Consider the following 117,467-nt stretch of genomic DNA (forward strand, 5'->3'; position numbering starts at 1 on the left):
CACATTCAGACGAGGCTACCTAAAAATCCCTATCATTTTCACAAGCATGCTAACTCTAGGATTTAACAAGCATTCATGCACAAGTTCTATTAACACAATACACACACCGCCACTCAAAACAAGGAAAGCATCTTTAATAATCATGTGTGGCTCAAACACTCACCAAGAAATGACTAAAAAGGGGTGTCGGTGTGTCAAGTGGAACAATATCAAGTGTTCAAATTTCGACAATTTTTCGTTTGGTTTCACAATTTTTTTTTTAAAATTCTCAAAAATCCCCCCCCCCATCCCCACACTTGGGATACATTGACCCCAATGTATAGTTTTGAAAGGAATTGATCGCTAAAACCCATTCAAACTTTTTTTTAAACAAAATATAAACAAACTAACTACCAAAATTTCAAAGCTAAAGAACATAACAAGACTAAGGAAAAAGTACAATGACCTGGTGAAGTTTGACACAACAGATGTTGTAGACAATCCGACTTCCTATCACCACCTTCACACAAATATCCGCACATATTCCCCACACTTGAATGTCGCCATGGCCCTGAAACATAGAAAAATAAACACAGCAAGATCAATATAAAACCTCGGGTTGCCTCCCGAGCAGCACTAAGTTTCGAGTCTTCAGCCAGACCATGCCACCCCTATTTATGGTGGCTCAAAGAATCGGTTCCTATCACCTCCCCCACTGTAGCTTGTCATTGGTTGAAATGCATCCATCAAATGTCCATTCGGTGGATAGTCAACTACATACCTGCTCGAACCTTCATACTTCTTTTCACAACCCGGTGGTTTGTTCATTTTTATTCTCTGATGCACACTTTTCATATGGTTACTAGACTCTCTACCCTTCTCTTCAATAGGTTCATAACTAATCTCCCTAGTATGAACATCAAAGTACAACTTACGGTTCTTTTCGGTCATAGTAATGGTCCCGTCTCTACAGTTGATTTGAGCACTTGCCGTATAAAGAAACGGTCGACCTAAAATTACCCTTTGTTGTGATGCCGTTTTGGTAGAAACATTATCTAAAACCAGAAAATCCACCGGATAGTCGAATTCTCCCAACCGAATCATAACATTCTTAACCATTCCCCGTGGACTGATGCGTGCTAGTGTGTATATATTTTAGATGTATATTTTAAGCCCTTTTTACACTTTTAGCCAAGTTTTAAATTTATAAAACACGATATTTACTAACACTAAACACACATATAGGCAAGTGCACCCATCGTGGACGTAGTATAGTGTTGGTAACATACCGAGGTCGTCCAAGGACACAAGAGCTTTTAGTACCGGTTTATCCTCAACGTCTAATTAAATAAAAAATGTTAGAAAATATTTTTAAACTAAGAAAATAAAAACTAATTAAATGCTGAAAAATAAAAATAAAAATAAAAACAAAAACAAATAGACAAGATGAATCACTTGGATCCGACTCGTGTATTAGTATAACCTTTGATTATTTTCGCACTTTTGCACTTGTTTAAGAGATTATCTTAGTTATTGTAGTAGGCCCCTCTTTTGAAAGCGACGTTACCCTCAACCCAGTAGTTTGAGTCAGCAAGGATACAATCCTAAAGGGTCGGATTATTGAAAGATAATGAATTAAGTTATTAATGCAAATTGTGGTAGGCCCCTCTTTTGGAGGTGACATTACCCTCGACTAAGTAGTCTGAGTCAGCAGGGATACAGTCCTAAATAGCCGGGTTATAGTATTAATAGTAGTTAACTTATGAGGGGGTCAAAGAGTTTGGATCCCCGCCATCCAATACCTATGGGCATTGAAGGAGATCCTACTAAATTTGACCCAGGTCCCTTGCAGGACCTCTAAATGCTGAACAAGGGCAAGACCCTTACCAAACCGTTCCCTTAACGCCCGACCAGGTAGCCAACATACCTCCATATAGACCGTGGAGATATGAATGGTGAAAATCTTTTATTTTATATAGACAGTAAAATAATGCCAAGACACCACGGACAAACGATAAGGAAAGATCACCTTCAACATAAGCAACTAGTTATTAAAGTCATTAATACAAAACCAAATAAAAAGTGCAAAAGATTAAAAATAAAAAGTATTATACTAAACACTTGTCTTCACCAAGTGATGTAAGAGACTTAGGCAAACATGGCCTTGATTGTCAAGAACTCTTACGATCAATCTTGGATCCCGAGACGACTCACACACTCTATGATGGACAATGGATGATGGTGGTGGATGATGGTGTTATGGTGGTGGTGGGTGGTGGATGAAGTGTGAGAGAGGTGGTGTGCCAAGGGATGAGTTGCAATGAAACCAAGCACTCCTATTTATAGGCTGAACAGAAGGCTGGGCACGGCCCCGTGTCCGCTGGGCACGGCCCCGTGCCTGTCTGACACTCTCTCTCTTCATTAATTGTAATTCGCAATTACAATTAATGCGCCTGCAGTACTTTCGCCACGCCCCCGTGTTCACTGGGCACGGCCCCGTGGTGGGCAATAGAAGCTTCTACTGGTGTGTCTTTTCTGCTGCTTCTTGGGCACGACCCCGTGCTGGCTGAGCACGGGGCGTGTTCAATCTTCTGCCTTCTCTATTTTGCTTGGGAGGATGCTGTCGAGGGGTCGGGCAATCCACTTATGTTCCTTTTCTTGTATTTATGTTAGATTTAGCTGTCTTTTTGCTTCTTTTGTTAATTTGAGCTCATTTAATCCTGAAAATACAAAAGGAAGACAAAAACACTCTTTTTCCAACATTAGTACTTAAAAAGGGTTAGTTTTATGCCTCATTTGATGTAATTTATATGTTGCATTTTACACACATCAAATACCCCCACACTTGAATCTTTGCTTGTCCTCAAGCAAAACTCTTTAATATGTGGTTTACACTCCCAAATGGAATGGGTAGAAGAGAAGGTTTTGGCTTGTCATAGAGTGTCGGGAATCCAAGATCTTTATTGGGTTTTATTTTTATTTATTTACAATCATATTCGTTATGATTTATTTAGAACGTTTCATAAGAGAAATTACTTATTTGGGCATAGCATGCCTTTTTAAAATTCCATTTATATACAAGTTCACATACCTCACGGGAGAAATCACTCACACTCGGCCGAAGGTGTATTTTTTAGTGAATCACTCGAGAGCGGCATGGAACTTATTCCTACCATAGGCTTGCCAAGCAATCAATCCTCCTCCTTTTTAACTTTTTACCTTTGTAAATATCAAGAGGACTTTTTGGGTAAAGGCTTGGGCTAAAGGTGGGTAGTTGGGTTAGTGGTTAGTAGAAAAGGGCGAAAATCGTAAAAAGCGTCGGTTTTCGTAAAACATTTTGTTTTAGTGACTTTTTATTCTCAATGAAGTATTTCTTCAAACAAGCTTTTTAGGAGCTTTGTTTGTTTATTTCTAACTTCATTTATTTTTATTTTTTTTCAGTCACACGAAAACCGAGCTTGTTACTAAAATAAAAGGGTAAAAATAAAATAAAAAGGGATTTTTGGTGGGTAAAAAGGTTTTTAGGGTAAAGAAATGAAAGGTTTAGGCTCAAAGGGGTTAACTAGGGGGAGTTTTTGGGTAGGTGAAAAGAAAAATAAAAATAATGGTTTTGAAAGAAAAAGGGTTAGTCCTAATGCCTCCATCATTTACTTACTTGGGTTTAAGTTGGTAAGGACCGGGAATGAATCGTCGTGGCAAGTTCTAGAGTCGTAAGAACCAAGCGGCTATTCACACAAGAAATGAAAAATGAGCATTTAGCGTAAAGATGTATATTTATATGCTCAATAAAGGCTCAAAACTCACTTTTTGTGGGAATGGGTTTTTTCTATGTGATCAAGTATATATAATCGAATTTTAACTAAGCTTGTCATGTCGTTTCATAATTTTCTTATGTTAGTTCTTTTTATCACGACGCTATCGGTTGTAAATTTGTAAAAATATAACCTTATTAGTCTTAGAATTCCCAACTTAAACTTTAGACAAGTAAAAAAAATGAAAATTTTTGAAAAAACTTGGGGTGATTAGCGGTTCCAATAGAGTTTTGTGTAAGGCTTGTTATTAGGACTTGCAAAATTTCAAGGTTTTAGCATCCCCCCCACACTTAAATTACACATTGTCCTCAATGTGTCCCAAAAATAAATTTTTAGGTTGATTAGATGTGTAACATGGTGTTAAAAGCAAAAAATTATGTTACTGGCAGTCTGGACACGGCCCCGTGGGGACCGGGCACGGCCCCGTGTTCAGGTGCCAGTAACGATAATTAAAGAAAAGAAATAGAAGCCTGGACACGGGGGCGTGTCTGGTGAACACGACCCGTGTCCAGTTACCTGAACTGGGCATTTTTCTGCAGGGTCGTGTTGGCTGGGCACGGCCCGTGCTGAACCTTCTGTAATGGAGAAATTGTTGACGTGTGGCCTTGTTCTTGTGCATGGGGCCATGTTTCTCATTTCCCTTATCATCCTTTACCACCATGAGTGTGTTTTATTTATTATGAACCATTCAAACCTTAAAACCATCATTCCATTAAACCATAGAGAGATACATAATATTCCTAAAATAAAATAAAAAAAAAACTTAACTAATTAGGTCAGGAGGTACACGAGGTTATCATAAGGAGTTCTACTTTTCAAGAAAATTTCGAGAATAGTTTCCCGATGTAGTAGGACTTTCGGCCGACGGTTTTCTCCCCTAGATGTTGCTAAAGCCATTCTTCTATCTCCCTCGGAAGGAAGAAAGCAGCTTCATTTTCCTCAGCAACTTGTGGAGGAGGGGGAACACTCACCGGGACTCCTTGCACTACCCTTTGCGGAGGCTCAGGGTGCATGGCGTACCATTCGGCCGGTATGATGACTTCGGGCACCATGTTCCACGCCCTTTGGGTTATTATAGGTACCAAAGGCGGGGAGGCGAGAAAGTTTAACCTCTGGTGAAGAGGTTTACCTCTCGAAGACATCCCTCCAGTCCCACCGTTAGATGGTTGATACGGTCGACCAATGCTTCTTCCACTCCCGTCATTTCATCAATAGCCTCCCTTAGGGCGTAAACATAGTTTACAAGAGAGTCTTCTGCCGTTGATGATCTCCTCCCTTGTCGATTACTCCTTGAAGATGTTCCACTTGTTCTGCTTGCCATTTCTGGGAAATAAATCGAAGAAAACTAAATTTTTACGAAACAGAACCTTGGACACGGCCCCGTGCTTGCTGAGCACGGCCCCGTGTCCACTTGTCTGCATGATTTTAGGCTAAGGAGTTTTGGAGTTTTAAATTATTTTTATGATTTTCAGCTGGGTTTTAAGCACAGATAATTTAAAACAAAGTTATACAACTAACTTTAAATAAGAATCCTTAGCAAATAATCTTACAAACTTCACATAAAAGGTTGGAATCATGGAGTTTCCAAGCTTTCATGGAGGAAATGTTTGAAAAATTTGAAAGAAGAGGTAATGAACAAAAGTGGAAGGGACAAGAGGGTTCTTGGGAACCTTCTTTTAGAACTTACCTAGGATGGTATAAGTGAAGATCCCAGGGATCTCTGTCTTTGGAAGTGGTCAAAAAATGAGCAGGAATCAGGCTGCATTTAAAGAAAACGACAGCGCACTGGACACGGCCCCGTGTTGGTTGGACACGGCCCCGTGTGCAGATGAAATCCTGACACATTTTGTCCGTATTCTGACAAAATCAGCAGAGAATCTTTTAGGTGAGAACGGGGGCGTGTTGACCTGGACACGGCCCCGTATCTGGAAGCTGTCTTATGGAGTTTCTTTACTTCTAAGGATCTTATTGATATCGGGTGGTTCCTTACTGGTGGGAACAACCCCAAAGTGCCTAAGATACCTTAATTGTCCTAGACTAAGGCGAGAACGCAAGAGGTTGTCGGTGAGGGTAATTCCTATTTTCATTCTAGGTGGACAAGTCCAACCCTTTCCCGGGCTCTCGTTAAAGAAGGTGTATGCCGAATCGCTCAGGTCTATGTATGCACCGAACGAAGTCGATGGAGAGTCCTTCACGGCATAATCGGCACAGGGACGACTATCGTCCAAGTCTTCGCTAGGTATGAAGGTATTTTTGGGAGCAACGAGGTTGTTGGAATGCGATCCCAACATTTCTTCATGGTCATCGTCTTGGGGTGGATCAATAAAATCCTTCCTAAGCTCTTTTGACCAATTTAAATTAGATCTTCTAGTTGAAATAACTCGTCAAGGAGCATTTCTCCTAGAATATCTGGCTGGGCGCATTCAAGGGAGAGATAGTGATTATTTTTACTTTCGCCCCTCTTAAGGTTGTAAGGAGTCGGTGGGTCTATGTAGTGGGGCCTATAATTTAGAAAGTAACATTCTAATTCTTTATGTTCGCCCCCACATAATTGACACCACGTACCATAAGAGTGCCGAAAGTAAAAAGAATTACCATCACTCATGTTTGTGTCAGAAATTACCAACCGCCGGGATCTAACGGTTCTGTTTTCAGTAAGTGAATCTTGGGCATGGGGGCGTGTTGAGTGGGCACGGCCCCGTGTTCAGCTTACTGTCTGACTTAAAACAGGATTGCCAGTTCCAATGACTGGGCACGGGGGCGTGTTCAGCAGGCACGGCCCGTGCTGAGCTCTGCAGAAGCTGAAAAACTAAGAAAATCCTAAAAAATTAAAAATAAAAATAAAAATATGATTAGGCCGTTGATTCCTAACTTTCTTAAAATCCTTGTGTCCCCGGCAACGGCGCCAAAAACTTGATGCGTGCTAGTGTGTATATATTTTAGATGTATATTTTAAGCCCTTTTTACACTTTTAGCCAAGTTTTAAATTTATAAAACACGATATTTACTAACACTAAACACACATATGGGCAAGTGCACCCATCGTGGACGTAGTATAGTGTTGGTAAGATACCGAGGTCGTCCAAGGACACAAGAGCTTTTAGTACCGGTTTATCCTCAACGTCTAATCAAATAAAAAATGTTAGAAAAGATTTTTAAACTAAGAAAATAAAAACTAACTAAATGCTGAAAAATAAAAATAAAAATAAAAACAGATAGACAAGATGAATCACTTGGATCCGACTCGTGTATTAGTATAACCTTTGATTATTTTCGCACTTTTGCACTTGTTTAAGAGATTATCTTAGTTATTGTAGTAGGCCCCTCTTTTGAAAGCGACGTTACCCTCAACCCAGTAGTTTGAGTCAGCAAGGATACAATCCTAAAGGGTCGGATTATTGAAAGATAATGAATTAAGTTATTAATGCAAATTGTGGTAGGCCCCTCTTTTGGAGGTGACGTTACCCTCGACTAAGTAGTCTGAGTCAGCAGGGATACAGTCCTAAATAGCCGGGTTATAGTATTAATAGTAGTTAACTTATGAGGGGGTCAAAGAGTTTGGATCCCCGCCATCCAATACCTATGGGCATTGAAGGAGATCCTACTAAATTTGACCCAGGTCCCTTGCAGGACCTCTAAACGCTGAACAAGGGCAAGACCCTTACCAAACTGTTCCCTTAACCCCCGACCAGGTAGCCAACATACCTCCATATAGACCTTGGAGATATGAATGGTGAAACTCTTTTATTTTATATAGACAGTAAAATAATGCCAAGACACCACGGACAAACGATAAGGAAAGATCACCTTCAACATAAGCAACTAGTTATTAAAGTCATTAATACAAAACCAAATAAAAAGTGCAAAAGATTAAAAATAAAAAGTATTATACTAAACACTTGTCTTCACCAAGTGATGTAAGAGACTTAGGCAAACATGGCCTTGATTGTCAAGAACTCTTACGATCAATCTTGGATCCCGAGACGACTCACACACTCTATGATGGACAATGGATGATGGTGGTGGATGATGGTGTTATGGTGGTGGTGGGTGGTGGATGAAGTGTGGGAGAGGTGGTGTGCCAAGGGATGAGTTGCAATGAAACCAAGCACTCCTATTTATAGGCTGAACAGAAGGCTGGGCACGGCCCCGTGCCTGTCTGACAATCTCTCTCTTCATTAATTGTAATTCGCAATTACAATTAATGCGCCTGCAGTACTTTCGCCACGCCCCCGTGTTCACTGGGCACGGCCCCGTGGTGGGCAATAGAAGCTTCTACTGGTTTGTCTTTTCTGCTGCTTCTTGGGCACGGCCCCGTGCTGGCTGAGCACGGGGCGTGTTCAATCTTCTGCCTTCTCTATTTTGCGTGGGAGGATGCTGTCGAGGGGTCGGGCAATCCACTTATGTTCCTTTTCTTGTATTTATGTTAGATTTAGCTGTCTTTTTGCTTCTTTTGTTAATTTGAGCTCATTTAATCCTGAAAATACAAAAGGAAGACAAAAACACTCTTTTTCCAACATTAGTACTTAAAAAGGGTTAGTTTTATGCCTCATTTCATGTAATTTATATGTTGCATTTTACACACATCATGGACGCCTCCAACTTTCATCCGCCAAACTCACCATGGTGTCTATATCTTGAAGCGGACCAAAGTCGTACATATCGTATAGATCGCCTGGTAGCACACTCATACTCGCCCCGTAGTCCAACAATGCTTAAGGAATTTTTAATTTTCCCACTTGAATAGGCACGAGTAGTGCTCCATGCTCTTTGTCCGTTTCAACCTCGTCATCCCTTCCTATACCTGCACTCACTTGACAAGAAGATGTTAAAAATGTTTCATTGAATTCACTATTAGGAACGGTACTTACCACATTGATATTAACACTTTTAATGTTTTTGGGATTTGTCATCGTGTCACTTTGTAGTTGGCCTTTTGCTTTCTTCAATATTGCCACATCACTCGCAAGTTGACTCATTTGGGTAGTCAGCGACTGAATTGCTTTATCACGGATTTCGTCTTTTTGAATGCGAGCATCATCAAGCTGATTCCTTCGTTGCATCTCAATTTGCATTGCCTTCAACATCTCCATTACTTCGTTTCCACCCGAAAAGCTTTGACCTGTTTGATATTGCCTTTGAAATCCTTGGTTTCCTTGGAAGTTCGGGTTCGCTTGATTTGACGAATTCCCGTATCTAAAGTTCGGGTGATTTCGTAAACCGGGGTGGTAAGTATTGGAATTCATGTCTTAATTTCTACCACCCCCGCCTTGCCCTTGCAATGCATTCACCTCCTCATATTGCCCTTCCACTCCTTGGTAATTTTCAGCCGCATGCCCTATCTCATTACAAAGCACATAAACATTATAAATTTGATTAGAAGTTTGAACATTACCATCGTCTACCGCGTGCACTTGAGTTCGGGTAATGGCCGGTCGTGCTCTCCTTGATGCTTGAGCTTTTCTTTTTGATGTGACCGCCATTTGTTCCAAGAATTCCCAATCATCATGCTCATAATTCGTGCTAAAAGTGCCACTCGTGATAGACAGTAAGTCACGAGCATCTTCGGCACATAACCCCTCATGAAAAGCATTCATCAACTCCCATAGCTCTATCCCATGATGAGGGCAATTCTTTATCTTCATGTTAAACCATTCAAATGCCTCATGGAACATCTCACCTTGTAGTTGTTGGAAACTTCTCAACCATTTTCTAGCATCATTTGTCTTTTGGGCGGTATAAAATTCATCCAAAAAGATTTGTTGCATTTCCGCCCATGTATAGTTAGATGCCGAAGGTAGGGTGTAAAACCATTTTTTCGCCTTATCTTCCAAAGAGAATTGAAATAATACCAATTTGACATCATCAGCCGAAAATCCTTGACTCCCAAGAGTGTTGCAAATCGAATCATAAGCCTCCAAATGAAAATAAGGCTCTTCCGTTGCTAGACCTTTATACTTTGGCAAACTTTGTAACGAATTGGTTCGAACTTTGAACGTCCTCCCTTGGTCATTGTGAGGAATAACTACCGGTGAAGGATTATGAGTAATCACCGGTCTAAAATGTGCTTCAATACCTCTAGCATGTTCTCGAAGATGTCTTCTTGGCACACCCAAACGAACTCTTGGACGTATAGGACCCATTGGTCTTTTAACTTGCATGCGTGGAGGCCCAAATTGTTGTGGAGGTGGTTGAAATTGATGTTGGATTGGTGGTTGTTGAATTGGCCTTTGTAATTGATGTTGTGCATTTTATGGACGAACTTGTTGCAAGGGCATAGGATGTTGCAATTGTGACCCTTGTGACCGAACATGTTGTACCCCAACCGGTAACCTACCTATGTCTTGAATTCGTTGCAATGGTTGACTTTGTTGACCCACTCCTCCTTGAGATCCCAAATTACCTCCATCACCCTCGTAGTAAAATCCATCTTCATCATATCCCCTATACTCTTCTTCATACCCCTCATCGTATCCATCTCCTCCTATACCCGAAGATTGCCCAAATGGAAAAGATGAATATTGATAACCCGGTTGGTTCGGTGGTCGATATGTAGAGGTAGCATGAACAATGGTTGAATTTGGTGGTATTGAATAGGTTGAAGACGATTGACCTGAAGCTGGAAAGAAATGGGAAAATGGTGGAATTGTAGTAGACAGGCTAAAGGTAAGTGTAGGTTCAACTTGGGTAGTAAAAGGTAGTGTAGTGTTGGTTGGTGTAACATCATGCGGTGGAGTAGGGTCGGTAGTGGTGTTAGGCATGGTGGCATTTGGTGAAGGTTGTGTTGAGGATGATATGAAGGGTGGTGTAAGGTCACTCGTAGTGGGTGGTGGTGGTGGCGGTGGATCCATGTATCTAAGTGGTGTAATTGGTGTAGTAGGTGTTGTTGGTGAACCGCTGATTCTGTTTTCCCTTAACAAAATTATGTTTCCTCTCAAAGTTCGTTCAATCTCTGGATCAAATGCCAATGGTGATAGCTTGTGAGAGCTTCTGGTACGCATGCACCTGTAAATACCTGAACACTAACACACCCAGCGTAAACCAGAAAAAATAACAAACCTAAGAAGATAAAAAATAACACACGTTGCGCACTACTCCCCGGCAACGGCGCCAAAATTTGACGTGATGTCGTGGTCACAATCAAATTTAATCCAAATACTACTAAATAGCTAGCGGTAAGTGGGTATCGAACACAGGGAGTTTGTGGAATATGTGTTATTTAAAAGTGTATCTAAATTAACTAAGTTAAACTAAATTGCAAGAATAGTAAATTCACTGATTTGGATTGTTTGTTTTTTAAAAACTAAGATTACTAATCTAATTGCAAAATGAGAATTTGGTTTTGTAAACAATTTAGAGACAAATGACCATCCTAAGTTTCCGGTTTGCTTTGACATTCATGCTAATATTCAACTAGAAAGAACCACATAGACATGGTTCATGTGTTACTACTTGTCGTGATGAAAGGGAACTAAGTACTCGGATTCCTAGAACGCGAGGTTGTTACCCGATAACCAATTAATCAATACCCAATCCTAATCCCGCCCATGATATCTCGATTGCCAATGACACCAAGAACTTATGGTTTAGACTAAGAATAACATACAAATTAACAATTTACGAACAAGCAAACAACACACCATAATAAACAAACCATCATAGCAATTCTATTATTCTAGAAATATGAATCAAAACACAAATGTCTTAGACAAACCTTCAACCTAGGATGATCACCATAAGTTTAGCCACTCATGACTTGGAAAATCATCATCACATACATATCAATGTTCATAGGAATTAAAAACACTAACAAGATGTTTAGAAATTGTTTCAAGCTATCAAGAACACCCAAAAATCGCCCCTAGACTGCTTGTAACCGAATGGGAATGATTGGACTTGAAAGGGCATCATAAATCCGCATTAAAAGGTGGAAGTTACACATTTACGTAGGTCAGCGCCGTAAGCTACGGTGGCCACCGTAGCTTACGGTGGCTTGGAATGGCTTACGGTGGCTTTATACTGTCATACGGTGACAAAAAGTGCCAGTCGGCGCCGTAAGCTACGGCCCTTGCCGTAGCCTACGGTAGGCTTCAACATGAAAACTTGTTTTCAGCATAGCTTTTTCGTTTCAACTCGGTTTTCTTCACCGTTTTCGCCTACGTTCTCGTAATTTCATCCTCTATCATGTTATCCTCTTAATTCTTCAATTCCAAAATTTTATTTTTTCATTGATGCTCCAAATTACTTCCCTTTTAAGCTCCATTTGCACCTGCACGTCCAAACAACTAGTAGTTACCAAGTTCAAACAATTAAACGTGTAAAGCATGGGATTTTAATCTTTTTAAGGCACTTAAGGGTTGTCCGTCAGTCAACTAAAAGATTTTCAGAATCTACAATAGTACAACAAGTACTTTGGCCACGGGCTGTGCCGTTGACACACGGGGCCGTGTTAGTACAACATCTAACAAGCAGTTAATGAGGAAGAGAGAGAGAGATGGGCACGGGGACGTGCCAACCGGGCACGGGCCGTGCTGAAGCTTCTGAAGACAGCTATAAATAGAAGTGCTTGGTTCCACTTCAACTCATCCCTTAGCAAACCAATTCTCTCTTACTTGCCACCACCCCACCACCACTACAACACCATCATCCATTTTTCTACCTTTAGAGTGTGTGTGTAGTCTCGGGATCTAAGATTGATCGTAAGAATCTTTGTCAAACAAAGGCCATGTTTGGCTAAATTTTTACGTCACTTGGTGAAGACCTATCTTTTATGTATTTCTTTTATGATTTCCAAACTTTGGCTCCTTTTTAATTGGGTATGTATTAATGACTTTAATAATTAGTTTTTTATATTGAAGCCGAATTTATTCAACCATTCTTCATATGTCGTTTATTCACATATTCATCTCTTTACGATCTGCATGTTAATTAACCCGAAAGGGAGATTAGAAGGGTGGTTTGGGTAATTCTATGTCTCGTTCAGTGTATAGATCCTGCGAGAACCTGGTGCAAGTTTTGTACTACTTCATGGATTGGCCGGGAATGACTGGCCATATTGAGAGTGAGAAACCGCTTGCACCCCTTATTCATAAACTACTATTAAAACTTTAAACCAACCCCGCGAGGACTGTATCCTTGCTGACTCAGACCAACGGGTTGAGGGTGATCGCCGCCTCGTAAGGGGAGTCCACCACATTTTGCATTAATAACTTCCTTATTTTTTTTCAATATTCCGACCTAGTGGGATTGTATCCTTGCTGACTCAAACCACTAGGTTGAGGGTAACGTCGCCTCTAAAAGAGGGCCCAATACTATAACTAAGATAATCTCTTAAAATGCCCAAAGTGCGGAAATCATCAAAAGGGTACATGAAAGATAAGTTGGATCCAAGTGATTCTTTCTTGTCTATCATTTTTATTTTATTTTATTTTTATTTTCTATTTTTATCTTTTTATTAGCTTAAAAAATATTTTCTCAAAAGTTGGTTCGATTAGACGTTGACGATAAGCCGGTACTAAAAGCTCTTGTGTCCTTGGCTGACCTCGGTATCTTGCCATCACTATACTACGTCCACGATAGGTGCACTTGCCTTAACGTGTGTAGAATGATAGTAAATATCGTGTTTTATAAATTTAAAACTTGAAAATCGGCGAGTTAAAATAGAGCTAAAAATATAATTAATAATACAACTCACCCACGCACGTCATATAGCCACCCTTATCAGTTTCCAAGAGAATCTCTGATATGATGTGGGAATTTGTCCTTTTATATATGCCGCGTATAGGCCTATACGCAGCGTATATAAATGGTGGTTTATTTTTAAGAAACATTGTTATACATTATTTATTGTTTTAGCAAACTTTTATAATAAGTAATTTTTAAAATAGATAAATAAAAAACATTGTTAAGTTTTCTATCGTATAGTTTAATATAGGCCTCATGTAGGCCTATGGATGTAGTATCGTATAGTATAGTGTAGTACAAATTTCGTATAGGCCTATACGTGTAATATAATATTGTATCCTATCGTATCGTATAGTTGTAACACTCTCATTTAAAATACACAATATTTTTACCGACAAAAAAGAAAGTTCATAATCATTTGAAAACAAACATTAATATTAATCCTAGTTTAGCACATAAGTGTTTAAACCACCAAAACACTAAAAGGATACATAAGTATTCCTTCTATTACAAAATTATCACTAATGATCATCTAAGACAAAAATTTTCGGAACTACTTCTTGAATGTGTTCGGTTCATAAGCCTAGAGTTGATCGCCATCCGCTTGGTTGACTTACTTGAAAGCTGGAAAATTTAACAAATAATAATGTTAGAATCCTTCAAATTTCACATAATTAAGAGTACGCTTAAAACGGATTCAAACTATGAAAATATACAAAGTTTAACAATTTTGGCTGGGCTCCACCGTAACTTACGGTGGTCACCGTAAGTTACGGTGGTCGCTGGGCACCTGTGGTTCTGCCGTAAATCAGTACAGAATCACCGTAACAATTCACCTTCTACCGTAAGTTACGGTGGCTACCGTAACTTACGGTAGCTTCTGCATATTTTCCTGTTTTGCTGTTTTGACCCGTTTATTCCAATTTCGCACTTTTAAGTCATCAAAGCGCAGTACGGGGCATTTCTTTGCAACAAGTATGACCCGTTCTGGATCCCTTGCTTCAACACCCACGCTCCCATTACCGGTTTGCGTGTTAATATTATTCTTCTCATTACCCGACCCTCGGGTTTATGGTCTACGGATATGGTACTCCCGTTTCCCGGTTTGTACCCACCATTGTTAACCCGTTTGGTTTGCCATTATGAAGTCTCTCATTTAAGCAACCAAACCATCACAACTCTATATTGTTCATAACTAGTAAACAATCAAAAATGAAAACCAAATCATCAATTTTGTAGTAACGTTAACCACGTACCTCAAAGCTTTCCCTTTAAACGTGCGTCCACATAGGCTTGACTTCCCGACGCCTCGCTCGTGTTGCCTAAAACATACAAGCCAATTACCATTAGAACCATTCGGCTCATGACTAAAGCTTGTTACTTTACCAACACCACAATTTGTGTCGATCAATGTCTTTTAGGCATTTTATCGAGCATCTTATGTGCATGATTTCTCACAATTCACAATTAAGTTTAATATTTATCATTTAGCCATGATAAACATTAATTTAGGCAATTTCACATAATTTTCACATCAATAAATTCTGAACCTATTTCATTGAACTTGAATTACACTAGGATAACATCATAATCCTGGTTTCCCATACTATTCTACAAAATCCTCATATCACCTCTAATGGTGATTATGAACTTTACAAGAATTAGGCCAAATTTCCACAAGTAATCGACTAGGGTTCATCCCTATACACTATTTCAATCAAAACAACTATCATGCATGCTCAGATTTTAATCTCATGAATTTATCTAAAATTTAAGGTAGAACCAAATCATGAAATTTTGCATACCTTACGATCCCTTAGTCAAGGTGATCACAAATCTATATTCAGATTTCAATTCGGACTTGATTCGAACCTTCAATTGATGAATTTTGTGAATGTTAGGGTTTGAGGGGAAATCCCCTTGTTGCCTGCGTTCTGGTCGATCAAACATACACTTAGATGTGTGTTTGGTGTGTTATTTTACTAGTTAATTAAGTTGAGTTTCAAAATTGACAAGTTTGGTCCCTTAACTATACACCAACTATAAAAAGGGAAATTAAATCATACTTGTCATATTTTGTTAAGATACCAACTTACTAGATTATCTTTTCCTAGTCTTTTATCTTAACTTATTACTGATATTTAATTTAAAATATAACCTTAAAAATTTTGGGGTGTTACAATAGTATAGTAAAAACATTATTAAGTATTCTATCGTATAGAATAATATAGGTCTCGTATAGGCCTATGGATGTAGTATCGTATCATATAGTGTAGTATAAATCTCGAATAGGCCTATACGTGTAATATAAAGTTGTATCCTATCGTATTGTATTGTATTGTATCGTATAGTGTAGTATAAGTCATGTATAGACATATATGTGTAGTGTCGTCTCGTATAGGTCTATAGGTATAGTATCGTATCATCTGGTGTAGTATAAGTCTTGTATAGGTCCCGTATATGCTTATAGGTCTCGTATAGGCCTATGGATGTAGTATAAGTTCCACGTGGGCCTATAGGTGTAGTATAAGTCACGTATATGACTATATGTATAGTTTAGGTCCCATATAGGCCTATACTATACTATTCTATGCTATCCTATCCTATCCTATCCTATCCTATCCTATCCTATCCTATCCTATCCTATCCTATCCTATCCTATCCTATCCTATCCTATCCTATCCTATCCTACACTACACTACACTACACTACACTACACTACACTACACTACACTACACTATACGATACTATACGATACTACAATATACGATACTATACTATTCGATACTACATTATACGATACTATACTATACGATACTACACTATACGATACGATGCAACACGATACGATACGATACTATAGGATACCATACAACACCCGTATAGGCATATACAAGACCTATTGGGGACCTATACGATACTTATACTACATTATTTGATACGATAAGATATGATATGATACTATACTACACCTATAGGCCTATACGAGACTTATACAAGACTATACGATACGATGCGATGCGATACTACATCCATAGGCCTATACGAGACTTATACTATACGATACGATACTTAAAAATGTTTTTTAAGTACTTATTATAGAACTTTTCTAAAACGATAAATAATGGCTATGATATTACATGTATAAAAAAAGTTTGTAAGAAATACTCATTTTTTATTTATTTAAAATAGAAAACTTAATTTTTTTAAATAAAACTTTGCTAAAACGATTAATATTGTATAAATGTTTCTAAAAAAACTACCATTAATATACGTTGCGTATAGACCTATACGCGGCGTATATAAAAGGTTAAAAAGACAATTTTACCCCTGGTTTGGGTTGCGTATAGCCCCCAATCTAGGGGTAAAATAATCTTTATTTACCAAACTTGGCCCATATATACGCCACATACAGGGCTATACACGACGTACAGTAAAAAAGATCATTTACCCCTGGATTAGTGGCTATACACAACCCAAACAAGGGGTAAAATTATTTTTTTGACCATTTGTATACACTGCGTATAGGCCTATACGCAACATATATAAATGGTAGTTTTTTTAACCCCAAACCTGTGTTAAAATTCTCTTTTTGACCCTTTAAATATGTCGCGTATAGGCCTATACGAAGCATATATAAAGTGTGTATTTTTTAGGAAGCAATTTTTTTCATTATCTATCGTTTTAGCAAATTTCTATAGTTACTTTAAAAAACATTTTTAAGTATCGTATCGTATAGTATAAGTCTCGTATAAAACTCATATAGGCCTATGGATGTAGTATCGTATCGTATCGTATCATATAGTGTATAGTATAAGTCTCGTATAGGTCTTTTATATGCCTATAGGCTTATACGGGACCTATACTACACCTAGAGGCCTATATCGTATCCTATAGTATCGTATCCTACAGTATAGTATAAGTCTCGTATAGGTCTCTTATAGGTTTGTATATGCCTACGATACTACATCTATAGTCCTATATGAGACTTATACAGGATCTACACTATACATTACTACACCTATACGGGAACCATACTACACTATACGATATGATATCACACTTATAGGCTTATACGAGGTCAATACGTCACCTATACGATATTTATCGTATAAAAATGATTAATGATGTATAAAAAAGTTTGTAAGAAATACTCACTTTTTTATTTATTTAAAATAGAAAACTTATTTTTTTTAATAAAACTTTGCTAAAACGATTAATATTATATAAATGTTTCTAAAAAAACTACTATTTATATACGTTGCGTATAGCTAGGCCTATACACGCGACGTATATAAAGGGTCAAAAAGACAATTTTACCCCTGATTTGGGCTGTGTATAGCCCCCAATACAGGGGTAACATGGTCTTTTACCAAACTTGCCCCAGATATACGCCACATATAGGGCTATATGCGGCGTATAGTAAAAAAGACCATTTTACCCCTGGATTGGGGGGCTATAAGCAACCCAAACAAGGGGTAAAAATGTCTTTTTTAACCCTTTATATACGTTGCGTATAGGCCTATACGCAGCATATATAAATGGTAGTTTTTTTATAAAACTATTAATAATGTATAGATGTTTCTAAAAAACACTTATATACGCCGCATATAGGCATATACGCGACGTATAGGAGCAGCCAGACCAGAACTGAAATCAGTTAAACACTGATTTTTATGCAAACCTATATACAACGTATATAAACCCTAAAGTATGCAAATAGATACCTTAAACATATATAAAGATATTGAGGCAACTTGTTCCTGAGCGGACCAAAAAGGTGAGAAAATGGGTAGTCTTATCATTTTAGTCTGTTTCGTTTGGTTGGTTGTATGGTGTCGGGAAAATAAGATATATTTTCTCCCATTTATTTTCATGTGAAAAGAAAAGAAATATATATTTGTTAATTAGGTTTTCGCTGGAAAGAGAAAGGACGTGTAAGTAATTGACCAGGAAAAAATGAAGTAAAAAATAATTAATAAAAAAGTAAGTAAAATGAGCACATAACTCGGTGTCGGTATTTGGAGCAGAAGAGCTTACCGAGATGGATCCAATGGAGTAAAATAGTGCTACGTGTGCAAGTTCAACCTCTACACTAGACATTGTTGGGCATGTATTATTACAAGGAAACATGAAGGGATTATTTTATATATATATACAAGACTAACACTTTTATGCATGGGATGGGATATATAATGGGATTATCAATATCAAACCCTTTTATTTTAAAAACATAAAGAAATCAAAGTTGATATATGCACAAAAGTATAGGGCCGGTGAGGTGTGTTGTCAAATTGCAATCAGTTTGTGGATATATATTTGTTCCAATCAGCTGCTAAACCTTTAACTAAGGTTTAGCAGCAGCCGGTATAGCCACCCTGTATTTTTTTGGTGATTCTTGTGCTGCTCATCTATATTATCTTCTTTCTTTTAGTTCCAAGATCCCTCTCTCATTGGCTTCTAGGGTCTTCTTCCACTCATCTCAAGACAACCCCCTAGCTAGAGAACCACTTTGCCCACCTCTCTTTCTGTTATCAACATGAAGGTAAGATGAAGTGTTAATTCCTTTTTTGTTGTTGCATTCTTTTATATATATATATATATACTTTGTAATAGATGGGATGGTGTTTTACAAGCTATATTTTTGGCTGTAGTTCTTCGGTTGGATGCAAAGCAAGTTCAATGAGCACAAGAACTCGGGAACTGCCACGTCAGCTAGTCGTATGTAACCTTTAGTATCATATATACCTAGCTAGTTTTTTTATTTGATGCAAAAGGTGTTTGTTGTTATTGAGATCCATAACCTTTATGTAAAATACTTCTTCATGAAGGTTAGATGATCCAATTCCCTATCATCAAAGCTAGCTAGCTTGTAGCGTCTTTGATTTGCATGAGTATTTTCTCTAATGTATCTTATTAAAAATAGAATATGGAGGCCTTTAATTTGCCCCATCAGTGACCGATCTAGGAATTTTTTTCTAAGGGGGTTCCTGTTGGTAGATTCTCACTATTTTTTTCCAAATCATGCAAGGTTTCCACTAATTTTTTCTAAACCGATGAGGTTCCTGGGATACATGATAAGATGGTTGAGATGACATAATATAGTGGAATTGAATTGCATTTGATCATTCTTCTTCACTTGGAGGGTACAAAAGTCAAAGAAATGATGTACTCATTTGGATTTTGGAGATCATAACGTGGGCGCTTGTCGATCAAAGACAAGTTTCTTAAACTACGAATTAAATGTTGGAATATTTGTTTACTGCGTGCATGCAAAGTGTTCTTGGTCTTCCTTAAATCCCTATATTTTTATTGATTTTCACAAGTGTCTGTACTTAAGCATCCAAAAACTTTTAGATTAAAGGACCTTGTTTGTTGTTTGCTAAATCATATTATTTAAACAAACAATAACCTAGCTAGCTATCCATCATGCAGATCACATGAAGCAAGAAGAATCTAACGATTTTCCTCGCGGGTTCCTGGCAATAGGAACTTTTGGAAACAATGATTTACCAACAGAAAATGAAGATGATCATACTACAGCAGCATCATCATCTCCAGATCTATCTGAATTCACACCTGAAGAAATTGGAAAACTACAAAAAGAGTTGACAAAACTACTATCCAAGAAACCTAACAAACTAGCTGGAGAAACAACTACTGATCTCCCGTTGGATAGATTTCTTAACTGCCCATCAAGCTTAGAAGTTGATCGTAGACTTTCAACCACAGTCATCACCAATCCAGATGATAAAGAAGAAATTGATCGCACAATTAGAGTGATTCTTGGCAGATGCAAAGATATTTGCATGGAAAACAGTAAGAAAGCAATCCGGAAAAAGTCCATTTCTTTTCTCTTGAAGAAGATGTTTGTGTGCAGCAGCGGCCTCCCACCAATGCCTGCCTTGCATGATCGTCTTCCAGAATCAAGAATGGAGAGGGTAAGTAAGCTTAACTTCATTATTTATTTCCTTCAAGAATATATATATTATTCCAACTTCAACCTTTCTTTTTTTCGAACCAACAACAAAAGCCCGATCACACCGGTAAACCCAATGACCCACGCTTGTGAACGCAGACGGGGCTAGTGACTTGACCCGCCACCGATCTAAAGGAAACCCACAGCCCGAATGTCCATTGCGATATACGAGACTCGAACCCCTGACCTCCAGGGATGGATCATCTGCCAGCTTCTATCCTATTTTAGATTTTTGACAAAAATACTTTAGTATTAGATTAAAAAACCAACTATTTTAGGGCATATGTAAACTACTATTTTTGGTAATACTACCAAAGTTAAATAGAAAAACTGATAGTTGGTACCTACATTAATAAAACAAATATAACGTTGCTAATTACCTTAAATACAAAATTTGAAAGGTTAGTCTATTTTATCAAGGAAGAAAAGTAGGTTACCAAAAACAGAAATTGTATAAAATGTAACAAATTAACAATCATGAACCTAATAACAAGAATAAATAATAAATTCAGGAGTAAATATAACGATTGAGATAATAAATAAGTCAATGTGTCTTATTTGAATGGGTATAGTTGATTTTAGGCATCCTTCTCAATATATCTTTTAAATAAGGTAGATAATTTTCAAAATTTAAACACTTTTAACCAGTTTCTATTTTAGCCAACAAATTATTAAACAGAAAAGCTAAGGTCTGACTTTAATATTCGAGATGTAATTGTGTAATTTTTGGGGTTCCAGTGTCTAGCTGGCCCGGGTTTCTATTATTCTAATAGAAGTTTCGTTGTTCAAAAAAAAAAAAAAATAGAAAAGCTAAGGTGAGAAATTTTCATTTCCTTTTTCCTATTTCGCAAAACTGTAAAAGCTTAAACAATCATTTTGGGGACATACACCAGTTAAAGGCCAAAACAGAAAAAGATGAAAGTTCAAATCAGAATATTTTGAAAGTTTATTCCCTTTTTCCTGTGTAAAAAATGTTGTTAGCCAATATTTAGTTATGTTTATATAGTTAATTCTGACTAATGTATTAAGTGCAGTTATTAAGGGCAATGCTAAAGAATAAGACGAACCCTCAGAATTCTTCTCGAGCATCATCTGCAAAGAAACTAATCGGTAACCGCCAATCAGCCAAGAAGGGGAAAGGTAAAGCAACAGAAAAAGATGATGAAGATGCATATGATGGATCTAAATGGGTCAAAACAGATTCTGAATGTAAGCTCATTACTAACTGATAAATTACTAGCCTGTTACTCACCAAAAGCCAAAAGGATATACAATTCATAACTGCAGTTTCTTATTCAAAGTTCATTTTTCAGATATTGTCTTAGAGATATGAGCATGAATGTCTGGAGATTGATCGAAACGAATCACATATTCACATATATGATATTATTAAACTATTTGAATACTGGCCTGCAACAACACTGAGCCGGACTTGCTTAAGATCGAGGAGGAGAGAGTGACGATTGGACCATTGCCTTGGTGCAAATGAATCAATAATTATGTTTAAATTCAGGACATATAGCTTCAAGCCTTGTTTTCTTTTATTGTCCACTTTTTGTGGTTGGATGCATGTTTATGGATTCAAAATACTTTATTGTACGTATTATATTCTGCATGTCTTTCTGGATTATAAAGAATATTAGACATTGAAAATAATATATCTTATACAAGTGGTATATATATGTGTGTAAAATCTATAGACTGTTCCATTTGTGGAAACAAATTAGCTTAGTTCATGATAAATTAAGGTAACATTAACCGTGTTATATGCAACTTACAACTGTTACCCTTGATTGTTTGATACAAAGTTTAGAGTCAATTATGTAATTGTTAAAAGTCTATGTATGTGCCATTTATGCATTAGTCAAGTGTCAAAGGGTTGGACAGTAATATTTGTAAATTAGAAACCGCCACTACTTTGTCGTTTATATATGTTGATTAGGATTGTCAACGAATGCGGCGTTTCATGAAATATTGCGTCGATCATGTGGTGTGTTTAAATACGGCCGATTAAACTCAATAGAAGGGTGATCTAATATTAATAGTTTTAGGGTTCATATATTTCTCCTTGTTCTTATTTTTTTTTGTTCATAATTGATGGTTGAATTCATGATCGCCTGGGTATCAAAGTCAAGGCTCAAACAAGATCAAGATCATTGTTTAGAATCATCATTTAAGATAGTTCCAGTCGTAAAAGAAGAAAAGCGTTGGGTTGTTCATTGTTGGGAAACATAAACAAAATCGAAGTTCATGTTGTCTGATTATCAAATTCAAAATAAGGTACCAAAAAACCGAAGTCATATGTGTTCTTACTTTATCACGATCGGAAAACAAAAGTCCTTGGAGTGATTTTGTTTGTCTGGTTGTCACTGATTCAAGAGAGATTGTGGACTATTGCTGTTATTTGCCGACTAGGAATAAAAGACAAACCCGACATGTGTTTCATAGTTGAAGACAAAGGGTGTGGTTCAATAACTCAAGAAAAGGATCATGGTTGGGTTATCTTAATTGCACTTGGATTAAAGAAATGGAGGTTATAAATGTTGTTACAATTTTTCATCACTAACAATTGAAGGAAATTCAAATTAGTTTCAAGCCTTGTTATCGAAGATGTAATCGTAGGTTTCCCCCAAGATGCTGATATAATCGAAGATCACATATCGAAGGGCTAGGAGGGAATTGCGGTTAATCTCATGATGTATTGCAAAATACATCTTTTATTCGTGTAAAGTTTGTATAGTTTTCGTTATATTTAGTTTTGATTTTCGTTAGAATATGTATACTATTGATCAAATCGTATTTCGCAGGTCTTGATGCTCAAATATGCGAGAAACCGAGTAAAACAAGTTAAAATATTGAAGTGTCAAGTCTTGAAGCATGTTGGGAAGGTCGAGGAGTTGAAATAGAGTTTAAAAGCTGAAAAATCACTTTCTGGCACCCCATCACCCACTGAGCAAGTTTCTGGCACCTGGCGAGAGTCTGAAGTTAGTACATGAGCTGAAAAACAAGGTGGCACCCCACCACCCAGTCCCTGATTTTCTGGCGCCCAGCCAGAACGTTCTGGTTGGTAATTATTACGAAAATTATAAGGGTTTGTTATAAAAAGATATATATAAACATCCTAAACTTGGAAAAGAACCCTAATTCGACTTTGGGGAGTTCTTGGGCAATCGTTGAGCATTCTTGGAGATTTTTCGGAGATCTTGAAGCCTAGGAATCATTGGTACGAGTTCGGGGAAGAAGACTTGAAGATCTAATTGGGTTTTCTAGTTCTTTGTTCTTGATTTTTCTTCCGAAACTTGTTACAATGAATTCTTTGTTGAACTTCTTTGAATTGTTTTCGTTTATGAACATGCTCGGCTAGATTTATTAACCGCCTAGACTTGATGAATGGATTGATATGACGTTTTTACCGGTTTATTAATTGCATGATTGTTATGGATTAATTGTGTTTTGTAAGAAGTTTGATTTAATGATTTGATGTATATGCATGCTTTGATTCGGTTTATTGTTATTGTTTGCTTCGTATGATTCTTAGTGACGGTCTATATCACACCATAGAGTCATATTAGGGTTTAGGATTTCGGTGAGTGTCTATATCACGTAAGAAAACCTTAACTCTTTAGGGAGAATTGGCCAATAACCCCTAGAAGTAACTGGTAATAATTTGCTAAGTCTTAGTGTTCTACTAGTCCTAATACCTGGAAAGTGAGGGGCTATTGGTAGGTCTTACCCGGCGAATTGCTTTAGATAGTCCTTGGAAAAGGTCATGTCTTGGTTTACCTGTCGGTCTTATTAGTCTATCAAATCAAATTAATTACTTCAAACTACCCTAGATCTAGGATTGGAAAAGAATAGGTCAACATTAGGGTACTTACACAATAATTTGACAACTGGAAAGGCGTCTAATAACCGGTAGGATTAACGGCCTAGGTAGCTCCACAGGTTTCTCCTTGAGAAGGGTCGAGGGGCCTCGATGGTTCTTAATAGGTTTAGTACTTTAAGATCCCGGTTCCATAACTCGTGCACTTAACTTAATCGGTAATCTCTTAAAAACAATCCAGGATTCTTGTCTAGGTGGTCTCATTCTCATATAAGAAAAGTCCTCAGTCTTTATTCGTCTTTAGTCTAGTTCTAGTTTAATTTAGTAGTTTAATATAGATTTCCTAGATTTTCCGTAACCCCCCCCCCCAAAACACATAGACAAGTTATACGTGTCTGTCAGAGTCTATTAGAGTCTAATTTGCGTGATACATAGAGTCCTGTGGTTCGATATCCGGACTTCCTAGAGTATACTACATTGATCGGTACATTTGCTGATTGTGTGGTTTTAGGTCGAGTCTAGAATTAAAGCTTTTTAGTGTCTAGCTTAGAGAGTCTAATTTAGTTAATTTTTATAGTCTGTTTAGCACACATCATCTCACAAGGTTAAAATTGATTCATGGCTCAACGAAGAAAGCTTTCATTTTCGACACAGATAACACTAGCCCCGCCTCAATCTTAGAGAGTCAACCCACAATTATAATTGAGAGTTCCGAACTAGAAATCAACTGATAAAGGGATCGTGGAAGTCGGATCACAATCATACTCAAATCGTCCTAAAAACGCAATCGGGGATTTATACAAGGGTAAAGGTTTCAAAAATCACACTCATGCAGGCCAAAAAGGAATAAAAACTGATCACTAGCCTGAAGATGATTAATGGATCAAAAAAAAAAAGATGCAATCTAAATCGGAATCACAAAAAAAAATAATCAAACTTGGATTAACAATTATGATTTATGAGGCTAATTCAGTCAATCACCTTAAATTTAAGAAATATATATTTAAAATTCATGTATATAAAAAAGTAACATAATTACCTCAAACATCTGAATTTTTTTGTTGTTTATATAAAATGTTGTCCTCCAGGTACTTCCATGCGTTCCCCCACACATAGTCTGGCATGGAAAGTGTATCAGAAAATAGCATTGTTGTAAATAAAGAACGAAGATAACTTTGCAGGTCCATCACAACTTGCTCCTTTAATAATTGCCTCAATGTATTCCATGTCATCATCTAAAAAGTTATATCGCATAGCATAAGTCTCTAAAAGTGGGAAATAATTGTCCATTTGTTGTTCGAATTTCTTCAAATGATCTCCGTCCTTTTATTTTGTTTAGTAGAATTCTCAATACTAATAATAACAATAAGCTTAACCTAAAGCAGGAAAAACCGAATGAATTCTCCCAATCACAAACCTATTCCTAATCCGAGGTTGCCAACTTGAATGGGAGCTCAACATATGTAAGTTTGCGTGCCTGATAGCTTGATTGTTTCATCTTCATCCATGCTAAAAAGATTGAAGAAACAACATATGGTTTGCTTAAGACATTATTTATATCATTTTCGACACCATATACAACATTTTGTTGAACAGGTAGATGGAATGGTAGCCTCATAACCGCAAGAAATTTCAAGTGAACTCATTACCAAATATTCTCTAGCATGCTTCACAAAAGCATAAATGTATCTACAATCGTAATATTCCTTAATTTTGTCTTTTTGATTATGTTGGTTAGTTTTATTATTATCTTGTGACATAAGGACTGAAGCTCTATCTAGACCTTTGTTGATATTGAACAGATAGTTGGTTGAACTAGCTTGATTACACCACTCTACATTAATGTGTGCTTGATATCTTTTCGGTACCATTTATCATACGAAAGAACACTTCGGTTATCTAATGTAACACATTGTGTTGACCAAGTAGATGGAATGGTAGCCTCATAAATGGAGGAAATTTGAAGTGAACTTCATTAGCAAATATTCTCTAGCATGCTTCACAAGCATAAATGTTTTTAAATACAATCATAATATTCCTTGATTTCGCCTTTTTGATTAATTATGTTGGTTGGTTTCATTGTTATCCTATGACACAATGACTAAAGTTGTATCTGGTCCTTTGTTAATATATTTGAACAAATACTTGGTTGCACAACTTGATTACACCACTCTACGTTAATGTGTGCTTGATATCTTTTCAGTACCCTTTTATTATATGGAACAACACTTCAGTTATCTAATGTAACACCAGACTTTATAACAGTGTCACCAAAATCTCTTCTTCTATACACCGGAAAGCCATCAAAATCAACTGTAATGTGAGGTGTGAGTTTTTTGGGAAAGTTTTTGGAGCACCTATTATCAACCATGTAAGGACACTTCAAGTTGGCATTACCACAAGAGCCATGAATCATAAATTCGGTCACATGCGAATAAAGTTCTGGATCTTCATTTTTGTTGGGAATTTCGGCTGAAATAAAGGGATCAATATGTTCAACAGTTGGAAGTTGGTGATCTACTTTCATGAATAAACATATGTGTGTGTGAGGCAGTCCACGTTTTTGGAATTCGACGGTATAAACATCCACAATAAAAAAGAATTTTACAAAGCATATAAAAAAATAAAAAAGATGTAAGGATAAAGATAAGATACGTATAATATTAAATGAAAAAAAATAAACACACCTGCATTAATGTTGTCAAAAAATGATTTGTCCTTAAATCTTTTATTATTGCATCAAGTTTAAGTTTAAACAATCGACACAATATATCAAGCTTGTCTTCAAACCTAATGGTTTTATCGTTAAGATATTTTCTTATTTCCAGCCATTTGGGATTACATGTTATAGTTATTAAGAAGTCCGAATACCCATACTACTTACATAAACACATGGCATCTAGGTAGTTTTAGATGAGAAACATTTTTTTATTTGAACAGGATGAACAAGATAAATAATTTTAAGTTTTTTAAAAATATAAGAAAATGGATAAAATGCAAAGTTTATTCATCTCTCTTGAAATTAAAAAAAAAAAAAAACTGAATAAAGCTTATTTATAGAATCAATGTGTAAGTTATATTAGATACACATGTATAAGCAAAACCTTCAAAAGTTAAAATATAGAGTAAATATCGGTTTTCATCCCTGTGGTATGTTCATTTTAACTAGTCCTGTCCGAAAATCTAATTTTTAACAAATCCTTCCCTATGGTTTTAATTCTTTAACCCTTTCCAATCCAAATCACTAACCATGTTTGATTTTACATTAACTCATTCTCACACTACAGGGCAATTCTGTCCATTTGCATTTCTTCCCCATTGTTTACTTAATTAAATAAAACACTGGTTGTATTAATAGAACCTTAACCGTCACTTTCATCCCCAAAGCAAACGTTAACCTACGACCGATCAATTTCATCCCCAAACTCTACATACGATCGACATCCCCAAACATACGATTGTCATGGTTCTTGTTGAGTGGAAGCTCGTGAGGAAGGTGAAGAGATCAACCCATTTGAAGCTTATGGTATGTTTAAACCTTAAATTTTGGTATATAATTACGTTATATGTTAACCCACTGACCTTTGATACGTTTGTAAATCGCAACTAATGAACCTACTCTGTTTACCCAACAAATATTCCACGCATGAGAGTTTGTGAAATTCCCAGGGAGGAAGTATGTGAATGGTAAAGTCACCTTCTTTGACTATGTAGATTCTGATGAGTTCTCTATGCATGAGTTAAACATAATCTTCCAAAAACCATTAGGTTACCCATCAGATGAGGTAATGCACTATCATTTTAAAATTCCTGATCAAGACTTAGATGTTGGTCTTAGATGTCTTGGTAATGATAAAAATGTTCTAGACATGATACAATATGTGAGCAAGTTTAAAGTGATACAAATATACACTGAACACTGATACAAATATACACTAAACACTTTGTCTAAAAAGGTTCTATAATTTTGTAAACAAGAAGAGCAAAATGTGATATACTCTTGAACAATCTGTGTGAAGTCTTTAATAGGCAACTTGTAGAAGGTAGGGACAAGCCTATCATTACCTACTTAGAGTACATAAGAGTGTACATGATGAAAAGGATTATGGTGGTGAACAAAATGATTTCCAAAGCTAAAGGTCCCCTGACACCAGCTGCAACTGATGCATTCAATGAAATAAAACATGATGCTGCATGTTACACTGTCACCTTGGTTGGCATGAAGAAATATCAAGTAGGGGACTCAGGGCATAACCAGGTTGAAGCTGATATGAACAAGAAAACATGTTCTTGTAGGAAATGGGAGCTCACGGGCATGCCTTGTAAGCACGTAATAGTAGTAGTAGTAGCAGTAGCAGTAGCAGTAGCAGCAGCAGCAGCAGTAGCAGCAGTAGTAGTAGTATGGAACATGGCTCAAAATGGTGAAAACGTAGGCAATCCTGAAAAATGGGTATCTGAGGTATATTGGCTGATACCTGGAGAAAAGTTTATAACCAATTACAAAATAATGAATTCGAAAGTCAAAACAACCACTTTTCATTCAGTAAAGTGATGCTACATTAGTACAACCAAATTGACCTTTACACTACAAATCTAAAAGTAGGTCAGTTTGCTAAACAAAATACTGCCATTAACCAAATTAATTCATTTGGTTATAAAGTACATAAAAAAGAACAACCAACTCAAAAACAAAACTAATTGAATCCTTTTAATTTTTCTTGCCATTGTCCAGTTCTTTGCTTCATTTTCATTGATATTCCTTAACAATCCTGGTATGATTTAAGAGGCTCTTGCACAAATTGAAGGATCGGCCCAGGTAACAAACTCACAATTTCCTCCCTGTTCAACAAGAATTTTATTGAAATGATAAAAAATAAAGCCATAAAAACTAACTTAAATATGCAAATATACAATTACAACACAAGAATGGAACGAACAACCTGGATTGGATCTAGTCCACGATGTGAGAAGTACCGTTCCAGATCCACATTTGCATATGACATTTGCGTTGGCCATTGGAAGTGCATCGATGAGATAGAGAGAGAGATAAAGTCTAGCGTTTTATAAAAAAGCTTAGTTTCATTTTGGATATAAATTGGGGAAGAAATGCAAATTGACAAAATTCCCCTTTAGTGTGAGAGTGAGTTAATGAAAACTCAAATATGGTTAGTGATTTGGATGGACAGGGTTAAAGAATTAAAACCATAGGAAAGGATTTGTTAAAAATTAGATTTTATGACGGGACTAGTTAAAATGAACAAACCTCAGAGACGAAAAGCGATATTTACTCTAAAAATATATCCACCAATTAGTTTAATAATTTTTTATATGTACATAACATACACATTAGTATAACGTTAGAAAAGATAAGTCATTAATAAAAAAACTATTCAACTTTTTTAAGGAATAATTTAGTATTTTGAAATAGGGTTATTGGATTTTATCACCCTTAACTATTGGTCATTGACCGCTGTCACCCCCAACTATCACTTTGACGCCCGCCACCCCCAACTTAACACTTCGTTTGTTCTGTCACCAAATCACTAACTTTTGATCCTGTTACTATATTTTTGGGGGTGTCCTAAGATCCCTAAAACCTTCCTAAGATCCCTATGATATCCCAAAAAGTGTAGTAACATGATCAAAAGTTAGTGATCAGTTAACGACGTGGTGACAGAACACGCTAAGTGTTAAGTTGGAGGTGGTGGACATCAAAGTGATAGTTGAGAGTGACAGCTGCCAATAACCAATAGTTGTGGGTGATAAAATCTAATAACCCTTATAAACCCATAAAATTAGAATGATCCAATATTTTACGATAAAATTTGGTCATTACAGGATTTGAAAGTCTAATCAATTATTGTTTTGTTTTTTTTAAATGATAAATCACACTCTTTAACTTCTAACTATGCCAAATTATACCTTTTTTCTACCTTTTTTCTCTTTATAAATATTGAACATGAACCTTTACTATCTAAAAAAAAAAGAAAAAAAAACTTTATCCAACACCTGAATACTGCTAAAATTAGAGGTGGAGGCAATGTACAATGAGGGGTACTGCACCTCAACTTTGTTTTCGTGGTATAAAAATACCCTTCAACTCAATCGTAAAAAACAAACTCTGTCTGGTACCAATTTTGGTTAGATGTCACATGCTAATTTGATATGACCTGTAGGTGGAGCCTCCCGCACTATAACTTCCGGTTGCGACCCGCACTATAACTTCCGGACTCGGAAGTTTTAGTCCGTTTGGCGGTTGCGACCTCATTTGGAACCGGCTTCCATTTTGGTTCTTTCTTTAAAACGTTCCATGCTAGGAGGTGCGGGAAAGGCGCCGGATTTTTTGAATCCCATTTAGTTAAGAATATCCTCGTCGTTACTCCCACTAGGAGGACAAGCGTAAATTGCATTATAATACCCGCAAAATTCATTGACGGTCTTGTTCATTTTCCGTCACTTGCCCGATACGGAATCGATATCACGCATCGGGCCTTGCCCCATAAGCTCGTTAAATCTATCCGTTGTCGCCTTCCAAAAACTAGAACCTGTTTGATTGTTCCCTAAAATTAAAAAAAAAATGCATTAGTAAAACTAAAAAATAAATCTTTTTAAATTTAAATTAAAAAAAAATAAACTTTGGTTCATACCGACAATCGGGCAAGTTGAGGACTTAACATACGCAATTGCTAGCGCCTCCTCCTCTACTTTTGTCCATTGTCTCGGCTTTGCTCTCGAACCGCTTTTTTTTGCGGTGTCAGGTTCGGTTTCAACCACCTTCCCCTTCCCCGTGTTTTTTTTGCGCTTGAGTTCTTTAGCTGGCGATTCGGGGACGACTTCTTCATCATCATCGTCAAGTTGAACCGGGGGTTGCGGTTGGGAAGTTGGCGGTTGCGATTGGAATTGATCAAGTTGAACCGAGTTGCGTTGCATGAATTGTTGGAGCGCTTGGTATTGTTGCATTTGTTGAACTTGGGACATTTGGGAGAAGGCGTTAGGTGATTGTTGGAAACCCGAAAACGTAAATTGTGGAGACACCCACGAAGGATCCATAGTCGGAGTGTAAGCGGGACTCAAAAAAAAGTTAGGTTGGTTCGGGTTGGGATTGTTCGAGTTGGGTTGTTTGGGTTGAATGGATTCATGATTGTATAAAAAAAGGGGAGTGTTTTTTTATAAAAATGGATGAGAATGGGAGAAGAATGGGAGAAGTATTGAGGAAATGGTATAAAAATGGATGAAAAGAGAGGTATATATTTAAAGTGAAAAAGTTTTTTTTTTTTTTTAATAATTATAGCCGTTACCAACGGCTATAAGTTTGAAAATGAGGCTCGTGAAGAACGTCGGGTGGCAGCCGGTTTCGACGGGACGGGGCTAGGGGCGGTGTGGGGGACCGGCGCCGGGTCACGCCGGGCCTAAGCCGGCCCCCATACTGCTTGGTCTAATGCTTCTTTTTTAACAAGAGGGGTTGAACTTAAAGTACTCGATATCTCAAAGGACCGATGGGAATAAAATTGCGGAACCAAAAGACTATAGTTGATTCATTAGTCAAACATTACACCTATCTTCCAAACGCCCCCAGATTTGGGGATAGTTAATCTAGGGTTTATAGATAGATCTGAAATAACAATTAGCATTCTCTCTTGATGTTTTACGATTCGAGAGTGTGTATTGTTTAAAGATTCGGTGATTATTACAGGTTTTAGTTTGTATAATATCGCCGCTGATTCGTCTAGGGTTTTAATTTTGCTGTTCATCATTGGAAATTGGGGAATTATAGTAGTAGAAGATAAAAGGTTGTCAATTTAAGATCGGGAGGCTGCTGCCGATGCAAGTTTGTTTAGTTTAACGAAGAATTATTGGTTGATTTCTCATATACCGAAAATGTCGTGGGCAGGGCCTGAAGATATTTATCTCTCTACTTCTCTTGCAAGCTATCTTGACAGTAAGCTTTTTTTTTTTTCTTTTGTCAGATGTTTTCATTATCCTTTTGTGCATGTTTTATTTTTGTGGATCTTGTAGATGTCATGTTTGTAATAGGTTTTACTTTAAATCACTATGCAAGGATGTAATTTTTATTTGCTTTTGTCATTGTTGTGCTTGTGAACCAATAACTTGTATTTATGTAGGGTTAAAGTAATGTTGAACCTTGTCTTTATCCAATAATGTTCACATTTTTTGTTTGGAGCCGAGGACCTCTCTGGAAGCAGCCTCTCTATCCCTAGGGTAGACGTAAGATGTGCCTACATCCCACCCTCCCCAGACCCTACAAATAGCTTTGCTATATGTGGGATTTTACTGGGTATGATTGATTGATTGATTGTTCACATTTTTTGTTATGGAAAGATGGTGTCATTATGACATGAAATTTCTTCAACCAAGTGGTTGAGGGTGTAGTGTGTGTGTGTGTGGGGGGGGGGTGTATTTGCCTTATCAAAGTAAAAAAGCGAATAAGTTTGTATCTAGCATCCAATTGTTAGCATGATCTGTTTGCTGCATGTGTGTGTGTGTGGGGGGGGGGGGGGGGGGGAGGATTTTTAGTAGCATTTGATTTACTTTTGATTATATTACTGTTGACTTATTAAGTGTCCATGAACATGTTTTCATTGGTCATTAATCCAAAACACGTGAACTCTCAGTGACTCCCATATATGAAATAGTGACTTTGAAATCTTTCTTTGACTGGTAGACCTTGTACATCTTTGGTTTCATAGTGTTTCTGTTTAAAACGTCTAGCAAGAATGCAATATGTTGCCATTGGTCTTGGTTCAAACCACGAGTTTTTCATGACTTCCATACATACAAATTAGAATTTTACAAATCAGAGCTTTTTGATAGAGGTCTAGTAGCGTTTCCTGAAACCCTTTACTCTAAATACAATGCTTTGTGTTTTTATTTTATGTTTCAAATCATCATCATACTCAGTAAATCCCACCAATAGCAAAGCTAAGGTAGGGTTTGAGAAGGGTAAGATGTAGACAGCCTTACCTCTACCCCGTATGAATAGAGAGGCTGCTTCCAGTGAGACCCTCGGCTCGATAGTAGTTTTGCATCAAACCTTGGACACAAGGCACATAACACTCAGCAATTTAGACAAAGGCCGATTAGTGCATGTACCCCCTTGTCTTTCGGCTATCAATGCCACCACATGATGCTTGATTAGTAAAATAGCGTCATTTTCATGAAATTAGTAAAATAACGTTAAAATTAGTGCACTTTCACTATTGCCCCCGAGCGCCCACACATATATACATTATATGCGCATACTGCTAGCAGGGCGTCTTTATTTTATGTTTCAAATAAGTGTTCTAGATAGTGAATAGACCTGCTGTTGTGACAATTAAATTACCACCAATAGCAAAGCTAAGGTAGGGTTTGAGGAGGGTAAGATGTAGACAGCCTTACCTCTACCCCGTAGGAATAGAGAGGCTGCTTCTAGTGAGACCCCCGGCTCGATAGTAGTTTTGCATCAAACCTTGGATACAAGGTCGATTAGTGCATATACCCCCTTGTCTTTCGGCTATCAACGCCACCACATGGTGCATGATTAACCATCCCTTCTTTTAATGTCATTTTCACGAAATTAGTAAAATAACGTTAAAATTAGTGCACTTTCACTTTTGCCCCCGAGCACCCACACATATATTATATGCGCATACCGCAAGCAGGGCGTCTTTATTTTATGTTTCAAATAAGTGTTCTAAATAGTGAATAGACCTGCTGTTGTGACACTTAAATTACCATGAGTGCTGTTGCATTTTTCTTTTTCTTTTTTTCCTTAGTGATCTGCTAGTTTTCATGCAAATATAAACTTGCGACAATTGATAAGGAGTTTGGTCATTAGTCAATTACAACTGATAACTTTTTTACATTTTTATATTGTTTACTAACTTATTTAAAAATTTATAACTACTTTGCTTTTAACTATCTCGAGAACTAAATATTGTTGGTGCTTAATGCTCACTCTTAGTGACCCATCTTTTTTCATGCTTAACTAATTTAGCATTAGACCTTTGCTCAACTGCCTAGCTCTGCCAGGTGCTTTTTTATACGTTGTTTCAAAATCAATTGACTTAAAAGAGTTTTAGATGTATAAATTGCCATGTTTGTGGAATAATGTTCAACCTATAAAATATCATTACTTTAAGCTAAGAAGATGAAGAGTCTTGTAAATAAAGTAAATAAGTAGTTTTTATTTTCTATTCTAAAATACTTGTATGCAAATATTTAATGGAATAGACTTGTGAGGCGTGTCTCGTAAGTCTTATGTTGTCATATGCTAAAAAGATGTAACATATTCTTGTGTTGTTCAAGTATACTTTTGGATATCACTACACTCAATGCTCTATTATGCAAACAAGTAAAATAACAATGAACCGATAAAACTTTTGATATTATGGATTCTCAATTAAACTAATGAGAACATTTACTTTTCCGTACAGAGAAGCTTCTTGTACTGCTACGTGATGGAAGGAAGCTATTGGGGATACTTCGGTCTTTTGATCAGTTTGGTACTGAAATTTTCACTAGTTATCAAGCTTAGTCTTCAGTAATAATCATTTCGGTAATATTAATAAATTGTTTGGTGGTCACATTCAGCCAATGCTGTTCTTGAAGGTTCTTGTGAGCGAGTAATTGTTGGCGATCTTTATTGTGACATACCACTAGGTCTATACGTAATTCGTGGTGAAAATGTTGTTCTAATTGGCGAGCTGGTTTGACATCCTTCATTGCTCTTGTCTTTTGAAAAAGAAAACATTGTTTTGATAAAAGATTTATTGTTGTTGTTTCTGATTTGTTTACATAACGCTTAGGAAATGGAGAAGGAAGAACTTCCACCTCATATGACTCGAGTTTCTGAAGCTGAGATAAAAAGGGTAAGCGATACACTTATACCTTTCTATTTTATATATAAGTGTAGGCGATATGATCAGTTAAGAAAGCATAACTTCTTTCAAGTGTTTTCATTTAATGAGAACATTTCAATTGCTTAGGACGCCTCTACATCTGTTATCCTTTTATTATCAAATGTTTTTTTTTTTTCATTCTGATGATCTCTTTTGAATAATTTTTTTACGGACTCGATCTGAATTTTGTAAGTGATAGGGTAAAACATGAAACTGTTAACATAAAATATTATTTTGATGGATGTTAGTGAACATGCTATATTTGTAGTAGTAGTGTATTTTGTGCTTTCTGGTAGTAGTGTATTTTGTGCAACTTACTTTTACATATTTTCCATTCTATGTAAGATAAAAAGGTTCATTTCGTGAGAATGTAGCATGGTTTGACTTTTTATACCATTGTAACTAGGGATGAGCATTTGGTACCGGGTATATTCGGTACCGGTACCCATTTTCCTCGTTTTTCGGTACCGGTACCCATTTTCCTCGTTTTTCGGTACAGGTACCGGTATTTACGGGTAAAACACCGGTAAATACCGGTACCGGTACCGAACCGATATATTCGGTACCGGTACCAATTTTCCCCGTTTTTCGGTACCTGTTCGGTACCGAACGGGTACCGTGCTCATCTCTAATTGTAAGTATCCTTCTATAGTAGATAAAATGATGATGTGACACCTGGTATTTAATTAAGTGGTGGTGTAACTCAATTCGACCTCACCCAGACCTATATTTTAAGCTTGATCAGTTCACAGATAATTTCAAATTCGACTACCTATCTCCTGTTCTATTTATTTGTGTGTTGTGTGTTTTAGCCGAGTGTCTCCAGAAGCAGCCTCTCTATCCTCAAACCCTACCAATAGCTTTGCTATTTGTGGGATTTATTGGGTATGGTTGTTACTTGTTGTTGACTAATAACACTTTTGTGCTGAACTTGACACAACTTGATTGGAAAGTATGGTAATTATGTATATATGCCCATATACAAAGGGTGAGAGCGTAAAATAGCGCAAGCGTATTAAGCTTGCGAGTATATAAATACATGTGCTTCACTTGAAAGTCTACTTGAGTAGCACGAGCTCAAGTCGATTTCAATATTTTTGGAATGGATAACACCCTTAGCTGCGTGAAGCAGTATTATCCTGCACTGATTGTTATTATGTTAAGACTAGTGTGTGTTAATGTGAGGGACTATTCATAGGTTTTAATGATGATATATATGCATTGTGATTGAGGGGCTAATAATAATATTATATGTTGGGCAGGCTCAGAAGGTGGAGAGGGAGGCTACAGATTTGAAGGGCACAATGAGAAGAAGGATGGAATTCTTGGATATGGACTGATTGATTTAATGGAAATTTGTCGGTTTGTTTATTAATGTTATACCAATATCTTCCTTCCGCAAATATTATCGCGGCCTGGGTTTGGTGGATTATGATGTTTAAGTTTGCATAGTTTTAGTTTTTGTTATGTATGTTCAAATAATGTTTTATTTGGCATATCAAATAAAAGTATACAGATCTTGTTGTCAGCATGAGCAATCTGCATAGCAACTCCATTGAACTTGTGACTTGTGAGCTTAAAACTGTTTCTTTTGACCAAAGTAGAAAATAGGTTTAGGTTTAGCCTTTTTTTCATGGTCACAAAAGTGCAGCTCAAACAATCAATGCCGGCTTGACCAGTGCTTTTTTGACTACAATAGGTATGCAAAGAAGATAAAATATGGTCAAACATGTCCAAATTCCTAAATGGACCAATTAATGACACGTTAACATGTCCTTTTTTTTTTTGAAAGGAGAACTTCATTATAAAACACCGAACCTGAAAACCGGGACGGACAACAAACAAAAACAACTACATATTAACAAATTTATACCAATCAGCCCAAACTAACAAACCATTTTTAGCTCTATGTTTATACCAAAGAAAACTAACGGCCCGAACTTCACTGAAAATGTCTTCCACGTTAACATGTCCTTGAAAAGGCAATATCACGAAAATTCCAACACATGTGACACTTGCATGTTACATGTATTCATTGTAATGGAGCGTATTAAGCTGCTCGTGGGTATGAAAACAGTGATTTTCTTTATACAAACAAGTGAAACAAAGAAGATAAAAAAACAACATTGCTTGCTTACCCTCTTTCCTCCATCATCAGAGACCAAAACCAAAAATTAAAATCAAAGAATGGTGTCCTATAATATAATAATAAACCCATAATCACTGTGATCTTCTTCTTGAATGCTGTGAAACAGCATTCCCTTCAAAGAAATCCAAGAGTGCAGTCTCTAGATCTTCAACAGAGTACTTGATATAGTTTTCAGGGTGCCTCCCACTCTCTATATGAGTCCTGAATCTGCCTAGAAACGAACGATAAGCTGGGATCAATAGTTCCGATATTGAAATCCTTAGTTCTTCACGAAGTTGCGCATCCGGTATCAGCCATAACGCTTGTGTTTTATGAACCTCGTCAAATATGGCATTAAACGACTTGAATCGTTCTCTCAAAGCACTCTTTGAAACCCCGGAAGAAAAGCTTCCACTCACGTGTAATCCTTCATCTCTTAAACAATACAACACCCCTACCCATGTTGCGCGTTGGTAGCTCGTTGCAGCTTGCCTGAACTTTGCCGTGAGCTTCCTCAAATAAGTATCTCCTATCATCTCTCTTAGTTCTGGTGACCCCTTAATCTTCTGAACAATGTAATGAACATTGTTCATGACAAACACATGAGCTAGGGATGTGTCTTTATAGTGCTTGGACTTACCTTCTAAATTGAATTGCAAAATCACAATTATCCATATCAGATGGAGAGCCAATGGTGATTGCTCTTCATGCTCAGTAAAATCCATATCAGGAGTACTCGCATCATCCGAGTATCTAGAACCGGTTACAGGTCTAGACACAATCAACTCACCTAAAGTCTGCTTGTAATCCGAAATCAAGCTTATGTAGTTCATGACATACCTAGTCAAAGGATGAATGGTTCCTCCAGGGACTGGAACTCTAGAAGGTTCTCGAAGAACAGCGTTTTCAAACTCATTCAGCATTCCTCTAGCAGCCTCTGCAAGCCGCGAAATAATCTCCGCTGCTTGAACCCGAATCGATTCAGCTGACGCCCCTTCAAACACAACATCAATATCAGGCAACAACTCCACCAATGTGTCATGTAAATCCAAGATCTTAAACAGCTTCTCCGGAGCTCGTCTGCTGATGCTAATCGCTTCCGCGAAGTTAAACAGCTGAACCGCAGGGCCTTTAACCGTTTCCATGAAACAAGCTTCATCAGCGGCTGAACCTAAACCTTGAAATATCTGCTCGCAGAGTCTCTTCTCGCTTGCAAACAAAACCCTAACGCACATTTTAGCTGCACGTATCCACTTCCCGATCTTCGCATTCAAAGCATCCCACTCCAGCCGTTGGATATCTCCGATGCTTAACTTCTCGACACCGAGCTTCCGGAAGCTTCCATCCACCGCTGCTTTCCGTACGCTTCCGTACACCTGAACGCACTCGCGGAAGTAACCGGCGGAGATCATACGCTCGGCGATTGAACGCAGATCGTATATGCTATCCGATGGCATCAGATCTAGTTCACGAATACTGCTCATAGATCTGTAGCTAGAAATCGCTCTACTACTGTTCTCAGCTTGTTCGGATAACGAAGAAGAACCGTCTCTGGAGAGTGCATCTTCTTCACCTCTGTTGCTGTAATCGCTGTGCACGGAAAACTCGGTGAAGGAGTTAGCGGATCGGGGAGTTGACTCAGATAAGGAGTCGGTCTCGATTGGAGTAGCGTGAGGGATGAGGATGTTGCGAAACTCGTCTTCAAGTCTTGCCATGGCAATCTGAATAGCGGTGTTGACTTTCTTTGACTGTCCTTCATCGTCTGATAGGGTGGTTGACTCCATGGAAAGCTGGATTCGATCGACGGCCTGCAAGTATAGATCGATCTCTTGACGGTCGCCGTCGAAGATCATACGGAGTCTAGCGTCATCGGAAGCGGTAGCGTCCCACCGGAGAATGATGTTTTCAGCGGTTTCGTACGGTACAGAATCGGTCTCCGGCAGCTCCATCAACAATTATTGAAGTGGTCCAATTGGAAATCTGGAAAACGAAAAGGGAAGGGAAGGGGTTTGAATCAACAGAGTTTGATTTATACGGTGGAGGGAGGAGGGTTAAACTAAAGACGACTTCGTATGTATGTCACAATAAATGATAGTCCAATAAGCTTTTTTCAAACATTTTATTTAATGTTCGTTTATATCATTTCTGATGATGAGTTGGAGAATAAATAAACACTCCAAACGATAATGAAAACTAATAATAGTATTAAACTTGTAACGTGACCTCTTGAAATAAACACTCAAACGATAATGAAAACTAATAATAGTATTAAACTTGTAACGTGAACTCTTGATTTAACAACCCAACCTTTAACACTATCATCTTATTCTTTAGAGTAAAGTCCTTTTTGAGTCTATGTGGTTTGTGTGTTTTAACTATTTGAATTCAAAAACCAAACTTGTCTTGATTTGAGTTCATGTGGTTTGTAATTTTAACCATTTGAATCCAAAACACAAATCATATCCAAATTAGAAGTTAACCCCTCACCATGTGCCAGGCACGTGAGGGGCAATTTTGTCCATCTACCCTTTATTTTAATCTCAGCCCATATAATGCTTTCTTTACCAACCTCGTATGTCATCTTCCCCCAAAAATAAGAACCCTAGACTTCTAAAGGTCAGTAATGAGAGATCTCACACATTGGTGTGTTCGTAGTTCAGATGATCCCTTTGATCCCGATGCAGTATATGGTATAATTAATTCTCATAATTTAGGTTATTTTATGGATTTATGCTAATATTCTTGTGATGCAAAATGTGACCTAAATTTAACCTTTTTTTTTCGTTTTTTAGGAGATGCACCTACATTGTTTTCTATCAAGTCTTCCATGGAGGTTTGGACACCATCTGAATGCCCAACTACCATCACCCCTCCAAAACATCACACACCAATTGGACACCATCTGAATGCCCAACCACTTGTGATAAGTGCAAGGAACCAGGGCATAATTCAAGGAGTTGCACAGGTCAATCTGCAAAGGGTAAGGTTCAAGGTGCAAAGGGTAAGGGACAGGGTGCAAAGGACAAGGCTGCAAAGGGACAAGTTCAGGGTCGGGGTGCAAAGGGTCAGGGGCAGGCTGCCAAGGGTTAGGGTGCGAAGGATCAGGCTGCAAAAAATGGTGGTCCACAAGCTGGTTAAGATCATTACCAGTTTAGTTGTCTTTTGAATTTGGTTATGTAATATTGAAGATGGTCTTTTGTTATGCTACTTTAAACATGGTGTATTGTTAAGATATATAATGTTGAACATGGTGTTTTGTTAAGATATGTCTGCACATGGTCTGCATTTATACATGCTCGATATAAAAAAAATGGGCTGGGATTAAAATAAAGGGTAAATGGACAAAATTGCCCCTCACGTGCTTGGGACATGGTGAGGGATTAACTTCTAATTTGGATGTGGTTTGAGTTTTGGATTCAAATGATTAAAATTACAAACCACAGGGACTCAAATCAAGACAAGTTTGGTTTTTGAATTCAAATAGTTAAAACACACAAACCACAGGAACTCAAAAAGGAGTTTACTCTATCCTTTATAAGTACACACTTTTAGCTTTTAGATTTGTAATTGATTTTTTTATGGTGTTACTAGATATATTATTCTTTAAATTTCTAGTTTTGTTATTAACTACTCTACATATGCTTACTTTTTTAATCTTTTATGGTGTTATTAGATATATTATTTCTTTAAATATCTAGTTTTGTTATTAACAACTTTACGTATGCTTAGGGGCTGTTTGGTAGCCTCTGAATAGTTATTAAGAGGCTACCTCTTAATGGAACCATTAAGAATTTTATCAATGAGAAGGTAGAAGAATGTGACATGTGATGATTTACCATTCAGAGGTTACCTCTTAACCATTCAAACTTGAGGTTACCTCTTATTCATTCAGATGTTTTAAACCATTAAGAGGTAGCATCTGAATGGTCATTAAGAGGCTATCAAACAGCCCCTTAGTTTTATAATAAAAAGTTAGTTTTGTATTCGTTTAATAAATACATCATTCCAATTTATATATTTCACTTAATATTTTATCTCTAGGTTCTTTTATACTTCTTTATAGAATAATTTGAAATATTGTGCAGATTCTACCACTCCCGGTGATTAAAAGATATCCTGATAGAATAATTGGCTCCGAAGAAGGTTAAAATATTTGGTTGGAGGGTGTTTCTAATGGATTCCAACCCGAGAAGCTCTTCAGCATAGACATATGCTATCTCTTTAGCCATGTGCCCGTTTTGTGAAGAGGTAAGCGGAACACTGGATCATCCATTCACCTCTTGCATCTTATCCTTTGAGATGTGGCGGGTTATTGTGTCTTGGTGTCATCTTCCCTCATTCTTTGTGTTTTCTTCTAAATACATTAATTATTATCATAAGAACATCAAAGGGAGTAAACTATACAATAAGGTGGTGCAATCTATTCTGCTGATGGTTTGCTGGTCATTCTGGAAGGCCAGGAACAATCTTGTCTTCAACCGAAAAAAGCACATCGCGAAAGGGATTGTGCATGAAGTTAAGACCATGGGCTTACTATGATCAAGTCCCCGTCAAATAAGGTGTCGATAAGCAAAGAGCAATGTAGAAAGTTTGACTCTAATTAAGTGTAGCTGTTTGTGGTTTGTTTTCTTTGTTTCTTTCGTGTTTATAGCTCTAGCATCTTGCTAGTGTTTCTGTCACACCCTGATTTTCTAGTGGGCCCGACTTGGGGTTTATGTGTGACGATTGATAACAGATATTCACATATAGCACAACGGAAGTTTTTGGAATTATAAAATAATATTACAAAGTACAAGTGTCTGAAATGTTCAAAATAAATATACAGGCGGAAAGTATACTAAAGATCCACAGGCGGATCGAAAATAACAAAAATGAATATTAAGACTATTAGGCCTTGCGTGGAGTTGCAAATTCCAATATGCATATACCGAGCAGCTCCAGCCTATTTCGTACTTGCAAACATGCGCTTAGTCTTTTGAAAATACGTCAGCTTTCGCCGGTAAATACAATTAACCGACACATTTTGAAAACCTTTTCAAAATCATTTTTATACCATTTAGTATATCATTTCAATAATAACTTGGGACAAAGTGATATCTCTTGTTACCAGTATTACATGCTTGTCAATACATATGGGGCCCGAAACTAGACTCCGATACATGATTAACCGACACACCACTTTTCAATAAAAAAATATAATAGCATTAGCGTCTATAGGTGTATGCCTACACCCCGCGCTTAGGGCATGGCCACTTGTAATTAAGTGAGCCGTGGATATTCATTCACGACACGGTCGCATTAACCCCTAATGTTTAAGTTATCAAGCATAATGGATTAAAACGGGTTATTTGGATTTTGGACATCATTCGTCATTGATCCCAATACTATGACTCGTATAGTATGGGTCAAACAACCAAACACTCTAATTAGAACTGATTTGGACTGGTTTTGACCCGATTCGGCTAACTTATATAAACTATGTTATATAATTCAACCGTACACGTATATGCGGCACCGGGTGGTCAAATGGATCTATGACAAGTCCAATATGCAAAACATCTTTCATTATGTTACCATGTTAGTTTCAAACTCAGATTATAAGTTCATTATATTTTAAACCATTCTTTGCATCAAAAGGGTATTTTGGGCATTATTAGGCATAATATAAGGACTTGCATAAAACCTGACAAACGATATGATCAGAAGGTATAATCCTTAGGGGTTATTCCCTACAATAATATGATCATATTACAACTTCAAATCTGTATTTAAACTATCCTAAACGGGTCCGAATCGAAAGTCAAAGCAAAAGTCAAATTGTTTAACTTCCGGTTGCGAACCGAGCTCTAAGCAGGAAATAACGGGTTGGACATGATCTAACATGTCCTAATATGTTATATAAACTGATAAAATGTCAAAAGTTAAGGTTTCGATACTTAGAAGTTCATTTAACGTAATTTACAAAAATCTGCGTTTTTTACTTTTATTTAACAAAACTTTGATCCATCATTTGACCAACTTAACGTCATCTTCAGAAGGTGCCCTGATATGGGATTAACAGAACATTATTACGATCACATATCCATGTTCAATTCGAACTTTGGTTTGACCGAAATGCTCATAACCGAAAGTCAAAGCAAAAGTCAATTTGTTTGACTTTCGGCTAATAACTAGCCTATAAATGAAACAAGACCGTGTTAGAACACTTTCAAGTGTTCAAAGGAGTGTTATAACTATAGGAGGGAAGCCTCTATAGAGAAGAAACTATCCAAAAAGATTAGAGAATGAGAATTTGAGAGGTGCAAGTCTTGAATGGCTCATGAACACCTCTATTTATACTTGTACAAGAGCTACAAGATCATGCCACATGTCCCTGATGCTTTGAGACACTGAGGAGTGTCCTAGCAGATGTCTAATAGTGGATCAAAGTGGCAAAATTGTGAGACAGGTGGCAGAAATGGCAGGTTGTTGCTGCCAGCAATGATTCTGCCAGCGATGCTCTTGCGAACCGCAAGAGGTACGACCTTGCGGTCCATAAGGGCTTCTGGCACCCATTGTTTTAAATGCCTTACAGACTGTAAGACATTATGCCTTGCGGTCCGTAAGGGACCATCAGAAACCATTATTTTGGTTTTTTTTTCTCATAATTGACCCCTCAACATCCAAACTTCCACATTTTTACATATTTGGTCCCTCTCGTCCTATTTACCGGGACTATTTCAGAGTTAATTGGACATGTGTTGTCATATTATTCGTTAAGAATTTTCGAGGTGTTATAGTTTTTTTAATTAATTTTGAGTTTTTATATTTTTAAATCTGGTGTAGAAATTACATGAGAAATTGTACCTAACACATGATAGACCTAGATTATAAATCTTAACTAGACCAAGCAAATGTTATCAGTCATGAAATGATTAGGTTTTAGAGTTCGAGCAATTATAAAAGTAAGTACTAACATATCATACCGGTTATCTCAGCTATATTGATAATTGAATATATATTGTGAAAGTGTAAAATACAATATTTTTTAACGTATGATGTGAAAATTTGCACATCATAAACTCAAAACCCTAATCACGTATGTTGAAAAACCGTGATTATGATTTTTCAACACGGGTGATTAGAGTTTTGAGTTTCGAGAGCGGTACCAAATCAATACAAACTCTGAATACTAGATATGACCTCAAAATAATAGCATGCGTAATTTCATATTGTACGTTAAGGAATATTGTACGTTAACCTTCCCCTTCAAAATTTATTTTTACACCTATCATTGTTATTCGAATACAATATTAAAAATTAACTTTACACATGTGTAAGTTTGCTATTTACACATGTGTAAATTTGTTGTATATTCACATGTGTAAACACAAATAATTGTTAAGAGTGATTTTAAAGGAGAGATTAATTATCTAAAAAAATAGGGTAAACTACACTTTTCGTCCTTTATGTTTGTATTGGATTGCAATGGATATCCTTTAACTTTAAAAATTACAATCACAATCCTTTATTTGGAAAACACATTACAATCTAGGTCCTTTAGCACTAAACCGGTTAAAATTTACAGATAAGTTTAGTCATGTGACTTGCACATAAGAGTAGATGGGTAATTTTACTTATTTGTTTATAAATTAAAAAAGGGTAAATTACACTTTTCGTCCTTTATGTTTGTACCAGATTGTAACGGATAGCCTATAACTTCAATAATTACAGTCACAATCCTTTATTGCAAAACTCGTTACAATCTACATCCTTTAGTACTAACCAGATTAAAATTTTCAGTTAAGTTTACTCACTTAAGGGTATTTTGGTCAATTCGTGTTTTTATTTAAATGTTTAACAAATAAAACCAAAAAAATTGCATATACACTTCATCTTCCCCAATTTCCTAACCCTAAAATCCTAACCACCACATCTTGCCACCACCACCTCATCATGCCGCCACCACTCCGTTTGATTTGGAGAGTAAAAGGTTACATATTATGAGCTACCGGAATATTATTTGTTTCTTTACATTCTTTCATTGTATGTATTTCTTTGTGCACAAATATAAACATATGCAGATCAAAATCGAAGTGGTTATCTTGGCCGAGCAGAGTTCTACAATTACTCCAAATATCGTGAAGGCAACACTATATTATCTGAAACTCGTAACTGTTGCACAAAGTAAGCGAGACCTTACTCCAGATATTGTGAAGGCAACACTATATTGTGAAGGGGCGGTGGGTGTGGCTGTAGTGGTGGCGGCAGGATGTGATGGTGGTGGCGGCAGGATGAGGTGGTGGTGGTAAGATGTTGTAGTTAGGATTTTAGGGTTAGGAAATTGGGGAAGATGAAGTGTATATGCAATTTTTTTTTGTTTTATTTATTAAACATTTAAATAAAAACATGAATTGACCAAAATACCCTTAGGTGAATAAACTTAACTGAAAAATTTAATTTGGTTAGTACTAAAGGACGTAAAGTGTAACGGGTTTTGCAAATAAAGGATTCTGACTGAAATTATTGAAGTTAAAGGCTATCCGTTGCAATCCTGTACAAACATAAAGGACGAAAAGTGTAATTTACCCTTAAAAAATTATATATATATACACACACAACAAAACCAATATCTCTTTCTCTCAGCTATCCCTACCCACCCAACAACCTCCACCACCGCTAAATCTCGTCGTCGCCACCGTATCCAGCAATCACCACCACCAAATCGAGCCCTACCACCACTGGATCCAGCCTCCATAAACACACATCTCTAAGTAACCCTAACCCCTAGATCCATGGAATTGAACATGATTCGATCAATGCTTGTAAGAATCACCATAGGGCTTTTGATCATGGAGTGTAAACGAGTAAAAGCACAATAGAAATTACCCTGTAAGGCGTTAAAACGGAGCAGGAAGAACTTAGCCGGAGTTCTAAGACTCCGGCGAACTTTGATTGGAATGTTTGATAACGGGCTTTCTCTCATGTTATGCCAAAACACAGGTCTACCCTTTTTGCAACTACCAATTCTTAGAATAACATATTTATTTCCTTCAACAGTTGGATTTGCAACACCATAAACAGGAAAACCAGGAATTTCTCTAAAATTAGGTGCACCTTCTACTCTCTCGGGTAAATTTAGTTGTTGACAGCCTGGACAATGATCACTTTTAAGAACGGTTTGACCTCCCAAAACCTCCTCGGTTCATTTGCAGTGGGTGGTTATGGTGGTTTGAATTTTTGATAATGAAGAAGAAGATAATGAGTATTTGAACGTGGTGAGTGTGTGTTTATAATGGGGAAGAAGACAGTGTAAAAAGACTTTAATGCCCTCACATGTTGTGCACATGATCAAGCTTAACGTTTAAAACAAACCGGGTTAGTACTAAAGGACTTATGGTGTAATGTGTTTTCCAAATAAAGGATTGCGAGTGTAATTGTTAAAGTTAAAGCCTATATATATATTGGCTAAATTGCACTTTTCGTCCTTTATGTTTCAGGGTTTCTGCAGGCGCTGTCCTTTAAGTTTAAAAATTACACTTTATGTCCTTTATGTTTGCAACCTATAACGGGCGGTGTCCTTTCTCATAAACCAAGTTATCTTTTAATGTTAAAACCCCTTGTCTCTCTCAACTTCAAACATGAGGGACCTTTTATGTAAAAAAGTGAAACTTTCAAAAACTTTATCCGGCCGGTAATTTCGCCGGATTCCGGCAACTCTGGAAATCAATATATACGCTTTTTCGGTCCGTTTCTCTCGCGATAAACATCATCTCCCTCTTATAACAACTTAACAACGAAGTTTCAGCATGTATCTCGTTACTTCGATGGTAATCCGGTAAGCACTACCAATTCCGGCGAACCCGGAACTTCGTCTTTGAGTCGTTTCAACCTGTTTTTCTTGTGACAAAACATTATCTCCATAATTAACACAACTATGTACAACCATAACAATTCTGAACACGCCGGATTTTCTGTGCCTCTCAACTCGTCGGTGTGTTGTTTGAAAATTTCGGAATGTTTCGGTGAAATTGAATGATTTTCGGATGATTTTAAATGTGATTTTTATCTGTTAGGATCATGTTTTTAATATTCTGATTGATTTCGATCTGTTTCGGATGAATTTCGGATTGTTTTAACGACTGAAATTGAATCAAAACACGATATTTTGATCACAAAGTCATAGAAATCTTATTGAAAACGTAAAACTGTAACAGAAATGAAGAAAGTTTTATATCAGATCTGAATCGAATTTGCTGAAATTGTTCTGATTGTTATTGCGACAATTGATTGTTGAATCCAGATCTGAATTCGAATTCATCAACAAACACGTATCATTGTTACAGATCTGAATTTGATATATTGCTGTTTGTAGAAGAAGAAATTTCAGTTGTAGTTGCAGGTGTAAACTTTTCTTCAACGAATTGGTTTAAAGCTGAGTCAAAGTTTGTCAAAAATCAATTAAAATTTGAAAGTTTGTTGGATGATGTTGTAATTTTGATCGGATGTATTATAATTTAGCTGATTGGATGATGTTGTAACTTTTAAGGGTTCCGATCTGTTGAAATGGAGAAGAAGAGTGAACTGATTTTGTTTAGGCTGGTGTAGTTAAAAGTTTTTTTAAGAGAGAAGAAGAGTGTATATTTCAGCAGTTTCATAGGGATTTTAGGGTTAAAAGAAAGGTTGGTTTTCATGAGCGGAAAGATCATCCGTCTACCTCAATTGTTATAAGATGGAGATGATGTTTATCGCGAAAGAAACGTACTGAAAAAGCGTAGAAATGGGGTTCCGGAGCTGCCGGAATCCTGCGAAATTGTCGGCCGGATAAACGTAGAAGATTGTGGCTGATGCTTTTGTTTTGTTTTTGAATGTTTCACTTTTTTACATAAAAGGTCCCTCATGTTTGAAGTTGAGAGAGACAAGGGGTTTTAACATTGAAAGATAACTAGGTTTAGGAGAAAGGACACCGCCCGTTATAGGTTGCAAACATAAATGACATAGAGTGTAATTTTTAAACTTAAAGGACAGCGCCTGCAGAAACCCTGAAACATAAAGGACGAAAAGTGCAATTTAGCCTATATATATTTGAAAGTGATGAAAGTGTATGTGGTGGCTATGAATTCCAAATTAGCTGTCAATTATAATGATAGAAATTAACTAACTAATTAGCATCATCGGGCTACTGAATTATTCAACTAATTAATTAGCATTAGGGACACTGAATGATTCAACTGAGGAGTAAGTATAGTATTGGGGATACTGAATTATTCAATTTTTGGTGCATTTGAAAGACTGAGTTAATTGTGACAAGAAATTAGCATGTAAGAGTCAAAGTTCATGTGCCTACATGTGTGCACTTTGCCTAACACATGTGGGCCACCCGATGCTTGCCTATTTGCCATTTCGTTTTTCTTAATCTATATCGAGTTTTCAATATTATGTATATCTTTCGTTTGAATTTTTTTTTTTTTTTTTATATCTTCAATATACCTACCTATATATATATAATGAACATATTTTACAACTTGAAAAAAACACGGAATTAATCAGTTATTTCAAATCACTGATTTATTATCACATAATTTTCTCTCTCTAGTTGTCACCCCTTTTTGTTGAATGTGTTGAAAAGAAAATTGAACTTAAGTTGAATCAAGTCAAACCGATAATGAGTTGTACGTTTCCTTTTTTGCATGCTTATAGGATTGTTGTTTTTGTTTTTTATGTTCACTTTTTTTTGTTGAAAAATTACCTTCATTAACTTTTGTAGATCGTTTTTAGTTTTATCACTTAGGCTAAAGGGTGTGGGGTGCATTGGTGGGTCATAAATTGTCATGTAGAATCATTAATAAATTGTTACACCATCCCCTTGCCTCATCCACCATGGTTGGTATGGATTAAACCATGGCAACCATGAGTCTCATTTCCTTTTTTAATATTGGCTTTTCCTTTTTTACAAAAATAAATTAAAATAAAAGAATAGTGGTTTGGGTCATGACCACACCCCTAGGGTAGTGGTTTTGAATGATTGATTAAAAGTGAGTGACATGACGCTTATGTGGAGAGTCATGGAGACCATTAAAGTCATGACCACACCCTATAGCCTTAGTAGAGACTTATCCTTCGAGGAAAGATTTCATGTTCAAACATAGATATATAAATTATAAAAACACAAATGCCAGAGAAGTAGAAACAAAAAGTGAAAATCATCTATTACTTTTAGTTCTTTTGCTTTTAATAAGTATGAGTTGTTCCTAATTTAGGGTGAACGGGGTGGGTGTGGGGAAGGCATTGGTGAACGGGTTTACCGCGCAGGAACACCGCTGCCGACCCTTACCACCCCGGTGATTGAGTAAAGAAGCGGTGAGCGTTTACCGTATAGGGGAAGAAGAGGGGAAGGAGAAAGAGAGTTGAATAATGATGGGGCCCACTCTTTTCTACCAATCACAATTTTTTTTATTTACAAAAAATAGTTTACCCTTTCTCAAAAGAGGTGACCAGCCCTTACGTTTTAGTGCAAAAGTAAACTTAGAGAGGGGAATTGACATGGCAAAGTGTGATTTAGTGGATGTAGAGTTTACATCTCCTCAAGAGGTGACCACCTAATAGGTTCCTCTCCATGAGAAGATGATCGATTATTCTCCCCCTTTTCTATCATCAAATATAGGAGGCAAAGTGGAGGGAGTATTACCTTGCGTTGACGTGGACTTTTATAGGTTAAGTCAACTACGCTAACAAAAGCAATTAGACGATCAAGGATTTTGTATGTAATGACTCAAGACATAATTGTTCTATAAAATAGCTATAAAAGGTACTAAAATTTCTTAAACAGTGTTAATAAAAGCATATACGGCAGACATAATGTTAAGTGAGGTACTAAGGTGGGGAAGAACGATATTTCGAACGATATATTACAACCTTGTGCATTTTTATTTACTTATTTGTTTTTTCTATCAATAGTCTTCAAAAAAAAGTTTCAATTTACGACTAATGTAATTAGTGTAGGCTTGTTTTAACACGATGAAAATTCATGAACGCAAGAGTTAATTTTGATACTATGTGGTTTTGTTTATAGTGCTTGACTATTTAACCATGATGGAATCGTCACATGAAAACACAGACAAAGTATATTAAAGAACGTATTTTATGTCCCAATAATGTCAACATAATGCTCATCACCGACAACTCTTCGCACTATGCTTTTCTTTGATGTGATACAACAAGCAACATATACAAAAAAATTTCTATCAACTTGGAACAGGAAACTCATGTCTATACAAACAAAAGTACATTCATTAATCTAGGTGCTAGAATGTCCCATTATCTGTTTGTTAGGTTCCATTTATATTCCTTCATCAATGTTCATTTTTGTTAGATTTATCAAGTAAGAATATATGTATATAACTTTACAAACTTTATTCTTGAATTATATATTTGGATATTCTTTGTAGAAACTTGTTGTGTTGTGATATTTGGATAATAACATTGACATTATGGATGTATTTTATGGTTGAACCTACAAATTAATATTATATGTTTATTTGTTCATTTATATGTTTTCCCGTTTGTTTTGAAGTCGTTAGTATAATATTATGGTTGAACCTACAAACTAATATTATATGTTTATTTGTTTTTTTAATCATTTATATGTTTTCCCGTTTGTTTTAAAGTTGTTAGTATAACAAACAAAAATGAAAACGAGTAAACTTATTGGCTTTTTTTCATTTGTATTTTTCCCGTTTGTTTTAAAGTTGTTAGTAATACAAACAAAAATGAAAACGAGTAAGCTTATTGTTTTAATGGCCTTACAAGAACACAAAATGATATGTTACGTACTTAATGCTCATTTGATAATGTTTATTTGTTCGATTATAAAGATATAGAGGCTTGTGTAATAGTGGTGATCTCAATAGAATGGATACCATACTAGGCTTCCTATATGTGTATATACGAAGCAAACATTTAAGATACAAGTCCATCGGTGAGACATGAACCCTTAACCACATGGGAAGGAACGCATTACCAATACACTTTGATACGGCTAAGATACAAGTCCATTGGTGACTGCTAAATAAGTGACACCAATGTTGTCACACCAAAGTGTTGGTGGACATGAAGAGAAATATATAGCTGATCATGTGACACAGAGTTAACAGGTGGATCTTTGCGGCAACAATGCAAGCTAGTGCATGATACACAACCTCTATACTAGAACAAACAAAAGATCTTGTTTCTTAGAACTCTAACAGATAATGTGAGGTCCAAGATAAGGGTAGCCAACCCAATTAGCATTAAAATAAGCATGTAAGTCAAAGCTAGCAGACCATCAAATAACCAAACCATGCATGAGAGATGGTACCTTTAAGGTATCATAAAGTTATGTTTGAGTGCGACCTAATGACGGTTAGTAGGTTTCTACAGAACTGAGAAACCTTACAATTCGCAAAAGTTATCTCATATTGAGTTAAGACAAGATAATATAAAGTTTCCAAATTACTCATATACAAAAGATGATCATCTAGAGGAATACTAGAGCAATGAGAAAGTTGTTTTCTAGACAATACATGAATAGATAGGGACCGTTACTCAGTAAGACCACTGCGATGTAACAAATCTCGTAAGTATCTATGCTCTAAGATATGCAAAACATCATTAGAAAAGGTAGCCTCAAGTCAACTCCCGGAAGATAAGATAAAATGCCCAAGTTGTTGAGCGCAATCCGTGTTGGGTTTGAAAAAGGATAGTTGAATGTTATCAACAACATAACCAAACGTGCAAATGTTGAAGATTCCGATTATGTAAGTTGAGACTCAGAGCTTGTAAGTCTTGAAGACCTTTTGATGAAAGGAGCTGGAAGCCCCAAAAATATAATATCAAGAGACATTAATTGTCGGCCACTTTGATTTTTTGGGTGAATTAGCATGTGAAGTTCAAGTGGTATGCAATGGTATACGGGGAATTTTTGGAACTTTTGAGATCATTGTATATCACACCTTGATAGATGACGGGACGAAAGTGTCAAGATTGGAAGAAACCAACAAACAAGAAAATTATTTGTTAAATATATTTTGTCTAAAACAAAATATATTTCTTTAACGCCCAACGTGTAACACCCCGAAAACGGGTTTAGTAATTAAACCTCGTTAATACAAAAGAGTGGGTAAAATACCGTTAGTGGTAAAATTTAACCGGTAAATATTAGGATTTAAATAATTAATCCTAATATTAAACAAAAAGTCAATAAAAGCTTTTAGGAAATAAAAGCTTAGAAGGCCCGAGTTAACGGGACCTAAATTAAACTAAGTCATAAATATTCCCGAACCCGCTAAGCTAACTAGGAATGCTTGACCCGGTTAATAAAAGGGAATATGGATTGTAAATAAGTAGGTTATAATCAACTTAATAACTAACGAAACATGAAGGACCAAAGTTGGATAATTGGAAATAAGGTTTATTTACTAAAAACAAAAATAAAAACACACCACACCTAGTGTGTGCGTGTGTGAGGTCAACCAGGAGAAAGCTCAGGGAGCTCAAACCCTAACTTCCACAACTTGATCAAATTGAAGCCCAAATCAAGAGCCAAATCACTGCATGAACACAAATTCGTGATCACCTAATCATGGGGATTACAAGGTATGTTGAAATATATGATTTGGTGATACCTTGAGATTATGATGAACAATCATAATCGAAATTCTGGAATGAATCTTGAATCTATGAGTGTTATTGTGATTATATCTTGGTGTAGAAACAAACCCTAGTAGAAAAATTGATGAATTGTTGTCAAAACTAGGGAATTGGTAATTACCCTATATTGTGATAAGTGGGTTTTATGTTAACATGATGAACACTAGGAAATAGATTGTTGATCTAGTGTAAATTGACGATTTTGAAGTGAATTCAGAAATTATAGAAGTTAACCACTTTGTAAGATGGTTGATTTATGTGAAATTTGGGGTAAGAGATAGGCTAGAGACATGATAAATAAACATGTAAAATTCTGCCCTTAAGGTGTTCGTTGAAATGCCTCAAAGAAGGCTCGAAACTAGAATTTTGTAGTTAAAACACCTAGTTGTGATGTTTCGACTATTATGCAAAAAGTGATTAAAGAGAGTTCTAAATGTGTTAAACGCGATTAGAACTTTGGCTAAAACGGAGGTCTAAAGATAACGCCTACCGAGTAGTTAATGAGTGCTAAAACTAGTTGACAACTCGAAAATGCAAATTAGTATATTAATGGGCATTTGACTATTAAAAAGGTCAAACTGACCTATAATACGATAAATAGCAATTTTGATATGAAATGCATAAGGTGGAATAATCGTATTAGAGTATGATTAAACTAACCACCTTGAAAACGATGATGATAGTTTGACGCGTCACAAGCTAGGTGGAAGCTTGGAGTGAAAGCGGGTCAAACAAGGCAAGCATGGAAGAAAGGCGTAGCTCGGATGCAATGTAAGTGAAACTTACATAATTGTGTAGATTACTTGTTCATTCTATACGTTATAGATGCAATAATGCTAATGTTGAAAATATGGATTTCCGACGTGATTGATACGAGTCGGAACATATAAAGATGATTAAAAACCATGTTTATGGCAAAAAGGGGATTTGGTAATGAAATCCGGGACGGGATGGATGTATGAATTAGAAGTCAAAAACCATGTTTTGATTTAATAGGCAACGTTGGGTATATAGGCCGAACGGGTCAAATGGTGGTGATAACACTATTTGACAATATCGACTAATGCGATTGTCAAGTCTTGTGTTAACAGGAGCGATTAGCGATTCAGTTAATTTCGCCCACGTTAAGTGTGATGATAAAAGCAAGGTATAAATTGGGTCTATATGTTGACCCTAGCCAGGTACGTATGCATACGATTATAGTTAACATACAAACTTGGTCAAATAAGTAATGAAAGCCCCTCGTAGTAAATGAGGGGCTAATGTCGACTAAAATGCCCTTGAAGGGTAAATTGAGCAAACAACTTATAAAGGTTGTTTAGGAACTTATCTTACGATCTTGTAACCTTTAGACGCGCATGAAAGTTGTAGACATAAACTTTCAAGAGTTAAATGCTTAAATTGTGTGTTGCCGCAAAAATAACACATCCGTAGAATTAAACTCGAAATAAATAGTCCATTTTGTTAAATCCACCACATTCATAGTTGTGGTGGAAGACTAGCTAATAACAAATTGGTGGAACTATGAGGTACATGAGAAATGAGCACCGTCCGTGCTAAAATGGTCGTAAATACCCTTAACGGGTCAAAATAAGATTTTAAACGAAAACGGGTAATTAATTGTGTAGAAACCCGTGTTCAGTACTTAATACGATTGACAATATTAGAATTTAAGTGTTCATGATGAATGGTGGTCAAACAAACATGTTTGTTTGATAATCACATAGTCGGGTCGAAAATTGTTGAAAAGATAATAAGCCGAAGGCTTAAAAGTCTCAATTTTATTTAATCCGGATGTCAGATCTTAACTCCATATAATGGAGAATTAAATTACAAACATGTGGGAAGAAACGGTAGGTCAAACGGATAAGCGGTTTGAAAGATACGAAAAATTTCGTGTCAAATTACGGCAAAATGGAAAGGTGGGATGCAGGTGCCACCGTAAATTACGGTGCTACCGTAATTTACGGTGGACCTGAAATGGTTTACGGTGAAACACTCCTGAATTACGATGGAAACAAATCAAAACAAGGACTACCGTAAATTACGGTGTCCACCGTAATTTACGGTAGACCCTGTACAAAATGTATTTTGATCAGTTTTGTTTCCCGGACTTGTTTAGATACGTTTTAAATCCCGTATGACTAAAGCATTTCATGTTTTTATGAAATGTAGGTACTTGTGGAAGCCGGAAGACGATCAAGCTCAACGAAGAACCGAACACGATACAGTTACATGCTTCCGCACTTCGCCACGTTGTGAATTTTAAACAACGAACTTCGATCACGTTATGTAGAATAATTTATAATTTGTAAAAGTTTTAAATAAACCCGCATTTATATAATATGTGTGGTCTTAACTACACATATAATTGTGGTATTTAGATATAAAATAACTAGGGTGTTACAAGTTGGTATCAGAGCCTTGGTTTAAGAGATTCGAGTATGGTGGGGAGGAACCATGCTTGGACTTAAACCTTATGCTCTTGACAAAGAATAGTGTTCGGTTCGAGGCTTGATCGCAAATCCGGTAAGTACAAGTACGTGAATAATTAGTATGCTAAAGTGTTGTAAACAACACATAGGGCTATCGTGTGATACGCGTTACCCCAATTAAAATGATTGAAATAGTTGACGAAAATACGCGCGTTGACGCGTGTAGTAGAAAAAGCCTTGTATTATAATACGGGCGATTATTGCGGTTGACGTTACTAACTTTTGTGAATGTTTTAAATTGAAGGACACTCGCGTTTGAAGACGACGAGAGTCAAACGAATTGTGGATATGATGATGGAACGGTCCGAAGTATGACAAGATGAGCATACTCACCGAGGACTAAATCGCGTAATGACCGCGAACAAGGTTAATGGCAAAGAACGCCCGTCGGGGAAAACATTACCAGGTGCACATTTTAAATAATAGCAAAAATAGTAATATGCAACAATAAGTAGGAACTTAAAAGTTGCATATGTAAAATTAAAAACTTGGAAAGACCTGAATAGAAAACCTATCCGGGATATTGTTTCCAAGAAAAACAGATAGAGGTATTACTTACATAGGGCGTGATGTGAAAACTGTAAAAAGGTCATGCGCGTCATGTGTTAATCGCTTACTCTGGCCAAGTAAGTAGCGGCATATGTTACCATGAACTTCTTATGGCGGACACGTTTACATCCGATGTAGTAAGGGCAGGGTGAATGGGACTAATTAAAAAGTGCCCAAATGAATCAGATAAGCAAAATACTTGGTAACAATGTAAACGCACAACCAAGTGACGGGAGCGTATTACATTAGGATAATGAGCCCGAGTGAAGGGACAAACAAGCATGTAAAATGATTCAGACAAGTATTGGGAAAGAGTGTACTTACACTCGAACCCGGAAAACATCAAGTATTGGGAGGGAGTGTACTTACACTCGAACCCAGAAAACATCAAGTATTGGGAGGGAGTGTACTTACACTCGAACCCAGAAAACATCAAGTATTGGGAGGGAGTGTACTTACACTCGAACCCAGAAAACATCAAGTATTGGGAGGGAGTGTACTTACACTCGAACCCAGAAAACATCAAGTATTGGGAGGTAGTGTATTTACACTCGAACCCAGAAAACATCAAGCTTGTAAAACGATTTAGACAAATATTGGGAGGGAGTGATACTTACACTCGAACCCGGAGAATGTAAACATGTAGGATGAGTTAGATATGCATTGGGAGGGGGTGTACTTACACTCGAACCCGGAAAATGCAAACATGTAAGATGATGTAGACATGTATTGGGAGGGGGTGTACTTACACTCGAACCCGGAAAATGCAAACATGTAAAGTGATGTAGATATGCATTGGGAGGTAGTGTACTTACACTCGAACCCGAAGAATACAAATAAGACTCTTAACAGGCCGATTTTGTAAAACACCAAATTTGAGAACGAAATAGGAATATAAAAGTGAAACGAAGTCATAATACATACCGTAAGGGTTGCAATAATAACGACTTCGGTAAAACACCCAGTTGGTGGGTAAGGATTTAAACACATGCGTAGACTGAGAAACAGGAACGCGAAATAGAAAGTCAAAAGACTCGGAATATGAGTCATGACTAAAAGATGATAAGAATCTTCGCAAATATAAATTTAGGTAATTGCGTTCAACCATTTCAAAGTTGGATGGGTCAAATAAAGAACGAAGTTTGACATTCATAGGTGATGAAAATTCACCTAAAATGACTCAAACGAGTCAATTAAGGAAAAATGGAGGGGCCAAAATGACCGATGGGTCATGAACTAAAGCAAAGGGATCATAAGGGCCTCGTCTTAAAGAGACGAAAGCTTAAGAAAATAGCCTACGAGGTTAGGTGAAAGAACCTACGGGTCAATAGCGTAAGGTGAGGGAACTTGTTACGATCCCTCGCGTAAAACGAGAACGAAAAACAATAAATTAGGGGTTGTCAATTTCCTTGACATGAGTAATTGACATAGTTAAGAGAAAAACGTTATACTAAAATTCAGATTTAGTAAGAAATAATATTTTTATAAATATAAATTCTGACAGGAATTTGAATAGAAATCATAAAGGGTTCAAGTCTTGACGCTGATAGGCGCAAGACGATATATTCGAAAACTGATCTTTTTGAAAATGAAAGGTTGATATAAATTAAACATGCGTGACACGATCACGGTCAAGAAATGCAATGTGAAGTGGAATCACATTATAACCAAGCGAGCGGTAAAGGTCATTTAAGTGATCTGGTTGCTTGTAAGCGGTAGATTCGGTATAACTAAACCGAATAAATGAATTCTGAAAACAGAAGAAATTGTTGCTAAAAGTGAAAGACTTCACTAAAGACCTTTAAACGGGTCAAGGTAACGGATTCACCAAGAGTTCGATAATATCTAAAAGCGATGGAAATCGCTAAGTTAACTAAACAAGTAAAAATAACGGAATTACGTTATTTCAAGTCACATTCTGTCGTATCAGGTACGTAGAGGTTCTGTAACCAGAAAGACATTACCATAATTTTTCTGGTAATACTAACAATTGGTTAGAGTATGAGTAATGCTTAAGAAATTACTCAAGTCAAAACGCATTGAGTTTAGAACTCAATGAACTATGTAAGAAAAGGTTTCGAGGACGAAACCTCTTTAAGGGGGGTAGACTTGTAACACCCCGAAAACGGGTTTAGTAATTAAACCTCGTTAATACAAAAGAGTGGGTAAAATACCGTTAGTGGTAAAATTTAACCGGTAAATATTAGGATTTAAATAATTAATCCTAATATTAAACAAAAAGTCAATAAAAGCTTTTAGGAAATAAAAGCTTAGAAGGCCCGAGTTAACGGGACTTAAATTAAACTTAGTCATAAATATTCCCGAACCCGCTAAGCTAACTAGGAATGCTTGACCCGGTTAATAAAAGGGAATATGGATTGTAAATAAGTAGGTTATAATCAACTTAATAACTAACGAAACATGAAGGACCAAAGTTGGATAATTGGAAATAAGGTTTATTTACTAAAAACAAAAATAAAAACACACCACACCTAGTGTGTGCGTGTGTGAGGTCGACCAGGAGAAAGCTCAGGGAGCTCAAACCCTAACTTCCACAACTTGATCAAATTGAAGCCCAAATCAAGAGCCAAATCACTGCATGAACACAAATTCGTGATCACCTAATCATGGGGATTACAAGGTATGTTGAAATATATGATTTGGTGATACCTTGAGATTATGATGAACAATCATAATCGAAATTCTGGAATGAATCTTGAATCTATGAGTGTTATTGTGATTATATCTTGGTGTAGAAACAAACCCTAGTAGAAAAATTGATGAATTGTTGTCAAAACTAGGGAATTGGTAATTACCCTATATTGTGATAAGTGGGTTTTATGTTAACATGATGAACACTAGGAAATAGATTGTTGATCTAGTGTAAATTGACGATTTTGAAGTGAATTCAGAAATTATAGAAGTTAACCACTTTGTAAGATGGTTGATTTATGTGAAATTTGGGGTAAGAGATAGGCTAGAGACATGATAAATAAACATGTAAAATTCTGCCCTTAAGGTGTTCGTTGAAATGCCTCAAAGAAGGCTCGAAACTAGAATTTTGTAGTTAAAACACCTAGTTGTGATGTTTCGACTATTATGCAAAAAGTGATTAAAGAGAGTTCTAAATGTGTTAAACGCGATTAGAACTTTGGCTAAAACGGAGGTCTAAAGATAACGCCTACCGAGTAGTTAATGAGTGCTAAAACTAGTTGACAACTCGAAAATGCAAATTAGTATATTAATGGGCATTTGACTATTAAAAAGGTCAAACTGACCTATAATACGATAAATAGCAATTTTGATATGAAATGCATAAGGTGGAATAATCGTATTAGAGTATGATTAAACTAACCACCTTGAAAACGATGATGATAGTTTGACGCGTCACAAGCTAGGTGGAAGCTTGGAGTGAAAGCGGGTCAAACAAGGCAAGCATGGAAGAAAGGCGTAGCTCGGATGCAATGTAAGTGAAACTTACATAATTGTGTAGATTACTTGTTCATTCTATACGTTATAGATGCAATAATGCTAATGTTGAAAATATGGATTTCCGACGTGATTGATACGAGTCGGAACATATAAAGATGATTAAAAACCATGTTTATGGCAAAAAGGGGATTTGGTAATGAAATCCGGGACGGGATGGATGTATGAATTAGAAGTCAAAAACCATGTTTTGATTTAATAGGCAACGTTGGGTATATAGGCCGAACGGGTCAAATGGTGGTGATAACACTATTTGACAATATCGACTAATGCGATTGTCAAGTCTTGTGTTAACAGGAGCGATTAGCGATTCAGTTAATTTCGCCCACGTTAAGTGTGATGATAAAAGCAAGGTATAAATTGGGTCTATATGTTGACCCTAGCCAGGTACGTATGCATACGATTATAGTTAACATACAAACTTGGTCAAATAAGTAATGAAAGCCCCTCGTAGTAAATGAGGGGCTAATGTCGACTAAAATGCCCTTGAAGGGTAAATTGAGCAAACAACTTATAAAGGCTGTTTAGGAACTTATCTTACGATCTTGTAACCTTTAGACGCGCATGAAAGTTGTAGACATAAACTTTCAAGAGTTAAATGCTTAAATTGTGTGTTGCCGCAAAAATAACACATCCGTAGAATTAAACTCGAAATAAATAGTCCATTTTGTTAAATCCACCACATTCATAGTTGTGGTGGAAGACTAGCTAATAACAAATTGGTGGAACTATGAGGTACATGAGAAATGAGCACCGTCCGTGCTAAAATGGTCGTAAATACCCTTAACGGGTCAAAATAAGATTTTAAACGAAAACGGGTAATTAATTGTGTAGAAACCCGTGTTCAGTACTTAACACGATTGACAATATTAGAATTTAAGGGTTCATGATGAATGGTGGTCAAACAAACATGTTTGTTTGATAATCACATAGTCGGGTCGAAAATTGTTGAAAAGATAATAAGCCGAAGGCTTAAAAGTCTCAATTTTATTTAATCCGGATGTCAGATCTTAACTCCATATAATGGAGAATTAAATTACAAACATGTGGGAAGAAACGGTAGGTCAAACGGATAAGCGGTTTGAAAGATACGAAAAATTTCGTGTCAAATTACGGCAAAATGGAAAGGTGGGATGCAGGTGCCACCGTAAATTACGGTGCCACCGTAATTTACGGTGGACCTGAAATGGTTTACGGTGAAACACTCCTGAATTACGATGGAAACAAATCAAAACAAGGACTACCGTAAATTACGGTGTCCACCGTAATTTACGGTGGACCCTGTACAAAATGTATTTTGATCAGTTTTGTTTCCCGGACTTGTTTAGATACGTTTTAAATCCCCTATGACTAAAGCATTTCATGTTTTTATGAAATGTAGGTACTTGTGGAAGCCGGAAGACGATCAAGCTCAACGAAGAACCGAACACGATACAGTTACATGCTTCCGCACTTCGCCACGTTGTGAATTTTAAACAACGAACTTCGATCACGTTATGTAGAATAATTTATAATTTGTAAAAGTTTTGAATAAACCCGCATTTATATAATATGTGTGGTCTTAACTACACATATAATTGTGGTATTTACATATAAAATAACTAGGGTGTTACACAACGTCACATTCTTTCAAAACTCGAATACACATCTTAATCCCTCGATCGAATAAACCATGTTGATATCGTGTCAAACCTTTGCCCGATCTTCTCTAACTTATCGACTTCGTAATGCTCGTCTTTGACTCGGAAACATTTGAACAATCATGGCGTCGGCAACATTGTGTTAGTGTCTCTTGGAGACGCTCGATTAGTGTTCCCGGCGACACTCATGTCTTCTTTTAAGTGTCCCAGATCTAATCTTCGATCGTAGATCCACCTGCAACACTAAGATGTCATCAGGATAACCCGAACACTATACAGTGATCAAATACCTGGCGACATTGAGAGTGTCGCTAGTGACTATTGCCTGATCAACTAAGTCTTGGTTTACAGTCTTCTAATCTTGACACTTTCAGCCCCTCATATATCAAGTTGTGGTAAACAATGGCCTCAAAAGTTCCAACAATCCGTGAGTGTAAGCGTTCAATCAAATCCGTAACAATGCCTGATGAGCTCCAAGTAATAACGATTTTGTCCTCATATATCAAGACATAGTAGAAAATCGAGTCTCGGCTATAAACAAATAGAGAGGCATAATAAACACATTGAAAAAAGTCCAAAACTAATAATTGTAGAAGACAAAATGAAAAACCAACTTCCAGGTGCATGCTTGATGCTATAAAAAGCCTTTTGCCATTAGGAAGGGCCAAAAAACCCAAACCCATTGGGCATAGCTGAAACCATAAACATTCAGGACAAGTATACCCGAAGCTCGACGGGTTTGGGACCGTTTAAGGGATTAATTTTATAAATATTCACAAGAGGACGGGTATGGGATTAGGTGATAGTGTGATACCCAGCCCAATTACCCGAAGCCGCATACCTGTTTGCCCAAACATATAGACGATTTTTTTATTCTGTTAACCCTTGTCTCTATTACTGCTTTACTAGTAGGTTTGTTATGTAAAAGTATTTTTTTAGAATATGTTTTTTATAATATTATTTATATTTTTTATGTTACGAGAATATACATAAAGTTATATAAAAATTATAATGATATTATGTATTTGATGATAATCTTATACGTATGTATTTATTATTATATTATATTATATTATTATTATATTATTATATTATATTATATTATATTATATTATATTATATTATATTATATTATATTATATTATATTATATTATATTATATTATATTATATTATATTATATTATATTATATTATATTATATTATATTATATTATATTATATTATATTATATTATATTATATTAGGTTTAGGATCCTGTACAAAGTGCTTAATTTGTAAGAAGTGTAAGAAATATTCCTGGAATGACAAGTGTCCATCCTCTTAATTAATTCAAAAGGGTAGTTTTGTAATTGTACATTTTTGTCATTTAATTCAAATTCAACATAACTGATCCAAAAATAACCGTCCATGAGATTGTTTAGGGATTTGAACGAATTTTGTAATTTCCTGCAAGATACAATACGATTGTGTTATACGTATCTTTCAATCATCATTAATTATAAATACATAAAGGATTATCAAATCGATATCCCCATTCCAGTTGTTTAACGTCTGCGCCTTTTTTCGATTCTGGTGTTTTATATCAATTTCAATGGAGCCCAGCGATGCAGGTTAATGTGTATCATAGTGTTTTATTCTGGTGTTCTATTAAGTTGTATGGTGTTATATTCATAGAAGGTTGCTGGGGATTCCAGATAAAACACCATGACTTGAATCATGGCGTGGTGTTTTATCTGGTGACATTGTTCATGGCATAGTGTTTTAAACATCTGGAGACAAAACACCACGCCATGAACAATGTCTCCAGATAAAACACCACGGCATGAATAGTGTCTCCAGATAAAACACCACACCATGAACAATGTCTCCAGATAAAACACCACGCTATGAACAATGTCTCCAGATAAAACACCACGCCATGAATAATGTCTCCTGATAAAACACCATGACTTGAATCATAGATGTTTAAAAGACCACACTATGAACAAGGTCTCCAGATAAAACACCATGACTTGAATCCTAGTCTTGGTGTTTTAAAATCTGGGAATGTTTTGTATTTATAAAACACTACGCCATGAACAATGTCTCCAGATAAAACACCACGCCATCAACAATGTCTCCAGATAAAACACCATGACTTGAATCTGCGATTACGTTTTAAAAATCTGGGAATGTTTTAAAGTATGAAGAAATTCGCTGATTTTTTTTTGGAGATTGATGGCGGTTACATATAATTCGCTGATCTTTAGGAGTTTGATGGGTGGTTTTGAAACGGTTACCATATTTGAAATGTTGGAAAAGTCACTATTGCCCTTCAATTTTTACATAAGGTCCTTCTAATTAAAACACAATTTACATTTTATACCCTATTGATCTCAACCATTAGATCAAATATCCAATGGTTTAAAACACTTCTTACCCTTCTTACATTTTAGACAACTACCCTATTATATTATATTATATTATATTATACTATACTATACTATACTATACTATACTATACTATACTATACTATACTATACTATACTATACTATACTATACTATACTATACTATACTATACTATACTATACTATACTATACTATACTATACTATACTATACTATATTATATTATATTATATTATATTATATTATATTATATTATATTATATTATATTATATTATATTATATTATATTATATTATATTATATTATATTATATTATATTATATTATATTGTATTGTATTGTATTGTATTGTATTGTATTGTATTGTATTGTATTGTATTGTATTATATTATATTATATTATCATTATCATTATCATTATCATTATACATTATACATTATACAATATAACAATTGACGTTGGGTCTTAGAAACAGTACCGGTTTCCAAGTTTCACAAACCTCCATTTGCCAGTCATTCTCTTTATCTTTGTTTCCCCAGTACGTGACACTTCTTCCAGCAGAGAGAGACGGTGGAAAGCAAGGGGCCGGTCACGGTGGTTTCGTACCGTCATTCTCACGCATGAGCCGGTTCCATTTCATAGTCTAATGGCATGGAAGCCAGAGGTGGTGGTGGTTTGTGCATCCGAGGGGCGGTAATTGGGTCCAACGGCGTTACAGCTCACACGCTGGCGTCACTGGTACTCAACATTGACGGCAACATCTTTGATGAATTTGGTAGCGGTCGTTCAAGATGTGGATTAGGTTTTACGGTGGCCATTGGTGGCGGCGAGCAGGTTTCGTGACGGTACATGAGCGGAGAACCACGAGGGATGTTAGATCGGAGGTTTGCATAGCTTCGCCAGTGATGGCGATCAAGCGCCTATGGTTCCGATCAAGTTCTGGCAACTTTCCGGTAAGCCCTTTTTCTCTTGCATGTTTTCTATTTGGTTAGATCGGTTGTTCATGAACCTTAACCCAACGAGTCAGATGTTCTTGGTAGGCCAATATAAGTTTAAAACTCAATTAAGGACTGTGGATTGGTGCTGCTCTTGGTAGGCCGTGATGATGCAAAAAAAATGCCAAATTGGTTTCTTGGGCGTGGCATTCGTTAGGGCAATGTGAATGTGATTCCTGATTTCACATACCAAATGGTATTAAATAGTATTGTCTGCAACCACAAGGATTTAGCAATTCTGAGCCTCCAAGACGACGATTTGGTTTTTAATTTTCATATTAATCAAAATCAATCGTTCCATGAAATTGTGAAAATTATCATTATTGCTCGATGTGTCAATCTAATTGTACGGTTATGGCGAAATTGATAGGTGTAGTTTCACACTTGGATGTTGGCAAAGGGCTGTGACAAACTGCGGCAAATAGTAAGGATGCAAATACACGAGGATCTTGATGTGAGGTATAAAGATGATGATTTTTTGTTTGTCAATTTTATTACGATATACTAAATTTTTACAATTATTGAAATACATATTAGGTGAGATTGCTCTTATTAATGTTGCAAGGCAAGGGCATATCTCCAATGCTAATACCTCATGATGATGGCATTACTTCTTTGTTCTTAGTTGTAGTTGCAGGCTCACTCCAATGCTTGGAGCTATTAACATAGGTACACCAATATCTCTACTATTAGAAAGGGTTCTTTACTAACAAGAATATAAGCAATCTGACTTTGAATTTTTTTTTTTTTTTTTTTTTTTTTTGCTATGAGTATTTCTGTTTTGTTTAGGTTTTTTTTATTACTTATTAATCTATGAAGAAAGTGAATGCAACTCGATTTGTGAAATTGCCAAGGCAATTATGTTATCTGCAGCCTCATTCATTCGGATCATGTTTCATCTCTAACGGGTCAAACGGATGATGTTTTAAAAATAGCGTAAAGAAACCTTTTTATGGGCCTTATGGTACGACATGTTGAAAGGCACTGATAGTGTGTCTTTAATAATGGTAAAACTTGATTATTATGAAGTAATTAAGTTTTTTTAACAATTTTTGGTGCATTGATTATCTATAGAACACTTAAAAACATTATAAGCCAACCCAATCGACTGCACCCGCTTCAAACCTTACCAAAATCATCTACTCTAATCAGAAACCATCTTTGAACCTTCATAATATTACTACATATTTAGAAAGTGTAGTGGTTGGATGATGTCATTCTTGGAATCCCAACAATTTGGCATATATTGGGCTTTGTCTTTTATGGGTTCACCAGGTGTGTTGCCGATCACGGCCCTAGACGTAGGTGTGTACGGGTTCAACTCACTGAATAGATGGAATTCACAGCTCTAAAATTGTTTATGCAGGAAGGTGCAAAAGTTCAATCACAAGGACTAATACAACCAAGCTTTAGGCAGGTCAATTGTTTGTATTTTTAGCTCTTGCTTTTATATGTCTATTTTTATTAATAATTTAGATATATAACCAAAAAGGAGAGTAAAGTGATTTACAATATAAGTTTTAATAGATTTTCATTTACTCAATGTTGATTTTGCATCTCCTACGACTTGATCCTAAAGACACGTTACATCTTTTGCACATTTCGTTTAAGACCAAACACTATCGGGTAATGTTTTGTTTATTGCTTTTTGTACATAGGGTTTTCCGCCGCAACGCGCGGACTGGTAAAAACCTAGTTTGTAATAGTTATAATATAATTAAAAATTTATACAATATTTATAATTGTAAAAAAAGGAAATGTACTTGTTTAACAAACTAACGGAGTAACGAGAAAACCCCTGGGGAAATGTCTAATACCCGATGGGTGACTACCCGATGAATTTTGGGTCAGGTATGTTACTAGGATTACCAATACCCGATATGACCTCGGCCCATCGGCATCCCTATTTGCCATAAACACAATTGGTGTGGTCGGTTAAGTCAACAAAGCCTAGATGTCGCCACGTGTACGCAGTCTAGGATATGTAACCATGAAGAAAGACATTGTTGACATCAACATGTCGTAGATCCCATATGAGGAAAAAAAAAAGATTATACTGTAAACGAATTGGTGGAATAAGAACTGGGCATGTGCTTGTTTGTTCATTTACTTTTTCTAAACAGACGATAGAATAAGAACAATTAAATGAATGACGTTTTTTGTTCATGTTTTTTAATAATATATGTAAACGTTTCACGAACATAACTAAGCAAACACCAATTAAAAGTAAACTTCAACATCAACTAAAATGAATGAATGTGACATATGTTCATTTTTCTTCATTTAAATAAATGGACAAAAGTTGTTCATGTTTGTTTAATGTATTAAACAAATTAATATACGAACTTCTATGAATGGTTCACGAACAGTTCAAGTACTGAACGTTAGGTTCATTAACTACACTAGGCCGAATAGTAGTAGGTTTAACCACAAGGCTAAACGTCTCGGTGTAATCAATCACCGTCATCTGATAAAAGCCCTTAGCAACAAGTCAAGCTTTCTATCAACTAACAATTCCATGAGGATCACGCTTAATCATGTATACCCACTTACAATTGAAGAGGTTAATCTTGGAATTGGGAGATAACGATAAAAAAAAGGATTATAGATAATTCTTGGTGAATTATTTTAGAGATAATTGCTAGTTTGAATTAGATAGGGTTATCTAGTTGGTTAGTTTATTTAATTAAATAGAGTTTGAGTCGGGTTAGGACTAGAACAAGTTTAGTATAAATAGATGGTTAGGTTATTGTATTTGTGTGCTCTCATTAATAAATAATAAAAGAGTCGAACAAGTTTGTTCAAATCGTGTTTCAGTTAAGGGCCTGATTTCCAACAACAACCAATAATGTTGGCGTCCGTGGGAGCGGCACCAATACCTAAGTCCGGTTAGAATGCAAAGCAACAACATCCACTAGTTTGTTTACATCCGACATATCAGACCCAAATGGGGTCAGGTGAGCAATTTATAGTTATACTATAACCACTTATATTGGCCATTTGGTTAGATCTGCCTACATGCTAATAGTTTCAGTTGATGTTAGGACATGATACGTTGTTTATTTAGGTAACTTTGAACTAGTTACTGAAAAGTAGTATAAATAAATAAATAAGAAGATGAAACCTGAAAGAACAAAAAACCAACAATTTATTAATGTGCATCATCTCATTGTTGGTTTCCATGAAGCAATGAGATGGTGAGTTGGGCCGACAAGAAGATGCCGTTTTAGGGATATTTGGGATTGATAATTAAACCTGTTTGGTTATTAATAAACAACTCTTACAAACTGTCCCTCCCTGTGGACACCTCTTTGCTTCTTCTTCTTCTTCTGTTCTTCTTCGGTCCATATCCCTCTGAAAACTCCTTGTTTTCAGCTGCGGTTCGATAGATCCATCTTCCGGTTGGCGCACCGTCTGACTCTATGTGATCCCTGATTAAATCCTAATCTCTTCTATTCTTCTAATTGCCTCTCTAATGTCTATCCGGTCATCTGGATCGCTCTGGGTACATTCTGCGCCGATCTGCAATAACCTTTGCATTTCGCCTAATGAAGTCGTGTGCCCCGTGATCTCTGGATCCAACAACTCCACCTCTCTTTGCTCCGATATAGCAGATTTTACCCACTCTACCACATCTGTCCCACCTTGGCCTTTGTTATGGTACTGAGATGGAAATTTGCCCGTTAGAATTTCTAGAATTATGATTCCTAGACTATACACGTCACATTTGTGTGAAATCGAATGATTCTGTACTGCTTCGGGGGCTTTGTACCCCGTTAACACGTTTGCTGCGTGACTAGCATCGATAATATTGATTAGACCGTAATCTACTACTAGTGGGTCGTTATTAGGCCCAAGAAGGACATTGCTCGATTTCAAATTTCCGTGAGGTAACGCTAGCATCGATAGTTCTCTGTGGATGTAACCCATTCCCAGCGCCACACCTTTGATGATTTTTAATCGAGCCGCCCAATTAAGCTCCGCATGACTCTCCCCTCGATCACCTAAAAGATTTGCATTATTGTTAATTAGTAAAAAATGTAGTCTCTAAGTTAACATAAATTAGTAAGTTTACCATGCAACAAATAAAGTAAACTGCCTTTAGGAATGTACTCGTAGATGGCGAGTTTCTCTTTCTTCTGAAAATGACACGCGAGTGGTGCCAACACATTCGGGTGCTCGAGTCTTCCAAGTCGACTCATCTCGACTTGGAATCCGTCTTTACTCATCTTATTTATCACTTTCAACCTTTTAACCACTAAAACCAAATCGTTTGACAACTTAGCTTTATACGAAGACCCTAACGATCCATTCCCAAGAACCTCTGCACCGGCTTTCATTAAATCCGACAACCCAAATGCAACGGTGCCTTTGTTCAACAACATAAGATCGCCACCGCCACCACCACCACCACCCTTGGTCTTTTTAGGAGATGATATGTTTTCTTGGGTTAAGTAGTCATCTTCCTTTGGGCTAACACTAGATATATCCAAATCAAACGAACCATCACTGGTTCGCTTCTCTAAGCACATCAGATCAGCTTCTTCTTTCTTCCTCTTTTGCACCAACACGTAGATTGCAATTAACATTGCCACAAGAATGAAAGCAGAGAGAGCCATGAGCATGTAAGCTATCTTTAAAGACTCGGGAGGCGGGGGCTTCGATGGTGGTTTAGGTCCTTTAGGAGTCTGCTTCACGTTGACACATAGCTTACGAAGTTTTGGCCCACAAAGCCCGGGATTCCCATCAAATAAGGCCACATCAAATCTTGATAAACTAGAAGGAATGTCCCCTGTTAGATCATTATTTGAAAGGTCAAGTGACTCCAAAGTTGGCTGTCCAATTAATGGAATTAGACCCGAAAACTTGTTATCATTGAGATGCAATTCCAATAGACGAGGGAGCTGAGCCAAGGAAGAAGGAATCGGACCGGAGAAATTGTTGTTGTCAAACCATATTTTCTTTAAGGACACCATTTGGGCGAAGTAACCTGAAGGAATTTCACCAGAAAACTGGTTCATTGACAAGTAAATAGCTTTCAAAGCTCCAAGTTTATTGAATTCGGGGATAGGGCCAGAAAATGCATTGTTTACAATGTTAATGACCCTTAAGCCTTGCAATTGTGAAAGGGCGAAAATGTCTATTTCACCTGATAAATTGAGTGATTTTAAACGAAGGGTAGTAACGATCCCATTGCCACAAACAAGCCCGACCCATCTGATGGTTTCGTCGCAAGGTCTTGTTCCGGGCTTCCAGGAATCAAGAGAAATGGGGTTGTTTAAAGATTGTTTGATTCTAAGCAAAGCCTCAGTGTCGTTCATGGCGGATCTTGCCATGATTGGTATCATAATCAACAAGATACACAACGAAAAAGGAGGCCAGAGCTGACCAAGAAAGGCCATTTAATTTACATCCAAAAATGGAGAGTAAAAAAACACCAAAAAATGGGGAAAAAGAATCTCAATGGTGATCGTTTGGCTTTTTTCATAGCCAATGGTAACTATCATCTAAAATTGCGGTGTAGAATAAAAGAAGTCAATGTCTTTTTTTTTTTTACTAAGTCGGTTATAAACCGTTATTATTATCAGATATATTAAGCCAACCCAGTCATTTAAATACAACTGTCCACAACGTCAGCAAAAGTAACTGTAATTATTTATTTACTAGTCTTAAGCTACCCGCGTTGCGGGCCAGTGGGCATAAAAACGTGCTACCAACATTGAGGAGATGGGGATGTAAAACGATGCTAAGTAGCATCAAACGAAAACCAAAACCGGGTAAAGCGTAAAAGAACACGAATTTCCAACACAAAGTGACTTACGTGACGTAAAACGTAGAAGGAGTTGAATTTATAAGGATGCGTATTAGAAATTGGAGGGGGTAAAAAAAACTTAGAAGACCAAATGTGACCACCAAATACGAATGAAAAAAAACCCTGAGGGGCCAAATGTGACTATCAAACATTGTGCGAAATAGCAACAAACGACGAACTAATCCGAGAAAAACGTAAAACAAAAACTAATAAAAAACTAAAATTATTAAACTTTGTGACACAAATTATAAAATCTAAAGTATTGTTACAAAATGAAAAATCATAATGCCAAAAAGAAAAGAAAAAAAAGAAGAAGACAAAAAGACAAAAAATATACTATTTCTCCTTATGTTATTAAAACTAAAATTAAGAGAATTAATAATAATAATAATAATAATAATAATAATAAGGATAAGGATAACAAAATATTTTTATATATAATATTAAAATTGAAATTAAGAGATTTATAGATAATAATAATAATAACAAAATTTTTTTAAATAAAAATTAAAATATAATTGTGAAGTTGAAGGATAAATTGCCACGTGGCATTAATTGTAGTCTTTTATTAATATTTAGATTAAGAAAGCGTTGAGTCTAGCATTCGTGTTTTAGGGCTTTTGCTTCACGCTACTTTTCGCTAGTATTGATGGCATTAGATAGAAGTGGTATTTTCCGTTATTATAGACTAGCAGGATATGTATGGATGAAATGTTAAGGCACATGAAATATTGATGTAGCGAAATGTTTTGCGTAGGGAACAAAATGTTGCCCAAGTGAAAAGCCACATTTTGCGCGGGAGTATTTTGAGCGAAAAGCCACTTTTCGCTAAGTTATGTTGACTATGTATGTTATGCGAAAAGTTGACCTCGTTCACATGTGAACCTTGTAAAGTTGGACAGGAGTCGTAGGACTGTCTTAGCGTTCTACGAAGGTCAAGAGTGGTAGAACTGTAGAATCTGACATGTGATTGACGGGCTATATACATGTAGCTAGCGAATCTACACATATCATGTATATATACTTGTGACATTTGACAAAGACAGTAAGGATGGCAATGCATGAAGAATGGTGGGGGAAGGAGACAAAATGACGGTGATGTATTGAATAGTGGGATGATTGAGAGAGAAAAATCAAGAAAAGTAATATTCTTTAAAATAATATCTAGCTAAGGGGGGTGTATTCATACAAGAATCTCTTTGTTTCGATTACGACCTAATATTCGTGTCATCTTATCACTTAACTCCCCGGGAGGAAATGTGGAATCCAGACTTCTATTAGCGATTAATAACTAAAATTTGTGATGTTACTATATAAAACTAGTGGGTTTCTAACTATAAAGTTATGACAAAAGATCAAATACAAATGATCTTATTACATAAATTGTACGAACTGAAGGATATTTTTAAAAAGAGCGATGACATTCCTGTAATTTCCTCAAACTGTAATATATTCCTTCATGCTACGTTCTTTCTTGCCAGTCAATGACCCTGATTGGTAAATCAAGCTTTGCAAATCCTAAATATAAATCGATCAATTGCGCTAAACGTGCAGTTTTGAACGCTCATTTGATTTTGATTTCTCTTGCTTCTCAGATCAATCAATTGAACTTCCTTAAATATTGCAAAGGTTAATTAGATGAAGTGAAGCTTTTGAATGATGAACTGAAGCATGCAAATCATATTTGATTGTTAAATTGAGCCTTGCGAATTGTTTTTTACTGTCAATTTGTAGTTACATAATGATTTTGAACCACTATGATTTTGATGTAGAAGAAACAGATAGAATAATTACTCTAGTAGAGTAATTAGAGTAATTATCCTACCAGAATAATACAATAATTATTCTATTAGTAGAGTAATTATGTTTTGTAATTAGAGTCATTGTTCTATTTCAGAGAAATATGCTAGAATACCTATACTAGAGTGCTTATTCAATAAGTAGAGTAATTATACATAATGTATCTAGCACTAGTCATTTAAAATTACTCTAGAGGTTCATCAAACAACATAAAATTCAAAATTACTTTACAAGTGCATTATAATTACTCAACTAGTTCATCAAAATAACATAACAGACACAATTACTCTACAAGTTCATCAACTAGTTCATCAAAATAATATAACAGACACAATTACTCTACAAGTTCATCAAACAACATACAATTCAAAATTACTCTACAGGCAGGGGCGGACCCACTCCCAGCCCAAGGTAGGCAAGCGCACCCCCGAGAAAAAAAATTTAATGCTATTTTCCGTCGGAAATCCCGTCCGCACCCCTTGGATTATATAATATCGATTTATATTTAAAAATTTTTTTAGTAAACTCTGATTTTTTTTTTTTAAAAAAAAAAACTACCTATATTATATAAACCTATACGCCCAACTTAACCCAAATACACAATACCGTAATCCACTGTTTCATTAAACATAACTAGCCCGCTAATTCCTAGCCCATTAACCAAACTCAACCTAAATTCAAACTATAATAATTAAAATAAGCCCAATAATCCCTTAGAATTCCTCCTGCCCTCCCTCCCTTGCGTTGTCTCCTGCCAGCGATCAGCGAACACAGCAGCAGCCACAACAGCACGTCATTAGCAGCCGCAAACTACCGCCATCCGACACCAAACCGCCGTCGTTCGACCCCAAACCAACCGGAACCCGATAAAGGGTAAGTTTTTATGTTTTTTTTTTTTGATGATTTTAGTTGATATTATAGGAGAAAAAAGGTAATAAAATTCTTAAATATGTTTTAAATTTCGTGTGTTCTGACGTTGTTTATGGTTGTTTAGATGATTTTTAGGGTGATTACACATGATTTCTAGGGCTTGAATAGTTAAAATTAAAATTGATGATTATATAAATTTAGTTTGATGTTCTTTTGTTTTACATGACCCGACCCGATACGAACCGATTATTTTACATAGATACCTAGGGGCCTAAAATTTTAAAAAAAATGTTCTGCACCCCATGGAAAAATTTCTGGGTCCGCCACTGTCTACAGGTGCATCATAATTACTTTACTAGTTCATAATTAATACACTACTACAAGCTATTATTCAAACTTACTCTACAAGTGTATCATAATTCATAATTACTCTACTAGTTCAATAAAATGACATAACAGATACAATTACTCTACAAGTTCATCAAACAACATAAAATTCAAAATCACTCTATAAGTGCATCATAATTAGTTAATTACTATACTAGTTCATAAAAAATATAGAGTTAATTACTGTTTTCATCCCTGTGGTTTATCAAAAATCACTACTTCAATCCATTAGTTTTAAAATTGCGATTTCAGTCACTGTGTTTTCACTTTCGTAACCTTTTCAGTCCACTTCGTAACCATTTCAGTCCCTGTACTTACAGAATAAATGGATTGAAATGGTTACGAAAGCGAAACCACAAGGACTGAAATCACAAATTTTAAACTAATGGACTGAAATAGTTATTTTTGACAAACCACAGGGACGGAAATAATAATTAACTCAAAAATATAACAGACACAATTACTCAACAAGTTCATAAAATTCAAAATTACTCTACAAGTGTCATAATTACTCTACTAGTTCATCAAAAAAAATAGGATATCACTAACATCTGAATCTTGTTTTATTTTGATGATTTTAGAACTTGAATGAGATGTTTTTGGAACTGGACCTGATGATTTTGGAAATGAATCGAATTTTTGGAACCGAATAAAATGTTTTTAGAGTATAATAGGATGATTTTTGAAAGTTAATCTGATGATTTTGGAACTGGGTTTGATTAGGTTTTAGAAGAATTTGGGGTTTGATTCGTTTTGATACTGAATCCATATTGATTTAGGTGTAGAAATAATTGAAATGGTGGAATTTTATGAAGGCCTTTAATTACAATTTTGCCACCGCCTAAAATTTGAAAAGCATTCACTTCGTACGTTTTGTATGTTAAAGTTATTTGTACAGGAACTTAACTAATAAAGTTATAATAAAAACTAGTGGAATTATTCGCAGTTCGCAACAGGTTTTTGGTCGATAGCATTTTCGGTTCGGCATGATACCAACACTCGGTATAACAACAAAAACAGATATGCCCAAGTGGATAACAATAAATGTTTTACATCCTCGCTAATGTATTGCACGACACCAAAAAACCAGGTTTTAGGTTGGCTGACACGGCTTGTTTAAAAAACAGATCAACCCCAACATGACCCATTTAAATAACTCGTCAACCCAAACACGACTTGGTTCAATAAGTTGGTTGACTAGTTAACATGTTTAAGGGTTTTTGAAAAAAGTTAGAACTTATATTTTAAAGATGAAAAGTATTAAAATTTAAAATTATATATTTTGGTTTGAGTAAAATGTCAAAATTGTCCCTGAGGTTTGGTCATATTTGTTTGTTCCATCCAAAATGATATTTTGTACATCAAAGTCCTTGACTTTTGGGTTTTATTGTCATATTCATCCAAATCACTAACACCGTTTAAATTCAGTGTTAACTAAACATTTTTGTCACTAAACATTTTTTGGGTGTATCATGTGTCTATGTTTCATATGTTTCTTATTCAAATCGGCAACATGCAAAATCAATGTGTTTCATAAATTTGTATCTATTGTTTCATATACATGCATCTACTTGTTACTCGATTTGTGTCTATTGTTTCTAATGTAGATCCACTGGCTGATTAGTTCCACACGGCCATAGGTTGAACTAGGTATTGCCAACATCATTTAGATTTGCTATTTGGGGCATGAATCTCATTTGTGTTTATCGTTTCATTATCATTATGTCACATACCAATTTTGGTTATGGTAATTGTGGTTATTGTTGGTTTGTTACAGATATATCTATAACAACCCTAAAGTAAACCAGCACCCTCGAAATTGTCACACCCCAATCGATGGCGGAAACATCGGGATGAGACGAAGTGTGTATAGATTGCTCAAAACGTCATAACACTATGTGACAATAATTAATTTAAATTCAAATTTTCATTTCAAAACTAAAAGTCATACATGATTCAAAAGGAAATAACAACATTGTTTCAACAAGTAACATAACAAACAAAAGATGAAATATTCTAGGCGTGTATCTAGTCCACCCTAACTTGTTTCATCATTCATCCATACTTCATTAATCAACCTGCAACATGTATTAAAATAGAGTTCAATGCAAAAGCAAAGAGCGAGCATACAAGTTTGTTTACATAGCATAATAGAATAAAACTCATATCCAACATGAACATAATAAAATAGTTTCAACGTGCTAGTTTACGTAGTCCAAGTGATAGCCCAAGTTTCCCAATGCGTTAAAGTACCTAACCCAAAGTTTCACGGGAGGTTGATATGTCTCCTCCTACAATACCCCAAAGACTAACGGGGAGGTGCATTACTCCTATTGCGCTACTATTGTTAAGGCGGAACTACACACAAGAATTAAACGTTCACATAGCACAAAATAGTCTCAAGATTCACAAGTTTCATGTTTCATGTTTAAATGGATAGAGTAAGTTTCAAATAAGTTTCAAGTGTCATGTGCGTTTAATATAGAATACATGTTGCACCCAAAGTGTTAAAAGTGAAAATGGGTTCGAGTATACTCACGGTTTACAAGTGGTGACTTGAAGTTCCGAGAGCAAGTTTGGTGGATGAATTAGTTTGGAGCACCTTGTCCTTCCACACGAGGAAACGTAGGTGTGTGAGTTTGGCGTATAACGGAAGATTATAATTTGGAGTTTAACATAGCATAAAGTAGGATATCAAAATAATCATCCTTGACTTATACTCTTGTATGACACTACGTAACCACTAGGGTTATATTGTATTTCATGGGTAGTAAGCCCATTAGAATCATACTTGGAGTGTTAAGTCTTAGATGTCATTCTACTACTTTAACATATAAACACAAGTTTAATATTAAAGGTTCGAATGTGTGTGTATATATATATTTAAGTATTACATATTATTAAGTTCAATATTTCAAGTAGGAGGTAGAAGATTAGGATCTTCGTTTAGGTACCTCGAGTCATTCATGAATGTCATGTATGGGGTAGGAAGAACATGCTCCCATTTAGGGACCCCTTGAATGTTCACCACTTCACTTGATGTAAAGACAACCAAGGAGGGTCACGAACTAGGTTTAGTACAATAATACAAACAATCTAACTAAAGAGAAATCATCAAATCATGTGAGGATTTTATGTTGGAACAACCCAAGTTGTTCCATAATCACTTCTCATCAAGAACCAAGCTTGAACATGACTTGTGGGTGAAATACCCTAATAAAACAGAAAGTATTTGAGGTTTTAACCTCTGATTTATAGTGTCTCAACCTTGTTTTTAAGCTTTACCAACCATAAGAGAGGTTGTAAGCATTAGGACATAGGCTTGAGATGTGTTAGACACAAGTTGGATGAGTTTAAACAAACTTTTGAAGAACTTGAAACAAAACAGAAAGTTTGTGGACAATTTCGGAGCAATTCCAGGTCTGATTTCTCAAGGAGAAGTCAAGGAATCAAACCCCATGATTATCCAAGCAAGTAGGAAGAAGAATCAAGTCATTTGGACAAGAAATGAGAAAGTTATGCTTGTTTTAGTGAAGGATGGTGATTCTACTCGAACTTCAGATTGGCAGCTGCTTGGAGACGGATTTGAGGGAGTTTAGAGTGATTTGTAAAGTGTAAGGAGGCTGATTATAAGTGGCATTTATAGGGAAGAGTTTAGGGTTTGGGTTGGTTGGCATTTAATACAAATAGTTAATGGTTTAACAATAAAAAAAAAACAATTAAAAGCAGCCATGAAGGCTGTTCGATTGGAGCTGTGAACAGCCATAATGTCACTATTTTTTTTGTGCTTTTGAATCATTAAAACAAGTATATTATGTATTTTATGTAATGGTGATTTTTTTTAATGCAATAAGCTAGTGGTAACATACTTAAAACAAATAACAATTCGGGCATAAGGCTGTCTACGATTTGGACTATTTATGTCCACTTTTATATTATTTTTTTTTTATTTGACATGTTAAGTTATATATCAACCCATGATATGTTATTAGTTAATTTATTTAACATAACAATCTATCCATTCAAGGATTTCTAGAAGGAATGGGGCCAAAAGTGAGACATCCAATTGAGTGGAAACATTGCGGCCGCAAAGGCTGTGTTTATTTATTTATTTATTTTTGTTATAATCATATATAAGTTATATATAATTGTGAAGTATAATATGTAATTTAATTTCACTATTGTTTATGTGACAAGAAACAAGGCCTAAAATGTATAAGAACATGATTTAATTAGGTAAGAAAAAGAGTGATGTATAAGCGTATGCGAAGTTTATGGGTCATGAACATACGATATGTATTGGTAAGTCGATCACATGTTTACAAGATCCACGAATAAGACATCAAATGTATAAGGAATTGAAACGTATAAATATGAATGAATAGGCAAAGTATAATATGTATGAAATAACGAATTTTATTACGATTAAAGTTTCGGATTTACAACGATAAAAAAAAATGAAATACGAATACAAAAAGGGACAAGCTTCCAAAAAAAAAAGAAATACAAGACACGTTTTCTAATTAGGGAAAGTTACGAAAAAAAGCGGAGCGTTACAGTCTCCCCTCCTTTAGGAAATTTCGTCCCGAAATTTATTCAAGAGGAAGACTTGAAGAGTTTTGGCAAAAGGGTGATTATTCAAAACTGAGACTTAAAAATTTCAAACGTAAAAAGTATGAAATTTTGAAGAATGACAAGATTGGTTTGCAAAGGATTTCGTTTGTCTAAAATGGTTTGAGGTACTAAACATAACTGGAAACGTATAGTTGCGTATATGGAATTGAACGATTGACTCTTAATAAACGAATGCAAGTATAAGAATGGCATATGTATTGGATAGACGAAAGTATCGTGCTAAGAATGAAGTCTCGTCATGGGTAATCGGATATAATGCGTTCGTGAGTTGTTTAAAGTTTGAATTAGGTCTAACAGGTCTGCAAAACACTGAATTTCTCATGGCACGTCTTACGAAAGTTTGGTAACATGATGAAAACACTTATATATAGGAAGTAACAGCGGCGTATCCACCATGTTTTGACCATGTTACGCCCGTTTCGTATTTGGTGTCATGTTACGTTCCGTGTCTTACCATACACAGTAGTGCACTCTATGTTTCTCATGCGCTTATCACTATAATCCCGTGTGCACCCGTGATTATACCAATCGTCGCATGATCCGCATAGCTTTTACTAGTTGCGTATGAATCAAGGTATACATAAATTCTAAAAATAAAATTGCGTGAGTATAGAAATGTAGCATATAAGCATGTTTACGTTCCAAATAGTATAAGTCCAACGTAAGCGAAACCTTCGGGTTTCGCCCGTGTACATGTGCGAATGTATAAATTTTTTTTTTAGTAAAAAGCATGAGTATAGTATAAGTTTAAATTTGAACACGCACGTGAGCATAAACACAAAGCGCATGTCAGGAGTATGGGTAAAAGTATAAGCATAACGTGTATTAAAAATGAGCATAAATGTGAGCACAATTTGAGCATGAACGGATGAATGTGGGTATAAAAAAAAAAAAAATCGTATAAATGTGAGCATACATATAAGTACAGGTATAACATAAATTGTATAAATGCGAGTATAACTATGAATATAAGTGTAAACATAATTGTATTGATATGAATATGAACTTGGACATAAGTATGATGTAAATGCATAATTTGTGATCATGAGTATAATGTAAGTGTATGAATATGGATATGATTATGAAAATAAACATAAATGTGTAAGTATAAATATAAGTGTAGACATAAGATGCATAAAGACGAATATGGATATGAGTGTAATAAGTAATGCTTTTGTATATGGTATTAGTCGTAATGTACGAATTTAAGCATGTAAGAGGCCAAGGAGTTTTGAGTATGAAACAAAATGAGGGGTATATGTGAAATTGTCGTGAGGTATAAACTAAAACACGTAAGATGATATGCATATATAGTTGTTTGAGCAAAACGTGAAGTTAAAATAGATTGAGTTGTCATGGAACGTAGAATCTAGTTTGTGAATGTAAAGAGAATACAAAACATCCTTGGATTATGCAAAGGGGTACTTCGTAAAAGAATGTAAATGCTACTATGGTTTTTTTTTTTTTAAGAATTGATATAGTTGAAAATTATTGGTTTCTATGAAGTTTCCTTGCCCACGTGTCTTGAATTTAATTGACGTATCGAGTGAGGTTTTTGAAAAGTCCTAGGGATTAATAAGTTTGCACCATTTTAAATGACTTTGTATAAAAATTTGAAGTTTATAGATTCTTACGAAAAGTTGATCCTTAGAAAAGGAATTTGTTATATTGACTTAGTGTTTGTCGAAAAAGGTCTTTTAATAAGATGTTTTATTGAATTTTGAAAGAAGTTTTAGTAAAAGTTTGAATACAATTTGTAATGTTTTATAGACGTGTGCAAAAAAAAAAAAAAAGTTGGTTGATTCCCAATTGAAAATAAAAATCTCTAGTTTAATGTTGTGAGGTGAGCGAGTTTTTAATAATTACTTTGAATACGAAATTTCGTGGGCAATGGGTTTATTAGACCGACTAAGTTGATGAGTAGCATTTCATGAAATTTTGAATATTGAAGAACAAGCGTTTACGAAAAAGTTAAAATTTTGTGTATGTGAGCTATATGAAAATAGATGGTAGGGTAAGAAATTCCTTTATATAAATAATGCATTTTGAAATAATTAGAGGTTTGATTAATGATAAACGATTTAGATGTAAACATTATCGGGTTTACATAATATAGTCTATTAAAAGAAAGTATCGGTAACGATCACCAAGGTAAGGGAATCACCCCTAACCCATTGGCGAGGTCGTTGTAAGATGAGAAAAGGGAAGCGAAGTTAATCGTCAAGGTAAGGAAATCACTCCTATCTTGATGATACATCTCCACTAGTTGTTACAAGGAATATGAATTTAAATTATATGAAAATCATGCATATATAAGTGTATCGAAAAGGTTCGATATGTTGTGCGTGTGAAAAGAGAAATCAAAGGTAAACTCGAGGTTGAAAGATTGCATCGTATAAAAATGAACAATAGAAACACATGTTTGACCAAAGTTTGGAGTGTTCCAAACGGAACTTTGACTAACCAAAGTGGTCGAAAAGTCTTTTGAATTTGAGGAGCATGCTTTGGCCTAATAGGTAAAATACTCTCGCCGACAAGTCGGTTAACGGTATTTACCCTTCCGGTTACTACATGTCCCAAATCAATCGAAATTTCGAGACTTGGCGGGATTTAACAAAAATATCAAGGAGTGGAACTAGTCGCCAAGGTGCGGGTTTCACCCCTAACTTGACGATTTCGTATCCTAAGTGTGGTTGGTACTCGTCGGGTCAAAATTTAATTTCAACACTTTGACGAGGGTCCACTAGAATTTGAGATTTGAAATTTCCGTTAAGATGTGGATTTCACTCCTAACTTAATGGTGAATTTCGTGCGAAAAAATAGAATCAAGCGGGGTGAGAGTCGTTTACCAAATTGTGGGTTTCACGCCTATTTTGGTAAGCTCGTCTCGTTCGTATAATATGAGTGTTTTCGAGTTTAAGAAAAAAAATCGAGTAAAATGCATGAGGGAAGTGTATGTCGAAGGAGATACACAAACAAGTGTGAACACATAGGAAAGCATATCAAGAATGGTACTTAAATAATGAAATGATAAGACAAGTATTAACACATAGAGAAATATGTCAAGAATAACACATAAAGAATCGAACAACGAAACAAGTGTTAACACATAATAAACATTAATGCGTAAGAACAACATGTCAAATATTACACACGAGTAACATACATGTTTAAATGAGCATGAATAAGTAACAAATAAAGTATCATGTAGTAGCTCAAGCAAAGCATACGAATAAGGCTCTAAAACTATAGACTAGGTGAAAGCATTCCTACTTTTCCTAATTCCCTATAGTTATGGCTCTGATACCAATCTGTCACACCCCAATCGATGGCGGAAACATCGGGATGAGACGAAGTGTGTATAGATTGCTCAAAACATCATAACACTATGTGACAATAATTAATTTAAATTCAAATTTTCATTTCAAAACTAAAAGTCATACATGATTCAAAAGGAAATAACAACATTGTTTCAACAAGTAACATAACAAACAAAAGATGAAATATTCTAGGCGTGTATCTAGTCCACCCTAACTTGTTTCATCATTCATCCATACTTCATTAATCAACCTGCAACATGTATTAAAATAGAGTTCAATGCAAAAGCAAAGAGCGAGCATACAAGTTTGTTTACATAGCATAATAGAATAAAACTCATATCCAACATGAACATAATAAAATAGTTTCAACGTGCTAGTTTACGTAGTCCAAGTGATAGCCCAAGTTTCCCAATGCGTTAAAGTACCTAACCCAAAGTTTCACGGGAGGTTGATATGTCTCCTCCTACAATACCCCAAAGACTAACGGGGAGGTGCATTACTCCTATAGCGCTACTATTGTTAAGGCGGAACTACACACAAGAATTAAACGTTCACATAGCACAAAATAGTCTCAAGAATCACAAGTTTCATGTTTCATGTTTAAATGGATAGAGTAAGTTTCAAATAAGTTTCAAGTGTCATGTGCGTTTAATATAGAATACATGTTGTGACACCCCTCGAAAACGCTTAACAAAACTAGCTTCCTCAGTGACTGTTTGCTAAATTTCGGGACGAAATTTCTTTCAAGTTGGGGATGATGTGACAACCCGAACATTCAGGTTAGTATTATGCAAATCGCTCGCGAAACCGTTTATACCGTTTATGCACTTCTTGACCGTTTGACCGTTTATGCATATTGAATTCCTTGTGGCCCACTCCTAATAATGAACCCGAACGCACCTCGTTTTAATATTGAATAATTAAAAGGTAATCGGCCTACATATTTATTGTTATAACCGGCTCAACCTTTGTTTCTTATCCCATTAGATAACCGGCCCAAACCTAAGCCGGATCCCCCACCTCCCTTAATAATGATTTGCTAGATGGGCAGCCTATTCTACTTGGGCTTAAGCCCATATCGGCCAAGAAGAATGGAACTGGCCCAGCTTCTTTGCTGTTCGCATAGATTAGCCTAACACTCTTATCCTTATAAGTTTAGGTGTACGTATCATAATCTGAATAAAACTCTGATTTAGTATAAAACTATAACAAACCCTGCTCTCATCTCTCAAGATCACGTACGCAGCAGAGAAACCCCCCCCCCCTCGCGAGACATTGTCCTTTTGGATCAAGTGTGCGGTTAGTAAATCATTCTTTGTTATCATCGTTCTTTGGTTGTAATTGGCTGCTCGAGTAGGTGTTGATTAAATAAGGTATATGTGATTAGAAGTTTAATACATGATATAACCCTATGAGTCGTGTCACATGATTGAGATGTCCAGAACGAATTAGTTGGCTGTTTTGAATCATTATTAGTTGTATATGTATGATTGGTATAGAATTCCTAAATAAGCTTGCTATAATCATGCCTGCTATAATCGTTAAATTAAATCTAGAAGTGATGTAACCATTGTTGGGTGTTTTAATGTAAAGCATGATGAATGATTGGTTATAAGGGGCGGCTTGTAGATGTGTGTACTGTATGGGCAGCTGCCATGTTCTATCATATACATATGACCCTTCTATGTGTTGATCATCTATTGGACCAAGCAAAGGCCCAATGGGAGGGGTAAAATAATGATTCGACCGATGTTAAGTGGGTCGGTGCATAGATTCTTTGTTTTGAAGATAGGGCCACTTAGAATTGTAATACTTGATTTTCATTCGACCACTCATCAAAGTGGGTCGGTGTACTAAAAGATCTTGATTGGGCCGTTGAAGTTTTAGTAGTCTGACATCACATGTAAACAATCTAAAATCATGTGCTCTCCTAATTCAATTGATAATGGCCGACATGTTTGTGATGAGTTATTTTCTGGGATTAATGAAACAATATGATTTTTTTTTATATAAATCATAGTACTGCTTGATGTTGATAATTAGCAATACATGTAATGTGAGAAACGGGCCATGAATCTGGGCCGTCCCACTTGAACTGATAACCGGATGGGGATGGTTATGAGTGGCCATCGAGCCCACTAGTGATGCATGAATTAATTATGTGAATGTGTGTGTGATAAATGGGAAAGGGTTAAGTGGGCAAGGACCCGAACTATACTGTCTATACTTGTGGGAATTATTGTGTGGTTCAACGTATCATCTGATATTAAAGACATCAGTGAATTTAGTAATTATGTGCGTTACCTGTCTAACTGTTATACGTGACTTGTGTGATAGTACTTGATGTGGCTTACGCGAAAATGAATTGTGAAACTGATAAACACCAACCACTCTCTTAGGTCACGAGTATTGAATAAATTAACGAGTTCCTTGTCTAAACCGAGCAAACCTAAGGTGAGTTCACTGCACTTTTCTCAAGCATGCGTCCCGGTGGTTTGGGACAACTGGTAAACATTTGGAAGGGAAACATTGGGTAAATAACTTAATCGGTTTTGGTTATTGCCTGGAGGGCAATGGGGGTGATTAGTTGATAGCGCTATTAGGTGGGAAACCTCACACCGGGCCGTAAGGACGGGCGTGAACTAATTATCTGGGTATGGCTATGGTTGTTAGAGGCACACTCCTCGGATACATATGGGCACTCTCCCTAGGGTATCTAACGAAGGCAACATAGCAAACGGTCATTAAGGGGTACCCACTCCCCGGATACTTATGGGCACACTCCCTAGGGTATCTAACATGAGCAACATCAAACGTCAAACAACATAACAACAAATAACATATCATTTTGTAAACTGTTTTACTCATTTGATCGGTAACACAACTTGGTAAACAAACACAAACCTTGAACTCACCAGCGTAGTCTGACACACTTGTATACATGCTTGTAGGTAATTATTGAAGGAACTGGGGAGCTTGCTGTCTGATGCTGCTGGAGTGGTTATGGTCATAGCAAACAGATATTTGATTTGGTTTTGATACATTTACACATTTAAACTTTTATGCTTCCGCTCAGCACTTTGGTTTTGGTTTAATTTTCAAACAGTACATTTCTTTTAATTTAGTATTTCATTATAACATGTGTTTGATATGATTGGTGGCTCTTTGTTGAATCGTTACACCTCAATTAGGGACACGCCCTAGGTGGTAACTTGGGGGTGTGACACATGTTGCACCCAAAGTGTTAAAAGTGAAAATGGGTTCGAGTATACTCACGGTTTACAAGTGGTGACTTGAAGTTCCGAGAGCAAGTTTGGTGGATGAATTAGTTTGGAGCACCTTGTCCTTCCACACGAGGAAACGTAGGTGTGTGAGTTTGGCGTATAACGGAAGATTATAATTTGGAGTTTAACATAGCATAAAGTAGGATATCAAAATAATCATCCTTGACTTATACTCTTGTATGACACTACGTAACCACTAGGGTTATATTGTATTTCATGGGTAGTAAGCCCATTAGAATCATACTTGGAGTGTTAAGTCTTAGATGTCATTCTACTACTTTAACATATAAACACAAGTTTAATATTAAAGGTTCGAATGTGTGTGTATATATATATTTAAGTATTACATATTATTAAGTTCAATATTTCAAGTAGGAGGTAGAAGATTAGGATCTTCGTTTAGGTACCTCGAGTCATTCATGAATGTCATGTATGGGGTAGGAAGAACATGCTCCCATTTAGGGACCCCTTGAATGTTCACCACTTCACTTGATGTAAAGACAACCAAGGAGGGTCACGAACTAGGTTTAGTACAATAATACAAACAATCTAACTAAAGAGAAATCATCAAATCATGTGAGGATTTTATGTTGGAACAACCCAAGTTGTTCCATAATCACTTCTCATCAAGAACCAAGCTTGAACATGACTTGTGGGTGAAATACCCTAATAAAACAGAAAGTATTTGAGGTTTTAACCTTTGATTTATAGTGTCTCAACCTTGTTTTTAAGCTTTACCAACCATAAGAGAGGTTGTAAGCATTAGGACATAGGCTTGAGATGTGTTAGACACAAGTTGGATGAGTTTAAACAAACTTTTGAAGAACTTGAAACAAAACAGAAAGTTTGTGGACAATTTCGGAGCAATTCCAGGTCTGATTTCTCAAGGAGAAGTCAAGGAATCAAACCCCATGATTATCCAAGCAAGTAGGAAGAAGAATCAAGTCATTTGGACAAGAAATGAGAAAGTTATGCTTGTTTTAGTGAAGGATGGTGATTCTACTCGAACTTCAGATTGGCAGCTGCTTGGAGACGGATTTGAGGGAGTTTAGAGTGATTTGTAAAGTGTAAGGAGGCTGATTATAAGTGGCATTTATAGGGAAGAGTTTAGGGTTTGGGTTGGTTGGCATTTAATACAAATAGTTGATGGTTTAACAATAAAAAAAACAATTAAAAGCAGCCATGAAGGCTGTTCGATTGGAGCTGTGAACAGCCATAATGTCACTATTTTTTTTGTGCTTTTGAATCATTAAAACAAGTATATTATGTATTTTATGTAATGGTGATTTTTTTTAATGCAATAAGCTAGTGGTAACATACTTAAAACAAATAACAATTCGGGCATAAGGCTGTCTACGATTTGGACTATTTATGTCCACTTTTATATTATTTTTTTTTATTTGACATGTTAAGTTATATATCAACCCATGATATGTTATTAGTTAATTTATTTAACATAACAATCTATCCATTCAAGGATTTCTAGAAGGAATGGGGCCAAAAGTGAGACATCCAATTGAGTGGAAACATTGCGGCCGCAAAGGCTGTGTTTATTTATTTATTTTTTTTTTGTTATAATCATATATAAGTTATATATAATTGTGAAGTATAATATGTAATTTAATTTCACTAATGTTTATGTGACAAGAAACAAGGCCTAAAATGTATAAGAACATGATTTAATTAGGTAAGAAAAAGAGTTATGTATAAGCGTATGCGAAGTTTATGGGTCATGAACATACGATATGTATTGGTAAGTCGATCACATGTTTACAAGATCCACGAATAAGACATCAAATGTATAAGGAATTGAAACGTATAAATATGAATGAATAGGCAAAGTATAATATGTATGAAATAACGAATTTTATTACGATTAAAGTTTCGGATTTACAACGATAAAAAAAAATGAAATACGAATACAAAAAGGGACAAGCTTCCAAAAAAAAGAAATACAAGACACGTTTTCTAATTAGGGAAAGTTACGAAAAAAAGCGGAGCGTTACAGAAATATTTTTTCGACGCCCTAATATATTTTAAAATATCCCAATATGTCCCAAAATACACCCATACGTGAAAACGGACCCCGAATACCTTTAATATTATTAAAATTAATTAAAAATCAAATTTTTGGGGCTCTCGCGGGGCGCGTAAGCCACCCCTTGAGCCTACGCGGGCCGCGACCGGGTGACGGCTGGCGCAACCCCAGGCCGCCACGTGGCCCAACACCCGTCGAACCTACACTCGTGACCCGGATCAGCTACAGCCCTAGCCACCTACTAGGCGGGCCGCGTAGCTTCTTGCTACCTCTTACGCGGGCCGCGTAAAACCCCAAATCAGACCCTATATAATGGGAGCTCGGGGTATCAGTTTCAGTCGCTCAAATTTCGACTTTCTCTCTCAATTTCTTAATAGTAGAAGCTATACTCGGTCAAAAAATTGGTTATGGTCAAAATCGGTCAAAGTCGGACAAAATCGGTAAAAATCGGACTAATCGGGCCCACGTTTTTTGACCCAAAAAACCCAATTTTTGAAACCTGGCCCATGGTTTAAAGCCCAAATTTTAGTTATAAACCTATTTTAACATTTAAGTTTTGGTCTTTTAACATTTAACCCCCTCTATCTTTCACTAGTTTACATATGGTTCATAAACTTTTAAATTTATTAATAAAAAGTATAAAGTTATCTCCTAAACTTGTAAATTTATTAATAAAAAGTATAAAGTTATCCATATATATATAAAAAAATTGTAAAATTATACTTAAAAAGTCCAATCCGATTAATCCCTATTAATCTCGATTAATCCCTAGGCGGTACCTCACCGCCCGACTAGCGCCTAAGGCCTTCTACAACATTGACCATAACCCCTGGATACGTATTAGATGCTCTGCCCGATTGATCTTGGGTTCCGTAACGGCTGTCGTGGTTCTGCCCGACGTAGTCGTTGGAATGCCGTCTCAGGGAGGGTATTACTAATGTTAAAATGGGTTATTATACTAACACGTGTGCATTTGTGTAATGTATAGATTATTCCCAGGAAATACTTACTGAAAATCTAAGACAGCAATGTGAGTAATCTCCTTTTTGCAAATTGTTTTTACAAAACCTCACACGATTAATTATATACTAAACAGTTATTGAGTATTTGTAAGGATATAATTATCGTCGGTATGTTGGGGTTTTGTATACAAAATTTGTTACTGCCTTGCGAGGGGTAACATTTCCACAAGTCAGGTCCGACAGTACCGTGGGTGGTAATTGGTATGACTTGGAAACAAATGTAATTGCGAGACCGCCCTCAAGACTGTACAATGGTTTTACTAAACTTGATTAAACTGGGATTCACTCACTAGTGTTTCCCACTGACAAATGTTTTTAAACGCGTTTCAGGTAACAAAATGTGAAAGCCAAATAGAAGCCAGCTGGACAGCACTGAAGGCTTGGAAAAGTGGCAATAAAGTTACCTAATAGAAATAGATGTTTTTATTAAATAAAAATAGGATTTATTCCTATGAAAATGTGTGTACTTAAAAATTGGGTTTTACCCCATGTGTTTAATATTATGAAAGTATGGTATTTTACTCTGATAAAATATTTCTTAACTACGGTCCTGATGTAATTTCCGCTGCCAAAATTGATAAAACAACAGATACCACCGAAACTGGCCGCGGCCGCCGGTTACCGGGTTTAAGTAGGGGACGGGGGTTGCGACAATATCATTTACATTTGAGGTTTCATGTTAAATTATTTTAAAAATAATAAAGCAAAAATGTTTTATTTAAACTTAAATCTATTCACCAACTTTATGTGGACCCAAAAAATATTTTTACGTATGACACAGGTAACCAGATGTGACAGAGTTGAAGATCAAGACATGCAGGACTTGCCTTAGTTAAATAAAATGAATTTTATTTTGTGTCTTATGAATTTGGAATTTTGTATGGATTATTTGAGATTTTTATTATATGTGTGACATTTTAATTTGGATATGCTTTAAATTTTTAAACTTCTAATAGTTGTCATGAGCTATGGACAGTAATCATGATCCGACCAATAATCTGCTGCGAGTCTAAGTGTGACACCATATTCTGATATCCTGAGTAGTATTTTTAGCAATTCAAGTATTGTTTCATTAAAAACACTTAGCATCTTTGACCAACGTCTTCATTTTATACTATTTAACGAAATTCTCAATCGATTACAATTTAGCACACTTTCCACACATAATGAATTTGATCAACTAACTGCTTAGCTAATTTTTGATCAAAACACTTATTAAAATATCATATTAAATAAATAGGTTAATAAATAAAAATAGAAAATAATGTGACTTGTAGTATAACATTAAGTGTAAAATTGTAGATAAATATTGTGGCAAGACTCCAATACTAAAACCGCCTGAAACCTATAAAAGAAAAAAAAAAACAAACAAATAAACTGAAACGTATGCCTATAAGACACAAGAGCATTGTGAATGCATTTAGCAAATGTACATAAGAGAGTCGTTTTTTAATGTGGCGTGGTTTCATGTTACCCACAAGGGTAGTTGGGACGCTTTGTATGGCTAGAAGAACAACACTTGCAAAGCCACATTTGCACATGTGAAATGTCAGAGATGTATGCGTGTGTTAAATGAGAAATGAATAGTATAGTATATCTTAATCATTTTTGTTGAACACTTATCTAGATCATATCAACTAGTAGGATTCTCAACTTTCATTTTTTGTTGTTAATGGCAATTTCACTCACATAATCATTTTTGTTGAACACTCATCTCGATCATGATCATCCATGTGAGAGAAATCGAATAGAAATCAAATGTAAATCTTTGATTATTAAACGTGTGGGGATTATTGTTAAGAACCAAAGTGAGATTTAGGAACACTATTAGTTATAATGTTAGTGTTGATTATTGCCTGGCAATAAATCAGAATTTTGATTATTAAAATTCAATTTACTTATGTAAATTACCTTTAAGTTATACAATATATAAGTAGACGAACCCCCGACAGTTTAAAAAAACAAACGGTTTAAAATTTTTTTTAAAACAATCAATCAGTCTAAAAACAATGTTATGAAAATTCACGTCGAAACATATATAAAAATTACTTGCATGGAGCACTAATATAAAAAACGAAACCGAAAAAAAATAACGTAATAGAATATTCGTTAAAAACTCAAAATGTTAACTTTATTAAGTTCAGACATTATAGTGTAAATCAGTTTAAAAAAAGGAAAAATCAACGAAATTAACTGCAGGGGGTGCAAACAAAAACTAAACCAAATTATAGGGCGAAGAATAAATATATTAAACTTGAGAGGTCGTGTGAAGTATATATTAAAGAATAGGAAGTGTAATATAAAATAAAGTAGAAAAGCCCAAAAAATAATAAAAAAACCTACTGTAGTTAAGGCTACCAAAATTGTTATATGCTAGAAGGAACCCATCGTGATGAGGCAGGGTGATAATTTCACAATAATAATAAAATTAAAATAAAGTTAAAAATGAAATAATTAAATAAATAAGATGAAGTTGTTGGTTATTAAGAGGTTAAACACTTGATACCTTAAAGTGAAGGATTGAAGGATGTGATCGGTCTTTAGATTAGAATCACAGAGAATTTTAAGCTTTCACCTTATAACCCGATATATCGTATCGTCTTAATATCTCGTGTTTTAATATGGTCTTCATACTTGCATCTTAATATCATGTGGAAATTACCGTTTTATCCCAAAGAGTTGCATCGTAATACCAATAGTAATAGTAACAACAATAATTATAACTGCCATTTTCGTCCCTGTGGTTTGGTCACTTTGGCCATTTCAGTCCATTTTTCAAAAATGTGCCATTTTCCTCCCCGAGGTTCTGGAAAGGTGCCATTTCAGTCCAAAAATCATAACCCAGTTAAGTCGGTTTGTAAATAAGGACTGATTGTGTAATTTGTAACATAAAGGACCATTTAAGTAAAATGTATAAATATTAATATAATTATAAAATATATAATATAAAAACACCACCACCACTAGCCCTGCCACCACCACCACTCCACTGCCACCACCACCACCGCCACCACAGCCACTGCCACCACCACCACCACCGCCACCACAGCCACCACCGCCACCACAGCCACTGCCACCACCGCCACCACAGCCACTGCCACCACCATCAACGTCATCATCGTCATCATCTGTTATCATCATCATCGATCATCATCGACCTTCATCATCATCGCGATCTTCATCATCATCATCAGACCTTCATCACCACTGCCGCCGCCTGCAACTCACCGGAAAAACGGCACCCCCACCGTCGCCGGTTCTCTCTCCCGCCTCCTTCTCTCTCTCTCTCTCTTGTCGTTATCTCTCTCTCTCTCTCTCCGACTTTCTCCCTCTCTCGTCTGATCTGTGAGATGTGGAGGGGTGTGTGGTTAGTTTGGTTCGTGGGGGTGTGGGGTGTCGGAAAGATGGCCGGATTTACTCCAATCACCGGAGTAGAGAGGTAAAGGTGATGGTGGTGGTGATTGCAGAGCATAGAGAGAGAGAGTAGAGAGAGAGTGGTGGCAGTGGCTGCGGTGGCGGTGGTGGCTGTGGTGGCGTGGTGGTGGTGGTGGCAGTGGCTGTGGTGGCGGTGGTGGTGGCGGTGGTGGTGGTGGTGGCGGTGGTGGTGGTGGTGGCAGCGGCTGTGGTGGCGATGGTGGCGGTGGTGGTGGTGGCAGCGGAGTGGTGGTGGTGGCAGGGCTAGTGGTGGTGGTGTTTTTATATTATATATTTTATAATTATATTAATATTTATACATTTTACTTAAATGGTCCTTTATGTTACAAATTTACACAATCAGTCCTTATTTACAAACCGACTTAACTGGGTTATGATTTTTGGACTGAAATGGCACCTTTCCAGAACGTCGAGGAGGAAAATGGCGCATTTTTGAAAAATGGACTGAAATGGCCAAAGTGACCAAACCACAGGGACGAAAATGGCAGTTAACTCTAATAGGATGGATATAGATAATTAATTAATAGTCTAACTTCACTCAATATCACTCTATTAAATTTATAGTTGAATTAATGCCTTGTGTTAATTTTGTCTTAACATGACTATGAATTTACAGCTTTACCTTTTTATAATGCATTATATAGCAGAGTATAGATATAGATATAGATAGAGAAGGTTGATGACATTTTTTTTTTCATGTGGCGTGGTTTCGTGTTATCCACAAAGGGTAGTTGGGAAACTTTGTATGGCCAAAACAATACTCGCACAACCACATTTGCACATGTGAAATGTCAGATATGTATGCGTGTGTTAAATGACAAATGAATAGTATAGTGTATCTTAATAATAAAACAGTGTCTTAATAATAAAACAATTTCGGGATTTTTTATTGTAAAATAAGTTTTTTACAGTTTTTTTTGTTAAAAGCATTTATGCATACAAGGTAGATGAAGATTTATCAGCGAACATAAAATAGGTGACAAAATTTTAACAATCCAAGCTATACTCTATTTGGCCGTTAATGTCCATATTTGTAGTCCAACTAGTGGCACTCTCAAATTTCTCAATGGTAATTTCACTCTCATAATTATTTTTGTTGAACCCCCATTTTGATCACCATCATCCGTGCGAACGAAATCAAGTAGAAATCAAATGTAAATATTTGATGATTATGCGAGTAGGGATTGCAATTAACAAGCAAAGTGAAATTTAGGAACAATATTAGTTATATGTCAGTGTCGATTATTGTCAAGCAATAAATAAGAACTTTTATCATTAAAATCCGATTTGACTTATGTAAATTACCCTTTAAGCTGCACAATATATAACTAGTTACAATATGACAGATACAAAATAAACTAGAAAGATACCTCAACGTATTTGATTATAAACAAAGAACTTGGACACCTTAGAATATGAAGAAATAAAAGATATTCTTGTTTAGCAGGATGGTTTTTTAAGCAACGAAATTTTGCGCCCTAGATATTCTTGAATGGGTATGGTCCCAAATCTTGTGCAGATCATATGAGTTAACGTCAGGTGGCGCGCGAGGCCATACCCAAAGTAAACCAGAGTGTTGACTTTCCTGACCATGCGCCGATTATAAAGGTGTACTCCAAGTCGCGCACGAGATCAGGACCAAGATAGAATCAATTCTGACACTTAGTTTCTTTAACAAAAGACCTAGCTTCCTTAACCTTGCGCCGACCACACAAGTCTACCCCAGGTCGCGCGGGGACAAGATGCGCAGGGCAACATCGGACAGTACAAAAAGTATGAATGCCAAAGTAGTGGACCAATAGGCGCTCAACAGGCTGTATTCTATCGTGCTACACGATGAGTAATCGTGTAGGAGACAATAAGTACACAATGACACATTTGTGGCACCAATCAGTGTGCGCCGACCACTGCTCCAATATCTCCACCTAACTGCTGGTGACAGACCAGACATTAAGGACAACCGTCAGGACACGTGGATCCATTCAGCGTGCGCCAGCTACCCTCTCACCTGGGATCACTAAACGGTCGAGACAGGGGAGGCAGAATGGATATCCCTTGTTGTCGTTATCGGGCCCAAGGCCCATCAGCCCATCTCCTTCACAATTCACCTCGGCTATAAATAAAGAACTTCACCTCTAGGTTTAAGGACCACTCTCTTACTTAATACACACACTTTTATCCTCAAATGAAGTTCTTATTCTCACGCTAGATGGTGGTTACAAGGAGAACCCCCTGTTCTCCTTCTTGTGACGAGCTTCACGGTGTATTATCGAGTTCAGAAGAAGATTAATCTTATTTAAACGAGACACAAACCATAAGCTAATCCCCGGATTAAGTTGGTGTTTCTTAACTGAGAAAATAAGGATCATGCTCGTTTGAAAAAGGTTCAAAACGTCAAATTTCAATAAAAAGTATTCGAGGAATGTGCCCACACACTACTAAAAAACACGCCTAGTTCCGACCAAGTTTTTTGTCGGAATTCGGTCGGAAAACGGTGTTTCCGACTAATTTCTGACAAAAAGGTCTAGTCGGAAAAAGTCAGGTCGGAAAAAGTTTCCGACAAGATTCCGATGATGTTTTCGACAAACTTCCGACTAATTTCTGACTACATTTTTCCGACAAAATTCCGATTAATTTGTAACTACAATTTCCGACATAATTCCGAGGATTTTTAACTAACGGTTTCACACATATGTTTGGGTACATGCCAGCCAAAATTTATAGATTTATCGAGTCTAGTGATCTACTTTTAATAATTATTTACACGTGGTCTACTTAGATGATATTTAACAGTAAGAAGATAATGTTAATCAGTGGTTGTTCGTTATAAATGTGATACGGTTTCAAATCCTGTAATTACATATTACTTAGATGATATTTAACAGTAAAAAGATAATGATTAAAAAATAAATACATGAAAATATTAGTATTTAGATTAATATGAATAAAATAATTGAAAATACCTGCGCTATTGATGTAAAGTAATCAAATTTGAATGAGTAAAATTAAAAAAAAAATATAAAAAAAAAAAAAATATAAAATGAAGGTATTTTGGATTAAAAGGACAATACTAGTAAGAATACGTTACCCGCTAGAAAGCGTTAGAAAAGCAAGGATGGAATTGGATGCATGTGTGATATTCAACGTGAAACGTGCCGAGTGCCAATCCCTATCTACTTCTGTCGGCAATCAAAAGCGAATATTCCTCACTCAACAACTTCTTTGCTAATGTGGTAATTTGTTCATAAATTAAACTTTTAAATCATAGCTATATTTGTCACTTCTTTAAATTATCATTCCTGTTATCTACAAATATTAGTGTTTGAATATTAAAAGTTAGAATCTCGTATAATACCGCTTTGAATAAATATAATATTATATATACTTAATAATCAGGGTCGGCCCTGAGAATTCGTGTACCCTGTTCTAGCTTGAAAAAACGTGCCCTTAGGTCTTAACGAAATTGGGTATTGGGCTCACTAAAGGTCTAAAACTAATGCCAATGGGCTAATAACTAATCTAAACCATAAAAATAGTTTTGTAAGTGGGTCTATGTTGGTGTTTCTATAAGTATACCCTATTAATTTATTTATTTTTTACATATACGTATCAATTTTTTTAAAAATAACGTGCCCTTCGAAATATCGGACCCTGGGCGGTGGTCTTCCCCGCCTACCCTCAGGTCCGGCCATGTTAATAATAAATAAATTATGTCTTTAAACACCTGTGTATAAAATAAAAAGAGAGACAACAACCAATAGAAGGAATTAAATGTTAAAGAAACTAAAATTACACTTCATATGTTTTTTACCCAAAAATACCCCCATAGATTTGATAACTTCTAAGAGTTTGAAAAGATGAAGTCCCTCCTCCTAATGTTCTATATAATGTTGCTAGAATCGTCACTTGAACCATTTTTTTCTCCTCATTTTTCTGAATGAATTTGTGTTGCACCAGGAAGTGACACAGTAGGAAGTAAGAATATAATCCATGGTCCCCACGCTTTCTCAATGCAATAGGGGCAAAACATGCATTTTCCTCACGTTTAATTCTACAAGTGTTGAAGCCGGATCATTAAGCGAAGAGGTTATATCTTCAATGGAATTTTACCATACCATACCAATCAAGGACAAAGTTGTCACCTGGCCTTCCTAAGTTTGCAATTTTTAGGCTCACCGGGAAAACCCTTGTTGCGTCCCTAAGCCAAGTCCAAGGGTTTGGGCTGTCGGAAACTTGAGCGTTGCTGATGATGGATAACCAATCCTGCAATTCCCGTACCTCCGATTCAGTTGGATCAAGTTTGCATCTCCAATAATTGTGTGTAAATGTATATTTTTTTTTTTTTTTTAACGGCAAAGGTTAGATAACACTACTCTTAAATTACACCAAATTTTTACCCTCTGTCAGGAATTAAACCCCGGTCACTCCCAAGAGACACAAAGGCTCTACCACCCCATCAAAGTGGTGATGGCATATGTATATGTATTTTAGTTATAATTATTTTTATTGTTTTTTATATAAAGATAAAAATAAAATTTATTAAAATTAAAAAAACAAAAAAAATAAATGGGACAGTGCCAAAATCGTACCCGAGGTTTGAGAATTGTCAAAGTCGTCCATTGGAGTTAACGATACATTTTAACTGAGTTGGTGATTTAGATGGAATTGCAACAAAAATGAAACCTCAAAGATCTAGTTACAAAAAGTTTCACTTTTTAACTGAAGCCAAAAGTGACCAAACCCCAGGGACGATTTTGGCATTTTACTCTTGCTAATTTTCACGATTCAAAGGCAACTTATGTTGGGATTCGTACATGGTACATAGGGTTTTTTTATTTTAAACAGAATATAACGGGAGAGTTGAAAGGCCACCAAGAGTCGACTTGTGAATACAATAAAAAGACAACAATTTGGTGTTCTGAGAAGGCATACATTTTCGGTTGTAGAAACTACACTTGATGGGGCACACCGCTAGACAACAAATTAGTCTCAAGACCCGTACGCAAAAAATCTTAAACAAAAACCGAACCTGTTCAACCTTGTTTCGATTGGTGAACAAATCAGATGAAAACTCTTTCATTTCTATCCAAAACGCGCCAATCAAACACCCCAAAACTAATGTTTAAATTCAAGCCATTAAGAAAACTATAAGCATTACAAATTTAGAAAAACTTTAAAGATCGAAATGTTGTTAGCTGTATAGCACAAAATTATATATATTATTAAGCCCATAAGTCTAACCGTATTTGAAATCTATATCCATCGTTAGATCTTGCTTAGATGAAATCTGAGCCGTTTAAACTCACAAAAAAACCGTTGTGGTAGCGGTTCAGGACGGTTACCTTAGGTGGTGGTTTTCTCCTAATTTTTCGACCCATTTTCTCCACAACTTTGTGGTTACCTCCTAATTTTTCGTACCCATTATCTACACAACTCAACCTCCTACAAATCATTTGAGGAGGTATTGTTATATGATGTACCTGCTAGCAACAATTTGTACCATTAATTTAAGCAAGCGAATTTTTTTCCGGCAGTGAACAAAAGATGGAGCAAAGTAAAGTTATCAATGTAATTAGTCCATTTGCCATGGCTTTATAGCCTAGTGGCATCTTGAGGGTGGGATAATGCTTTGGACCAATAGGTTCTGGGTTCGTTCCCACAAGAGGGTTTTCCCATATTTATTGGGTTTACTCTTGAATTGTTGTATAGGCATTATGCCTAGTGGAGATGGATATGATTGGGTGGTTCCGCTGGTGGCACGATGATACTCCAGTGGTCCGTCAGTAATCCAAATTTGCCGTTAAAAAAAATTAGTCCAGTTAGATTTTTTATATATATTTAGGCTAACTAGATTGTTTATAATTGCATGTTTGTGTTCATTTCTTTCAGGTTAGTGTTGCAGTTGTAGAAAAATGGGGTCGGTTAGAGAAATTGGTTGAGCCAAGACTCCGTTTCTTCAATCCTTGAAGAGGTCAATATCTCATTGGCGTTCTCTTCATCACCAATCAGACCAAAATTTTAGGACTTATGGTGTAGAGTTCCGACATGTCTTTTGCTGCTCATTTGTACCCTACATCTCGTGTATGTATACCATTATTTGAAGGTTTAGATCTTTTATTTGCAAACCCTATGTATCTTCTACTCTGTTCTTAAAGTACAATACAACACCTTATGGAGTTTTGGTTGATGTCAATTTCATCAATTTCTTTGTACAAAATAAAATTAGTAGTTTATCAATTTCTCCATACAAAACAAAGTTAGTAGTTAAAATTGCAATTTTATATCCTCATGTTTGACTGATGTAACTTTCACTCGACATTGCTTATTATTCGTCTGGAAATTGAGCTAAATGTTTCTTACTTTTGATGTAGTTAGATTTGGAAAAAAGGAATGATTCCTTATAGGCGAAATGTGAGTTTCTATTAATACAGGGTATCAGGATACAAGATATCATTCGTTTCCCAAGGTTTTTTAGGTTCCTATAACGGCCCTTGGCATGACTCTTTTCCACATTTTGGGCACCCAAAAGTTATGAAGGGTATGCATCAATTGGAGGTGGTTCACCTCTGAGAAAGATAACATATGAGCAGGTATGATATATATGGCACGTTGGAAAGCTTGGTTATTGTTATTTATATATCAGAAAAACTAAAAGTATTAATGTTGATTACCTTATCATTGTTGTTTGTTGTAGGCTAATGCTTTTAGAATGGTACTTAAAGAATGGTTCTTTTGTTTGTAATGTTGTTTGAATTTGTGTACACTTAATATAGATTACCTTTGTTTTTACGTTGTTCAATGTAACCCGTCCACCGAATGGGTATTAAACTAGTGAATTTTGTTATTATGTTATAAACTTCCAATGCGCACCATCATTATCCATACTGCATTAACTCACACTTATGTGTCCTTGTTTTGGTATAATAGAAAACCACAATATTTCATCTGTAAAAGAAAAAATGTTTGTATATGATTGCTACGAGAAAATACAGTTTTGAAAATATCGACACTAGTATGGATTTCGTTTAGTCGGTATCGTTGTTATCAACACAACTCAAAAGGTTATCAACAAGGCTTTTTATATCGATCGAACTTAATAAAATTGAATATAGAGTTAAATGCCATTTTAGTCCCTATGGTTTGGGCCATTTTGACAGTTTAGTCCAAAGGTTTCATTTTTAACCTGTGGGTCCAAAAAGGTTTCATAGTTGCCATTTTAGTCCACTGGGTTAACTTCATTCATTATTCTGTTAACGAGAAGGCCAATTCGGTCATTTTATATGGCTGAATTGCCCTTTTAGTTAACAGAATTACATACAAAATGACCGAATTGGCCTTCTTGTTAACAGAAAAAATGGATGAAGTTATCCAAGTGGACTAAAATGGCAACTGTGAAACCTTTTTGGACCCACATGTTAAAAATGAAACCTTTGGACTAAACTGGCAAAATGACCCAAACCACAGGGACTAAAATGGCATTTAACTCTTGAATATATGCACCGGTTCCGATAATTCAAAAACCTCATTTGGTATCGGTTCGGTTTGTGATAGTACTAATCGAAAGCCATAAAAACGAATAGAGGTACTGGTTATGTTTATAATAATGCTTGTACTATGTTGTTCCATCCATATCGGTTTCGTTCATACAATACCGGTACTTTGTATAGTTTACGTTACCAAAAAATACTTTATTATGAATGCAACTCCATCTTCAATAAGTATTATATCGGAATATTGAGAAAAAAAGTTAAAAGCAACCTTGTATCTAGTTTTATTCCCTTTATTTTCAGTTAACAAGCGCAAGTTATTAAGTTATTAGATAAAAATAAATGAGTTAAAAACATATATTATTATTATTAATGGTAAAATTTAAATTTTAAAACTCAGAAAAAAACACATGACATGTACTTATCAGTGAGGTTTCTTATCTATGAAAATGTTATAGTAACAGATATAATTTAGAGTTTAAATTTAAGACTAATTTATTTTTTTTTAAATTTATAATAAAGAGCAATTTGCCTTCCTGAGTTGGTCCAGATTGTTGTCTGCTTTCCTCCCTTTCAGTTTTTGCCATCTAAAACGCTCACATTGTTATTTCATTTCCATATGCCCCCGAAAGTTAGTCAGCTGTTAATACATGTTGTAAAATACCATATTGCCCTTACTAAATGATGTTAAAAGACTATATTGCCCCTCGCTTATATTATATTCAAAATTCCCTCCATTCTAATATTAGGTGCAGGTTTGACTTTGTAAAGTAAAAATAGTAAAGCATCATCAACTCGTTTTGACTTTATAAGGTCAGGGACTAAAACATTGAAACCCATTTCGCCATTTTTGACATTATTTGAAACCCATCTACCTAGGTAAATTGCACTAAACCTGCATATTTGAAACCCATCTACCTAAGTCAATCACTGTCACTAATCCACATAATTGGCTGTCGCAACCCCCGTCCCCTATCTGTCCCGGGAACGGGCGGTCGCGAGATTCAGTGTCGGTGGTATCGGTGTTTATCAATTTGGCAGCGGAAATTACATCAGGACCGTAGTTAGGAAATTTTTGTTAGAGTAAAACACCATATTTTATATAAATAAGTAAATTGGGATAAAACCCAAGTTTTCATTACAAACTGATTTACAGGGATAAATCCAATTTTATTGAAATAAAACGCCTTTTTATTTAGGTAACTTTTATAGCCACTTTTCCAAGCCTTCAGTGCTGTCCAGCTGGCTTCTAGTTGGCTTTCACATTGTGTTACCTGAAACGCGTTTTAAAACATTTTGTCAGTGGAAAATACTGGTGAGTGAATCCCAGATTAATCAAGAAGAGGTTTATCATTTAAACAGTATTGAGAGCGATTACAATATTTATATCTTCACAATTACTCATTCAGTACTGTCAATCCTGACTGGTGGGTCATATTTCACATTGGCTAACTCTTTGTCCAATGGTAACGTGTCTCACATTTTGTATACAAAACCCCAACATACCGGCAGTAATTGAAGACTACAAAGACTCAATCACTGCTTAATCACATTGTAAAACATTTAAAGTTTTGTAAAAATAGTTTACAAAAAGGAGATTACTCACATTGCTGTCTTAGGTTTTCTGTAAGGGTTTCATGGTGATTATCTATAATTTACACAAATGCACACGTGTTAGTATAATAACCATTAATATTTACATTAGTAATACCCTCCCCGAGACGACTTTCCAACGACTACGTCGGGCAGAACCAAGACAGCTGTTACGGAACCCTAGATCAATCGGGCAGCGTATCTAATACGTAACCGGGGTTATGATACTTACAACGGAGCAGAACTTCGTTATTTAGGGGGTATTATACCCGAAAATTATGATTGCTATTCAGAAATTAGAGAGAGAGCTCGAGAGATGAACGAATTCGACTGAAGACTGGAGGTCTCCATTTATAGGGCCAGATTTCAAGTTTTACGCGGCCCGCGTAAGATGTAGCTAAGGGTTACGCGGCCCGCGAGGCTCCCTAGGGTAGGCCCTAGGGTTGCTGATTCGACTCGTAGCCTCCACACGCGTCTCAACACGCGGCGGCTCAGGGGCTCGCCCTGACCCCTTCCTGTCACGGCCCGCGTAGGCAGTAGCCAAGGGCTACGCGCCCCGCGAGATGCCATGAAAATTTATTTTTATTTAATTTTAATAAAATAAAGGTATTCGGGGTATCTTAAATATTTTTAGGGTGTCGGTTTATATTAGGGTTGTTATATTGGCTAACAATCAACTTGTATGAAACTGCACTTATGAACCAACCTGTGTAATGTCACTAATTAACTTGTGCAATGTCACTAATAAACTTGTATGAAACTGCAGTTATGAACAAATATGCACTTTTGCATAAACTACACTTAATTGGTAAACCTTAACCTGTTCAACATCTAGTTCACTTCCAAGCTTGTAATCCGAGACTTCGATCATAATGAAATTCATCTTTTTATGCTTATACTTATTATACTTGTATCATACGCGAAACGATCATCAATACATAATTTCATGCAAACCAATACTATTTATACGCTCGAATTCTCATTCATACATACGGGATACGTAAACCATACTTTCAGATGCTTTGCATGCTTGAAAACACATTAAAACACAATTTTGGGCATAAAATGACAAACATATAGAAGTTTGGGGGCCAAAATATGAAAAAACAACCTTGGGCAAAAAAAAGGCCTCCTCACGGGGGGGGGCGACGGAGAAAACCCTTTCACGTCGGGGGTGGCGAGAAGGCATAATCCGAAGAATGTAGTTTTGTGCATACAGCTTGGCCAATTTTCCACCTCTATTCTCACCCAATCACCTTCTAACTCCATTAAAACTCAAACCCTACTTCACCATTATAAAACCAAGCCTCATACACCTTCATTTCACTTTTCCAAACCCTCAAACATTCTCAAAACACATTCTAATCAGCTGAAAATACAAGTGAAGGCAGATTATACTTAGGTACAAAAGTGAGCTTCTACCTCACTTTTCTTCATGTTTCATCACTGTTTCTTCTTCTTGAAAGCTTGGAACACCTCTAGGAGTGTTTTCACAAGTTTACCAGGGTAAACTAAGGTGGAACGTTACCATTTTGAGGCCCAAACTTTCTGTTTTTATAACTTTTACTTACACATGTTTATCTTATGAAATCTTGCACATGTATTGCTTCTAACCAAGCCTATTGTAACGCCTGCGTCCCTAGACTTTTATCTATTTGACACTTTTAGCCCCTATACTATGAGATACTTGACACTTGTGATGCTGTGTGAAGTCTATGATGCTATGACACTTGATTCTTAATACTAGACCCTGGATACTTGAATCTTGATTCTTGATACTAAATACTATGATTCTTGAGGTTTCATTCTATGATTCTATGATTCTACGATTCTTGATACTTAATACTTGGAAACTATGATTCTTGAAACTTGGAATCTAGATTCCTGACTCTTGATACTTTGGTGCTTGACTCTAGAGGCTCGTGAAACTTGAGACTTGGTTGAACGAGGGACTAGAGTCTTGTCACTGGCGGAACCTATGAAACTTGGAAACTTTGGTGTTAATGATATAATCTAGTTATGTGATACTAATACCCAATAATACGCAACGCAATGATTAATCTAACTCGCGAAACGAAACACAGACGGGAACGCGGAAAGGAGAGGATTGACCGAATGGCAATCCGATCGGATGACCATCCGATCGGGTAGCCATTCGATCGAACTGCTATCCGATTCGTTGCACACCGCCTTTATCCCCTCCTTGCACTATAAATAGGAGTTGTCACATCATTTCTCACTGATGCGACAGCCTCCTTCGAACCAGACACACGCACTCTCCTTTTCTTCCATTTATCGGCGATTTCGCTACGTTTTACACTAGATCCTTGTACAACTTTGATCTACACGATCCTCCTTTGAAATCTCACTATTCACCGTGAAATCTCTTAGATTTGAGCTATTGAGAGTGACATCATCACGGTGGTTTGTACAAACTATGGTGTGATGCCATTCTCGCCAAGATCTAGCTCAGATCTAAGGAGTTTCATGTGTTTTACACTTAACTTTTACTAAAGTCTAGACTTTTTCAGCTAAAACTTATGTTTTCTCTCATCTTTTCTCAATTTTCACTTAAAACGGTGGAATCCGGATCTGAACGGACTGAAGACTCGATGATTAGTCTTGAGTCAGCTTGGAAATGGATTGTTACCGGTGAAGATGATCGGAGTACGGATTCCGACATAAGCACCGTCACGAACGGACGACTGATCGGGCTGGGGTGATTCCCATCCGATTAGACCGGCTGAACGTTGATGTGTTTACCATTGTCTCAATACGTACCATGACGTCACGTTAAACTCAGAAACTTTACAAGGTTATGAACGGGACAAGGACAACGCAATCGAATGGCAATTTGATCGGATAGCCATCCGATCGAACTACCATCCGATCAAGTGACACTTGCCTCGTAACCTTAAACACTTAGAAACTTTTCAGAAACTTGAAACTTTGGAAACCTTAATGATCGAATGGCAATCCAATCGAACTGTCGTTGATCGAATGACCATCCGATCGAGGTAACCTGAGTTGAACACTTGGTAACAATTTAAATCTTGACACTTGGATCGAATGACCATTCGATCGAATGACCATCCAAAGGGATGACCATCCGATCGGATGGTAATTCGTCCCACACACAACAGTCAATTGAATGGCAATGCGATCGGACTTCCGTCCGATCGAACTGCCCTCTGATCCATAGACTGATCTGACACTTTGTGCAATCTCGTTGTTTTGTCTGACACATATCTGTTATAATCTAATCAGGCTAAACCTAAAGAGCTCCCTTTGATCCAATAACAATTAATCTGTTAAGCAAACTGTGAGTATACTCAATCCCTTTTTGTTTTAAACTTTGGGATGCAACATGTATTCTATTAAACTATGAAACTTGATACTTTTGGAATCTAAACTCTATCCTATGTGTATGTGAAACTTGTGATTCTTGATTCTTGATTCTTTGTGCTATGTGAACGTTTAATCCAGAGTGTGTAGTTCCGCCTTAACAATAGTAGCGCTATAGGAGATGCACCTCCCCAATATTCTCGGGGGTATTGTTAGGAGGATTCTAGTTTTCCTTGATTCTTGGGAAAACACTAAAGCATCGGGACACTTAGGCTATCACCTGGACTGCAAACACTAGCACGGCTGAAACTATTTTGTTGTCATTTACATTGTGGATATGAGTCTTTTGAATCTATTATGCTATATACTTAAACTTGTATACTCGTCGGTACACTTTTGTACTGACTCTATTTTAATACATGTTGCAGGCTGACAGGATGCTAGGATTCTTGAAACAAGCTAGGATGAAGCTTAGAAACTACACTTAGCTAATCTAGAAACTCTTGAATCTATGATGATGTTTTGATGATTATGTGATTGTGGATTTATGATGTTTAGACAATTTTGCTTTGAATAAATTTAATTACTATTGAAACTATTAGTGTTATGGAAAATTATGAACAATCTGAACGCTTAGTGCCGCACCCCGATGTTTCCGCCATCGCTTAGGATCAAACTAAATTTATGAGGCTTTATTCATGATGAATCTTGATTGACCATGATGTTGTGTGAATCTATCTGATGAATCTATGTCTTATTGTGGTTGTAAAGCACTAAATGTAACATGGCATAGAAATACGAGGGAAAGTGATGTGTCCGAAACATGGTGGATACGCCGCTGGTACTTCCTATATATAAGTGTTTCCGACATGTTACCAACTTTCATACTAAGTGCCATGCGAAACTTAGTGTTTGCAGACCAGTGATGAGATGGTTGAAATCTAAGCTAGGAAACTACTCGTGTAATCTATGTGGGAACTATGTGAAATCTACGTGTAATCTATGTGTACTCTAGCGTAATCTATGTGTAATATATGTGTGTGTTGTTTTGAGTAACAAAATATGAAACGTAGCCTAGTGCCGAAGACGAGGCGAACGTGGCATGTCCGAAACATGGTGGATACACCGCTGGTACTTCCTATATATAAGTGTTTCTAGCATGTTACCAAACCTTCGTAACACGCGCTAAGTGAAGTTCGTAGTTTTGTAGGCTCGGGTTGAAGTTGTGGAATCTACTTGGTTAATCTATGTTGTTGAAATCTATTTGGTAATCTATGAAGTGATAGAATCTAATGTTGTGGTTAACGAAGCATGACACCGATGACGAGACGAACGTGGCATGATTGAAGCATGGTGGATACGCCGCTGGTACTTCCTATATATAAGTGCTTCCGTCATGTTGCCGAAGTTTCGTAGCACGTGCCATGCGGGAATTCGTTGTTGTGTGGACTGTTAACACTAATCTATGTGAATCTATTGGAATCTATTGAATCTATTGGAATCTATTGAAGCTATTGGAATCTATGTGAATCTAATGAAATCTACTGGAATCTGTTGGAAACTATGCGAATCTATTTGGTTAATCTATATGAAACTATCGGGTTAATCTACGTATGTATGAAGACGATGATGAGTGTGTTTTGCGACACGTAACATGACACCGAGTACGAGGCGGAAGCAATATGCCCAAAGCGTGGTGGATACGCCGCTGGTACTTCCTATATATAAGCGTTTCTGACATGTTGCCAAACTTCGTACAACGTGCCATGCGAAGGTCGTGGGTTTGTGGTGTCGAGTCTATTGGAATCTATGTGAAACTTGAATCCTTAATCTATGTGATTTTTGTTGAATCTTGAGTCTTAATCTATCGTGTGTGAATCAAGATTGTGAGGCCTATGAATCTAGAATTATGATCCTCTTGTTGGATCTTTAGGATGTCTTCTCGTAAGCTATCCGACACTCTCAAGAGATCCAGGGAAAAGTCTCAGAAAAAGATGATGTCCTTCATGGCCGACCAGATTGCTCGAGTCGTGCCAAAGTTCGTCTCTGAGATCCAAGGATCAAACACGCCTCCATCCTTTGTGGACTCGAAGGCCGAGAAGCTAAAGCCTATAAAGTTCAACTACAAACATTTCATCTCTTGCAACCCTAAGCCTTTCACAGGCAATGATGGAGTGACTGCTATGCTCGAGTGGTTTGACAGCATTGACGTTACCTTCATTAACAGCGAGTGCCCAGATCATCTAAAGACTAGGAGTGCAACGGGAATGTTTCAAGGCAGAGCGTTGGAGTGGTGGTCGAATGAGAGAAACATTCATTCGAATGAAGAGGCCTATGCTCTTCCATGGGCCAAGGTGCGGGAACTAATGATGCTTGAGTTCTGCCCTCCTCATGAACAGTTGAAACTTGAAGAAGAGTTTTGGCACTTGAAGCAGATTGCTGATGATAATCTGGCTTATACTACTCGTTTCAAGCAGCTCAGCTTGATCGTTCCTCACTTGGTTTCTACCCCTAAGCGCATGATAACCAAGTACATCAATGGTCTACCTCCTGCTATGCGTGATTCTATTGAAGCAGCTCAGCTCGAAACTATTGAGGAAGTCTACCGTCTTGCAGCTAGTCTCAATAACAACCGTGTACGTGATAAGCAGTTTGCTAACCCTGCTCCTTCTAAGTCTGCACATCAAGTTACTCAGCAGCCAAGTGGCAACAAGAACAAGAAAAGGAAGTTATAGGGATCAGGATGCAATGCTATTGTTCCTGCTGCAAACCCTGCTGCTAAACCTGCTCCTACTGCCGTTGCTCCAATCGCTGCTACTCCTGAAGTCAAAAGGCAGTACACTGGGCCTCATCCCAAGTGTACCACTTGCAACTTTCATCATCCTGCTAATTCTGCATGTCGTTTGTGTACCAACTGCAATCGCTATGGTCAGACGACTCCCTATTTTCGTCAAGCTAATCCTGCCCAACCAGCTCAGCAAGTCCCAGCTCAGGCAGCCCTACCAGCTCCTCAGCAGAATCCTAGGCCAGTCAATGTTGTTCGTGCATGCTACAAGTGTGGAGATACTACTCATCTTCGTAATCAGTGTCTTCAGCTCAACCAGGATCAACAGCCAGCCGCTCGTGGACGAGCATTCAATCTTAACGCTAATCAGGCTCGTAATGACAATGACGTCGTTAGTGGTACGTTTCTTGTGAATAACCTTTATGCTTCGATACTATTTGATACTGGTGCCGACAGAAGCTTTGTGTCCGTGGAATTTGAATATTTGTTAAACTATGCACGTTCTATGTTACCTAAGTCATTTTCGGTGGAGATTGCCGATGGGAAGTCTATTCTAGTTGATTCTATTCTCTGTGGTTGTTCCTTGACTCTTAACGACCACGTGTTTACTATTGATCTAATACCCATGCATTTAGGTACTTTTGATGTCATTATCGGTATGGATTGGTTGCGTAAGAATCATGTCGAGATTGCTTGTCACGAGAAGTTTGTTCGTCTACCTCTGCCGTCCGGTGATATTTTGCATGTCTATGGAGACCGACCTTCGAAGGGACTGAAGCTGATGTCATGCACTCAAACGAACAGATGCCTACGTAAACAGAACTTTGCCTTCTTGGCCCACGTGGTGGAGCAAAAGGGAGAGGGGAAGAACATAAGTGATGTTCCAGTAGTGTGTGATTTCCCTGATGTCTTTCCTAAAGATCTTCCTGGCCTTCCTCCTCCTAGATCCATTGATTTTTGTATTGATCTCATACATGGTGCGACTCCTGTCGCCAAGGCCCCGTATCGACTCGCACCTTCCGAGATGCAAGAATTATCTAGTCAGCTTCAAGAACTGCTTGACAAAGGATTCATTCGTCCAAGTACCTCTCTGTGGGGTGCTCCCGTGCTATTCATGAAGAAGAAAGATGGTTCGTTTCGTATTTGTATCGACTACCGTGAACTTAACAAGCTTACCGTTAAGAATCGCTATCCTCTTCCTCGCATTGATGATCTATTTGACCAACTATAAGGCGCATTCTGTTTCTCGAAAATCGATCTCCGTTCTGGCTATCATCAGCTTCGTGTACTCGAGGATGACGTACCCAAGACCACTTTTCGTACTCGTTATGGACACTACGAGTTCGTGGTCATGCCTTTTGGACTAACCAACGCACTCGTTGTGTTCATGGATCTTATGAATCGTGTTTGCAAGCCTTATCTGGATCGTTTTATGATAGTCTTTATTGATGATATTCTCATTTACTCGAAATCTAAAGCTGGTCATGCTCGTCATTTACGTTTGATGATTGGACTTCTACGTCGTGAACGCTTGTATGCTAAATTTTCTAAGTGTGAGTTTTGGATTAATGAAGTGCAATTTCTTGGTTATGTCGTTAGTAAGCAAGGTATTCATGTCGACCCTTCTAAAATCGAAGCTGTGAAGAATTGGAGTACGCCAAAATCTGCATCTGATATTCGTTCCTTTCTAGGATTGGCGGGTTATTACCGTCGATTCATCTCGAACTTTTCTAAGATTGATATACCCCTCACTTCGTTGACCCAAAAAGAGAAACCTTTTGCTTGGGGTCCCGAGCAAGAGGAATCTTTTCAGACTCTTAAGACCCTTTTTTGTAGCGCACCTGTACTTACTCTCCCTGATGGGAATGACGACTTCGTGGTATATTGTGATGCCTCGAACCGTGGCTTGGGCTGTGTGCTCATGCAGCGGGACAAGATCATTGCTTATGCCTCCCGTCAACTCAAGGTGCATGAGAAGAACTATACTACTCACGATCTGGATTTTGGTGCATCGTTATCCTCTTCCTCGCATTAACGACTACGACTGCGAAATTCACTATCATCCTGGCAAGGCGAATGTAGTGGCCGACGCTCTTAGTCGTAAAACTCATGTCAAGGCTATTCGTGTCTCTAGTGATCTCCATGCGTGTATTCGTGAAGCTCAGTATTCGTCAGCAAATGAAGGGAATCTATTTGTGGAAGTTCATGGTGCTAATGTGGATCAACTTGAAACTAAGTCTCATGGACTTCAATATTATCTCAAATGCATCTGGGTGCCAGATCGCGATAACTCCGTGAGCTCATTATGAATGAGGCTCACAAGTCTCGTTACTCTATTCATCCTGGCACTGATAAGATGTACCATGATTTGCGTACAACTTATTGGTGGCCTGGTATGAAGAGGGACATTGCTACATATGTTTCAAAATGCCTTACTTGTACGAAGGTTAAGGCTGAAGATGAACGTCCTTCTGGACTCTTGGAACAACCCGAAATCCCTGTTTGGAAATGGGATAGCATCGCTATGGACTTTATTACTAAACTACCCCGTACACCTGCTGGTCATGATAGTATCTGGGTGATCGTTGATCGCTTGACCAGATCAGCCACTTTCTTCCTATTCGCGAAGATTATAAGGTGGAGAAACTTGCTCGAATCTATACTGATGAGATCATATGCCGTCATGGTATACCCCTTGACATAATCTCGGACCGTGATGGTCGTTTTACTTCACGTCTTTGGCAAACCTTTCAATCCGCTATGGGTTCTCATTTGAATCTTAGCGCGGCCTTTCATCCTCAAACGGATGGACAGACCGAGCGTACTATTCAAACCCTAGAGGATATGTTTCGTTCTTGTGTCATCGACTTTGGTGGTAACTGGGATGTACATTTACCATTGATTAAGTTCTCGTACAACAACAGCTATCATTCTAGTATTCAGATGGCCCCTTTAGAAGCTTTGTATGGTCGTAAGTGCCGATCTCCTCTCAGTTGGCATGAGGTTGGCGACAAGCAATTTACTGGCCCTGAAATCATTCAAGAGACAACGGATAAGATTCTTCAGATCCGTGATAACTTGATCAAGGATATGAGCAGACAAAAGAGCTATGCTGATAAAAGGCGCAAGCCTCTGGAATTTGATGTTGGTGATCGGGTTCTTCTCAAGGTATCTCCCTGGAAGGGGAGTAGTTCATTTTGGTAAGAAGGGAAAGCTCGCTCCTCGCTATGTGGGTCCTTTCGCGATACTCGAAAGGATTGGCAAGGTGGCGTACAGACTCGACCTGCCACAGGAACTGAACAATGTGCATCCAGTGTTCCATGTGTCTAACCTACATAAATGCCTAGCCGACAAGGAATTACAGGTTCCCCTTGAAGACTTGCAAATAAATGAAGTTGTACACTTTGTGGAGAAACCGGTCGAAATCATGGATCAAGGTGTCAGGCGATTGAGGCGCAACAAAATTCCCATAGTCAAGGTTCAATGTGATGGAAAGCGTGGCACCGAATTCACTTGGGAACTAAAAAGTGAGATAAAGACCAAGTATCCGCAGCACTTCAAGCAGTCTTATTCCTAGATTTCGGGGACGAAATCTCCTAAAGGAGGGAAGAATGTAACGCCTGCGTCCCTAGACTTTTATCTATTTGACACTTTTAGCCCATATACTATGAGATACTTGACACTTGTGATGATATGTGAAGTCTATGATGCTATGACACTTGATTCTTAATACTAAATCTTGATTCTTGATACTAAATACTATGATACTTGAGGCTTAATTCTATGATTCTATGATTCTATGATTCTTGATACTTAATACTTGGAAACTATGATTCTTGATACTTGGAATCTAGATTCCTGACTCTTGATACTATGGTGCTTGACTCTAGAGGCTCGTGAAACTTGAGACTTGGTTGAACGAAGGACTGGAGTCTTGTCACTGGCGGAAACTATGAAACTTGGAAACTTTGGTGTTAATGATATAATCTAGTTATGTGATACTAATACCCAATAATACGCAACGCAACGATTAATCTAACTCGCGAAATGAAACAAAGACGAGAACACGGAAAGGATAGGATTGACCGAATGGCCATCCGATCGGATGACCATCCGATCGGATAGCCATTCGATCGAACTGCCATCCGATCCGTCGCACACCGCCTTTATCCCCTCCTTGCACTATAAATAGGAGTTGTCACATCATTTCTCACTGATGCGACAGCCTCCTTCGAATCAGACACACGCACTCCCTTTTTCTTCCATTTCTCGGCGATTTCGCTACGTTTTACACTAGATCCTTGTACAACTTTGATCTACACGCTATTCACTACACGATCCTCTTTTGAAATCTCACTTTTCACCGTGAAATCTCTAAGATTTGAGCTCTTGAGGGTGACGTCATCATGGTGGTTTGTACAAACTATGGTGTGATGCCATTCCTGCCAAGATCTAGCTCAGATCTAAGGAGTTTCATGTGTTTTACACTAAACCTTTACTATAATCTAGACTTTTTCAGCTAAAACTTATGTTTTCTCTCATCTTTTCTCATTTTTTTCACTTAAAACGGTGGAATCCGGATCTGAATGGACTGAAGACTCGATGATTAGTCTTGAGTCAGCTTGGAAATGGATTGTTGCCGGTGAAGATGACCGGAGTACGAATTCCGACATAAGCGCCGTCATGAACGGACGACTGATCGGGCTAGGGTGATTCCCATCCGATTAGACCGGTTGAACGTTGATGTGTTTACCATTGTCTCAATACGTACCATAACGTCACGTTAAACTCAGAAACTTTTCAAGGTTATGAACGGGACAAGGATAACTCAATCGATTGGCAATCCGATCGGATAGCCATCCGATCGAACTGTCATCCGATCAAGTGACACTTGCCTCGTAACCTTAAACACTTAGAAACTTTTCAGAAACTTGAAACTTTGGAAACCTCAATGATCGAATGGCAATCCGATCGAGGTAACCTGAGTTGAACACTTGGTAACAATTTGAATCTTGACACTTGGATCGAATGACCATTCGATCGAATGGCCATCCGAACGGATGACCATCCGATCGGATGGTAATTCGTCCCACACACAATAGTCAATTTAATGGTAATCCGATCGGACTGCCATCCGATCCATAGACTGATCTGACACTTTGCGCATTCTCGTTGTTTTGTCCGACACTTATCTGTTGTAATCTAGTCAGGCTAAACCTAAAGAGCTCCCTTTGATCCAATAACAGTTAATCTGTTAAGCAGTCACTGTGAGTATTGTCGCGGCCCCCGACCCACCCTGGACGGAGTCGGGGCCCGCGATGCAGATTTCAGTGGTACCCGTGGTATTTAATTTATGCGACAGCGGAAGTCTTTTTACAACAGGATCTTTTCACCGGAAAATGCTCGTTTAATATATTACACAAAGTTTAAGGGATAAATCCCATAATTTACAATAAGTTGATTTCACACAGAAATCTTTATTTTCCAAAACATGTTTTATTCATTTATTTACACTGAGCCACTTCTCTGAGCTTGGTAGTGCTTTACTGCACTTTTCCTGGATCACACAGATCACCTGAAACATGTTTGAAAAAGGTTTTGTCAGCGGGGAAATACTGAGTGAATCATTCCATTTTCTAAAACGACCCGTTAGTTATAAATTTACAGTATTAAGAGCGATTACAATGTTTCTATCAACCAATTATCAAGAATGGGTATTTGTCACTCGACCGGATCTGTGACTGTGGTCATATCACTATTGGTCCCGTTGCCCTAATAGTGACGGTTTACTCACACAGAGTAATAATCACTCACATAGAGTAATATTCACTCACATAGAGTGATAGAAATAGTAATGTGCACAATACCCCACATACCAGCTGTAATTTGGTGATTACAAAGACTTAATCCCTGTAATTATAACCTTGAAAATAATTTGAGGTATTGTAATACTTACTCACAAACGGTGAGAAAACAATTTAAAAAGAAGAATGACTCACATTGCAGATTAACGAGCAATAGATATAAGCCTACTGATTAGCCTTGATTTCACCTAGTTTAACACAATGCACACACACAGACAGGTTAGTAACTAATACAGCAGTTACGACAATTCACGAGATTAAACCTTCACAACGATTAATCAGTGCGATACTCGATAATTCAATCGGATTCACAACGAATAACAGAGCATAGTCCGAATTCGAACAGCACTCTAATATTCAAGTCGAAATCATGACGAATAATCAAAGTACAAGCTCAATTGAGCAGCACCTGGACTATCGTTGGATAGTTATAATCGATCGGACGTTGAATCGTAATAGCGATCGAGTTATTACCCTGATTGCGGCAGCACTTCGTGATCGGTGTGTGTTTTATGTGAACGATATTCGTTATAACTCAGAGCTCAATTAGCAATTGAACGTCGAAGTAAAGCACAGAACTAAGTCCCACTGCCTTCTATTTATAGCTGGAATTTGCCCTCCCTCGCGCCACGCGAAGAAGACCTATGTACCCGTCGCGTGGCGCGACGGGTCTATTTCGTAGCCTAGGTTGTTTCGTGTCCCAACTAGCTTTGATGAGTCAATTTCGACAGAAACTTACTTCTCAAGTAAAATTGTGAGGATTTTATCAACTAGGGTTTAATCCCCCCTGAGTTTTAGGGGCCCTGATCCTGATTCCGATTGTTACGAAAATTTTAGGGTTTATGCGGAATCACTTGGGTTTCTTAATTAGGGTTTTCTTATTACCTAATTACCATCCTAATTATGGATTTTAGTGGCAGTTGTTACATCCTCCCCACCTTAAGAAAAATCTCGTCCTCGAGATTTATTGGAATAAATGAGGATATTTGCGCTTCATTTCTGATTCTAGCTCCCAAGTGTATTCTGGTCCTCTCTTTGAATTCCATTTAACTTTGACTAACACCAGTCGTTTATGTTTGAGAAATTTGACTTTTCTATCTTCGATCTGTATTGGTTTCTCTATAAACTTTAACTTTTCGTTCACCTCTACATCTTGAAGAGGTACTACCAGGGACTCATCTGATAGACATTTCTTGAGATTGGATACATGAAATACATCATGTACTCCAGCTAATTCTTCTGGTAGCTGTAAACGATAAGCAACTGGTCCGATTTGTTGAATCACTGGGAATGGTCCAACGTACCTTGGACTTAGCTTTCCTTTCTTACCGAAGCGTACTACTCCTTTCCAAGGAGAAACTTTTAAAAGTACTTTATCTCCTACTTGGAATTCGAGCGGCTTGCGACGATTGTCTGCATAGCTTTTCTGACGATTTCTGGCTGTTTTTAATCTTTCCTTGATCTGTGTTATCTTGTCAGTAGTTTCTTGTACAATCTCAGGACCTGATAATTGACTTTCTCCGATTTCTGCCCAACATACTGGGGTTCTGCACTTGCGTCCATACAGTGCTTCGAATGGTGCAGCTTCGATGCTTGAATGATAACTATTGTTATAGGAGAATTCAATTAATGGCAAATGGCTATCCCAATTACCACCAAAGTCAATTACACATGCTCGGAGCATGTCTTCTAGCGTTTGTATTGTCCTTTCACTTTGTCCGTCTGTTTGTGGATGATAAGCAGTACTTAGATTTAGTCGAGTTCCCATTGCTTTCTGAAAACTTTTCCAAAAATGAGATGTAAAACGACTATCTCTATCCGATACAATGGAGAGCGGGACTCCATGTAGGGATACTTCCTCGTCCACGTAGAGTTGTGCTAACCTTTCCATGCTAAAGGTTTCTTTCATTGGTAGGAAATGAGCTGACTTGGTTAATCGGTCTACGATTACCCAAATCGCATCATTACCTCTTTTGGTTTTGGGTAACTTTGTAACAAACTCCATTGTTATGAGTTCCCATTTCCATACAGGCATTTCTAATTGTTGAAGTAATCCTGAAGGTTTCTGGTGTTCAGCTTTAACTTGTGAACAAGTTAAGCACTTGGATACGTATTCGGCTATATCCTTTTTCATTCCTATCCATCAGAAATTATTTCTTAAATCTTGGTACATTTTATTATTTCCTGGGTGCATGGTATACCTAGATTTATGAGCTTCTTCTAAAATCTTATTTCTTAACTTTCCTTGCTTAGGTACCCAAATTCGTTTCTTATGGAATTTCCAAATTCCATCATTTCCTTGTTCTAGTTCTTTTAGGTAACCTTTCATTCCTTCAGCACCGTCTTGGATTGTTGTTTTCTGAACTTCTTTAATTTGTGCTATTAAATCTACTTGTAGATTTAACCTCAGAGCACGGACTCGTTTCTGTTTCTCATGGTACTTACGACTTAAGACATCTGCAACAACATTTGCTTTTCCTTCGTGATATTGGATATCACAGTCGTAATCACTTAGCATCTCCATCCATCTTCTTTGCCTCATGTTTAATTCTTTTTGCCCAAATATATATCTTAAACTTTTATGATCTGTATAAACAGTAAACTTACTTCCATACAGATAATGTCTCCAGATCTTAAGGGCAAAAATTATAGCTCCTAACTCTAGATCATGAGTTGTATAATTTTCTTCGTGCTTTTTCAATTGTCTAGAAGCATACGCAATTACCTTCTTGCGTTGCATTAACACACATCCATAGCCTAACTTTGAAGCATCACAATATACTTCAAAGTCTTCTGTTCCTTCGGGTAGAGCTAAGATTGGTGCATTCGTCAACCTATACTTTAAAATCTTAAAGGCTTCTTCTTGTCTAGGTCCCCATTCAAACTTAGCGGCTTTACAGGTTAACTTAGTTAATGGTACGGCTATCTTTGAAAAATCTTTGATAAATCGTCTATAGTATCCAGCTAAGCCTAGAAAACTTCTTATCTCCATAGCTGTTTGTGGAACTTTCCATTTTGTAATGGCTTCTATCTTAGCAGGATCTACATGGATACCTTCATGATTTACCACATGACCTAAGAATTGTACTTCTTGCAGCCAAAATTCACACTTTGAGAATTTGGCATAAAGCCTTTCTTTTCTTAACAGAGTTAAGAGAACGTGTAAATGCTCACAATGTTCCTTTTGGCTTTTGGAGTAAATAAGTATATCGTCGATGAACACGATTACAAATTTATCCAAATATGGTTTACAGATGCGATTCATCATGTCCATGAATGCTGCTGGTGCATTCGTTAATCCAAAGGGCATGACTGTAAACTCATAATGACCATACCTAGTTCTGAAAGCAGTTTTAGGTATGTCCTCTTCTTGTACTTTCAACTGATGGTATCCGGATCTTAAATCTATCTTTGAGAAATACCTAGCTCCTTGCAATTGATCAAAAAGATCATCAATCCTAGGTAGTGGGTATCGATTCTTAATTGTAACCTTATTTAATTCTCTATAATCGATACACATTCTCATCGATCCATCTTTCTTCTTTACAAATAGTACCGGTGCACCCCAAGGGGATGAACTCGGTTGTATGAATCCTTTGCTTAGTGATTCATCTAATTGCTTTTTCAATTCTAGCATTTCGGTAGGTGCTAATCTATAAGGTGCTTTAGCTATTGGTGCAGTACCTGGAATTAAATGAATTCTAAACTCTACTTCCCTATCAGGTGGTAATCCAGGTAATTCTTCTGGAAAAACGTCTGGGTATTCTGAGACTACGGGGATGTCCTGGAGTTTCTTATCTTTAGTGTTAATGATTACGGAAATCATATACACCATTTCCTGTTTCCTCGAATAACTAGCCAATTTCATAACTGAGATGAATTTTAGTGGCTTTCGAGGTCTATCTCCAGTAATTAAAATTACTTCTCCTGAAGGGGTTTGAATTTCTACTGCATTTTTGTCACATAGGATTCGAGCATGGTTGGCTATTAACCAATCCATTCCTAACACTACATCGAATCCTGCTAAATTCATTGGTAACAAATTTGCAGAAAACTTATAGCCTAATAATTCTATTTTTCCTTCTTGCCAGATTTTATCTATATTCACAGAATTTCCTTCTGCGGTTTCAACTGTGAAAAATTGCCTAAGAGTGGTTAACGGTAACTTAAGAGCTTGACAAAATGAAGTATTAATGAAACTTTGGTTCGCACCAGAGTCAAATAATACTTTTGCAAATACGTTGTGAACTAAGAACGTACCAGCTATCACATCTGGAATGAGTTCGGCCTCTTGAGTGGTCAGCTGGAATGCTCGCGCATTTCTCTTGGTTGCTCCTTCAGCTGGTTTGGCTTGGTTAACTACAGGTTTAGCTAACTTAGGACATTCAAATTGAAAATGTCCCCTTTCTCTGCAATTATAACAAACTCTGGTTTTCTTTCTGCAGTCTTCTTCCCGATGTCCTTTTATTTTGCAAAAATTGCAAACCATGTTGCATTGTCCATAATGCTTCTTTTTGCAAATTTTGCAGATCGGAGATGATGAGGATTGCCCTGTTCCTCTTTTCTTGGTATTACCCGCATGAAATCCTTGGGTAATCTTTTGAGCTATTTCCTTCTTGCGATCTTCTTCTCTTGTGCGTACCAACTCATCCGTCAGGGTATTAGCTAATTCTACCGCATCGTCAATAGTACGAGGTCTCGCAGCTTTAACGATGTTTCGGATTTCACTAATTAACCCCCAGATGTAACGAGAGATAAGTACCGGTTCTGGCGAAGCCAGTGATGGCACTACCCTTGCGTATTCAAAGAATGTCGAAGTATAGCCCCGGCAATCTATACCTAACATACGATGACTCAGGAACTTGTTTGCCATTTGTTCCTTCTCGTATTCGGGACAGAATTTTCTTTCTACCAAACTCTTAAATTCTTCCCAACCTATGGCGTAGGCTATCCTTCTTCCTTTTGCCTGGAGGACCGTGTTCCACCATTCGAGTGCTCCTTCTTTGAACAGATTTGATGCATACATCACTTGATCCTCTGTGGCACATTTGCTTATTGCAATTACTGCCTCGGTTTTCTCTAACCAACGCAGTGTTGCAGTTGCCCCTTCGTTACCTGCAAATTCAGCGGGTTTGCAAGCAAGAAATTCTTTGTATGTGCAACCAGGTGTTGCAGCTTTCATTCTTTTAGGGAGTGGGGCCTGCTGCGGATCATGATCGTCATGATTGCCGCCTCCATTTATGCTGTTACTGCCGTTAT

General features: G+C 36.8%; 5 protein-coding genes, 3 long non-coding RNA genes and 1 other non-coding gene across 10 annotated transcripts; 7 read left to right on the forward strand and 2 right to left on the reverse strand.

The window, feature by feature from the left end:
• Positions 1–9,404: 9,404 nt before the first annotated feature.
• LOC118482505 lies at positions 9,405–9,510 on the forward strand. Its single transcript, XR_004868539.1, has one exon. It is a non-coding gene; the product is annotated as a small nucleolar RNA R71 (small nucleolar RNA).
• A 9,157-nt stretch (positions 9,511–18,667) lies between these two features.
• LOC110880288 lies at positions 18,668–22,077 on the forward strand. The gene is made up of 5 exons (XM_022128866.2): positions 18,668–19,021; positions 19,131–19,197; positions 19,912–20,417; positions 21,490–21,664; positions 21,769–22,077. Exons 1-5 carry the CDS (start codon positions 19,016–19,018, stop codon positions 21,786–21,788), a joined length of 774 nt encoding a protein of 257 aa, XP_021984558.1. The 5' UTR covers positions 18,668–19,015; the 3' UTR covers positions 21,789–22,077.
• Positions 22,078–31,781: 9,704 nt separating this feature from the next.
• LOC110880290 (sm-like protein LSM1B) lies at positions 31,782–36,710 on the forward strand. Its single transcript, XM_022128868.2, has 5 exons — positions 31,782–32,217; positions 34,715–34,783; positions 34,872–34,987; positions 35,087–35,149; positions 36,442–36,710. Exons 1-5 carry the CDS (start codon positions 32,157–32,159, stop codon positions 36,517–36,519), a joined length of 387 nt encoding a protein of 128 aa, XP_021984560.1. The 5' UTR covers positions 31,782–32,156; the 3' UTR covers positions 36,520–36,710.
• A 353-nt stretch (positions 36,711–37,063) lies between these two features.
• On the reverse strand, positions 37,064–39,409 carry LOC110880289 (exocyst complex component EXO70A1). The gene has a single exon (XM_022128867.2). The coding sequence runs from the start codon at positions 39,254–39,256 to the stop codon at positions 37,400–37,402; it is 1,857 nt and encodes a 618-aa protein (XP_021984559.1). The 5' UTR covers positions 39,257–39,409; the 3' UTR covers positions 37,064–37,399.
• A 455-nt stretch (positions 39,410–39,864) lies between these two features.
• Positions 39,865–40,571, forward strand: LOC110875149. The gene is made up of 2 exons (XM_022123356.2): positions 39,865–39,997; positions 40,100–40,571. The coding sequence occupies exons 1-2, from the start codon at positions 39,931–39,933 to the stop codon at positions 40,471–40,473; spliced, it is 441 nt and encodes a 146-aa protein (XP_021979048.1). The 5' UTR covers positions 39,865–39,930; the 3' UTR covers positions 40,474–40,571.
• Positions 40,572–52,791: 12,220 nt separating this feature from the next.
• LOC110875150 lies at positions 52,792–55,337 on the forward strand. Its single transcript, XR_002556554.2, has 3 exons — positions 52,792–52,919; positions 53,657–53,744; positions 55,149–55,337. It is a non-coding gene; the product is annotated as an uncharacterized LOC110875150 (long non-coding RNA).
• Positions 55,338–57,959: 2,622 nt separating this feature from the next.
• Positions 57,960–61,076, forward strand: LOC110875151. Its single transcript, XR_002556555.2, has 3 exons — positions 57,960–58,658; positions 59,396–59,483; positions 60,888–61,076. It is a non-coding gene; the product is annotated as an uncharacterized LOC110875151 (long non-coding RNA).
• Positions 61,077–63,977: 2,901 nt separating this feature from the next.
• On the forward strand, positions 63,978–66,067 carry LOC110880291. Of its 2 annotated transcripts, XR_002559339.2 has the most exons (4): positions 63,978–64,489; positions 64,902–64,990; positions 65,069–65,200; positions 65,898–66,067. It is a non-coding gene; the product is annotated as an uncharacterized LOC110880291 (long non-coding RNA). The 2 variants fall into 2 exon arrangements; XR_002559338.2 differs by having other exon boundaries at positions 63,981–64,489; positions 65,069–66,067.
• Positions 66,068–67,661: 1,594 nt separating this feature from the next.
• Positions 67,662–69,975, reverse strand: LOC110880293 (pollen receptor-like kinase 6). Its single transcript, XM_022128869.2, has 2 exons — positions 68,607–69,975; positions 67,662–68,535 (listed from the first exon to the last, which is right to left on the reverse strand). Exons 1-2 carry the CDS (start codon positions 69,931–69,933, stop codon positions 67,967–67,969), a joined length of 1,896 nt encoding a protein of 631 aa, XP_021984561.2. The 5' UTR covers positions 69,934–69,975; the 3' UTR covers positions 67,662–67,966.
• Between the last annotated feature and the right edge of the window lie 47,492 nt (positions 69,976–117,467).

This window comes from Helianthus annuus, chromosome 9, assembly GCF_002127325.2.
Source record: "Helianthus annuus cultivar XRQ/B chromosome 9, HanXRQr2.0-SUNRISE, whole genome shotgun sequence".
NCBI classification, from domain to species: domain Eukaryota; kingdom Viridiplantae; phylum Streptophyta; class Magnoliopsida; order Asterales; family Asteraceae; genus Helianthus; species Helianthus annuus.

Excerpts from the sequence above, each read along its gene's own strand:
- LOC110880289 (XM_022128867.2), bottom strand. The coding sequence starts at position 39,256 with ATGGAGCTGCCGGAGACCGATTCTGTACCGTACGAAACCGCTGAAAAC.
- LOC110880290 (XM_022128868.2), top strand. The coding sequence starts at position 32,157 with ATGTCGTGGGCAGGGCCTGAAGATATTTATCTCTCTACTTCTCTTGCA. Across the intron at positions 34,988-35,086 it reads TTGTTCTAATTGGCGAGCTG|GAAATGGAGAAGGAAGAACT; the intron begins GTTTGACATCCT and ends CATAACGCTTAG. Across the intron at positions 35,150-36,441 it reads CTGAAGCTGAGATAAAAAGG|GCTCAGAAGGTGGAGAGGGA; the intron begins GTAAGCGATACA and ends TATGTTGGGCAG.
- LOC110875149 (XM_022123356.2), top strand. The coding sequence starts at position 39,931 with ATGAGAGATCTCACACATTGGTGTGTTCGTAGTTCAGATGATCCCTTT. Across the intron at positions 39,998-40,099 it reads TGATCCCGATGCAGTATATG|GAGATGCACCTACATTGTTT; the intron begins GTATAATTAATT and ends TTCGTTTTTTAG.
- LOC110880293 (XM_022128869.2), bottom strand. The coding sequence starts at position 69,933 with ATGGCCTTTCTTGGTCAGCTCTGGCCTCCTTTTTCGTTGTGTATCTTG. Across the intron at positions 68,536-68,606 it reads TTTACTTTATTTGTTGCATG|GTGATCGAGGGGAGAGTCAT; the intron begins GTAAACTTACTA and ends CAAATCTTTTAG.
- LOC110880288 (XM_022128866.2), top strand. Across the intron at positions 19,198-19,911 it reads AACTGCCACGTCAGCTAGTC|ATCACATGAAGCAAGAAGAA; the intron begins GTATGTAACCTT and ends TCCATCATGCAG. Across the intron at positions 21,665-21,768 it reads GGTCAAAACAGATTCTGAAT|ATATTGTCTTAGAGATATGA; the intron begins GTAAGCTCATTA and ends TTCATTTTTCAG.